This window comes from Zootoca vivipara, chromosome 7 (assembly GCF_963506605.1).
Source record: "Zootoca vivipara chromosome 7, rZooViv1.1, whole genome shotgun sequence".
NCBI classification, from domain to species: domain Eukaryota; kingdom Metazoa; phylum Chordata; class Lepidosauria; order Squamata; family Lacertidae; genus Zootoca; species Zootoca vivipara.
Window position 1 is genome coordinate 76,996,581 of NC_083282.1, and position 125,481 is coordinate 77,122,061.

General features: G+C 43.5%; 3 protein-coding genes, 1 long non-coding RNA gene and 3 other non-coding genes across 12 annotated transcripts; 6 read left to right on the forward strand and 1 right to left on the reverse strand.

Moving 5' to 3' along the window:
* Positions 1 to 7,684: 7,684 nt before the first annotated feature.
* STAU1 (staufen double-stranded RNA binding protein 1) lies at positions 7,685 to 57,905 on the forward strand. Of its 6 annotated transcripts, XM_035123764.2 has the most exons (17): positions 7,697 to 7,839; positions 18,183 to 18,374; positions 19,005 to 19,072; positions 23,194 to 23,470; positions 25,074 to 25,198; positions 26,828 to 26,984; positions 31,649 to 31,787; positions 42,051 to 42,216; positions 45,534 to 45,632; positions 46,684 to 46,914; positions 47,831 to 47,974; positions 50,263 to 50,409; positions 52,458 to 52,530; positions 53,958 to 54,274; positions 55,313 to 55,435; positions 56,364 to 56,449; positions 56,989 to 57,905. In XM_035123764.2, exons 4-17 carry the CDS (start codon positions 23,266 to 23,268, stop codon positions 57,074 to 57,076), a joined length of 2,100 nt encoding a protein of 699 aa, XP_034979655.1. In that variant the 5' UTR covers positions 7,697 to 7,839; positions 18,183 to 18,374; positions 19,005 to 19,072; positions 23,194 to 23,265; the 3' UTR covers positions 57,077 to 57,905. The 6 variants fall into 6 exon arrangements, with proteins under 6 accessions (XP_034979654.1, XP_034979656.1, XP_034979657.1 ...); XM_035123763.2 differs by lacking the exon at positions 18,183 to 18,374 and having other exon boundaries at positions 7,685 to 7,839; XM_035123765.2 differs by lacking the exon at positions 18,183 to 18,374 and having other exon boundaries at positions 7,685 to 7,839; positions 47,837 to 47,974.
* A 2,425-nt stretch (positions 57,906 to 60,330) lies between these two features.
* Positions 60,331 to 69,740, reverse strand: LOC118089260 (retinol dehydrogenase 10-like). The gene is made up of 5 exons (XM_035123762.2): positions 69,285 to 69,740; positions 65,379 to 65,477; positions 64,709 to 64,854; positions 62,499 to 62,630; positions 60,331 to 60,500 (listed from the first exon to the last, which is right to left on the reverse strand). The coding sequence occupies exons 1-5, from the start codon at positions 69,738 to 69,740 to the stop codon at positions 60,422 to 60,424; spliced, it is 912 nt and encodes a 303-aa protein (XP_034979653.1). The 3' UTR covers positions 60,331 to 60,421.
* Positions 69,741 to 71,990: 2,250 nt separating this feature from the next.
* On the forward strand, positions 71,991 to 86,129 carry LOC118089259 (uncharacterized). Its single transcript, XR_004693096.2, has 6 exons — positions 71,991 to 72,013; positions 72,629 to 72,735; positions 73,913 to 74,024; positions 75,295 to 75,365; positions 76,225 to 76,387; positions 86,115 to 86,129. It is a non-coding gene; the product is annotated as an uncharacterized LOC118089259 (long non-coding RNA).
* LOC118089615 (small nucleolar SNORD12/SNORD106) lies at positions 72,421 to 72,515 on the forward strand. The gene has a single exon (XR_004693166.1). It is a non-coding gene; the product is annotated as a small nucleolar SNORD12/SNORD106 (small nucleolar RNA).
* On the forward strand, positions 73,735 to 73,828 carry LOC118089616 (small nucleolar SNORD12/SNORD106). Its single transcript, XR_004693167.1, has one exon. It is a non-coding gene; the product is annotated as a small nucleolar SNORD12/SNORD106 (small nucleolar RNA).
* Positions 75,431 to 75,522, forward strand: LOC118089617 (small nucleolar SNORD12/SNORD106). The gene has a single exon (XR_004693168.1). It is a non-coding gene; the product is annotated as a small nucleolar SNORD12/SNORD106 (small nucleolar RNA).
* Positions 86,130 to 92,630: 6,501 nt separating the features above from the next.
* LOC118088446 (somatomedin-B and thrombospondin type-1 domain-containing protein) lies at positions 92,631 to 107,655 on the forward strand. Its single transcript, XM_035122110.2, has 5 exons — positions 92,631 to 93,191; positions 95,489 to 95,683; positions 98,083 to 98,161; positions 99,277 to 99,453; positions 105,108 to 107,655. The coding sequence occupies exons 1-5, from the start codon at positions 92,966 to 92,968 to the stop codon at positions 105,223 to 105,225; spliced, it is 795 nt and encodes a 264-aa protein (XP_034978001.1). The 5' UTR covers positions 92,631 to 92,965; the 3' UTR covers positions 105,226 to 107,655.
* Positions 107,656 to 125,481: the final 17,826 nt, after the last annotated feature.

Consider the following 125,481-nt stretch of genomic DNA (forward strand, 5'->3'; position numbering starts at 1 on the left):
GATGCAGACATGAGACTCTGATAGGAAATTGGTTACTTGTTTTGTTGTACCTAGCAGCCCAAAGCAGGCAATGGGGGCAAAGAAACTAAGTCAAAATAATGAACAGGGGTTTCCCAATTATTTGCCCCAAGCTTCGGTTCTAAGCAAAAACCATCCACCAAGTTATCATGCTGTAAGAGGCAGAGAGAGCACCTTTTAGGTTTCATATGTAATATACACTTGCATGTAATGCTAACTCTGCCCGTGTGCTGCTTTATTAGGGCTGTCACTAGATTAAATAAATGCTGGTTGATTAAACTTGCGTAAGCTTGAAATTAATAGTTTCTGGATCAGGCTACTGAGGAGGGCTTACTAATTTCAGTGGGACTTCACAACCAAGCAATGCTGCAGAATTGCAGCTTATATGGAGATACTTCATGTGCTGATCGTCCTTTTTCCTCGCCAAGCCAACTCAATACAGAGCAGCAATGCCTCCAAGCACATGGGATACCTTTTGAACATCTGTCCCTGTTCCGCTGCCCAAGGACAAAGGATGGCAGGTACCAACCTTGAAATGTGGAGAGAGAGAAGGGGGAAATGACTTTTCTACAGCAATAGGAAGGGGGAAAGCCTTCAGTTGATTAAACTGCAGCTCTACTTCAGAGACTATTTCAGAGCTGTTCGGCAGTGGAATTTGCTACCAAGGAGTGTGGTGGAGTCTCCTCCTTTGGAGGTCTTTAAGCAGAGGCTTGACAGGTATATGTCAAGAATGCTTTGATGGTGTTTCCTGCTTGGCCCTTGGACTGGATGGCCCTTGTGGTCTCTTCCAACTCTATGATTCTATGACTCATCTTTCATAAGCAAAATATATTACACTTTAAAAAAAAATTCTTCACTGTTTAATTTTCAGGGCTGGCTCTACCATTAGGCACCTAAGGCAGCAGGTGCTTTGATTTCACTTGTAATGTAACAATTACCATGGAAAATATGGATTGATATACGGTAATAGAGTTTGGAGAAGATGTGAATGATTGTAAATGATCAAAATGGGACTCCAGGGAAGGGGTGGGGGGAAGTCCTGAGATTCAGAGGAATCTCTCTATATGCATATGTAATTGGTTTTTACAGTACAAAATTATTTTAAAAATTCAAATAAAAAAAGGCAGCAGATGCCGGGGGGGGTATTGGCAACAGCAGTAGCCCCCAACCCCAACTCTTCCTTTTGAGCCTAGATAGGATCAGATTGCACATGTAATTATTCATGAATAAATGCACACACACACACACACACACACTCCAAAAAAGAAGAAAGGACACAATGTGTATATTCATAGGATATAATTAGTCACCAACCTTTTTAGGGTTGTTGGGGGGGCAGAGTTTTGGGTCCCACCCCCTCTGAACACCTCTTTCCTCCATTCCAAGGATCAGCCCATCCCATTGAAAAACTGGATGCACATCTTTTGCTTTCCCAAGTCAGATCCAGTATAGAAAAAGTGTCTCTCCTTGAATTTCCTCCTCCATCTCTATTCAAGCGAAGGAAAAGGTAACCAGCCTCGACCAAGAGAGCAGGAAGCGCAGTCAGGGGGTCAGAGGCTTAATGGGTGCTAGGAGAAGACTTTGTAGAATTTTACAAGGCAGGCTTAGGCAGTATGTGGACCGAGAACTCCCAGAAGTGCAAGCTGGATTTCGAAAGGGCAGAGGAACCAGAGACCAAATAGCAAACATGCGCTGGATTATGGAGAAAGCTAGAGAGTTCCAGAAAAACGTCTACTTCTGCTTCATTGACTATGCAAAAGCCTTTGACTGTGTCGACCACAGCAAACTATGGCAAGTTCTTAAAGAAATGGGAGTGCCTGATCACCTCATCTGTCTCCTGAGAAATCTCTATGTGGGACAAGAAGCTACAGTTAGAACTGGATATGGAACAACTGAGTGGTTCAAAATTGGGAAAGGAGTACGACAAGGTTGTATATTGTCTCCCTGCTTATTTAACTTATATGCAGAATTCATCATGCGAAAGGCTGGACTAGATGAATCCCAAGCAGGAATTAAGATTGCCGGAAGAAATATCAACAACCTCAGATATGCAGATGACACAACCTTGATGGCAGAAAGTGAGGAGGAATTAAAGAACCTTTTAATGAGGGTGAAAGAGGAGAGCGCAAAATATGGTCTGAAGCTCAACATCAAAAAAACCAAGATCATGGCCACTGGTCCCATCACCTCCTGGCAAATAGAAGGGGAAGAAATGGAGGCAGTGGGCTCCTTGATCACTGCAGATGGTGACAGCAGCCACGAAATTAAAAGACGCCTGCTTCTTGGGAGAAAAGCAATGACAAACATAGACAGCATCTTAAAAAGCAGAGACATCACCTTGCCGACAAAGGTCCGTATAGTTAAAGCTATGGTTTTCCCAGTCGTGATGTATGGAAGTGAGAGCTGGACCATAAAGAAGGCTGATCGCCGAAGAATTGATGCTTTTGAATTATGGTGCTGGAGGAGACTCTTGAGAGTCCCATGGACTGCTAGAAGATCAAACCTATCCATTCTTAAGGAAATCAGCCCTGAGTGCTCCCTGGAAGGACAGATCGTGAAGCTGAGGCTCCAATACTTTGGCCACCTCATAAGAAGAGAAGAATCCTTGGAAAAGACCCTGATGTTGGGAAAGATTGAGGGCACTAGGAGAAGGGGACGACAGAGGACAAGATGGTTGGACAGTGTTCTCGAAGCTACGAACATGAGTTTGACCAAACTACGGGAGGCAGTGCAAGACAGGAGTGCCTGGCGTGCTATGGTCCATGGGGTCACGAAGAGTCGGACACGACTAAACGACTAAACAACAACAACAACAGGAGAAGACTTTAAAGTAACAATGTTGGCGGTCCATTGGATATATACCTTATATTATATACTTCTCTGACTCTACCTCAGTACTTTGGGATTTGGGGCAGCCAAAACTTTAGTCCTATGGGAAAAGAAGACAGGTGCAAAAGTAGTCTTGATGTTTGCTATACTGCACTTATTGAGATGAAATTTTCCTTTAAAGCCAATTTTGTGACTTTTTTTGCCGGGAGGGGGGCGCCATTTGCTACCCCATCTTAGATAGGAAAATGTCTCCATTCAGCCTTATTTTAGACTGTGAGCAGGGTGTTCTAGACTGGTGACTGGGAGCAGCTGCTGAGACCATATAACACTGGTCCTGAAAGACCTACATTGGCTCCCAGTATGTTTCCAAGCACAATTCAAAGTGTTGGTGCTGAGCTTTAAGGCCCTAAATGGCCTCGGTCCCGTATACCTGAAGGAACGTCTACACCCCCATCGTTCAGCCCGGACACTGAGATCCAGCTCCGAGGGCCTTCTGGAGGTTCCCACACTGCGAGAACTAAAGCTACAGGGAACCAGTAGTGGTGGTAGTGGTGCCCACCCTGTGGAACGCCCCTCCCACCAAATGTTAAGGATATGAGTAATTATATAAGGTTAGGTTGCTGAAATGAAAGCTAAGAAAGAATGGACTGTGCGTGTGTAAAGGACTTTTGAATTCAGGTTGGTTCTGGTACTAAAAACAAATCCCTAGGCTAGGCTCAGAGGCAACTCTCTTCTTTAATTCCAATGCGTGTCTATTGTGCCTGGTTTTGACTGGTCGGGGTTCATGGGCGTAGGCAGGGGGGGCAGGAGGGGGCAGCTGCCCCCCCCAGAAGCAAAAAAATTAATGTATTTTACAGACCATAACCAGCACTTTTCCCCTCCAAAAACTGAAGTGGAAAAGGCTTTGCTTTAGCAAGAGCAGCTAAGTCTCCGAATGCTGGGGGGGGGGGGGGAGAGACAGCAGTAACAAAAACACATCAAATAAATAAAGCAAAGTGGCTATCAGTAGTTAAGCAGTTAAGACAATGGAGCATATATCCCCAGGCAAGATTTGATAGCTGACCATTTCACCCTATTGTTCTTAAGTGGGACTTGTTAATGAGCATTCAGGAGCATTAAGAGTTCTATTGGCGATTTAATGAGGGTGCAGACTCAGAGGATTCAATTTGACTAAGGTGGCTCTGCAAGGCTAAAAGGAAGTGAATAAGAAAGGGGGGGGGCTGTAGCTTTGACAGACACAGTGATGTTTATAAAAAGCATTGGTGTTCCAGTCTGCCCCTCCCATAGCTGCCAAGTTTTCACTTTTCTCGCGAGGAAGCCTATTCAGCATAAGGGGAAATCCCTGTAAAAAAGGGATAACTTGGCAGCTATGGCCCCCTCCTCCTGCATCTGTATACTGTAAATCAGGGGTGGCCACCTCCCAAGAGACTCTGATCTACTCAGAGTTTAAAACTGGGGGTGATCTACCCCCTTTTGGGGGGTTCGGGTCAAAGCTGTTGAGTTTTTTTTAAAGGAAGGGAAGCCCTGTTTTTTTGGGGTTTAGGTCAAACTTGTTGAGCTTCTTTTAGGAGGGAGGGAGGCCCATTTTTGTTTAGGGCTTCAGGTCATAGTTCAATTTTTTTGAGGGAGGAGGAAAATTTTGGGTGAGCTTTTTTTAGGGGTGCCAGTGACCTACCAGTGATCTACCACAGACATCCAGTGATCTACTGGTAGATCACAATCTACCTGTTGGACGTGCCTGCTGTAAATCAAGCAGAGAGAAAGCTGCTTACAAGGCTCCTGTACATGCAGAGTTACAGCGTCACCCAGAGGCACCCACAAATATGAGTTATTTCTCTATTTCTTCCTTCCTTCCCTCCCTCTTCCATCCTTAATAAAATACGGGGGGGGGGCAGATAACCCCACATAGAAAGTCCATCAACATGGGGGGATGACTCTTTCAAATACGGTATTTACCAGTAATTGGGGGGGGGGGAGAGGCACCTAGGCCTCTAGGAGTTGGCTGCTATGCCTAGGAGTAGGACAATTCAAGAAAGCAGAACGATGCATATGGTATGGTAATATATCAATAGAATCGTAGAATTGTAGTCGGAAGGGACCACAAGGGTCATCTAGTCCAACCCGCTGCAATGCAGGATTTTTTTCCTAAGGTGGGGCTTGAACCATGGTTGAAATATTATGCTGATATGCAGCAACGCCTCGGAGCTGTCGTAGCTGCGGCCATGCCTTGCCCCGCCCTCGCCCGCCCTTCCACCCCCTCTCGCCTGCCCGACCGTCCTGTCCTCTTGCTGCAGAGTTCCAGCATCACAGCGTCATCCAGAGACACCCACAAATATGAGTTATCTCTCTATTTCTTCCTTCCTTCCCTCCCTCTTCCATCCTTAATAAAATAGGGGGGGGCAGATAAGCCCCACATAGAAAGCCCATCAACATGGGGGGGATGACTCTTTCAAATACGGTATTTACCAGTAATTGGGGGGGGGGCACCTAGGCCTCTAGGAGTTGGATGCTATGCCTAGGAGTAGGACAATTCAAGAAAGCAGAATGATGCATATGCTATGGTAATATATCAATAGAATCATAGAATTGTAGTCGGAAGGGACCACAAGGGTCATCTAGTCCAACCCCCTGCAATGCAGGATTTTTTTCCTAAGGTGGGGCTTGAACCATGGTTGAAATATTATGCTGATATGCAGCAACGCCTTGGAGCCGTCGTGGCTGCGGCCGTGTCTTGCCTCGCCCTCGCCCGCCCTGCCACCCCCTCTCGCCTGCCTGACCCTCCCGTCCTCTCCAGCCAAGCAGGGTAGCCGCCAACGCTACCAGCCCCAGAAGCACAAGGTGGCCGCTGCTGCCACCGCCACGATGTCATCAGGCCCGTTGGCCCTTTAGCCCCGCCCACTTTGTGGCCCCTCCCTTCTGTGCCTTGGCCCCGCCCCTGAACGACCATGGCTTGCCCCCCCCCCCTAGTTTTGATCCTGGCTATGCCCCTGTCGGGGTTCCAGGAGAAAAGCAGCAAAGTAGAGCTGACAAGCCTGAAGTTCGCCCACTCCTGTACAGTGCTAAAAAGTCCGTTCTGCTTAAAGGAATGCCTGGAATAACACAACTAGAATGCGTGGGGAGGTTTTGCGGCAGTCTCTATCGCCAATCATTTTCTCAGCTAACACTATTAGGAGTTAGGACATGCGGCAGTGCGCAGCCTGTAAGCTCTCGCCCACTCATTTGCTACATAAGCACTTTGCGGAAGCTCCTTGGGGGGGGGGGGACTTGCTTTAAATAGAGCAGCATGCTTGGCTCAGTGGCTTCCAGTATTACTTCATAAAAGACTACAATACCCAGCACCCACAGTTACTTTCTCAAGTTTTAGTCGGAGCTTGACGGAAAGGAGGCACTACAAACCCCCAGGAGTCAGAAAACACATGCAGCGAATGCCCTAATCTTCCAGTTCGTTCCATAGATAAGGGTGCAATTGCAAACTCCGTATTGCTTGAAGGAGTGGTGCGAGACCTTTTGATCTAGCTTAATTAGAAAACTGTTGAAACTACTATCTCTCTCTCCCCCCAACCCGGAATATTGCGTTCCCAGAGCGAAAGCGATCTTTTACTGATCTGGAGGTCAAACCTGATGATTGAGGCCACAGTTTCAAAAAGAAGAGGATTTTATGGCGCTGCAATGTATTCACTTTTATGATTCAGGAAGAAGTGTGCATGCACACGAAAGCTCATACCAATGACAAACTTAGTTGGTCTCTAAGGTGCTACTGGAAGGAATTATTTTTATTTTGTTTCGATTCAGGAAGAGTACGCGGAATGAAGCAACCTTTAAGCCTGAGATGGGAAACCTGCGCCCCTCTAGGTATTCTTGGACTCCAACTCCCATCAGCCCCAGCCAGCATGGCCAAAGATCAGGGATGAAAGGAGTTGTGGTTCAACAACGTCTGGGAGAGGGGGGCACCGGGTCCCCACACACCTGCTTTATGCAAAGAAGCACAATACGTATCTGCAGACCAGTTGGTTGGTGCCCTAGAATTCAATAAAAGGAGGACGTGGGTGGGATTCCGGAGAAATAATTCCTATCTCAAATGATGGTTGTTTATTAAGGAATCCTGCCATCCAAGGTTCTTCATTCGTCCAAAACTTAACCGCGAAATAACAGATACCAATACTATACAATGCTGGACTGTCCCCTCTGTTTCCTCCCCGCCCTAAATCTACTCGAGACTCCGAAAGCAGTTCATTCAGGTCGTTGCACACCGCTATCTTTAAGAGGAACGGAACACAGGGTGCAATTCTGCGTAAGCAAAGCCTCGTTGCCCTTCACTGGTCTTCTCAGCTGAGAAAGAAAAACGAGCATGTCCACCTGGGACCTCCCGCGAGGACCCTACAGGAATTGCTTCCTCCCAGCTCACACGCCCTGTATTCCCCGCTGCACGGTGCCCCACTACCTCCCTCTCCGCGTCCTCCGGCGCGGCTGCAGCCGGGAGTCCCGGGGTTTCTGGTGGAAAGAGCGTGGCGGGAGAGCTGTCACTTCCTCTGCGAGCGCAGCATGCTGGGAAATGTAGTCTCGCCTCCTTCGCAAAGGGGAAAGCGGGGGGAGGGAAGGCGAGAGCGAGCTGGAGACTCCGACGGGCCGCCTAAGTGACAGCCGCGGGGCATGCCGGGAGTAGTAGTCCCGCCGGCCGGAGAAGCCGGCCCGTGCCCGGATTGGCAGCGCGCTCCGCGCTGGGCGGCGCTATAAATAGCTGCGAGAGGCCTGGTTGGCTCCTCCCCCACGCCGTCGCGTGGTGCCGTCACTTCCTTCCCGGCCGGAGCTGGCCCCGCTCATTCTCTTTAGTGTTTGCCCTGTGTCTGCCGCCGCCGCGACTCGCTCGCCTTCCCCCCCCTTTCCCCGGACCCCCCCCTCTTCGGCCTGCCAGCTGCCCATGGACTGAGCCGCCCCACGGCCCGCCCGCCAAGACGAGCCGGCCCGGGAGCCGCAGCCCAAAACAACCGCCAGGTGAGGGGCGGAGAAGCAGCGGGCGGGTGGGCAGCCGGGCAAGCAAGCAAGGCGGGCGTCCCTCCCAGCCGCCCCTCGCCCGCCACTCCTACCGCGGCGCTGGGATACGTGGGAGGGGAGAGGCCTCCGCCGGGCCTGCACTTGGGGTTGGGCCTGTGGACGGGGCGCGGGAGACGAGGCTCAGGCCCCTCCGAGCGGCTGCCGGGGTGGGGGGCGCGGGTGGGTTGCTGGCAGGTGGGGGGCTCGAGGCTGCCAAGCTCTGCCTCCCCCTCCTCTTTCTGTTATTTAGGGGAAGGGGTCAGTGTGGGCTTGAAGACCCACCACTCCCCACTTTTTTCGACTCCTAGCCGCCTCCCCTCCTGTCCATCCCGGACTCTTACCGCCGCCGGCTCGCTCGGCCTCCTTGCTCTCCTCGTGTCCTGCTCGTGGGCTTTCCAGAGGCACCTGTGAGAGAGCAGGAGGACGGGCTTGGGAGGCCTTCAACCCCCACCCCCACCCCGTGGCCTGATCCTGCAAGGGTCGCTTTACGTTTTCCTCCTGGCCGGCGCTCCTGTTAACAGGGATCTTCGCCGCGCGCATAGCAAAGTTCGTGGCGGGCAGGGAGAGCGTAGGAAGGGAAGGTTGCGTTCTGGCTATCCCGAATTACCTGTGCAAAAAGGGGGGAACGGGGTAATTGGTGACAAATCTCTGCACAGTGGGCTGAAATAGTACATGTCTCTGCCCCAGCTCTTCATCTTGCCTTTCTTGATCGGGTGAGATTGTGCAGCCTGCTCAACGTTTCTTGATAGTCATGTGCATTGTGTTCTTAATATGTACATGCCTTGCCAAGTTCCCTGATGTTCTCGTCTTGTACCTGCGCGAGGCAGGTGGTAATGCTTCTCCATCCTGAGTTGTGTCAGTTGCAGGGCATGTGCATTCTCATTTCCCTGATCAAGAAAATAATGCTGGAGTGTAGAGCCTGTAATTTAAATCCTGTAGTGTCTACTGGATCACACTTTAGTTGCTTCAGGCTTCTCCCAAGACTTGCTTTCTCCAAGATAGCCTTGGAATATTGCTGTCAAGTTTCAGTTTAGTTGGGGGGAAAGTCTGTTGTGTTCTCGCTTACAAACATAATGCTTTCATCTCCTAATGGAAGTAATGAATGGCTTAATGGCTCTAATGGTTTAATCTTTGCCCACAAACTTAATTGGTCTCCTGTCGTTTAACTTTAGCAATATGAGCATGCTTTTGATGTGTACTCTTTTCCACTTCAGCCTGGAACCAGAACCACTTCTGAAACTTAAATAGTTTTGTATTTGCATATATTGCTTCATCTTTGGTGATATGAATTTTTCATTTTATTTCTAAGCATTTATATACCACTTACTACTTCGGTGTGCAGCAGTGTGCAGTCTAAAAAACAAAACAATATATCTTTAATACATTAAAACCAAAACAGAACCTGAAACCAGTAAAGCAGCATTTGAAAAATGCATAGAAGCAAATAAAGCAAATTCAGAAGATTCAAATATGTGAAGCAAAGCCAGGGTGAAAAGATACGTCTTCACAAGACTTCTGCAGCAGCTGATGGTTGCTGCTTCACATACAGCAGAAGGAAGGGCATGTGATATTCTGTAGGATGCAGTGCCACAAGTAGAATTTCCTGAGATGATCTAAGTACAGGGGCAGGTAGTCTTTCAGGGTTTTATATGGTAACAGGACCTTGAACATGCTCTGGTACTGATTGGCAACTGGTGCAGTTCATTCAGTTCAGATGTAATATGTGCACATCCTGGTGCTCCACTCAGCAGCCTGGCCACAGCATTCTGCACCAGCTGCAGGTTTGGGACCAGTCCCAAGGGGAGACCCACATAGAGCACATTACAGTAGCCATGTGAATCACAGTAGCTAACCCTTGTCCAGGAAAGAGTGTAGTTGGCATATCAGACTAACACTGTGCCCCAATTTGATGAGTGCTTCTAGTGGTTTCATATAGTTCCATCTACTCCCATGAAAGGAGCAGATTCATCATTTGGGGGTGTTCCTGGATTTAGTACTGCTACTAGAGGCTCAGGAGGCCTCAGTGGCTCGTTGTGCCTTTTCTCAGCTCTGGCAGATTCACTAGCTATGACCTCTTTAGGACAGAGAAGATTTGACCACAGTATTGTATGCTCGGATAACTTCCAGAGTAGATTATTTCAACATGCTTTACATGGGGCTTCCCTTGAAGACGACTTGGAAACTTCAGTTGGTCCAAAGTGCAGCAGCTGGAGCTTCCATTTAGATCTCCTATAACCCCTCTTTTAAAACAGCTGCACTGGTTACTAGTTCATTTCCCGGCCCAATTCAAAGTTCTCTCATTAGTATTTAAAGCCCTATTCAACTTTATTCGGGCCCCAAATATATGAAAGACCACCTCCTTCCCTACAGACCCTCTTGCATGCTGAGACCAGCAGAAGGGGCACTCTTGGAAGTTCCTGCAGGTGACAGCCTGGAGAGGGCATTCCCTGTGGTGGCCTCTAAACCCTGGAATTCCCTCCCCACAGAGTTACCATATGAGAGTTACCGTATGTCTGGCACCTCCGTTATGCACCTTCCAAAATGCTGTATAATGGAGGTGTGGATCTTTAGGACTCACCTTATTTTTTTTATTGCAACTTTAAACTGTTTTTAATATTGTGCTTTAATGTTCTAACCTGCCCTGGAACCTTAGGGTGAAGGGTGGATAATAAAAAAATATTAATAATACTAAAAAGGGGGCAGATGCATAATCTCCCAATCTAGTTCTCTGAATCAGTCCTGTTGAGTAGGAATTATAGCAAACAATACTTTGTCACAGCCACATTGTCACACTTTACTATCAGTTTGAGAACTTGAAAATATTTTAATACTGTGGGTTTCATGGAATAGTAAAGCTAAATCTTGTAGAAGTTAACTGGTAGTCAAGAGACCAATGCGATTTTTGATATATTTAAACTATCAGTCTGGTTGTTTTAATTCATGTTCTAAATAGCACTGTATGGTGACCCTCCAAACCAAACACTTGATGAAATAGATATTCAACACTGCACCAGAATGTTTTAACATTTTTTATTAAATTCAGCTTTGTTGGACTGTATTTTGTGCTATATATTATCAGACATTCATACCTGACTAGTAAGATGCTCTCTCAGATTAAAGCTTTAATCTTAATAACTCTTACTAGGAAATGTCGTATAGAACTTAGTGATACTTAACACATGATAGGACTGTGAAGGGGAGTAGGAAGTGATCTCTAAGTGAATTTACACTTTTGTGACACTAGTAAAGTCATGTTCCAAAGACTTGCTGGGGGATGATTAATGCATGGCCTGTATATCCCTTGATTACACAACATCTGACAAATAATTGCTAAGGGTGTGAACTGAATCTGTTGAAAAACATTGTTTAGGAGTAAATACAGATCTATCTGTGATGGCTATTTATACATGTGTGAAGCTGCAGACAACAAGTAATAAATGCAAATGTGTGAACTTGTTTGTAAAACCTAGCGCTGCAACCCCAGAGTCGGACACGACTGGACCTGACGGTCAGGGGCCTTTAAGATTAGTTTTAGGCATATGCAAAAGTGTCTGAAGTGCAGTGTGAAGAATTTGTCCCTATCAGTTCCTCTGCTGCCTAGCAAAACTCTTACCGTAAGTAAACTGAAAGCGATTGCAGGAACAAACTAAAGTGGGGCCATAGAGGATATTCCTTCGACACTTCCTTGAGTAGTATACAATGGATGATCCATAACATCAAAATTGTGATGGTCCAAGTATGGCCTCGTGCAGTGTTCTTCAATCTTGGATCTCTAGATGCTGTTGGACTACAGCTCCTGTCATCCCTGACCTTTGACCGTGTTTGCTGGGGATGATGGGTATTGTAGTCAAACAATTATGCAAACAATATCTGGGGTCCAAAGGTTAAACCAGGCATCCCCAAATTGTGGCCCTCGAGATGTTTTGGACTACAACTCCCATGATCCCTAGCTAACAGGACCAGTGGTCGGGGAAGATGGGAATTGTAGTCCAAAACATCTGGAGGGCTGAAGTTTGGGGGTGCCTGGGTTAAACAGTAGCCTAGTGTATTAATCTCCCCCCCCCCTCTTTTGGACCTGTTGGATGAGAGGAAAGAGAGTTGCAGAAATGGAATTGAGAGCAGAGCCCAGAGACTTTCTGTGGACCAAGGTTGCTCACCCACCACTGCTCCTGCTGCTGCTTCCTCCCCGAGTCCTAGAATTCAACTTGAAGTTTAGCCTACAAGATGGTACCTCCTTCTGGTTTTTTTTGTACTAAATATTTCTGTTTGCCTTTCCTTTTTCTCCATTTCATTATCTTAAAAGTTGATAGTGCTGCTAGTGTGACCCACCATAGAGCATCGCAACCTACCAGTTGTTTCGCATCTGCTGTACATGACCTTACTTATTGTGCTATTGCAGACAGCCGGAATTGAGTTAGGGTGGCAATTTCACTGGTTTCAGAAGCATTAATGCTTTTTACTTTTACATTATAGCATGGTGTGCTGTTGAAAGTCTCGAAAGAGGCAGGAGGTGTTTCCATTTGTACAATTGTGCAGTTACAACGAAAGGATTGCTGCAGGTACCATCGGTATTAGCCATCAATTTTGGAATTGGCAGTCTCTCTTAAAATATGCTTACCCTGATATCTTTGTGTTTGGCAGACTGAATTCTTTCCATTTCAAAGTGTTTGTGTACCTTTTGACATGGAGCATACAGGCTAAAGGGACCAGGAAATAGTGTGTGTGTGTATTTTGTTGTTTTTCACTTTTTACAACTACAGAATGCATTCCATCAGGGAACTCATAGGTACAAATATTGCTCGAATGAATGGTAATTGAGCCAAAGCACTGATGCATACCCTTCATTTCACTTCCTTGAAGAATACCTATATAAGTCAGTAGCAACAAAACCAGAGTCTTGTAGAGGCTTAACATTGGGCAGATTTATTATGGCATAAGCTTTTATTGATGCATCCAGTGGCTTTTGCTGTAAACAATTACCTGGTTCCCCATATTTTAATTTGAATATTTCTAAACCACTATATTTTAAAATGCCATATTGATGGACAATAAAGGTACAACAAATAGCTGGAGACAAGAAGACCCGGGGGAAAACTAGGTTCCCCACTCCCAGTTTTTCTGGTTTGGTCCCCACCACCACCACCACTGGTATGCCTTTCACATATCTAGATATTGCCTATCTTTCTGGGGAAACCTATAAATAATAGCATCCAACGAAATGTATACGTCTTCTCAGCCTGTCTTACTTCAGAGGGCAGACTTTAGACTGAACTATTAAGGCAGTTCTTACCAGTTAATTCTTCCCTGTTCTTTTTCTTTTTTAATTGCTTTTTAATGAGTTTTAAAATTGTTATTAATATACATATTCCATTCACTCTAACATATATTGTACACATATATAAGCCAAACAATAACAATACTGTATATTCCTGTGTATAAGACTACTTTTTAACCCAGGAAAATCTTCTCAAAAGTCGGGGGTCGTCTTATACACTGGGTCGTATTTCTTATATGGCGAGTATATCCCAAACTCTATATTTTAACTGGAAAAGTTGGGGGTCGTCTTATACGCCCAGTCGTCTTATGCGCCGGAATATATGGTATTTCTTTACAAGTGACTTCCCACTACCTCAGTGCGACTTCTTGTTTCTTCCTTCTCTTTTCAACTGTGTTGTTTTTCCTTATTACCCTTCTCTTACACAATATTTATTATCTATCTGTTCTTTACTTTGCAAAATTTAGTCGAAACATATCAAGGATTTTATTTGAGAACAGTGTTTTCCCATATAATCTTTTACATCTGAAGGCAGCTTTGTTTAGGGAAGTTTTTAATGTTTAATGTTGTATTGTTTTTTTAACATTCGGTTGGGAGCCGCCCAGAGTGGCTGAGGAAACCCAGCCAGGTGGGCAAGGTATAAATAACAAATTACTACTACTACTACTACTACCACACATTCCCACTCCTTTTCAAATTTTTGGTTTGGTTGGCTCCTAATTGCCTCTGTCATTTTTGCTAATTCCAAATACTCACACAGTTTGATTTGCCATTCTTCCTTTGTTGGTGACCTGTCCCCCTTCCAATTTCTAGCGATTAATATTCTTGCTGTTGCTGTAGCATATAGAAACACCCTTTTTAATCATTTGAAATATCAGTTGTCATAATGCCCAGAAGAAAGGCTTCAGGTTTCTTCTCAAATGTTTTTCTGAACATTTTTTTAAAAATTCGTCGTAGACAATATTTCCCCCAAAATTAATTTTGCCACAACCCCACCACATGTGGTACATCATTCCTTCCCCTTGATTACACCTCCAGCATATACTTGACTTTGATTTATATATTTTAGCCAGTTTGCTGGGGGTTATGTACCACCCGTATAGCATTTTCATGAAGTTTTCTTTTATTGTGTAGCAGGCTGTAAATTTTAAATCCTTTTGCCACAATCTTTCCCAATCCTCCCATCTGGATGGAGTGCCCAATTCTTCCCTGTTCTATCCCTTTTAGCATGTCATAGTACGAGTCCCTAGACATGTACTGTCCAGCACAATGAAAATGTAGTTGGTATATCTTAAGTTCCTGGGGTTTTGAGGAACAGTGTTCTTTAGAACCACAATAAGATTGAACTGTAGGTTATCTGTGTTGGTAATAAGTGAACCCCTGAAAATGTTAATGATAAAAACATTCAGGACTCCATAATGTACATGTTAAGGCCTGAAAATCAAGTACAGTCTTCTGGGTTTCTGGCGTTTTTCCTGTTGTTATTCTGTCTCTCACAGCTACAATAAACCTACCATTAAAATTATGGACTGGTCATTTCTTCGTCAGAGGGCAAACGGGCAAATTTAGCAGGGGATCAAATACTTTTTTCCTTCCCTGTATGCTTGAATCCAAATTATTCTCTCTCTCTTTCTCCACACACACACACACACACACAATATTGGCGAACATATAGCACATACCACAAATATATTATTGAGCGTAGCACAAATCATAGTGGTAATAATGTAATCTTGTAGTGCATTGGTAATTGACAAAGCGCATAGTGAACTGATTTAGGATGGAAAAATCTCAGCTGAACAAACTTTATTTTAAGAAGCTTATTCTCTCTATTTATTTGGCTTTCATCAGGGTGGCTCAATCATGGTCATATGTTGCTGGCCTAACAGCCTGACCATCAAGCTCAGTGGTCAGGTAGGAAGGAAATCGTAGTCTAGCAACATCTAGCCAGCGGTGGCTGTCAGCAAATAAAATACTGTATGAGCATGCACTTGCACTTGGTGTTAGGGAGAGGCAAGAGTTCTTTCCATCACCCAACTCAGTCTTCATGTTTGTTCCATTGTAGAAGAACAGCTGTGAAAATTCTAAAAAGCATATGACTTGTTGTGGGTTGTGTGTTTGGGGCTTTTCAGCATCCAGCAATTTCTAACAGGTCAGTCTCTGCAACCCAGGCCAAGTAATGCCAAAACAAGAAAGCAGATGTGTAGAAAAAGTACCTACAAAGTAAATTAAGATAGCTCTTGCAAGCAAACTAGCAAAACATGAGAGGAGAGGTGGGTTCTTCTTCTGTCTTGCAGTCATATGTAACACTGACAATCTGCACTGTTAGGAACATCAAAGCATGTCCATGTTTTTAGGAAGAGGTCTGGCCAGTTTTGCCTGGAGCAAGAGAGAACTTGATCTGTAAGCAATTGGTGAATAATTGGGCAGATTGCAAACTTTTTTTTGGCTTGCAGTGTAGTTATAGAACTTCTGTAGTAGATTATCTAACCCATGTAAAGCTGCTGTTGCTATTTCCATTTCAAAGTTATTTGCTACCTGTTATTGCATGTGAATTGTGTAAATGACAGACATAAGACACCTATGTCCCTAGGAACGTAAAGGTTAATCGTTCAGGCAGTCGGGGAAACAAGTACTTAAATTCTCACCAATTACTGTATTCTGTAGTACAGGCATACCCAAACTTCGGCCCTCCAGATGTTTTGGACTACAGTTCCCATCTTCCCTGACCACTGGTCCTGTTAGCTAAGGATCATGGGAGTTGTAGGCCAAAACATCTGGTGGGCCGCAGTTTGGGGATGCCTGCTGTAGTATCTTAGAGCTTTGAAATAAATGTAGACAAATCACTTGGTGGTTAGCAAGTGTTACACACTAGCATGGGGTTTTAATAACTATCATAGACCCCAATATTCAGAGGCTGCAACCTATTTGGACTGGTGTACCACGAGCACATGTCATGCTGGCCACGTGACCTGGAAGCTATACGCCAGCTCCCTCGGCCAATAATGCGAGATGAGCGCACAACCCCAGAGTCGGTCACGACTGGACCTAATGGTCAGGAGTCCCTTTACCTTTACCACGAGCACACTATTGTATAACCTCCTGTGTGTGAGCTCTTCACGGGCTGTTATGCTAACTTGATAGATCATGTTCATACATAGCCTATCGAAGTCTTGACATTTTGCCTTGCTTACCTTGGCTTTTAAGAGACTTTGAATGTAACTTTTTGGTAATAATGATCCCACGGTACAAGCATATGTCAAAGCTGTAGATTAGGAGTGGGGAGCCTTTGGCCCTCCAGATGTTGCTGAGCTACAACTCCCATCAGCCCTAGCATGCAATGCCAGCATCTGGAGTCCCACAAGAGTAGTGTATGTATGGCATCTTCTACAACACACAAGAATAATGAATCATATGTATAGGGCAGCAAATCTTTCCCTGCAGGATGTGTGTGTAACAAGCTGGATGGAGATCAGGAAGAGTCTCTAGAACAGGGGTCCCCAAACTTACCCGGCTTTGGGCTGGTGCCCACAGCACTGATCGCACGGAGGGCGGGGGAGCGCACGGGCGCGCGCAGGAGCACACACATGTGCACATGCACACACACTATTTCTGACGCACTTCCGGATCAGAAAAGCAACAGAAATAGCTTATGCGCATGTGCACAGGCCTCCGACCCGGAAGTGTGCCGGAAATGACACTTGCGCATGCACGCAAGCTATTTCTGGCGCTTTTCTGATCCGGAAGTGGGCAGCTGCGCCGATAAGAGCAGGTGGTGGGGGGTGTTGCGGGCCGCATAAATGAGCCTTGCGGGCCGTAGTTTGGGGAACCCTGCTCTAGAATCTTTTTATCTTGGGCTTAATTGTAGTCACTAGCATCCGTAATCTCCAGTGATAAATGTGTTGTCTTTTAAAGCATTGCCAACGATGTCTTTGTCAGGTCAGTTTGCTCTAGTGTGTGGTACAACTTGGCCTTGTTGCTGATGCTCCATAAAACTCCCAGCTAGCTACATATCTCCACATATTGCATCATTTGATTTGTTTGTCTTGCAGAGGAGGAAGCTGTATGCCTATTTTTTCTAACATCTCCACTGTTACATATCACGACTGGTGTAGCCGTCTTTTATGCTCACAACATGACTAGGAGTGAGGAAAAGGGAGATCTGATAGGGTGACATTTAACCAAAATGCATTCCATTTCGCTAGCCGCTCTAACTTTATTCTTCATGGTCATCAGATTTCTGCAGTCTACCACTTCCTTTGTACAAAACAGTAAGCATGTCACAATTATGTTGGGGCACAGGGCAGTTGTTTAACATGAGGATGTGCTGCAGTAACTAACTTGGATTAATCTAAGAAGAAATTACTATTTAAATAGGAATGTTCATGAATGTTCTGTAACTTTTTTAAAAAGTGCAGCACTGATCAAAGGATCTGTAAAAACAGATTTTTGAAATGCACTCGGGCCTGATTTAAGTTTGCACAGCTGGTTTCACTTAACTATGCATGATTGGTAATGGCTGTCACCACACTTCAATTGGGTTTCATTCCCTACAAAATGTAGAGAATTGACACACCTGGAATTCACAGCCCAAGTGTGTTAGTGTGGTTGAAGACTTAAATCAGGGGGCCATTGCTACACTAACTGCTTATAAATATGCACAGGTAGGTTTATTGCACATTGCTGGCAACATATTTTAATGCAATTTATAAACAATGAAGTTTTATTTCTTAGTTCCACTTAATCCTAACAGGAGGGGACAGCAAGCTATGAAATCTCAGAGTAAACTGCCTTTCTGTTGCCAGAGCAGAAAGACATGTATTGTCATTGTGAGCTTCATATGTGTGTGCTTATGTGTGTGTATAATTCTGATTTGTGCAGGGCACAAGAGGCTGAGAAGAGGCTGTTAATAGGTAGCACCAAGATACAGTTAAGAAGGCACAGTTGCCAAAATTAAACACAGTTCAAGCATACTTACAGGGCTTGTTTTGGCAATATGGAAACAAGACTCTCTGTTCTCTTTCTTCAGGATCAACAACTTGCTGGCTCTAAAGAGGAGGCATCACATATTGTCATTTAACCATCTCAAAAATGTTTGGAATAGTGAAATGCTTCAAAACAGCCTTTTGGGGAGTGAACTGGCTTTGTTTAGATTTAGGTTTATTCAATTTATGAATCGCTTCCAACAACAAAAAGCCCTGAAGCGATTTGCAGCAAGAAGGTAATACAATATTTAAAATGCACAAATATAAACATTCAGAGTAAAAACATCCAATTGATGATGCCCAGGAAGACAAAAACATTTTTGCCTGAGGCCGAAATGATGACATGAGGCCGAAATGATGACAGAGTTGGTGCCAGGCATGCCTCCCTTTTGAGAGTGTCAAATAATTACTGGCTAAAATTTAACTGTAATGGGTAGTGTCTCTTGAAGACCCTCTCTGAAATGACTTCATAGCTAACACTTCTGAAAAAATAAACATTTCTAAACCTTTCAAAGCATATGTGCTGAACAATTTTATCTAATGAATTTTTTTATCCAAATGTTGCTCCTGATAATGTTATTAGGTACAGTCATACCTCGGGTTACAGCCGATTCAGGTTGCATCTTTTCGGGCTGCACTCGGCGCCAAATCTGGAAGTACTGGAACGGGTTACTTCTGGGTTTCGGCGCATGCGCAGAAGCACTAAATAGCAACCCGCACGTGCGCAGACGCGGGTTGCGACCGCGCCTCCTGCACGGATCACGTTCGCAACCCGAGTGTCCACTGTAGTTCATTGTGGAATAGTATAATACTGTACTACTCAAAAGTATCTTTCTAATTTTCTCCCTTTTTTCTTTTGTTTATAGGCAATCTCCAACATATAAATCCCCTTGGAACTAAAGCTAAAACTACACTGTCCCTGGATCACTTAAAGGTACAGGAAGTTGGGTATTCTGAAAGTCCAGCAGCTTTTTATCAGTAGCACCTTAGAGACCAACTAAGTTTGTTATTGGTATGAGCTTTCATGTGCATGCACACTTCTTAATTTTTTTTATTTTGTTTCGACTACGGCAGACCAACACGGCTACCTACCTGTAACTAGCTTTTTATCACTGGTTGATACTTTGGGATGGACATAAGTATATGGGAGTTCTTTTGCAGTTTCCTATCTTAAGATGCTGCTTTAATGTCATTTGTATCCAAAGTACTTGAGCCGAGCAGACATATGCATGTCTCCCTACTGAAGCACCCTCCTGCACCCTAAAAAAGACTAAAAAACTGCTGTGGGTGGTTAGAGAAACTGCTTCTCAGTTTTCCCATAGCCTGGCTACTGCTTCCCCCAACACGTGTGTCTTCTCTCCCTGTTCCATTACCATCAACAGCATCTTTGAATCTATTGCTTCAACAATATGCCATATGTAAGGATGACACACTTAACCCTGAAAGGAAATATCCAGGGCATGGACTAGTCTTCCCTAGGTATTGGGGATAGTGTGTGAAGAGTGGCTTAGAATATACACAGGTCTGTTCATTTCTCTGGAGTATTAACTGCATTCTGCAGCACAGTTCTGATTCTTGTTTCTCGTATAAAGCAACAGAATAATATTTACAAGCAGGAGAATTTCAAGTTCCATTCAGACTAATGAAATCTGTAATCATATCTTTGTTAATTTTTATTCCTTCATTGAAACAGTCCAAATAGTGAGGCAGTATTTCTGCAAAAGGGGGCATGTGTTTTCAAGAGTATATGCACTAGGTGTGTTGCTCTCAACAGATTGTTAGGGGGCTGTGCATGTTAAGCTGATGCCTGCATTCAGCAGAGAGCCAGTTTTTGTCTTTTGTGTATATCCAGGTGTCTCAGTGCTCTTAATGTAGTGGTGAGTCATTCTAAACAGATATCTAGAGGGCAGGCCTCAATTGCATGTCAAGATAATGGGATGTGTCCAGGTTTTCTGAAAGGGGCAATCTGTGAGAGTGGTATGTGCATGCTCGGCCATTTTGTAGAAACGGCCTTCAACTAAGCAGTTCAGCTAGCAGAGTTGGTTTAGGAAAAACAGGTTTACTCAGTGACACATGTGCCTGCCTTCAGCTTTTTAATCTCTAATGCAAGATGTCCTTGCTATACGTTTGTGAACATGCTCTGTCTTAAAATGGCAACTTGAAATTTTCGTTATTGAACCTAATATGGAGAGAACTTTAGGCAAGAGCAAAGCAACATACCCACCCACCCAAATGCTCACTACTCCTTGGCCCAAGGCCTGGCTGGTGTGTGTGTGCTCTTTGTACATGAGTGAAACCTGTAGCCTCTTGGGTCCCTTTCTTGTAAATGTAGAAACATACCAGGTCAGACCATAAGCAAAACTAGGCACAACATCATTCACACAATTACCTGTTCTGCAGATGGCTTTTTAAAAGGTAATTTCAGATACAAGGTCTGATCCAGACCCTGAAGTTGAAGGCCTGTGGCTTTGACCCTTGGTTCCCTGCTACTGTCATAATGATAATAATAATAATAATAATAATAATAATTTATTATTTATACCCCGCCCATCTGGCTGGGTTTCCCCAGCCACTCTGGGCGGCTTACAACAGAAAAATGAAATAAAATAATTAAACATTAAAAAGCCTCCCTAAACAGGGCTGCCTTCAGATGTCTTCTAAAAATCTGGTAGCTGTTTTTCTCTTTGACATCTGATGGGAGGGCGTTCCACAGGGCAGGCGCCACCACCGAGAAGGCCCAATAAGTATCAGCACAGAGTTGGGGGGGGGGTGGAAGTCTGTTATATTCATAGCTGGGCATGGAAGCTTTCCCCCAATGCAAATAGCAGGGCCTAATCCATATTGGGACCCACAGCATAGGGCAAAAGGCCAAAGCCCCTTTTCCAGGTGTGAATCAGGCTGCTGTACCTGCAATTTGTAGAGCTGATTATTGTGCTAATGTCTATTTTGGCCAATTGGCAGGACTTCTCCCTGTCTCTGTCAGAGATGACCCTTCATTTGCTACCTGAACTTTTTAGCTGGAGATGCCAGGGAGTGAGCTTGGGACTTTCTGCATGCAAACCCTATGCTACACCACTGAGCACTTAGTGCATTTAGGGTAGTGTGAGGTACAACATCACCCAGCTGTTGCTGGGCTGTAAACTCCTGAAGGCCTGGCTACTAGTGAGCTATGGTCCCTTTCCTTATGGTCCCTTTCCTTTCCAACCCTGTTTCTGATGGTCATTCATAGCTTTAAAAATAGCTGTTTGGGGAGCTGTGCCTTTTGAAGCTGAGCCAAGCTATTGTAATTTACAGGAAGCATTAATGCTGAGTTGGAAATCAATAAAATCCTTAAAATAGTGAGTGCCATGTTAAACATAAACTTAGTAAAACAAAGCTGTAAACCTTTTTTCCTCTCTGGATAAAAAAAACAACCTAGCAGCCTGGTGGAAGTCTGCTTTTGATAACTTCATTTACAAGCATAGTAGCCTACTGTATTGGTTTATTTGGCAATGAAATTCGTAAACTTGTCAGAATATTAGAAGACTTTGGTCTGTGGTGCTTCACGTGAATACTTTCTGCACATCTCAGGCTAGCATTTTGAACCCAGCCTGCTATTTTGTATGTGCAGGTATTAGAAAATGTTTGCACGCTGGAGAGCATTCAGTTTCCTATCTGCAGTCCAACATAAGGCTCATCAAGTGAGACTTTGGATTGTGTATTTCAGCTCTTAGATGCCAACTTGTGCTGAAAATTTGTTTGCTTCCCCTGGCCCATAAACCCTTGTCTGCCTTTTCAGAACTATATGTCTTTCTTAAAATCCTTAAGAGGCAGCTTGCAGATCACTTTTGTCTTTGACTCATCCTTTCTAAATTTGGAAGCCTATTCATGGCATCAATTCTGAAGGCCCACAGAATGCTTAGACAAATTGCTACTATTAGCATCCAGTGATTGCTCATTTTTAAAGCCAGAACCTTTGCTGCTTCAAGATAAATTTTTAAACATCCACAGTTTTATTGGGAGACAGGAATTGGACTATGGTAACGACATTAGCGCCTTGTGTTTGCTTTCATCACTGTGCCGATATAAGTACTCAGTTGACCAAGCACTACTGCTCTGCATGCAGTCCTTAATTCATTCTTCTTGGCTAACACAAATGAAGTGTCTTGGATTGTGCCCAGCATTGTTTCAGGTCTAGAAAGGTTGCCTGCTAAACCTACCATTTGCAGAAAGCCTGAACTATCATTTTCCCAGGACTAACTCCTGAGCATTTGACCACATGCATGCTCAGTTTGGTATTCATTTGGCAGCACAGGTTCATTGTATCCAGGGTTCGAAATTAGCCAGACACATTTTGCACCTAAAGTTTCTCCTTTTACAAGCACCTCAAAAAGTCTGGGTGCCATTTTTTTGCATCTGGCTGACACTCAAGGATTACTGAAATGTATGCGCTTTGAAGCGTCAAAGTATATGTCAAGGATAGACAATATGTTAAGGAGTTTAACAATAAAGAGTGGAGTGTTTTGAGATCTGAAGTATGATACAAATTTTTTTACTGTAAACAAATTAAATATGTATTAACAATTTCTGTTAAAATGTAATATTAACCATGTTTCTCTTATGTGAATTGCGTATTAGTTCATGCTTATCAAAATAATAAATAAAAAGTGTTTCTGAGCCTCCACCCCCCAATGACACTTAAACATTCTGTTTTGGCGCCCACAACCCAGCTTTCCTATCCCAGTTTCTAACACTGATTGTATCCAAATGGAAGGCTTTTGTAGAATGTACGTACTCTACTTGAAGTTGTGCAGGAGTACTTTTACTATTTTCCCAGAGGGCCAAAGACACTTGAAGAATAGTCTTATAAGTATTTGGCCTTGTAATTACCTAATTTTAAGACCTGCTAAGGAACAGATAATTGTTATTATGTCCTGTTATGTAAAACCACAGAATTCAAAGAAGGGTGTACTTTCTTTTTCCCATGACTGTAAGGTGTTGGGGGCATCTCAATTGAATATTTTATGTGGAAAGATTGGGAAGCAATTGATTCTCTCCTTTTTCTTTTCTTTTAAGGTAAAAATTCAAGCACTTGCACAGAAATAGCCTGCATTCAAAGCCAAGTTTACCTGCAGCAATTAGCTTTGGATGGAAGTCAATATGTCTCAAGTTCAAATCCAGAATCCGTCTGCTGCTCTTTCTAGCAGCCAAATACTAAACAAGAACCAATCACTTGCACAGCCTTTGAGTATTCCTTCTCCCACTAGTTCTTTGCCCTCTGAAAATGCAGGTAGACCTATTCAAAATTCTGCTTTACCCTCTGCATCTGTTACATCTACCAGTGTAGCTGCAGGTAAGCCTGAAAATTTATTTGGTATATTTCAATGATAGCATGAGTGTCAAAAGCCTTAAAAGAAAATGCCAGGTCCTAATACCCATGCTGTTCATCTGCTGCTTGCTTAATGAAGTTGTTTTTGGAAATAATGAAAATTATATCCAGAAATGTTTGATGGAACAGACGGAGATAAGATTAAAACAAATGGCTAAAATGGCTTTATAAATATTTTATATAATCAAACTCACTGCTCCATCGTTCTGGTTCTGTACAGTGTTTTCTGATCATGTGTTTAGCCATGAAGACATGTTTAACAAGGATCGTCCAAGAGAGCTTCCTTTCTAATATAGTGGTTTATGCTAGTAACTTAACTGTAGTTACTAGTACAGTATATTCCTGCGTATAAGACTACTTTTTAACCCAGGAAAATCTTCTCAAAAGACAGGGGTCGTCTTATACGCCGGGTCGTATTTCTTATACAGTGAGTATATCCCAAACTTTATATTTTAACTGGAAAAGTTGGGGGTCATCTTATACGCCCAGTCGTCTTATACGCCGGAATATACGGTAATTTACTTCATTGACTACATGTGTACATTTGCCCTCTTTAATCTGGCAAACTAAGGTTTCAGGTATACAGCCTCTGGCCACTAGAAGCCTAGCTTTGTACTTCCAGAACCCCTTGAGAATTTGGGGAAGCAGGAGTTAATGGCAGTGCTCCGCTCAAGGCCTATCCAGAGGCTACAGATTACCAGTTCTCTGTGCAATTAAAGTGTGCCTCATGTGATTCCACTTTCAGAATATTGAATCCTGGAAGACACGGAGCTTTCATGGGTTGGGCTCCCTTGTTTGTACAAACTAAGTTTCTGTAAAGCCTATTGGGCTTTGTGTTCTTGTTTTCTTCCAAATTGGGATGACTGGCAAAATGGAAACTATACCTGGGACAAAGTACTTAAATAGGACCCCCTTTTTAAAGGATATGACAGAGTAGAAGCAGAGACAATTAAGTATTAAAAATGAGAAATTAAGAATATAAATACCTGTGAAGCAGCTTCATTCTTAGGGGGAAAGAAGCTGTCAGATTAGGACCAAATATGTCCTGACAGCGGAGGAACTTTCTGAACCGCGTATGCTGTTCAAGAGGCCTATGGCCAGGCATCCCCAAACTGCAGCCCTCCAGATGTTTTGGCCTACAACTCCCATGATCCCTAGCTAACAGGACCAGTGGTCGGGGAAGATGGAGGGCCTAAGTTTGGGGATGCCTGCCTATGGCTTTCAAACATCAACTTGAGGATGCAGGCACCTAGCTAGTTTTGTTGCAAAGCAAATTAGTTTGGTCTTTCCTTATATTGCAACTGCAATGTTCACTCGCTGTCTGATCCTTAGTCTTACAATCAACTTTCATCTGGCATTCTGGACAACTAAATTAACATTCTCTAAAACCAATTTACTTTGGGCATCTTCTGTAGAAAGCCGCTTAATTTTTTAAGTCTAAGCTTCTGTGTGGTGTTTTCCCAGCTTTGAGTGCTAAAGTCATTAAGTGCTTCTGTGAATGTAGAATAATACTGAGAGATCAGATTGATTTCTGCCTGCTGAAGTAGCTTTGGTCTTTTCTTTTCAGTTCCTTCTAACATGGCAAACCCCAAAGAGAAAACCCCAATGTGTCTTGTGAATGAGTTAGCCCGTTTCAACAAGATTCAGCCTGAGTATAAGCTTTTGAGTGAGCAGGGTCCAGCTCATTCGAAGGTAAATATTGCCTCTCTGGCTTCCATATTTATAGTAAAATGACAACGTGGTGTTTTGTGTGTGTGTGTGTGTGTGTGTGTGAGTGTGAAGTAAAACAAAACGTGAGAGGACTGTTAGCCTGACACAGCTTCCAACGCACAGCTTGATTTTATTTTTAAGCTGGTGCTACTAATATAACTCAGTGAGCGTTATTTATTTATTATCTTCCACACACATCTCAGGGCACTGTACAAAATGTAATAAAAACAGTTAAATGCACAGAAAATAACAGCAGATAAAAGAAAAAACAATATCAAGTATTCACGCAGCTTGGAAGGGTGGGAAGTAGTGTAGGTTTGGCCCTTTGGCGAAATCCAGCTGGCTTAAGCAGTTAGTTGTACCTTCACCCCAGTGTCCAAACCCAGCTGTAAAAGAAAATTGGGGGAGGGGATAGTAGAGGAGATGTCCAATAAATCACACTGTTTGGAAATGGCAGCATCCAATTCAAAGTACTTATTGTGGGGATGATTAGGGAGGCAGGAGAGGATATATTATTTAATGATATCCTTCCTAACTTGCGCTAGCAAGTTCCATATTCCAGCAAAGTTCCAAACATCCCCCTTTTTAAATTACGCAATGATCAGCTTGTTGCTGACTCATTTGAGTCTTACTATGAAAGATTCCTTCCTGGTAAAATCCCTTCTAACCCCTCTTAAAAAGAATAAACACGAGAATCTGGTTAACGTTAATATAAAAGTAGTTTACTCACAGATTCATTCAGGTTCACAGACATATCCCTGAAGGCAGGCTTAGATTACATAACAACTAGAACTATTCCATAAAGAAGTTAGTCCCAAGTGACTGCGACTAAGCAGTCACTTATCCAAACACACAGCAACATACAAAATGGAGAACACAGTGAACAGAATATGGTAGTACAACAGACCACACCCTCTTCAAGTCACATGTAGTAGAAGTCTGTCCCAGCTGGAGGAAACAGGAAGTCTTCTGAGTGGTACAAAACATCCCTTAACATGTCCACTGTAGGAATGTTGTACTTGACTGCAGTTTTACATCCCACACTTATTTTATCATTTATAGCCTTGCATGGCCTCAAGCCCTGCATTCTCACAAGAGCTTTCCAGATTTCTTTACTTTAGGAAGCAACTTACTGGGCAGCATTCATTGGAAGTCTCACTGTGCGCATGGTTGCTCCGCATGCAGCCTTCTGGATCAGTTTGGTTCTGTGCATTACATATTATCACCTGCCCCAAAGTCCTTGGCCACAGTAGAAAAAACGTTTTAAATACATTGGATACTTTTACAACAATTCATGTGACTTTTCTTTCCTATGGGTTTAATACTGTTTTATGAAGTAGTTGCTTTAGAGCAGGCATCCCCAAACTTTGACCCTCCAGATGTTTTGGACTACAATTCCCATCTTCCCCGACCACTGGTCCTGTTAGCTAGGGATCATGGGAGTTGTAGGCCAAAACATCTGGAGGGCCGCAGTTTGGGGATACCTGCTTTAGAGTGACCAGTGTTGCACCAGTGCCTTTTGACCTGTGCATGTTAAGGCTATCAAAACATCACACGCAGGCAAGATCAGCCAGTGAGTTGTTGCGGTAAAGACTTCTTTCTCGTTCTTAGGTGTTTACAGTGCAGCTGACTCTTGGGGACCAGCACTGGGAAGCTGAAGGAACTAGTATTAAGAAAGCTCAACATGCAGCTGCTGCCAAAGCTTTGGAAGGGACGAGATTTCCTAAACCTACAGCTCGCCCATCACGTAATGAAGGAAAGAACCCAGGTACATACAGCTAACATGGGTTGTACAGTGATGTGAGCCGTCACTTGATGTTGCAGTGGTACAGTGTACCTACTGTACACCTAAGCCGGCCCTGAATTTGCATGTGTTATAATTGCATGCTACAGTGTGTGATGGTCATGTTTAAGTATTTGTAACAAATATTTATATGCCGTGTAATATAGTAAAAAAAATTCAAGGCAGTTTACATTGAAACAATAAAAATACAATATTCAATAAAATGTCCTAAAAAGCAAAACAACAACAACAAACCAACCCCACCTATATATCACATGACAACAGCCAACCTCAGTCCCTGGTTATATGAGAGCCAGAAACTTCCCACTACCTGAACACAGGTGTGCAAAAGTAGCATATAATTGTGTCGGCTGATACCCATTGTGCAATCAACTTTAAGCCCTCTGAATCCAAAGTTCTGTGGTTTAAAATTCTGGATTCGAGAATGCTTCCAGTCACTTAGACTTTGAAGGCTTTGCTTAGCATTATTTTATTAATTATTATATTTGTATCCCACCCTACATCAATTGATCTCGGAGCGGGGTACATATTCCATAAAACAGTGCAATAAAACAGGATAAAATGTCAGTCATCAATCAAACCACCTCCTAGGCAGATCCCACTCCAGACTATAATTGGCATGACCCAAACACCAGGGTAAACAGGCTTAACCTGCTGCCAAAAAGAATCCATCACTGGTATCTGCTGAGTATCCAAGTTAGACCAAGTCATGCTTTTATCAATAAGTCATGGTGCCTTTTGCCACCCTTGCATCTGGCCCCTGGAATTTTCTCTAAAGCTGAATGGTGTATGCATTGTTAGACTCAACAAGGGAGCAGGAATATGATAAAGTGACGGTGCAGAGTTACTACTTAACCTCACAGTTCTTTTCAGGGTTTCACTGGAGCACAAAACCTCTGTTTATTTCCCATATTCTCATCCAGTTTTTCAGACATTTATTGTCTCCCAAAGAGGCTCTTTTTTAAAAAAAAAAAGAAGAGACATGCCCTGCCATTAGACTTACAGACTAAAAAGGCTAGGTTTGCAGGGGCAGGGAGGTAAAAGGCAGAAGAGAGGAAGATTGGTTCAAGCCCTGCACAAAGTGGTGAACTACAAGCATTTATATCCAGGTTGGGCCAAGTTGGTTTTCCTTTGCTGGTGTTCTTGCTTGTACATCAGTTGGTTGGGATAGTGTTTTCTTTCCTCTTGCTTTTGCAGTCTCAGGACAGCAGGCAGCTGGGAAGCCAAGTGTTCTTTCTGCAAGTAAGGAGGGGGAATAGCGCTTCCAGCAACTCTGCTTGTTTCGGTTGCTCTCCACTTGCCATGATGTTGTTTGTGAGGCAGCCTTCTAGTAATCCTTGATTCCCAAAGGCAGAGACTAGAGTGTGCCCTTTGCAGCCTCAGGAGAACTCTTTAAATACCAGTCGTTTTACTATTTTTAAAAAGGAGCAAATCAAAAAACTCACTGCTGTCTCAGGGAGAAATTTAGTAATGTTATCCAAAGCCAGTATCATGGGTAGCTTGAGTCTGAATTGACCTAAAGACGTGTATTTGTAACTTAAACATAAAAATAAAGTATTGAAGGAAAACAGAATTTCCTTTGCACTGAAAGTGATATGGACAAGGAATTGGCTAGCTTCTTTATGGCAGCAAGGATTGTTATCACTTAGAATAGGAAATACAGTGGTACCTCTGGTTTCGAACTTAATTCATTCCGGAGGTCCGTTCTTAACCTGAGGCGTGCTTTCGCTAATGGGGCCTCCCGCTGCTGCCGTTCCACCGGCACGCAATTTCCATTCTCATCCTGAAGCAAAGTTCTCAATCCGAGGTACTACTTCTGGGTTAGCGGAGTTTGTAACCCAAAATGTTTGTAACCCGAGGTACCACTGTATTTGTAAGGAGCATTGATAGATGCTTAGTACGAAAATACATGGCAGTTTGCAGTGTCTGAGAAGCTGACTGAAAACAGTTTATTTGAGCAAGGGACAAATTAAAAAACTAATAAACTCATTTTCCATTGTGTGGTATGGCTTCCTTCTGCACATGAACTGAGAGAACAGCACCAAACTGGTCCTGGCATGTGCAAGTATATATAATTCAAAACCAGTCTGGACGTTCACTTCAGAATAGTAGCTCTGTTCTTCCTCTACTGTGCTTCGCCTGGTAGACCTTGTGGAAAACCCAGAAGAGTAATAATGGAGCCATGGGGCCATATGGAACTAAATAATTGTGCTAGCTCAAGGTGTGCCCTGTGTCATCCCCAAATCTGCTCCAGAAGAGGGCTGGGGAAAAGCCAAGAAAGGATTTAGGAGGGTAGCAGAGGGAGAACATTCTGTTGCAAAATGGAAAATCCTTACATTGATTGAATATATCACTATGTAGAAAACTACCCATATTTCATATGCTATTTTTATTTCTGTTGCCTACATTGGTTTTCTTTATTCCTCTTACGTAAAAAAACATTCCACTATATAATACTAAATATTTCCTAAATATTTCCAAAACTGAGAAAAGATAAGAAATGTATACAAATGCAAACTTTCTGCCCTGTCTGAAGTTATTTACCCAGGAACAGACCCCAATGTTTGCAGAAAATACCATTGTTTATTTGCACCATGCTTGCAGTAAGTCAAACTGGGATAAAGGGAAACAAGAAGCTTTTCCCATGTCTACCAGAGTTCCACTGAAAGCACTCTAGGCAACAGGTTAGTCTCGTAAGAAAAAAGGATGGCTAAATGCATATTTGACATGGCCAGTCCAGGTCAGCCACAGTGAGGCAGTTTCAGGCTTGTTCCAGTTGTAGTGTGTGCAAATCAGGTTTCCTAATCTTACACTAATGCAGGCAGGAGGCATTTCTCTCACCTGGCTACATGATGCACCATTAACACACCTGGCTATGATTGTAACAAATTTGCCAACAAAGAAATCAAGTAAGCAGCCAACTAGGGAGAGACTTAGAGTTTAGAGAAAAAAGTTGGTTTGTCTGAAGAAGCTAACACAATTTAAAAGACTTGTCACGAGGAGTGCAAAAGATGGCATGGTGTTCTCTTTTACCAGGTGATGTAGAAATCGGGGATTAAGTGGTAGGTTGCAGGACTTGGTTGCCCATAGAGTAATAGCCCTACGAGTTAGTTGTAATTAGCTTTCCTTGAAAGGAAACAACATTATTTTTGATACACGGAATGTACTTGGAAATAGGCAGTTTGTGCCACCAAGATCTTGGACGTGCTGTGGAATTTTTATTTTACGTTTTTCTTTTTGAGAACAGACCTCCATGCCATGTCACAAACTGCTTCCAAAACTCCTTGGTGTCAAGGGAAGATTGCTAGGGATGGGTGGGTAAGGGGACACTGCTGTTTTTGACAGTTGACAACTTAAGTAGACTTACTGAAATGTGTGGGTCTTCAGTATATCTCCCAGCTCCTTGCCTTTCTCTAATGTCCCTAGCTCTGCTGCCATCTGTCCTCAGCTATGGTTGCACCTGCCTCTCCATACCTGGCCTTTTAGTTTTCCTTCTCAGCTTTGTTTTAAGTGGTTTCTTTGCCAGGGGTGGGGGTGGGGGCTTAGATAAGAACATACGGCTTTAAGATACCAGGCAGCAACATCTCCTGTCTTCCCTTAATTTGGTTCAGAGTAACACATTTTCTACTGATAGACTTCATTGGATAAAAGCCTTATTCAAGTGTGCTTTATTACATTTTATTGCTTTTTGTCTGTAGAATATAAGCTTTAAAACTCATATAGCCTGACAGTTGTGTAAGTCTCTGGGGAAATAGTGATATTTAATCAAGACAAAGAAATCTAGAGAGCTGTTTGTAGCTTTTGAGGTCTTTCAGAATCTTGGATGGAGTCCAGAGAGTTCCATGTATGTGCTTAATATGCATCCATGCACTTGTAAAGGATTTGGGGTGTTTTGTTTTGTTTTGTCCCCTTCCAGCTGCAGCCCCTTGCACTGCACCAGATGCTGCTATGGAACTTTCTCTGACCTTTATAGTGACTTCTGAAGCACACAGTCTATGGCTTGGGGTAGTTGTTGGGGGCATGGGTGCTGGAATACTCCTGCTCACTTGAAGCCCAGCTGCAGATTTTGGATTTCTGCCATTGATTTTAATTCTCCAGAATTGAGAATTTGCAAACAGTGTCACGGTACTATGCAAATAAGAAGAGGCTGGCAGTCAGATAAAATACCAATGTGGGCAGCAAGTGAGCTCTCAGTGAAGGGAAAAGGTGTTCATATTAAACCAAGCATGTGCAATGCAAGCCTTTGTAGTAATGATAACCTTCAGGATGAAGAACAGCATGTCTTGTATGTTCTATGCATATAGTGCTAGGCTTTCCAGTCAAATGCCAGTATTTAAATATCAATTTGCAAATACAAATCAAGTTATATGCTGCAGCAAAAATCTATTCACATGGCATTTGCATTAACACTTGGTTTCTGTAAAAGAAGCATACCTCCCCTGAACAAATCTAAATGACAAATTGCCTTCTGTCCTTATTTAATACACATGACCTTCTCTTCCTACCACCCATCCCTTTGATGCTTCTCAAGTTTTCTCCTAGCTGTCGAGGGAATGAATGTCTGAGGCACAGTGTGGAATTTTCTCTGACCTCCACCTTTAACAGTTGCTTTATCTTCTTCTCTTTAGATAGTGTAACCCCCACAGTGGAGCTGAATGCGCTTTGTATGAAGCTGGGAAAGAAACCAATGTACAAGCCTATAGATCCTTACACAGAGATGAGGTCCACTTACAACTACAGTATGAGAGGTGGTGCTTATCCCCCACGGTATGTCATGCCATGATTTACTCTCCTGTAATGAAGTCCTTTTATATGCCTGTTGTCTTTGTCCATGGAGTCTTTGTCCATGTCCAAGCTGGAATTAAGATTGCCGGAAGAAATATCAACAACCTCAGATATGCAGATGACACCACCTTGATGGCAGAAAGTGATGAGGAATTAAAGAACCTTTTAACAAGGGTGAAAGAGGAGAGCGCAAAATATGGTCTGAAGCTCAACATCACAAAAACTAAGATCATGGCCACTGGTCCCATCACAGCCTGGCAAATAGATGGGGAAGAAATAGGAGGCAGTGAGAGATTTTACTTTCTTGGGTTCCACGATCACTGCAGATGGTGACAGCAGTCACGAAATTTAAAAAACGGCTGCTTCTTGGGAGAAAAGCAATGACAAACCTAGACAGCATCTTAAAAAGCAGAGACATCACCTTGCCGACAAAGGTCCGTATAGTTAAAGCTATGGTTTTCCCAGTCGTGATGTATGGAAGTGAGAGCTGGACCATAAAGAGGGCTGATCGCCGAAGAATTGATGCTTTCGAATTATGATGCTGGAGGAGACTCTCGAGAATCCCATGGACTGCAAGAAGATCAAACCTATCCATTCTTAAGGAAATCAGCCCTGAGTGCTCACTGGAAGGACAGGTCCTGAAGCTGAGGCTCCAATATTTTGGCCACCTCATGAGAAGAGAAGACTCCCTGGAAAAGACCCTCATGTTGGGAAAGATGGAGGGCACAAGGAGAAGGGGACGACAGAGGACGAGATGGTTGGACAGTGTTCTCGAAGCTACGAACATGAGTCTGACCAAACTGCGGGAGGCAGTGGAAGACAGGAGTGCCTGGTGTGCTCTGGTCCATGGGGTCACGAAGAGTCGGACATGACTAAACAACTAAACAACAAAGTCCTCTGATCACCCTCTTTCAATCAAATTCACAGTTTTGGTGCTTGTGAAGAGTACTGCACTTGTCTTTCTAGTATAGTGATTCTCAGACTTATTTGTCTGGGGCACACTTTCAGAATAAAGATTTGCTTGTGCCATGCCACACCATTTTTATTTTTATTTTTTTATAAGAAATACATTGGAAAACAAAAAGGAACAACTCCTACCAGTGCTTGACTTAGAACAGTAGAACACAAGTGCTTTATAGTATGATCATGGGACATCCAGAAAGTATAAAACAAGGCAGCTACATAAGAACATGAATCATTCCCAAAATATTGTAAACGAACCTCTTACATATGTACCTTAAGTATGTTTCTAAACTGAATGAGAGGTGTGAGCTTGCTTTTGCTCATTTATATTAGGTCTAATTTGAGAGAACCAAACTCTCATCTCTTCATCAACACAAAGAATCCTTTCTCTTTTCTAATCTTTTGTATTATGTCCGGCTTAATCATTTTGTCAGCTATTGTATGTGGTTTGCTTATTGTTATTAATTAAATTTGTATACCACCCTTTGTCCGTAGATTTCAGGCTGGTTTTGTCTGTTGAGCAGTCAATTCAGCCACTTGGTAAGATATAACTTGCATCTTATCTGAGACTTCCACTTGTTTTTCAAAACAAGATCATTGACATTTCTACTGTTCCAAAAACCTTTCAAAATATTGAACATTCTTGTTTGCCAGATTTCCATGTTTGACAACAGATGTCTTCTCATCTTTTCCGGGGCCATATTGGAATGGGAAAAGCTTCCCACGACAGAGCAAACACATAAGCTGAGGGATGTTTTCCTCTCCATTCTATGTGAAATCAAGACTCAGAATAGCTATCCACATATTGTCAACAAACTTTCTTGTTTGGATGTTTGCTTGGGTCTGCTTACCGGTGTCAAATTAAATGAGTCTTCTCTAGCACTCTGTTCCAACGGTGATTTTGGATCACAACTAGGATTGTCTTCAATATCCCTTGATGCTTTTGCTCTCGTTTTGAAAATATATCTATCCATATCCTGCAAATTAAAATTAATAAACTGATACTACGCTACGCTACACTACACAAAAATGTTAAAATCTTTCTTTGATGGTTGTCATTGAACCTTCCTGCCACACTTGCCATCCTCTTCTGCCACGCCAGTGTGCCACGCCACATCCTTTGAGAAGCTGTGTCCTAGGACAAGTAGGTTTTATGCATGAGCTGCACCGACAGGCAACCATTCGAAACATCTGGTTCCACAATAATGGCCAGCTGTTGCCGCACTGCAAAACCCCAAACCTGGATCACCAAAATAATACCACGGCCTCCCCAAACTTAGCTATAGTGAAGAAGAAAAAAATGGAAGATTCAGATGTCCAAAGATCCATGCTATCTGGAGCAGGGGACACACAAGAGAAAAGGCTGAGAGCCAAGATCCACCTAGAGGAGCAGAATTTTGGGAGAAGGAGGGGGTTGCACCCCTCAGCCTTTCTAAGTACTACATTTGGTGTAGCGGATGGGAGTACGCCTGCTGCACGCTATTGGAGAATGCGAAGGTTGGCACTTTGCCCTCGAGCCAATTAAGCCACACTTCTACGGCCTCCTGGCAACAGCCTCAGTCTCCCTGGTGAGGCTTTATAAACACTTTTAGAACTCTTTATTTAAAGCACCCCATTACCTGTGTTTCTTGATGCAAAGGGAAATCTGGTAGTTGCGTGCCATCTTACTCTTTATTTATAAAGCTCTGTACGAAATGTCAAGGTGGTGTACAGCAATGTATGCAGATAACAATAAAATATAAAATACTATTTTTCAAAAAAAAATACTGGCTCGTCTTAAGAAAACATAAACAACCGAATAGGCCAGCTGGATAAAAAGGTCTTCGCAGGAAGACTAGCAGCAAAGGTGTATTCCGCAGAATGGGACTGGCAACACCAAATGCTCAAATTCTGGTTGTAATCTGTCGGACTGCTGAATAACTAACACCACTCCTGGATGATCTCCATGACCAAGCTGAGATACAAGGGCTCAGGTTGTCCTTAAGATACAGTGGTACCTCGGGTTACAGACACTTCAGGTTACAGACACTTCAGGTTACAGACTCCGCTAACCCAGAAATAGTACCTCGGGTTAAGAACTTTGCTTCAGGATGAGAATAGAAATCGTGCGACAGCAGCGGGAGGCCACATTAGCTAAAGTGGTACCTCAGGTTAAGAACAGTTTCAGGTTAAGAACGGACCCCCGGAACGAATTAAGTTCTTAACCCAAGGTATCACTGTATTATGGACCCAAGTTGTTGAACGGAGCCATACACCTTTTTCTTCTTCCTTTTTTCTTCTTTTTTCGCTCCCAAATCTTTTCCTTTGCAGTGTGACAGACATCGCTGCAACCTCCTCCTCCAAAAAGCAACATCATTCCAAAATTTAAACTAGGAAGACTTCCGGTCTTGGTGCGCTGAGCTTGAGACGCCATTCTGAAGAGCTCCGCTACAGCGGAGACTCAGAAGCCCGAAAGTAAATAAAACTAGGGGGGCAAGCGTCTTAAAACCCCACTAGAAACAGCGGTAACACGGAGATATCGCCAGAAGAAAAAAAAGCGGCGCTAAAAGGCGGAACTCCGTTCCGGCACCGAACACAGTGTGAGAGGGACGGAGAGGAGCCAGGCGCAGAATCGAGCGAGTTACTTACCGGGCAGACGCCAAATCTCAGCCAGACAGCACCAAAGACTCTCCGGCGGAAATTAAAAGCAGAGACAGCTGGAAACAGCGAACGAAAAACAAACAGACTAAGAGGTAAAACGGACAAGCAGAACAGAGCTAAAGAGGAGCGCTGGAGGATTGAAGGAATATACTGTAAGAAAACCTGTTACAGAGTTACTTTAAGCGATCAGGGGGAGAAAAGAGGGGAGGAGGACAAACTCCTAAAAAGCGCCAAGGAGAGAGACACTAAGTAACATCTAAAAGTAACCCGATCCGGCACGGAAAGTGGAGGATACGGGTGAAAGGCGGAGGGGAGATTAACAAAGAGGAAAAGGGAAAGAAAATAACAGCACGGCGCTAGGGGGTGAAACTGCATTTTTAAAGAAACTGGAGAAAGGGGTAGGAATAAAGAACACTAATAAGAAAAGGTTGAAAATGGCGGAACTGCTTTAAGTGGAACAAACGGACAGACTTCCCCCTACAAACGGACAGACTTCCCCCTTCTCTAAGGAAGTGAGAACAACAAAAGGGGAGAGAAGAGGGAGTGCAGGAGTGTATGAGGAAAGGAGTGGCTGCCAGCGACATCTAGAGGCCAGGAGGGAAACAACAAGTACCTTTTCACTGATTTTAAAGTGCAGACTAGAATGATGGGACTGATAAGATCTTGAAAGGCCATAAGGGAACTCCCAAGTGTGAAAGAATAAAGGGACATCATTGGAAAGAGGAGAGCGAAAGAGGAGAGCGAAAAAGGGGTAAAATGAAGAAAGGACAGAATCAAGTGATGGCATCAAACAACAATAGAAGACAATCATCATCCCAGGAGAACGACCCGTTAATGGACATTAAAGAACTGATTTTTGAAATGAATAAGACGCTAGGTGAAAAACTAGATTCAGTTGAAAAAACGAATAAATCTTTAAGCGATAAGTTGGACTCAGTAGAAACGAAAATAGAACAGAACTCTAAAGTCATCACGGAGATATCAGGACAGATAAAAGATTTGAGCATAAAAAATAAAGAACTGGATCAGGCAATTAAAGAAATCAACACGAGAGTCAACAAACAGGAGGAAGCGATCAAGAAAGTAGCCATGGAAAATAAAGAGTTGAGAAGAATACAGAATACAAAGGAAGACAACAAAGAGGAATGGAAGAAAAAGTGTGAGGAGCTGGAAGATCAACTAGCTTTAATAGAGATGAAACAAAATGCTTTGACTCTCCGCTTGAGAGGCGTTCCGGAATCACAAAATGAACAGATTGAAGAGAAGGTGGTGAGGGAGTTGGCGGGTTGGTTAAAGGTGAAAGAGGAAGAATTGTGGATGGATGTGGATAAGGTGTATAGAGTTAAAATAGATAAGAAAAAGAACATGTTGGGAGACTGCATGCTCTTCCTTAATTCGCATTTGTTAAAGGATAGAATTCTGCAGAAAAAGAAGAAAGAGGAATTGGTGATAGAGGGGAGAACAGTGGCAATATACAAGGAAATCCCCAAAAGATTTAGAATGAAAAGGCAGAATTATAAAGAATTGACTGATGTCCTGAGAAAGAAAGGTATTTGGTATACTTGGGAGTACCCACGGGGCCTGTCCTTTTTTTATAAAGAAAGAAGAAAAATAATCAAATCAGTTGAGGAGGGTGAAAGATTTGGAAGGAGGCTTAGGAAGGAGATAACAGGGGAGGAGGAGGAGGACAACAATCAAGAAGAGAAGTAAGCAGAAAGGCAGGGAGGAAAAGGGACTGAAAAAGTTGGGTGGATGACAAAAAGTAATTGTTCTAAATTTTCTCTCTTTTCCCTCCCCCTTCACTTCACTTCACTTCACTCTTCTCTCTCTATATTTAGGTGGTAGGATTTTCTCTCTGTCTTGCTCTAAAAATTTTCTATTATAGAAGTCATCACCTCTGGAGAAAGGGGTGTTGGATAAATAAATATTGTAAAGGCTGCAAGGTTAGCCCTCTTGCTCCCTAGCTATTTCTGAGATTTCTGAGAATTAAGTGTATTTTTATTGACTTGAAACTACGTTATTAAAGAATGAATTTAAATATTGTTTCATGGAATGTGAATGGCTTGAATAATAAGGCAAAGAGAAACAAGATAGAACACATTCTAAAGAAAGGAGCGTGGGACGTAATCTGTCTCCAGGAAACTCATGTTTCAAAAAAACATGAAAGAATCTTGAGAAATAAGAGACTGGGAGAAGATTACGTTTCACTGGATAAAAGAAAGAAAAGGGGCGTAGTAACATATGTTAAGAAAAATATTAAGGCTGAAAAGCTATTTCAAGATGGAGAAGGACGAGTAGTAGGTGTAAGGCTGGAAATACCAGGAGGTAATGTGACCGTAGTAAATATTTATGCACCGAATGGGTGTAAGGTAAACTTTTTTCAAAAGTTGGGAGATCAAATGGGAGAAAACATCGAAAGAGATGAAATAGTTTTAGTAGGAGACTTTAATGGGGTGGTAGATGCAAGCAAAGATAGAACAGAAAAAGGAAGAAGAAACAAAGGAGAATTACAAAAAACATTTAAATATTTGGTCGAAAATTTTGAATTAAAAGACAGTTGGAGGGTACATAATGATAAAGAGAAGAAATTTACATATTATTCAGGCCCAAATAAATCTGCAGGAAGGATAGATATGATCTGGCTCTCAGTGAAATTATTAACGAAAGTGACAAAATGTGAAATATTAACGAAATCTATAACGGACCATAATCCAGTGATGATTAGATTAAGAGACAAAGAGAGGAAATTAGGGAGATGGAGATTAGACGAGAATATATTAAATGATGAGACTTTTATAGAAAAAGTTAAGAGATTATTGGAAGAATTTTTTAAAATAAATTGTACAGGAGGAATGGAGATAACAACAATCTGGGAGGCCAGCAAAGCTTTTATTAGAGGCATATACATCCAACAGAAAAGTAAAATTAATAAAGAAAGAAGAGAAAAAATAGGTAAAATAGAAGAGGCGATAAAAGGAAAAGAAAAGGAATTGGCTAAAAATCCTAAAGATAACAAAATAGTATTACAAATTAAGATATTACAGAATGAATTGTCGATGTTGGTAGGGAATGAAATTGAGAGAAAAATAAAGTGGGCAAAGCAAAAGACATTCGAAATGGGAGGGAAAGTAGGAAAATTGCTAGCGTGGAAGTTAAGAAAGGAACAAAATAAGAGGACAATTACGGCAGTGAAAGAAGGGGAAAGGTATTGGACAAGGATAGAGGATATACACAATTGTTTCAATAATTATTATAGAAAATTATATAAGAAAGAAGAAATAAACAAAATGAAATTAGAGCAATATTTCAAAAGAAGGAATATGGAGCAAATAAAAGAAGAAGAAAGAATAATGTTAAATAAACCAATAACAGATCAGGAGATAATGGAAGCAATTGGGAAATTAAAACAAGGAAAATCCCCGGGGACAGATGGGCTGTCGACACAACATTATAAGATATTCAAAAATGAATTAAAAGAAATATATAAAAAATTAGTGAATGAAATTTTGGAAAAAGGGACCTTTCCCAAATCTTGGCAGCAAGCGTTTATTACATTAATCCCAAAGGGAGAAGAGAAAGATGAAAGCGTAGGAAATTTTAGGCCGATTTCATTATTAAATTTAGATTACAAAATATTCGCATCTATTTTGGCAGAACGCCTTAAAAAAATATTAAGCAGATTGATTGGTAAAGAACAACAAGGGTTTCTGCCAAAAAGAAGAATGGCAAATAATATGAGGGTTATATTAAATGCGATAGAATACCTAGATTGGCACCCAAGCCAAAAAGTGGCGTTCATTTTTCTGGACGCCGAAAAGGCTTTTGACAACCTAGCTTGGGTGTTTATGGAAAGGGTACTGGAGAAAATCGGCATCGAGGGAAATTTTTTAAACGGGATTAGAACAATCTATAATGAACAATCGGCGAAATTAATAATCAACGGGGAGATATTGGAAGATGTAAAAATTAGTAAAGGGACCCGACAAGGATGCCCTCTATCGCCTCTACTTTTTGTATTGGCGATAGAGTGTCTCATTAAAGATATAAAAGAAGACGATAATATAAAGGGGCTAACAGTCAAAAATAGTATATTTAAAATCAGAGCGTTCGCTGATGACATTGTAATTATATTGGAAAACCCGACAAATTCAATCCCGCTCTTGGAGGAAAAATTGGAAAAATATGGAGAAATTGCAGGACTAAAAATTAATAAAGGAAAGACAAAAATAATTACCAAAAATATGAAAGGAAAAGAATTAGAGGATGCAAAAAAGATATTTAAATGGGAGACAGTAGAAAAAGTAAAATATTTAGGAATAAATTTAACATCCAATAATGTAAATTTGTATGAAGAAAACTATGGGAAGGTCTGGAGACAAGTTAAAAAAGATTTAGAAAAATGGGGGAATCTAAATTTATCAATGTCAGGAAGAATAGCCTCCATACAAATGGCAATTTTACCTAAATTTCTCTTCCTTTTTCAAATGTTGCCTATAATCGGGAAAAATGAAATTTTTGAACAATGGAGAAAGGAACTAAGTAAATTCATTTGGGGAAATAAAAAACCGAGGATCCAATATCGGCTGTTAACAGATGCTAAAAAAAGAGGAGGTTGGGGAGTGCCAGATCTCAAAATCTATTATGCAGCAGCAAATCTGTGTTGGATAAAGGAATGGATCGTACAGGAGGATAAAGACATATTGGAGCTAGAAGGTTTTAGGAATGTGTTGAGCTGGCACACCTACCTGGTGAAGGAGAGAGAGAGAAGCTATAAAGAGTTTACCGATCACATTATAAAAAGGTCATTATTAAGAATATGGGAGGAGAATAAGAAAATCTTAGAGCCTAAAACACCCTGGTGGGCCTCTCCATTCGAGATGACAGCCATAAATAGAGGGAAAAAAGAGGGGAATTGGAAAACATATCAAGAAATAGTTAGGAGAGAGGAGGGGGAATATATACTGAAATAATATGAAGAGGTAAAAAAGGAATGTGCAAGCTGGCTCCATTACAACCAGGTCCAGAGTCTTTACCAATGCCATAAAAAATTGGGATTTCAAGAGGGGAAATCAAAATTACAGGAATTATTAATTGAAAGTGGGGATAAACAAATTACTAAATTATACAAATTCTTGTTAGAATGGAATTTAAAGGATGAGGTAGTCAAAAATGTAATGGTGAAATGGGCACAAGATATTGGCAGAAATATATATTGTACACAATGGGAAGGACTCTGGAATGGAAGTATGAGATTCACAGCTTGCACGGCAATAAAGGAGAATATGCAAAAAATGTTCTACAGATGGCACCTAACTCCGGAAAAATTACATAAAATATATAAGACAGGATCCAACAAATGTTGGAAATGTAAAGAAAAGATAGGTACATTCATGCATTGCTGGTGGCATTGCAGAAAAATACAAGAATTTTGGAATAGGATTTATGAGAAATTAAAAAATATTTTAAAATTAACATTTGAAAAAAAACCGGAACTATTTTTGTTAAGCATGCTACCAGAAAATATCCCTAAAGAGAAGAGAAATGTAATACTGTATGCGGGAGCTGCAGCAAGAATAGTGATAGCGCAAAAATGGAAAGGGGAGGAGGTGCCTTCGATTCAGGATTGGTTAATTAAAGTGATAGAATATATGAATTTGGACAAAATGACAGCGGCCATAAGAAATGTAGCAAAACAGAGAGTACAAAAGGAATGGAAACCAGTGGAGGATCACCTGAAGAAAGAGGGTTTGAACTTGTAGTTTGTCTAAGTTAATTTAAGGATTGCTTAAAGAGAAGATAGAGGAAGCAATGGGAGAAGAATTACCCACAAAGGGTGGGAAAACAAGAAAGAGGAAAACAGGGAAAATTAAAAATGGTGAGGAACAGTATATTAACAATCGGAAGTTCTTTTATTCTTTTATTCTTATTTTTTGAGTAGATGCATATATACATGTATGCATTTCCTTTTTACCTTTTTTTTCTTTTTTCTTTTCTCCTCCCCCCTTCTTCTTTTTCTTCTTTTTATTTTTTTTTTCTTTTTCGTCCTTTTTCCTTATCTTAGGGTGGTGGTGTACAATTTTGTACATATTATTTGTAACTATATTTGTGTTCGTTTTCTTTGCATTGATTTGGTTGATCTTGTAGTTTGTATGTATGTAACTTTTTTAAAAGAATAAAAATAAAGCTTTTTAAAACTTAATTTAAACTAGGAAGTGAAAATCGAAGGATGGCGGTCTTCCTTTTGGGGGGGGGGATTGGGGCACACTATACTAAACAGCCAGGCTCCTTTTTCTTGTAGGTTCAGTTGGCCTAAATAAAGTGGGCAGAATTTACGGGCCTGAGATTGTAACTTTTTAAAAACAAATGTTCTATTGAATGCAGCCGAATATATTAATAGGTTAACTTGCTGGTTGAGTTCAGAAATGTTTAATCTGTCTTGGTAGCTTTGTATTAATGCTTCTAGTCATGCAGTGTCTGCACTGTAAGTGCTGCAGTCCAACTTTTGAGGGCCAACAGTTGATGCATTGTGTTCAGTGCTAGTTCTCCACTTAACGCTTTATTTGAGCACTGTCTGCTGGCAAGGATAACCTTGTACACACACACACCCTCCAGGCCTGAGTTGTCAAGTCTTTCTCTTTCCAGGTACTTCTATCCATTTCCTGTGGGACCCTGGCTCTACCAAGTGGAGCTCTCCATCGGGGGACAGCAGTTTCACGGGAAAGGAAGAACAAGACAGGCTGCTAAACATGACGCGGCTGCTAAAGCACTGAAAATCCTGCAAAATGAGCCCTTGCCTGAAAAACCGGAGGTAGTATGTCTAAAACATAGTAGAAGTTAACTGTTTTGAAATTAGCTTTTTGGTTTGCCCAAAATGCTGTTGCTTTAAAGTGTGAAGGCTTGCACTCCCGTATTTTTCTGTCGCTTATGATAAGCACTTGGTGGTTCCCCTGTTGAGCTATATTGAACTGTAGTACCTCTCTGCTTGACAGCCCTGTCGCTAATAAAGTGTAAATGCATCAGTTACTCAAGTGCTGGCAAGGTAAAGAGGGAAGATATTTGCAGACTTTTGGACTCCTCCAAGGCTGCTATTCTTTCCTTCTCCGTTCCTTGCATTGCCCCAAGGCAGGCCCAACCAGCCAGCTGCTCCTCACTGGTTTTAAGCATTTCAGCCTAGAGAACGTGTCACAGATACAGCAGGTCTCATAAAATGGTGCCTCGGTCATTGCATGGCTTAACTATATTGCATTGTGAAAATCAAGGCTTCAAAGTCAAGGCTTTGGGGTATATCAGTGAATATACACAGAATTTGGAGCGGAGGGCGGGAAATGAGCCTGATATTTGGATTTGGTAGTAAGTTTAAAAAACGAATTTGGGCCCCAGGTTATATTTAGTTCAGTTTAGAATAACAGAGTACACAACGGCATAATTTGAGGTAGATCTATAGCCAAGTCTGTGCTGGAGTTAAATTGATTTCAGATTTTGGAGCGACCAGTGCCAAGTCTTTGAGACACTGTAGAAATTGTGAATGGGAGACCAGTTTTCCCACAGAGTATATTTAAGTAGTACTGGAACAGCAACTGGAATTCTATAAATAGGTTTCGCACAGTGTTGGCAGCAGAACGTTATTGTTAAAGCTGTCACTACTTTGAAAATGCAGCATAATTCTTTTCCGTAATCATCAACATCAAAACTGCATTGAAACTCCATATTCTGCCTTACCCATAACTTGGGTTACATGAAGAATAATATAGCCAGCTTGCAGCAGAAGCAGAACTGAATTTCTGGCATCGTCTCATTTTGCAGATGCATCTGGATGAACATTAAACTGCTTAATTTGGCATTGCCTTAGAAGCTGCCTGAAGTATTAACCTTAATACAGTTTACCTTGACGAGCACCAGTTCTTTAGGGGCTTGGATCAAGCAGCCTTCTGACTCTGCTCTCTGAGGCCTTCTTAACTAGAGAGATCCAAATCTGGGACCTTCATATGCAAAACACGTTCCGTGTGTGCATAGACGTTTCTTAAATAGTGTGTTGAGTTTTTTCTTCCTCTGCCCCTTACATTATTTCCTGTTTACAGCAAAATAAAATTCTAAAGAACTGTTCTCTGCTTTAACTTCTCTTACATTCTCATTTGCTCCGCTAGCTAGCTCCAATTAACTAATTTTGCATGATAGTTATTTAGAAAGATTATTGTACTTGTGCTGTGTGTACCACTGCATGGCTGTTTTGCCCAGCCTCTAGAAGAGTATGTGTATTTGTTTCTAACCTCAATATCCTCATCAGCATGCTCGTTAATTGGTATGAATTATCTGAAGCATGTGTTCAGAGTTTCGTACATGCATGGCTTTATGTAGGCCTAAAGGTAATTGCTGCTTTATGAATGGAGCTTGTTTGAAGAATCAGATCATAAACTGGCAGCATAAAAATGGCTCAGTCAGAACATTTGATTTCCTTGATTTTACAGCCTGACATTCTGCCATTATCTCCTCTGTACTATAATTTCCCAGTTACTAAATAACTGAGCCACTAATTCTCCAAACTTGCACTTATTTGGCAATGTTGCTTCAGTCCGTATATTTTTTTAAATCTATGGTAGTAAAATAAGTAGAAAAGAGATTCAAGGTCTTAGCTTACATTGGGGAGTCTTTTTATAGATAGAGAAGTCCCATAACTTAAATGCTTAGCTTTTAAGGTGAAGCTTTAGAGCCCTCCCCTCCCTGTGTTTGGGTTTCTAATACTGGAAGAGATGGGATGCGATTTTCAGTAGGTGAAAAAAGACTCAACAAAACATCTTTGAGTGTAGAGGGGGGATTTTAATGAGCCTTTCGGTTTACATTTTTTAATTGCCTGCTTAGATATAGATTGTCTATTTTACTGGTCACTTACTTTTATATTACTTGTTTAAAAAGCTATTGATTCAATGGGTGTTTTCTTATGAATATTTTAAATTATTTATGTAATCCACATAGTTTTCTGATTAAGTGGGGTATAAATCTTGATAGACAAATAAAATGTTGTTTTAATTTTATTGATTTTCATCATCTTTAAGGATGTTTGTATTTCTGCCCTGGGACCATTTGGTAAAACCTCAGAAATAAATAATGAACCACTAGTTTTCCAAAGTAACTCTCTCAATCACATTTGCTAATTCTTAGCATTCTTGGACTGTGCTGTGTCTCTTTCTGTGTGTAAAATGTCTGCTGAAACTTCCGTAGCTAGAGTGTGTGCTGATTATGATTTGTGTGGTGTCTTGAGTGTCCTGCATAGCTTATTTTCCCTTCCCTTGGAGCACAATAAGCTAAGTAGAAAAGGACATTCCACTGGCTACTTAAATGCCAGAACTGTCATTCTGAAAGGCATAGCAGATATAGGAAGCAAACACCGTGCAGAAAACTCCCTGAGAGATTAATTGTTGCAATAGAAAATAGTATTTCTCCTCAAGCAAGGGAATGTCATATGCCTCTAGTCTTCACTGGGTGAATACTACAATTCAGCTCCAAAGGACTGCATTAGGTATTTGTAAGGAGTTGGGTGCACCCAGTGGATTTATTTGCTGCTACTTCCCTTTTAGTTGCAGCTCCTGTGCTAGACTGCAGACCACTTTTGAAAACTGTGACCTTTATAAAAGGAGCTTTTCATGTGGTGTTGGGTGGGGTAGGGAGTCTACGGTTGGCAAACCCAGGCACAACACTCCCCTCGGGCACACAGATATTCTCTGGGTGAAATTGGAAAAAGCTGAAAATGGGTAAATAACATTGGGCTTGTATTTTGAAAATGTATTTTATAAAGCTCTGAACTTTATTGACAGCTTTTACAGGTTGCCTGCAAGTAATTTCACGTAGACCCCAAAATTAACCTCTCTCATGCTTAACATGCATCTTTCAGAACTGCTGGCTGTTTCCACGTAGATTTTTCAGACAAGGGAATAACTCTGGAAAATCTCCTTGGCATGTCAGGCACTCCTCGTGAAAACTGTCCTTGAGCCTTCAGTTTAATCTGCTCCTTGGGGTTGAGTGGAGAAAATCATGTTTAAAATTATGATACTAACTCTTTACTGTGTGTGGCAGATTTGTTAGTGAGTAAGTGCAAAAGAAGTTTCTTCAATATCATTGTTCTTCTCTTAGATTAATGGCAGAGAACCAGATGATGAAAATCTCAATAAATCTGAAATAAGCCAAGTGTTTGAGATTGCACTTAAAAGGAACTTGCCTGTGAATTTTGAGGTAGGTTTAGTTAATTGCTCTAAAAGTGGTTTTACAGTACTTTAGAATACTGAAGGTAGCACTACTTGGCTGGGGGGCTTTAAAATCTTGTATTAAAATATATCCTGATTCTCTTTCCGTGGGTCCGGTTGTTTTGTTTCATAGCAGAAAGCCATTAAAAGGGGGATTATGAGAAGCTGTGTGCTGACAGCATTTAAATTCTTCCAATGTATTTGGAAGGAAAGGAAGATGCCACTAATGTCATAAAATGTTGCAGATATATTTGCTTATGTGAGTGGGAGGGAGGGTGTCACTGATTTCCCCTTTGCTGCAGCCCCCACACTGTGTACCACACCACTCCAAATGTTCCTGCAGCCCTCAGAAGCAGATGTGGAAGGTGCATGAGGGCTGCAGTGGAAAGGGACTTTATTGCAAGGGGAAGGAGCTCTTCCCATAAGTGGAAGTCCACTCCTGGTAGTTGAATTCAGTGGGTAAGGCTTTGAAAGGATTAGAAGAATGGGGAAGTTGAATTATCCTGTTATGACAGTATAAATATCTAATATCTAATGTAATTTCTTTCTGTTTAAGAATGTACTGTCTTGCTGTTTATTGTGTGTAGAGTGCAAGAAAAATATGTCCCTTTGTTGCTTTATTATGAATGGATATTTGGGTATTTGCTTAACGTTAAGCATGGATGCATGCCAAGGTTTATAGCCTTTTAATTTTTTTAAGTAAAAACTGTCACAGACCTAAATATTTGTAGTTGGGGCAAAATGTAGTGCCCCCAAAAGACTAACTTGGTACATACTGAATAAAATAAGACTGCAGATACTGTCTTTAGCATGTAAAGTTTAGCTGGGTTTACATTTTTAACCTACATGGGGTGGGGTAATGTACTGAGAGGTTTTTTAAAAAATATAGCCACTTCCCGCTTTATTAGGAATGTTGTTTAAATTAGCCTTGTTCTTCCCTTCCCCCCCCCCCCAATTGTAATTTAGTGTTTGTGAGTAAAGTTTGCTGCAACCATTTTACCCTACCATTTTTAATAAATGTTTATCACGCTTTCACTCAGTTTTTCCCTCTGAAACAGGTGACCCGGGAGAGCGGTCCTCCTCATATGAAGAGCTTCGTAACAAAGGTATCTGTGGGAGAATTCATGGGCGAGGGTGAAGGCAAGAGCAAGAAGATCTCAAAGAAGAACGCGGCCATAGCAGTCCTAGAGGAATTGAAGAAACTGCCCCCCCTTCCTACGGTTGAGAAAATGAAGCCACGAATCAAAAAGAAAACAAAATCAATAGTCAAGGTGAGAGAAGTATGCACTTAGTCAAATCTCAGCTGTTGTAGAAGGAAATTCTTGATGAGTTTAAGAATGCTGTCTTACACTATAGCAGACACCTCAGTTTGTACCTGTGGTCATCGGAACTCTTTGCTTGCTGTTGTCGTGCCAAACTAGTGGTGATTCTGTATCAGCAAGGAAGCACTTACCTTGTCTAAATGCCAGGACCTGTGCTGTGTCTTTGCTGCCATCTGTAATCCAAATGTTCTTGTGCAGCTCTGTTTCAGTGGAGGCTTGCATAGTAGGCACTCTTAGTGTATGAAGCATAGCATGCATGTTCAGCCTTCATGTAACAGCCTTGTGCAGAAATCAGGCGTAGCTTAATCTAATGAGCACAGTTGGTGATGTAGTTTCTAGTATATCAGATCTCTTTTTTTAAGAAAAAAGTTGCAGCACCGTAGGGAGCATAGAGGCAGTTCAGTTGTAGGTAAGTCGGTATCCCCCATCACCTGTGTTTCTAGACAACATGGACTGAAACCTCCAGAGACACAAAAATTGTTTCAGTATGATTTATTTCTGAAATAATTTTGATCGCAACCTTATTACTGATGAATGCTGAAGGTTGTGATGCTGTAGATACCTTTCCCTGAGTCAGTTTGAGCTTCCTGTGTCTATGTATAATGTTTGCAGTTGATAATGGCTTTGTTTTGTTTTTGTTTTGTTTTGTTGTCTTCTTAAAGTGATTCAGAACAATTCTTCACAGCTGTGTCTGTAACTCTGCAACGTCTACCAATACTTCCTGAAAACCCAATAGCAAAGTTAACGGTTAAAAAAACCACCAACCCAACACACACCCCTATCTCCTGGAGTGTTTTAATGGGAATGTGATGTATTGGAACTGCTCTTGCCAACTGTTGGCTGATTCTTGCTTTTTCTATCTAAGTTGCAGACAAGTCCCGAATACGGCCAAGGTATGAATCCCATTAGTAGACTGGCTCAAATACAGCAAGCGAAGAAAGAGAAGGAGCCAGAGTACATGCTCGTCACAGAACGTGGGCTTCCGAGGCGCAGGGAGTTTGTGATGCAGGTTTGTGTTGAGCTCAGCACTTTGTCCAGGGCAGGGCAGCCATGTGACTGATTTATTTGAATTTATAAGCTGCTTAGGGCCACAAGGGCCCCTCCAAGCAAGATTACAATAAAACCACAATAGAATGTCATAAAAACCTTGAACAGTTCATATAAAAAATGCACCGCAGCGGTTTATCTTGTATTAAATAATTGATCAAAGTTTCTCGGCCTGGCAGAGCAATATTTAAGGTGCTGTAAAGACATGTTTTACAATCGAGTGAGCCGGCTGAATTTCCTTGGGAAACAGAATGCAGGTGGTACCACCAAATAATATTTTTTGGGTTAGAGGGTAATCTTAATGCATATTGCTTTGGGTGCTACTGCCATCTATCTGGTAGGCCTTAACACAGAAAGGGAGAGGAGTGGGTATACAGGTGAAACTCGGAAAATTAGAATATCGTCAAAAAGTGCATTTATTTCAGTAATACAACTTATTGTTTTTTTTCTTTTTCTTTTAATTTTTACAAATGCTTTCTTTTGGAAATTCCACAGTAATAAAACAAATAGTTACAATAATACAAAAATAAACATCGCTATTACATTTCATTAATTACATTCCATTTATAATTGACCCGCCCAACAACAAATAATTACAATTACAACAAATAAAGGCTTGACATATCTTGCTTTGGATGTCATGCATCTATCTCATACGTATATTGGTTTCACCTTTTAAGTTGCATTACTGAAATAAATGCACTTTTTGATGATATTCTAATTTTCCGAGTTTCACCTGTATATATGGGAGCAGATGCTCTTTTAAATATCTCAGACCGAATACTTCAAAGGTTTAAAATCAGCACAGATAGTGAATTGAATCCAGAAGCACACCTGGTAAGCAGTGATGATCATAGAAAATGGGTGTCATATTATCTCTTTGAGGAGAACCACACGAGATGTGGGACCAGATGACAGTTTCTGAACTATTCAAGGGAAGCCCCATGTAAAGTGCACTGCAGAAGCCAAGAAGCTATCACAAATGAGAGCCTTGCATTAGACAATGAACCTATGCTATGCAGAATGTAATCCCGTGCTAATTTCAACACACTGTATTTTTATGGTGCTCACATAATTTCCTCCTTGCATCTGTTGCTGACTGAAAGCTATTGTTGCTTCTAGAGGCCACTGCAGCAGCAGAGCTTGCTCACTCTTTCTCTTTCCCCCAGCCACCCCCTGTGATGCAGCTGTCTAGTGCAGGCATGGCCAAACGTGACCCTCCAGCTGTTTGGGGACTACAACTCCCATCATCCTTGGCTAACAGGACCAGTGGTCAGGGATGGTGGGTATCATAGTCTGGAAACAGGGATGGTGGGTATCATAGTCTGAAAACAGCTGGAGGGCCATGTTTGGCCATGCCTGGTCTAGTGGTGGTGATAGGAAGAAGGGAAGAGTTCTCCATGGCCAGTCAGCAGCTTGCTTCCTCTGGTTTTTGGTGTCTTTATGTCATGGGGAACTTTTTTATTTGTGTGACAGCAATACGTGACGGTTTGAATTCTATTTTCTCTTGCTGGGAATGTATTGTCTTTGTGTCCCAAACTCTTACGGAGATGAAGATAAGCAGGAAATAGCTGTTGACTACTTCCCATGTCTCCTGTAGGTTCATTCAACACCTATCCGTATCATGTTAACATACATTATGTACTGTATTCCATATTCCTCCTTAGAGGAATTCACCCCTTCTCCTTCTGCTGGCGCAGTCCTCTGTTCTCTCCGTTTGGATTTTCTTATTCTTCAAGGTTCATAATGAGATCAGTGTGCTGTAATTTTAAAGTAGAATTCTGGGAAGCCTTGTCTTGTCTTCGTCTGCTAGTCCATTCTCATAGAATCCTTTGGAAGCTCTGTGCCTTGCAAATGCAGAAACTGCTTAGATGAGCAACATGTTGCAATAGTATCGGGGAGCTGTTACAGGGGCTGAAGAACGTTGAGATCATTGCAAAGCACAAAATTGATTGCCACATGCATATTAATAAACTTCTAATCATGTTATCTTGATACTATTCTCTGGACACTTCCAGAATCCAAACTTATTTGGGGTGTTAAAAAAAAAAGCCAGAGGGAAAGTCTTGGAGCATGAATTGCCTGCTTTGTGTGTCAGTGCCTGCAGTCAGTGGCATGGAGGCACCATGACCTGGCTATCCTCCAAGGCCATATTTGGACAGATACGTTACTAATGATCATCGGCGTTTAGTTTCCCCTTCCTACATAGAGAGATACTTGTTCTAATAATCTATTTCTCCATACTTCTAGGTGAAAGTTGGCATGCACACAGCCGAAGGAATGGGAACTAACAAGAAGGTAGCAAAGCGTAATGCAGCTGAAAACATGCTGGAGCTCTTAGGATTCAAAGTCCCTCAACCACAACCCCCAAAGCCAGCACTAAAGACAGAAGAAAAGGTAAGACTTCTTAAATGATGGGCTGTGCAAGGTGAGATAGGGACTTGTGTGCTGAAGATTATCCAGACTGTAAAATTCCCAGGTGTAGGGTGGTTGTAAACTGGGTCATTTAGACCAGGCATGTCCAATAGGTCACAGGTCGAGTGTTATTGACTGGTCGATCTCGGGGCGTCTGTGGTCAATACTCTGGTTGATCACATGATCCTGAGCCACCCAAAAAAAGGCTCGACAACTTTGGCTCCCTAAAAAAAGCTCCAATGGGTAAATCCAATAGGTAGATCACTTCCATTTTTTAAAACAGTAGGAGTAGATTGCAGTCTCTTGGGAGTTGGACATGTCTGATATAGGCAACTTCAATTTCTTGACTTGGTTGTAGGTATGATCCTGCTTACCTTATAAAATCCCATTTTTTCTGTGTCAATAATATGTGGCTTGTGCTGAATCCCAAATATAGCCCTTTATTAAGGTCCTGCATTTCTTGCAATTCTATAGCCTGGATTGTTGTCAAAACGAGTCTAAACCAGTGTTTCCCAAACTTGGGTTTCCAGCTGTTTTTGTACTACAACTCCCATCACCCCTAGCTAGCAGGGCCAGTGTCCAATGATGATGGGAATTGTAGTCCAAAAACAGCTGGAGACCCAAGTTTGGGAAATGCTGGTCTAAAAGCTTAAGGTTGATGTTTCATAAGCATCATAAGGAGAGAGGAACCATGAGCAGTGCACTTTCGTTTGCTGCACCGTGTGGTTTTTATTACCTTACTAGCTGGCTCTGTCACGCGTTGCTGTGGGTTATTTGTGTGATTTCCCCTACCCTGTGCCGATCCATGACATATCCCTGTGTTTCCCCCACTCCTCCCCTCCCTCATCCCTGTGAATCCCCCAACTCTGTCCTGATCCATGACCTATTATTCCCCCTCTTCCCCCCATCCCCGGCTTACCCCTGTGATTTCCCTCCTCTCCTCCGTCCAACCCCCCCCCCCGGGTTATCTCTGTGACCCATTCATTTTGCATACAATCATTCCCCCAATGCGCGTGTTCTGTAAAATTTTGCCCTGTCCCAACCCTGACTCCCCTACCCACGTGTGTTATGTGAAATAACATTTATTCTACCCAAAGGCACGGCCCTGTAAAAGTCCCATATTCAGCTGATGCTATGCTGCGGCCTATTCGGGGCCCCTCACCCCCCCCTAAATCCACTCAGCCTAGCCTGCAAAGCCGAGGCAAGATACCATGGAGAGGGCAGGTTTCATCCCTGTGTCTCCCCCCACCCTGTTCTGACCCATTACCTATCCCTGCCCCCTATTCGGCCCCCCACCCCACCCCCTGGCAGGCCCCTACCTCCACTTGGCAATATTGGGCCTTGTTGCTGCAAAAGGCCTGTTTTCAGTTGGTTGCTGTGGAATTTTGTGATGTCATCTGGTGGCGCGGCTTTCGAGGCAGCAGTGGGCGATCTGCCTTTCTATTGGATGCTGCTGGAGTCTTCAGAGCTTCTGCTGGTGACATCTAATTTGTGCTCCACTTTTTTGTGTTTAACCATTGTTTTAGGTGTGAAAGGTTTGCTTTGGGGGGGGGGGATTTATGCCAGATCCCTCACTGATGGGCATGGAACATTGTGGCCAAATTTGTTACATTACAGTTCAGCGGTTACGGAGAAAGGCTGTGACCTCCGTGCACGCAATGCCTACATTTTTATGTATATAGATTAAGACGCTTAGAACAGTGAGGTTGTTATTGTAGCATCTTAGCCCCCTGTCGTTGTACAGATGGACTAGTGCATATCCACTATGGATATGGACACATTTCCGCAGGGCCCTTGGAGTGAAACAAAATGCTTGCCCCAACATTGCTGATGACCTAGTATTCTATCAGGTGGCAATGAAGGCAAGTCTCCTCTCTTAGGTTCAGAGGGATGGCCCTGGGTTGTTGATATTTGCTATTGGGGTGGTGTAAGAACAAAGTGGCGTAGGCTTTGTTTAGAAAGGTTGTTAGTAACACTCGACTCTTCAGCGCAGTGGCATAACAAGTCCAAATAACTCTCTTTTGTGCTAGACGCCAGTAAAGAAGCCAGGTGATGGAAGAAAAGTAACGTTTTTTGAGCCTGGCTCTGAAGAAACATCTGTTAGTAAGTAACCTTCATTCCATTCTTCTTTTATTTTATTTTATTGGTATGATGGCTATATCAGAGCAGATTGACATTCTGTGATTTCAGCCATCAAGAATTGAAGGTCAGTTAGGCCATACTATTTGGTTGATAGTTACTAGGCATTAAATAGGTTTAATGGGTCACCCAGGTAGACCAGGGGACACTAGGGCTGGGCGATACCTGGTTTTCAACACTGTGATGTTTCACCAGCTCAATTTACTGATATATCACGATGTCTGAAATAAGTACTGTATGGAGCTATGTAGAGTCATTGGCTAGCTTCACTTTTTCCTGCAGCGTGATTTTTGCTGACACCTGCTCTTGTGATTCGCTGCCCCCTCCCTGCATGAGGCAGGGGGAGAGCTAAGATAGCAGAGTTAACAGGGGCTGCAGGAATCGAGAGAAGCTTTGGGTGGCTTTACGGTTTCCCCCACCTTGTGATTTTTGCATAGCATGCACACACATATGTGAAAATAAGTTTGCTGGCCCAATAATATAAAGTAAATAAAGGTTTGACCATTTGCTTATTTTCCAAGGTATATTTCCAGAGCAATGCATGCGTGGAGGGTGACGCAAGATTATTATTTTTTGATCCACTCTAATAAAACTAAAATGCTGGTTTATTTTTTTCTATTTGGAAAATACTTTCAAAGTTTTGGCTCATATCAGGCATTGCTTGGGACAATGACGGGATGGATGCGAGGAACAGGTATTCAAAAGATATCAAAAGAGTGGACCAGTTTCAGAGAATATTTAATAACACATAGTAATAACAACTCAATATTGACAGACATAGAACGGTATTTGTAATGTAGAGACAAACAGAGAGATAAAAAGTATAAAATAAAAAAGAGAAGATAGAAGAAGAAAACCAAATAACATCAAACCTGTGAGAAAGATCAGTTTGGAAATTAGGTATAATGGAAAGGATTGGAAGCGTTGACAAATGTTGAAATAAGAATTTATTTTAGATCACATTTGGTACATTGAAATTTTAGAGAAATTTTGAGTTTATTCATTTGTAAAATCGCGTGTGAATCGCAGGATATTTCTGTTGTGTTATGTAACTTATATTTTAAATTCTACACTTTATATAGATACATATAATCTTTCTTTTTGGTTCTGAAAATTGGATGTATCTCTGATTTTTTTCTTTTTTCTCAATAAAGTTTTTCAAAAAATTTTTTTTAAAAAGCCTTATTTTTTGCAAACTGCTTTGGGGAAAGCAATGTGAAATCATTATCAGAATAAAACGCATTAGACCCAGAAGGAATGCTGAAGGCCAGGATAGGGTTTGGATTTCAGAAGCGATTTTGGATTTTGTGCTCTGTGATCTGCCATTTTGTGTATGACCAGACCCTTGCCAATTAATGAAATTTTGTTTGTTTGTTCTGTCTCGTTAATAGGTAATAAAGAGGATGAGTTCAGGATGCCTTATCTCAGCCATCAGCAGCTTCCTGCTGGCATTCTTCCCATGGTCCCTGAGGTTGCACAGGCTGTAGGAGTTAATCAAGGACACCACACCAAAGAGTTCAACAGGGCAGCCCCCAATCCTGCCATGGCTACTGTGACAGCTATGATTGCTAGAGAGCTATTATACGGTGGCACTTCTCCTACTGCTGAGACCATTTTAAAAAACAGCTCCTCGGGCCATGTGCCCCATGGACCTCTCACTAGACCTTCCGAACAGTTGGACTACCTTTCCGGTGTTCAGGGAATCCAGGTAAATCGGTTGCAAGCAGAATAATTCATAGGATTTGACTTGCTCAATAAAAACCTTGTTCCAGAAAACCACATGGGGCGCGTACCAATCCATGCATGTCAGCCTCTCGCCCAAAACAGAAAGTTTCCTATGTTTATATTGGAAAGCCAATATATTACATTTTTAAAAATGGAAAGTTTCCCAGCTAGTATACAACTTGAATGCTGTTCCTATGTTGTCTCTCTCTCTCTCTCTCTCTCTGTGTGTGTGTGTGTGTGTGTGCATTGTCTTTTTAATTACTCAACAAAAACATAGCCCTGTCCATCAGACATTGCACTTAAATAACTTCTGTTCATCTCTGTATGGCTTGCACCAAAGCCTCTTTTCTTTGAAGAAGAAGAAGGCTCATGCAGTTGAAGTGTATGTCTGAATTTCTTCCTCGGAGACATTTAGATTCAGCATACGTTTTGACTTGTTTTCCATTCTTACATGTGTACCAATCTACATGTTCAGGATAGTTATGCAATTGACTTTTTCTGGACTAGGCTCCCCTGCAGGTGAGGGCTTCCCTCAATTTTAGAATGTTCCTGAGGAAGCAATCTCCTTGCATATAGGGAAGTAGCATACTCCTTGAGATGCTTAATAAAAGCCCTTCCAGGTGTACCACTTTCCTAAATTTAGAAGACCATTCTAACAAGTAACATTCACAAGAGTAGAGTGTGGGGAGAGTGATTTGGGGCTCTGGGGAGGATAGAAATCTCCCAGCTCCCAACAACAAAAAGCCAGGCAGACTAAAACCTTTAACTTATATGAAAGTTTAGCCCACCTCCAGTTCTCCAGCACATGCACAACACCTGAAAGATAGGTGAGGTTTTTCTTTTCTTTTCACTGTGGTTTGGAGTAGACAAGAACAGGGATCTTTTTCTGCCTGGGAGAAACTCCTGCTTGTTACCATATCAATGTTGCAGTGCTAATGAGAGTTCTGAGGAACGAATAAGAGTTTGTGTAGAGGGTTGGGGGACACCCGTTTGGAAATAATTCAAACTTTCTTTTTCTTAGGTTGAATACAAAGATTTCCCCAAAAACAACAAGAACGAATTTGTGTCTCTTATAAATTGTTCCGCTCAGCCGCCACTGATCAGCCATGGAATTGGGAAAGATGTTGAATCTTGCCACGATATGGTAAGGGAACGTGGAGCTGATTTATATAAATGAATTGTGGACCAGTCATTAACTTCCTCCAATGTGATCACTTAAACATTCAGATGGATGGGAGTCTAGATTAGGCATCTTCAGGTTTTTTCTCTTTGGGTCCAAGGGAAACCCATTGGAGTGATGACAAATGTTGACTAATGGAGGAGAAGAGTTTGTGAAATGTGTAGGTCTGTTGCTGCTCTACTTGAGGGAGTCAGTGTGAATTATGAACCAGCAAACTTTCCCATTAATCTACTGAGCCAGCTGCTTTTAAACTCTCTGAGATGCACCATCCTAGTGGACTCACTGCTCAAATATCTCATGCTATTGTGTCTTACAAAAGAGAAACCTACAGTGGTGCAAAGATTTTTGTTGCAGAAGCCTTGACTTCAGTCCTAGTTTCAGAGTTCTGAGTTAGCCAGAACTTTAGGCTACATACAGGGCATTCTTCCCATGCTGAGCCCTAGTTCTCACATATACATACCTAACTTGCCCAGTTTGTCCATGAAAAATGATCTTCATTCTGTGCAGCTTGGAAATGGGAAAATGGCAAGTCTGCTAATTGAGGCCACGGAAATCCTGGATGGAACTAATCCTTTTCATTTCTGTGTGCATGACCAACTTTTAGTAGGGTGTTGAGTGTTTTTAAAATACATTGCCCAGTATTCTTCCAGTCATTTATCACAACATGCATCCTTTATTTATTTATTTATTTATTTTATTTTATTTATAAGCATTGATAAACCACCTAACATTTCAAAAATATCTCAAGTGCCATACAGTCTAAATAAGAAGAAATCATTGAAACAAAAATACAACCTAAAACCAATAATATAAAACCTTAATTCAGTGACTTCAGACACGTAAAACACCCATGTTATATGCAGACATTTAATTCAATCTTTTCCTTCTCTAGGCTGCATTAAACATCTTAAAATTGCTGTCTGAGTTGGACCAACAAAGTACAGAGATGCCAAGAACAGGAAATGGACCAATGTCTGTGTGAGTGAAAATGATCTTTTTGAGCGTTTATCTCTTTTTTACTAAACAAAAAACCCAGGCACAACGTTCTAATGGTTTCACAGAAATATCATTTGCCTTTAGAGAAGTATTTGTTTACATGGAGAGTTATAAAAATCAACCTTGTATCACATTGGCAGATGAGTGGGAAAGCAGGTTTATGCCCAGCTGTTGTCCATTTAGTGTCACAACTAGTCTAGTTTTGGTTTCTTCCAAGAACATGTCCTGTCATTCGTATTCTTTGAGGTTTTGAATGTGTTGCTGTAAGCAGAACATCATTAACTATACCCATTCTCAGGACGTGCTTTACAGAGTCGTCTTAAGTTAGCGAAGCTTAATTGCATTACTGGCAGCGCATTTAAAGTCAGTGGATAAATGCGACAGCGGGAGTTTGCTATTTCAAAGGAAATGTGCCTCTTGGCATGAGTTTGAAAGAGCCACAATTCTGGCTGAAAGATCCATAATTCCAAGTGTGGTTCCCTTTTGGAAAAAAAACACACCCTTTTTCATTTTTTTTCTAGATGCGTGAAGCAAGAAATGGAAAACGACCCTCTCCTCAAACCGGCTAGCTCAAACACTTTGGGACAAACACTGGACACCACTGCCTAAAAAAGGCTTGACTGGACCCAAACCTTGAAAGCACCAGAGAAAATCAAATGCTTCCTAATTAATGTAACCTAACTGTTTTAGAGCGCTACAGTTGTCACAATCCACTGTAGTATCTAAATCATAACCGTTGCTTTTCAAACAGTGATAAAATTTTTAGTTTCATTACATTGTTTTGAATGACACTATAAATTTTTCATTTTAAAGAAAAAAAGAAAAGTTTCTTAATTGTACCTAGAAATATAGCACAGTTTAGAAACTTTTGTTGTCTGATAACACTTACCTATGAACTAACTTGGGAAGATCATATCCATGTATATGTTTGGTCTTTTGTTTTTAATGAAATTGTAAAAAATTTCACTGGAAACAACTGTATGCCTGCCATTTGATTAAAAACAAAGCCAGCTAGGCAAGTCTAGCCTAATTATTGAACGGTTGAATAAATTACACATTTTAGGAATTTTTAAACTTCATTTGATCATTTTGATTTCTAGAATTTTTTGGGGAGGGAGGGAAAACTTGAATGCAACAGAAGTTTAATGGTCTCTAATCTTTGTTTTAAAAAATTGTGTGTGTGTGTCTATATATAAAGGCACACAAACTCAGTACAGTACAGGATATGATCTCAATGTAGTGCATATAAAACTGCAGATTGATTTTCCTTGAGTGCTTTATACTGTTTAATTACATCTCCATGTAGGGCTGAAAAAAATTACCTATGTTTATATATAAACTGTGTTGCTTTTGATGTTGTGTTTATTGCACACAGTGGTGTGTGCAATAAAGTTTTGCATATGGTCCAGGTAAAGCACGATAGCCTTGCAAGTTAAGTACTGCTTCAGTTCATTGTTTACGCTGGAATTTTTTCTCCCCATGGAATGTAAGTAAAACTTAGTGTTTGTCACCAATAAATGGTAAATACTAAAGTGGTGGGTTTCTTTGTTCCCCATGATATATATATTTGTTTGTTTCCTGTGCTAATATGAGCAAAGATGAAGGGCTAAACCTATAAAAGGTGGTCAGAAATCTCTCGACACAAATTGACCAAAAACTGAGGATATTCAGAGTACAGTAATGCTTATTTCATATGGCAATTTCCCTGGCAGTTTCCTTTAGTGCTCAACATACTTTACATATGTGTTCAGGAATCATTCCAGCAATCCTGTAAGGTAGACCAGGGCTATTCTCCATATGTAAAGGATTGGGAGGGTGTGTGTTAAGCTCATCCATAGTATTAGTATAAAGGTAAAGGTAAAGGGACCCCTGACCATTAGGTCCAGTCGTGACCGACTCTGGGGTTGCACGCTCATCTCGCATTATTGGCCGAGAGAGCCGGCGTGTAGCTTCCAGGTCATGTGGCCAGCATGACAAAGCCGCTTCTGGCAAACCAGAGCAGCACATGGAAACACCGTTTACCTTCCCGCTGTAGCGGTTCCTATTTATCTACTTGCATTTCTGATGTGCTTTCGAACTGCTAGGTTGGCAGGAGCTGGGACTGAGCAACGGGAGCTCACCCCGTTTTGGGGATTCAAACCGCCGACCTTCTGATCAGCAAGCCCTAGGCTCAGTGGTTTAGCCCACAGCGCCACCCTGTCCTGTGCCCTATAATCAATGCAGTATTACCTTCCTGGTCCACTGACTCCAGAATTTGCATGGAGCTGTCTTAATTATTTTATTTCATAAGATTTATGTAGCACTTGATTTTTTAAAAACCCAAATCTCAAAGCGGTTGTAACAACTGTATATGGGAAATCCCTTCTTCCACAACATCATTTGTATTTTTCACTGTTTCTTCAGAGTTTTAGCTCTAAGGTTTCGCTTCCAATTAATGCTGGGAATCCATCTTTTTGTAGCCTGACTGATTCACTAAGGCTAAGTTAAGTGCTGCTAATTCTAAATTCCTTCAGGGTATTTTGTATATTCAATTAAAGGTTAGGCTTATTTTTTCCATAGCTATGGGCATTTCACTTTATCAGCAGGGTGTGCCTGAGTTGAGTGATGTACAGATAGTACCTTCTTATACCCAATTCTACTGAATCTCCTTTTGCCTTAATGGGGCCTATACGAAATTCACTGAAATGAGTAGGGAAGGCAGCAGCATTTGGTAGGTTGAATCATCTCAAGGCTATTACAGAATGGATTTTGGATACTATTTTTGTTGTTTATGCCATTTCCCCAGAATCTTAATGGCAAAAGTGGGTTTTCACATTAGTTTAGATAATCTGGGTGTGCTATTTTCTTTTAATATACTTTGTTCACACAATCCACTTCTTCTGTACAGGTGTGGGTGGGGGAGAAGATAACCTTAATGACTACATAAGAATACTCTTACTGTTCTTGCACAGTTGGTGTATAACCTGGCCGAGTTGTAAATAATATTCTGAGTTTGTATCTCTTCAGTTTCGATACACATAACTGGTTTTCTGACACTTCCCACAGAGCAGCAAAACATCCCTGATGCCACCCATTATTAATGTTTTCCTTACATGTGGCCTTTTGAGCTATCGGAGCAATTGCATGTCTTGAATGGAGTTGGTTGTGTTGGAACACAAGATGAAGGGAGATGCATTGTGGGAAGTTGGAAGAACAGATAAGCAAGGTGGAAAATGCATAACTGTTTTATTTACATAGGCTTAGTTTCTTGAGCAAGGGCAATAACATCCCACAAACAAGTTCTGCCTGACTTGCTAGGAATGTGTAGCTGTTGTTAGAAATCCCCGTCTTCCGCATTAAGTTCTGCTTCCTAAAATAGTTGGCTGGATCCCTATTCCTTTCCATTCTGCTATATAAAACGAACAGCTGGAAAGTAGGTGACCCGAAAGTGTTATCATGGGGATTAATACAATACACGGTAATGCATACTTCAGATCCATAGTTACAGGCTGCCTCCAAGGCTGGCATCATTCAACTCAGATTATGAGGTTTATCAAGTCGGTTTCCTGAAGATAGATTCTGGTGTATACCTCAGAATATAATGGAAAGTCAAGTGAAACACCCCCAAATAAGAATGGGTGAAATATTGCGGAGGAGGGAAATCTCTTATTTTCCATCAGCTCTTAAAATGTTTCTACCTGCTGTATCATTTGATCTTTCTGAACGTTGAATTTTGAAAGAGATTCCCCAGCAATTGTTAGATAGCCAAAGGCAGAAATGCTCACAAAGAGAGCCCTTGCATGTACATTACCTGTGCAAAACCAGAATACTCCAATGAATCTTGAATGCCAAACTTTGATTTCATCTGTCCTTTTTTGCCTGCATTTAGAATCGGGAATCTTGCTACCGAAGCTGTGATGCAAAAGGACAATACTTTTCATCCTTTTCACCTTCCAGCTGCTTAATGGTGACAATTTATTTAGCTTTTCGTGGAATACATTTGTCCAGTCCCAGGAGTTTTTGAATAAGAACTTGAACATCCCAAGGAAGGAGACTGAGGAAGCGAGAGAAGGAAAAATTGCACCGTTGTTTAAAAGCATATCTGTAATATTGGGAGCACAAATAACAAGTCTCATTCCCACTCTGACCATAGCATTTATTTCAGGGTTGCAGAACCTCCCCCAGATATTGCTGGAGGCTGACTCCCCATCATCCTCGGGTAGTATGGCCAGTGGTTGGAAATTAGAAGTCCAACATTGGTCAGGCCACAGGTTCTCTATCATGACTCACTGGATGTTGCTCCTTTGCCACAGCTGGCAATGGGGCTTATTGCCATAGCATCACCAGGTAGAGCAATGATGTGGTAGGGTCCCCACAGGACCCACTAGAAGGGAGAAGGGCTTAGCATGTAGGTCTACAGTGTTTATGAGAACACTGAGTTACGTATTATGTCCTTCAAAGCTGCCATGAATTTGTGACATTTTGGTTGGGCATAGTAAAGGTATTGCCCAACTATGGATTTTGTTGTTCTGTTCTTATGAACCAGTGGAGCTTTTTATGTGTTGTATCCAACTATTTGTCTTTATATCTGCTTTGGCCTCCCTCCCACAACATGTTTGGAATGTTGCAAAATAGAACCCTTTGGGGTGCTGCTATGAAATCCAGGGTGAGTCTTTTAAAAGAGGCCCTGTGGAACATGTGTACTCTGTATCCACGGGGCCTCTTTTAAAGGACTCACCCTGTATATAGTGTTGAACTACGTTTCTAGTGAGCGGAAAGGATTTACCCAGTTATCACCCAATCCATAAATAGAAACCAAAGTGAGTGGTTAGTGAGTCAGATGTGAAAAGGGACTTTCCTAAACTAGGGCATTTTTCAACATGGAAAGAATTACTACCAACAATAAACTTTTTCCACCAGAGTTTTCTTGTGTCTTACTTAGTAATGTTTCAGTGTGCACCCCCTCCACATGAAAACTCTCCATTTTGGCTCTGGGGGAAGAAGGGAGAGGACAGAGGGTGAAGAAAGAGTTGTGGGTGGAGGGGGGGCTCTTTCCCCATCCTTTGGACCCCCTGGGAAACTCAACAAACCTCCTGCACCTGGAACTGGGTGTGGAGAGTGCAGGTGAATAGAACACATCTGTGAGCAGCCCTGAGAAAGGACCATCCACCTGGAGCCTGTCCAGAAAAAGCAAGTCTAAAGTGTGAGACTAGGGTGATGTGATGTCTGCTGCTTCCAGGATCTCAGGAGACTTGTGAATGAACTGAGAGTTTGTTTGGACCTTGGGTGGGAACTCAGGAGACTGAGAGGGACCTGATTTATATATACAGTACATATTAGTAACTTTGTGTTAATGTAACATTTTTATAGGTTACTGATGCTGGCTACAGGATGGTCAATGGGGGCAAGGCAAGTGGGCTATGGCACTGAGGTCTGGCCTGACTCCTTGCTCGTTAAACACTGCTTTAGCTTTTATTGGCTGCAGTAAGGTAAAGGGACCCCTGACCATTAGGTCCAGTCGTGACTGACTCTGGGGTTGCGGTGCTCATCTCGCGTTATTGACTGTGGGAGCTGGCGTACAGCTTCCAGGTGATGTGGCCAGCATGACAAAGCCACTTCTGGCGAACCAGAGCAGCACACGGAAACGCTGTTTACCTTCCTGCTGTAGCGGTCCCTATTTATCTACTTGCACTTTGACGTGCTTTCGAACTGCTAGGTTGGCAGGAGCTGGGACTGAGCAACGGGAGCTCACCCCGTCACAGGGATTTGAACCACTGACCTTCTGATCAGCAAGCCCTAGGCTCTGTGGTTTAACCCACAGTGCCACCCGCGTCCCTTGGCTGCAGTAAACTCTCTTAATTTTTCCACCCCTACCCCTATTAAGCAGTCTGCCCAGGCCCGGCTCTAGGTGCAGTCCCAGTGGCACGGCGCCAGGCTGGCAGGGAGGGGCGCTGCGCGCTGCGAAGACAGCGCCGGAGCGATCTCAGTACCAGGGCGCCCGACCTGCTCGAGACGGCCCTGCATCTGCCAGTTCCTGAGTATAGTGACTTACTTTTTAAAAATGGCCACAAGGTACAGCATTCTGGGGACGTAGATCACGTGCTGATTCTGAAGTATTCTGTGCACTGCTGATTTCACAAAATGGTCTGGCCTTAAGGGAGAGAGTAGGCCTTCCAGTTCTTGCCTAAAAAAAGAAAAATGTATGTTGAGGGAAAGGAAGCAGTGTCAACTTTCATATGGAAGGATGGTGAGCATTGCTTAGTTCTGCTTCTCAAAACAAATTCCTGTGTGCAAAATTCTTTCTCGATGTGTTTCTTTTGGTCCAGGGTCCAGTTTGTGGATGTCAGGATTTAGGTAAAAAGCAAGGTAGATCCTGCAAGGCTGAAGTCTGCCAGGTGGTCTATATAGCTCAGCGGTACATGCTTTTGCATGTAGACGGTCCCATCCTGTCATTGGCATCTGTAGTTCAAGAATCTAGCTTGCTCTTGGAAACCAAGCCATGGGGCCCACCCTTAGGTAGAAACCTTTTGATTTTTCATCCTTGCAGGTGAGCCACTGTCCCCATTAACAATGTTCCAGGTTAACACTTTGCAGCAATCACTTCAGGCAGGCTAAAAACATTATTAATTGCAGAAATGCATGAACCACTGAACCAGAGTGGAGTCGCTGTAGCAAAGTCTAAATATGGATCTGCTGATTCTGTTCTATATAAGGTGAGTTCAAGGTATCGTTACGGCTCGGCGAACCCTGCCATTATTCGTGTGAACAATATATTCCCCTGCAAGTATTAGGCAGCTAAGGGATGAGTCAGTAATCCATGGAACAATTCAAAGCAAGTGGACTTGTCTCCATTCCTTCTTTCTCTGTCTCAGGCACCACACTGAATATTATTAAAGCGTGGGAAGGTGGCAATCACTCTTCTCCAGCTATGTAGTTATAGAACATGGGTGGGGGAGCTTTTTTAAAATCAAGGGATGCATCTTCTCGGGTATCATGCCAAAAATATTGGGCAGACAGGTGTAAGAAGAGGTGGGTGGAGGATGCGGCGCACCCCGGGTGTCATCCTTGGAGGTGACATAATGGCACACCGCGGGGGTCAGCACTTACTGCGGGGCCTGGCCTGCAGTGCGCCCGAGCCATGTGTCTCTTCTAGGAGTAACGCGGTGGCTCAGGGTCCCATGCTGCCCGAAACGGCAGTGTGGGGCTTGCATCTGCCAGGCGGACTCCGTGGACAGCATGCCACACCGCCCCCATGCGCATATCGCCATGGCACTCTCCTTGTGAGGCGCCCCTGTGCGCAGATCGCCACCCCTCCCCATGAGGTGCCCCCACCCCGCCCCTACCGCTCCGGGTACCGGAGCAGCTAGCTACGCCCCTGGGCAGAGACCAGGGACAAAGGTGGGTTGTGCAATGGAGGTGACTCTTTGTGTGGTAGGCTATATTCCAGTCACACAAAAGCCAGAGGTGAACACACACACCTGGAAGACTGCATTCACACACACCCCAGGCCTACTGTTTGCCACTCCTGTTATAGATAAACATATACTACTAAATGTCAAACGTTGACGATAGGAGGAGAATTTTGTGCTAGGGAATTTCGGTCTAGGGTAGAGTTCACCTCACTTCATGCCAGAGTTCTGGCCTGGGGAGAGAAGAAGCCCCTCCCATGTAGGCATCATGTCCTGGTGATGCCCTGCTTGTTTACCAGAGGTGGTATTTTACGTAGGTTAAAGACTGGAATGTCCAAGAATGGAAGCTTACAGCAAGTCTACATTTCCCTCTACTGCTCATTGAGAAATGAGTGGCTCTGAATCCATTCTGAACCTTTCAATGTGGTGCTGTTGAAATGAATGGGTGGCCTTTAACTAAGCATCCCATTGGTGCGAGGGCTTCCAACTTCTTTGTCCCCCCCCCTGGTGTGTGGCTCATGCCGTCTCCAAAAACAGATTAAGTGCACTGGGGGGGGGGGAGAGGAGAGGGGCAGAATGTTCTGTTGTTCAGCTACGTTTTACTAAGAGTAGGTGCACTCATTGTGCCAGGGATCAAGCTGGTGTGTGTGTGTGTTTTGAGTAGGAATCTGTGTGAGTGTCAACCAACCAACCAATTACGGTATTTTATTTGGACGCGCACCTTTCCAAGGTCAAAACCATTGCCAAGGTGGCTTGCAACATATATAAAAATTAAAAACCTATAAACATAGCAAAAGTAGTCATAAAAAGTGAACAAACAAAAGATCAAAATTGAGTCTGAGCACAGCGTTACCTGATTCTACAGCCACTAAACATGCCAGTGTCCGTGAAAAATGGGCAAACGAGGGTAGTCTTCACACCACTGACTCTCTTGGCTTTCAGCTCATGGCTAAGAGCTTCATGGAATCCAATCACAGCAAACTTGCTAGCGCAGTAGCCCTGAGGAAACAAGCAACATTTTCTCATTCACAGTACATGCTTAACTTGAAGAAGAAGAAGAAGAAGAAAGAAGAGGAGGAGGAGGAGGAGGAGGAGGAGGAGGAGGAGGAGGAGGAGTTTGGATTTGATATCCCGCTTTATCACTACCCGAAGGAGTCTCAAAGCGGCTAACATTCTCCTTTTCCTTCCTCTCCCACAACAAACACTCTGTGAGGTGGGTGGGGCTGAGAGACTTCAAAGAAGTGTGACTAGCCCAAGGTCACCCAGCAGCTGCATGTGGAGGAGCGGAGACGCGAACCCGGTTCCCCAGATTACGAGTCTACCGCTCTTAACCACTACACCACACTGGCTCTCTTAGGGCTCTACCACTGTTTTAGTAAGACCCTGCAATGAGAGGGATGCCCTACATCATTAGTGATGCTTGGCCTTAGGAACCGATGGATTATAGACATAAATGCATGCATGCAAATGGCAACGAGGCCATTTAGCATTTGTGAACTTCTATCGATGTGTCGCTTACCAACCTCCAGACAACCTGTTGCAAAAAGTCCAAATGATCCTGCGACTGTCACAATGTGGCCATGATCTCTCTTCATCATTTGTGGAAGGAAAGCCTTGACTGTCTGCAAAAAGGGATAAGAGAGTTTTGATTATACCCGTGCTTCCTTTTTGTGTATTCAGATTTGCAGCTAGTAAGCAGCAGATGTAATGTTTGAAGGCCTGCTTTGCAAAGGTACCAGCAGAATATAAGAACAAATCTGTTTATTATAAATATGCAAACACACACATACACTCTACAACTGTCCTATTAAATATACCATTGTCTACAAAAGGGTAATATTTCTTAATTTTGACTTCTTCCAAGCTTGACACTTATCAATACTAACAATATTTTTAAAGCTACATATATTTCATCCGTATTATTATTTTTTATTTTAGAAATAGAGACCAAAGTAGCTCCATTTTCTTTCTATAAACAGAAATCTGTTTAGTTCTTTACTGTTACAGGATACAATGTAGGTAAAATTATTGGTGGCTATTAGTAATAGTAATAATAATAATTTATTAGTTATACCCCGCCCATCTAGCTGGGTTTCCCCAGCCACTCTGGGCGGCTCCCAACAGAATATTAAAAACATGATAAAACATCAAACATTAAAAACTTCCCTAAACAGGGCTGCCTTCAGATGTCTTCTAAAAGTTTATTGCAATTGACATCTGATGGGTGGGTGTTCCACAGGGCAGGATGTTTTATATTTTATCATGTTTTTAATATTCTGTTGGGAGCCGCCCAGAGTGGCTGGGGCATAGCTGCCAAGTCTCCCGTATTCCCCGGGAAACCCCCATTTTCCCAGCTGTTCCCAGCTGAAAAAACGGATTTTTTTGTTTTTCCCCGGTTTATTCTGGTGCGGCGGCCATTTTGGAACTGGGCGGAGCATGCTCAGAAGCGACTTCTGATGTTGCTTTGCCCAGTTCCAAAATGGCTGCAGTGCGACCTCTGGCCGGTGGCCATTTTGGAACTGGGCAGAGCAGCATCAAAAGTCGCTTCTGAGCATGCTCCGCCCAGTTCCAAAATGGCGACAGCGCTACTTCCGGTCTGCTACTTCCGGTCCGATCCCTTATTTCTCCGACAGGAACTTGGCAGGTATGGGCTGGGGAAACCCAGCCAGATCAGCGGGGTATAAATAATAAATTGTTATTGTTATTGTTATTTTCAAGTGGGTGGAGTTGAACAAACCCAAGCTTAATGCAGTCAAGATGCAAACACTCTGGCTTGGAGTGTCCGGAGGTCTCTGCCTGTTTTCCAATGATGTTCTGACTAATTGTTCACCTAGAAAGAGGAGACACCGACCACAACTTTGCTTTCATCCATGTATTTCCCACTTTTCCCCTATTAATACCTATTTAAAGTTCCTTCGGAATTTTGAGTCTTAATAGCACATGTGACAAGGATAAAAAAGTGTAACGAGATTAGTTTTCATTGCAATCCTCTTAAAATTGCCCTCCATTTGATTGTCTCTCTATCTTTTCAGGCTCTGAAAAGTAGGATTAATGAGAGCCAGGCCATGTTCCGCAAGACCTGAAGGACTTGATAAGCTGCTTTCCAGAATTAGCTGCTGCAAAGCTACCCATCCACGCTGTGTAAGTGAGCTGGGCGAACTTGATTGAATAATTACAAAATATAGCCCTTTGCATAACTCCTTGGTCATATCATATGACCCTTTATGTGCCGTATGAATACAGCATTGAGCTCGCCAAGCAAAGATCAAGCAAATACAAGGGGGCTTGTGAAGAAGGCGCAGCAGAGACTGTATTTTTTTAGAATTTTAAGGAAAAACCATCTTCCACAAAAGCTGCTGCTTGCCTTCTATCACTGTGCCATACAGAGCGTGCTCACGTATGGTTTATGTGTGTGGTACGGAAGCTGTACTTCTCAGGACAGAGCAGGGCTGTGTAGAATTATTAAAAAAGCAGAGAGCATTATTGGCTGCTCATTCTCCACCTTAGAACAAATCTATACCACCAGGTGCCATAGAAAAGCCCTAGACATATCAAGAGATCCAACACACCTTGGTCACAATTTCTTTCAGCTCCTGCCATCAGGACGGCGATATAGAAATATGCAGGCAAGAACGAGCCGTCTCAGGAACAGCTTCTTCTCTAGAGCGATTTTGGCCTTAAATGGAAAGCCTGGACTTTGAAGTCATCTTATTTTACTTGTTATTTGTATTATATTTACTGTTTTTAATTAGGTTTTGTAATTTTGGATTATGCGGAATGCTTTATCTGAGTGGATGCAGCAGCCGAGTAATTTTCGTTGTTCCCGCAAGAGGACAATGACAATAAAGATATCTTATCTTATCAGAAAGTTTGAGAAGCATCCAACATAGCACTATGGTGTTCATTCCACCAGCACAAACATTTCAGCTTTCCAGAGGGAATGATCCCCGCAACGCCTCACATGTGCTGTTCTGGGGGTTCTCCTGACTCTACCAAGCATCCCCAAACTGCGGCCCTCCAGATGTTTTGGCCTACAACACCCATGATCCCTAGCTAACAGGACCAGTGGTCGGGAATGATGGGAATTGTAGTCCAAAACATCTGGAGGGCCGAAGTTTGGGGATGCCTGCTCTACCCCATAAAAGCCAATTTGTGGGGGACATCAGGATGGTGGGGATCCCTGTTGCACTAGTGGAAGTGCTTCCATGGGATTTTTCATAGTGCTATCTGTAAAGAAGGCGTCGGCCTTCTGCAGGGTTAAAGTATTATTATAGATTTTAAAGCTTTCTTCTAAGGCCAATGTTTAATTTCATTTATAATATTTTTAGTCAGTTGTATACTTCTATTCATCGGTGTTATCATATGCTACACTGAATATTTTGATAGAAATATCGGAAATGTCATACTTGAAACATATAACATTTAATATAACTAATGTATTTTGAGTTACAGGTAGGTAGCCGTGTTGGTCTGAGTCAAAGCAAAATAAAAAAATTCCTTCAGTAGCTTTAAGGTGTCTTTAAGGTGCTACTGAAGGAATTTTTTTATAATGTATTTTGAGCCACTTATACGTCATCATTTGCTGAGCAGCATATACCAAGATACACTGATCACAAAGTAAGGAAGAGAGCAAAATTGCTTAAACTAAAGATGAAAACAAGAATATTATTACACTGGCAGTTCCCTCACTGCAAGAAGTGAGGTTAGAGGGAACCAGGCAGAGGGCCTTCTCTGTAGTGGCGCCCGTCCTGTGGAACGCCCTCCCATCAGATGACAAGGATATAAACAACTATCCAACTTTTAGAAGACCTCTGAAGGCAGTCCTGTTTAGGGAAGTTTTTAATGTTTGAAGTTTTATTCTGTTTTTAATGTTTTGTTGAAAGCCGCCCAGAGTGGCTGGGGAAACCCAGCCAGATGGGTTGGGTAGAAATAATAAATTATTATTATTATTATTATTATTATTATTAATCTGCATTCTAATGTACTAACACTGCCATTCCCAGCCACCATTAATCAAACATATTAGAAAGGCATGCCAATAATCTATGAACATCTATCACCATTGTCACAGTTGCATTCAAAGCTGTCAACTTTTCCCTTTTCTCACAAGGAATCCTATATAGAATAAGGCAATTTCCCTTAAAAAGGGGGGAAAGTTGACAGCTATGGTTGCATCTATGGTCTAATTGGCCAGTGCCATGGATACAGATGGATTGGGAGGAATATTGCCCCGGTGAAATAATTGCTAAACTGCTTCTATATGCATCTTCAAAGGTGCAAAAAGTGGCAATCTCTGCATGGATGTTTTGCACTCCAAGTGGTTGCATCTCCTCAGTTGGGCTATATTGACTGTTAAATGCTGCAGGTTCACAATTCAGCCTTCCTTTCACTCGGGAGCCTCATTCCCGTTTTATAGGATACACACTTACCCAAAAGTGAGCATGGCAGTTAGTCCTCATGGTTCTTTCCAGCAGTTCGTCAGGACACTGTAAGATGGGCTTTCCAGCTACAATGCCAGCATTGTTGACCAAGATTGTGACATTGCCCACGTCCTTTCTCACATTCTCGGCAACACTATAGACTTCTTCCTTCCGGCTCACATCGCAAGTATAAATGTAAGCCTTCGCTCCCAGCTTGCGAACTTCCCTGGCTGCATTTTCATTGCCTTCGGTGTCTATATCCCACAAAACAAGTGTTGCTCCTCGTCGGGCAAATTCCAGGGCAAAAAACCTACCAATGCCAGTTGGGCTGGCTGCACCTGTTATCAAGCAGATTTCATTAGTGACTATTTTCTCTGCAGGTTTCTTTACCCACCGAAACAGAGCATGGATGATGTGGCCAAATACTTTAGCTGTAAGTATAAGAAAGTCTACAAGCACAGACATTGTCTCAGATCTCTGAGGAGACAGTAATAAGAATGGAAGCTCTGTAGGGCTAGTGCATTGAGAAGCCTTTGGACAATGCAATCCAGACAGGCTGTATTTATGGGGAAAGTAAGATTTAAGAGATTATAGCAACCACTACCACTAAGAAGGTGGAATTTGGACAACAACGAAGGCATTTGGTCAGTACTTCCCAAGCAGCAGGCTGGTACACACTAGCATGTAATGAAAGTACTGCTAGTAGGCTGTGATGGCAAAGAAATGGATTAAGAAACTAAAGTGGAGGAGACTCTTGAGAGTCCCATGGACTGCAAGAAGATCAAACCTATCCATTCTTAAGAAAGTCAGCCCTGAGTGCTCACTGGAAGGACAGATCCTGAAGCTGAGGCTCCAATACTTTGGCCACCTCATGAGAAGAGAAGACTCCCTGGAAATGACCCTGATGTTGAGAAAGATGGAGGGCACAAGGAGAAGGGGATGACAGAGGACGAGATGGTTGGACAGTGTTCTTGAAGCTACGAACATGAGTCTGACCAAACTGCGGGAGGCAGTGGAAGACAGGAGTGCCTGGCGTGCTCTGGTCCATGGGGTCACGAAGCGTCAGATCTGACTAAATGACTAAACAAGAAGAAGAGGAGGAGGAGGAGGAGGAGGAAGAAGAAGAAGAAGAAACTAAAGACTCCTATAAGAACAAAACAACAACAACAATGAGTCATTGTTTGCAACTCAGTCTCCACTGGAAGGGGACAACTTTGTCTAGTTATTCCATTGTGTATGATCGGATCATTCAGTTGCTGCTGCTGTTGTCCTTTGGGACTGACAGGTGTAAAGCAGTAGCCCAATAGTAGGTGGAGCAACAGCCAATGTGAGGCACAGCCAACTAATTCTACTTTCGTTCCCATCTTCCTTCCTGCCAAGTTCTACAAGGGCAACAAAGGAGAAGGAAGCTGAGAGTCACTGCCCCATTCTGAATGGGGCTGCCATATTTCAAAAAGTGAAAACGCAGACACAAAAGTTGTGCAAAGGCACAAAAGTTCAGTGCAAAGGCATGGCAGAATTTCCTCTAAAGCTTTTGCCTTTAAATCACATTTGAAACATGTTATTTGCTTCAAAGAATTCGGGGCACTGAAGTTTACTCCTCACAGCAACCCTTAAAAAGCTATAGCTCAGAATTATTATTTTTTGGGGGGTGGAATATACTTTGAACGTGCTTTAAAAGCATAGCATGTATACAGCCTAAACTGTAAACTGCCCTGTGTGATCCTTGGGTGTTGGAAACTGTGTTATATCAAAGACTGTTGGTCCCCTCTGAGTCCAGTATCGCCCTCTGCTCTGGAAGTGACCCTGGAAGACCAGACAGGCATTTTCTACTGCATGCTACTTGATTCTTGAACTGGAGATGTTTTTGACTGGACCTGGGACCTTCTACATGCAAAAGCATGACTTGCTGAGCTTTATAGACTAGTTGGCAGACTTCAACCTTTCAGGATCTACCATATTTCTTACAACCAGTCCAGAAGGTGACACTGACTGTTGCAAGACATCCTACACCCTCTAACTGTGGAACAAAAGTATAATAATATTGTGTTGCCTATTTATACTTCACTGTAGCAATCAAGCATGACACAGTATACTAAATAAGCAATAATAATTATAAAAACAATTCTCCATCTCTATCTCCATCTCGATGAAAATAGGGATGTCCATTAAATAATGATATTTTTACTATTTATGCCCCACACATCTTACTGGGTTGCCCCAGCCACTCTGGACAGCTTCCAACATATATAAACATTTTCTAAAAGCTTCCCTATATAGCATTGCCTTCAGACGGCTCAGGGTTTGGATAACTCCATAACCTCCAACATTTTTCAAATGAAAATGAAAATAGGGACATCCTAAGGAAAATTGGGATATTCTGGGCTCAAATCAGAATCCAGGATGGCTTCTCTAAATCAGGGACGTTCCTGGAAAAGAGGGACACTTGGAGAGGGTCTGTATCTATCTATACACCTATATGGCATATTTGTAGGGGGTGTTTTTAAATCCCTGCCTAGCCTAGGGCATACTCTGCCCTTACCATTCTCGACCTAATTCGCCAGCATCTGGAAAAAAAGCGGGCGGGACTCCAAGCACATAGAAGCCACACCCCACGGGCTACTCAAGACTACATTTCCCAAAGTGCCTTGAGACGAGCGTGCGCAGTGAGGCGCTATGGGCTATATAAGAGCTCACGGCGCGCCTGCTCGTTCTTTTCACATGCGCCTTCCGTGGAGGTAAGATGTCTGCTTTGGGAAGCGGTTGCGTGGCGGGGCTTGGGTTGGGAATCCGCTGCCATCGGCTCCATTCCTTGTTTATTACACGATGCGTGCTGGTTCGAGCTGTTCCTCAGAACCCCTTTAACCCCCTTCGCCCTATATCGGTCGTTTTATTTTCTCGGTTAGGAAATCCGGGGGGTGGGAATGTTGCTTTGCGTGTGAAGCTTTGAGTTTTGCAACTGAGGGCTAACTTGTTGCAGAGGGGAAGCTTTCTCGTTGTTTTTCCTTCTTAGGCGGAGGTTCCCCCCCCCTCCCCGCCTTTCCTATGGGGCCAGTTCACATGCATGCTCTTTGAAAGAGCCCGATTTTATTTAATCGCCCCTCCCCCGCGTATCTCAAATTGCAGCCATACCGATCGGATCCTAACTGGTGCACATGATGACTTAAAACTTTTTTCCCCATCAGAGCGTCAGTGTTGATCTCTTTGCTGTTACAGCCAGAATCTGTCTGATGCACCAGTGTTTCAACAGCGAGAGGGGAGGACGGTTGAGAGTCTTGAGCCAAATTCATGCAGTTTGCAAGAGCAAATCTCTTATCGGTTAATTTGACTGTGGTGGGTGTCTTTCCGTTTAGGGCGACGATGCCGCTAGGCATGTACAGAGCGAACTGCTGCAAAAAACGAGCTGGCCGGAAGGAGGCGATGGCGTCACCTGAAACCCGCACGGGATCTGAATACACGTGTGAGTTTCCACCTTCAATCCTATTTTTCATTGAGACACCGGCCACCAATGATGTGTTAAAGGGTTTAAGTTAATATTCCACATATTGGGTGAAGGCCGCGATTCTGCTCATTTTTCAGGAGTTAAACGTGTTGAACTACATGAGACTTGCTTTTGAGTAATTAGACTAGAATTGCCTCTTACTCTAATGCAAATTCAGCAGGTTCTGCAGGCTGCCCATTTAACAATGCATTTCTAGATGTTAATGCGGTACTAAGGGGTGGATCTTCATGGTACGCACTGTGCTTTGAGCTAAGTTTTGCTTTGAGTAAACATCTTAAAATTCATAAAACTTAATTGAGCACACATGTGAGTGCCTGATTGTTGCCTATTTGTAAATATTTTAAAAGGAAAGATTGATTTTTGTGTAACTCAATATTTTGTACTGAAGTTTTCTGTTACTAGAGTAGCACATGGGTCAAAAGTACCTTTCGGTCTGGAATCAACTCAGTATGTTGGTTTGGCCTCTGAGAACAGGATGCCGGACTAGGCTGCTTTTTGTAAACCCAAATTTGTGTATCTCACTGCAGAATTAATATGCAGCGTACAATATATTGGCTATTGCCGTAATTTTGAACCCACTGCCCACATGTTTCTGGCCATTTTATTTGGTTAGGCAGCTTCATTGTCAAATTGATTTTGGTGCTGGACTCTCGGGCAGTTTTATGATGGGCTTAAAAGGGGTCGCATAATGGAACCAAGTATTCCAGAATCCTGATGTATACTTGCAATTTGTCCCCCAAACTGCTGCATACTGCAGCTCACTAAAAATTTTATGCAGGATTTAATTCCAGGGATGGCCATGTGGCCGGAAGATACCATTCCTTCAATTGGGAGCACAGTTCTAACTTCTATGCAACTTAAGCCTTCCTGTTGATAATACATAAGATGGTTGAAAGTCTTTAAACAGTAACTAGAAGTAGCCTTACAGTTTCTTATGTGTGGCAGCTATGGTCTCTAGCTGATGTTTGTGATGACCAACACTTTTTTCCCCATCAGAGCGACAGTGTTGATTTGTTGCTGCTTTAGCCAGATCTTGTCTGACGACATCAGCATAATCTTGTTTTTTACAGCATAAATAAATAAAAGTCATAAATAAATAAAATGACAACTCTTTGGTTTTCGGTATCATTTTTAGGATCAGAGTGAATTTGTAATCATTGAGGTGGGCCCATGCAGAAGAGATGGGTGACTTGAAGTAAAACCTTGAAAGGAGGACATCTTGCTCTGATCCTACACGAGCTTGGAAGGTAGGGGGTTTGCATCTTCTTGTTCTGTTTAATTTAGAAAATATAACCTGAGTAGGGCGTCTTAGGAATCTTACGCATGTTGTTGTAGCAGGAAAGTTGATCTGTTTTTTTTTTGGGGGGGGTTGGTTGGTTCAAATCCTTCCTTCAATGTCATGAACTCACTAGGTGGCTGTAGCACTCTAAATTTCGGTTCTCCCCCACCCATCATCTTTAATTTCTTTATTCCTACAACATCTCAGATGGCAAGTCGTTAGGTATGCCTAAGCAAAGACGTATACTCTGTATTAAGGAACATTTCCCCATAACCCTATAGTTGGCCAGTATTAAAGCCAATTATTATTTACGTATATCCCACTTTTGCTAACTCATCACACAGAAAGCTAAAAATGTCTAAAAGCTAATAATTTAAAAAGTAATTAAACTATAATACAATTAATATGATGTGACGGTGGGAGTTGGGAAGTGAACGACGTGTGGAAGTTAAGTGTGCCTGGTATAAATCAAGCAGACTTGATTATAAAACACAGGACTGGTTCCCACTAAGGTGGTAAACCTTAGGCTTCAAGTTACAGGTAGGTAGGTAGCCATGTTAGTCTGAGTTGAAACAAAATTAAAAAATTCCTTCAGTAGCACCTTAAAGACCAACTAAGTTTTTATTTTGGTATGAGCTTTCGTGTGCACACACACTTCTTCAGATACTTCAAGTGGGTCTTTACATAATTGCTTCTCAGTCAGTTTTCTGTACATGGAGAACTTAGAGGGGTGCTGAGGGCTAGTCTGGAGGTTTTCCTGAAAGCCTTATTTTCTGTATGCAGGGGCTAAATAGTACAAAGAAGCCCATGATAATGCGAAGCCACTGCAGGATATCATTCAGCCACAGATTGATCCCAGTGGGAAGCAATCATTGTGTATCGGATCAAACTGTCCGCCGTACATTATGCACAATCTTTACAGGGTTGTACAAAATAGAACTTGGAAATCCTATTTTGAGTTTAGTTATTCCCCCGAAGTAGGCATAGCACTGCAGGCTCTGGTGTTGCAAGTGAAGTCAAAAGGCCCATTCATACGCAGTTTTATGCTAATGTTGACTCAGTCTTATGTGAGCCTGTCCCCACAGGCCTTGAGGCTTATGCACTCCCCTCCCATCTTGCATGATATCCTGCTGCCCTGAAGCATGTGCTTATTTGAAGTTACCAGACAATTCACTGGTGTAATAAATACAAAGCAAATTTTTCCCCTTCTTTACTACCCTCCCTGTTTCTTTTTTCAGACTGCAGCACCGTATGTCAGACTGAATGCTTGGGAGGATGGCAAGGGAAATTGTGAAGTCTTCCAAGTGTTGTAAGTTTTGTAAGACCAAATTGCCATTTAGAAGAGTGTGGCAGGGTGCTTGCATGGCGTGCTATTCAGTGGTACATGATGACTTAATCTTTTTTCCCCATCTTATCGGCAATGCTGATAAAACATGCGTTATAGCCAGATGGTCTGATTCCACTGATGTCCAAATCTCGCATTGCATGCTTTTGTATTGGGCTTCGAAGACAGAAGCCGAGTGTAAATACTCTGCTATAAATGCACATGGCTTACTGGATTTTCATGATGATGGGAGCATGAGAGTTGTGGATAATGAGAAGGTGCAAGCAACTTTCCCAAGACTGCTGACCTCTTGATTCTTTGGTTTATTACATAACTGGTGCAGGAGGCATAGCTGCCAAGTTCTCCCTTTTTTAGGGGAAATTCTCTTATGCTGAATAGGCTTCCTCGCGAGAAAAGGGAAAACTTGGCAGCTATGGCAGGAGGATAGGTTTGAGATCTGCCTACCTGGTGTAATGTACACACCTGTTGAATGGTTAATGGACTTGTGTGAATAGATGGATAAATGCTTTCCTTGCCTTTGAATAGATGGCCAGTTTTATAAAACAATTCAAATTTCTGCAGCCAAGAGTTTGGTGCTGTAAGAGCTAATGTAACAGCAACCTTTATTTGTCGAGCCCTTTAACTCCTGTTTTGGCTTCAGGGCAGATTTAAGAGCCCCTGAGAAGGAGATTTGCAAGCATTCATTAATAGTAACTAGAATAAAATGGGCATGCCCTCATGCAGAAGGAAGATAGGTTAGTAGTACCATGAGCATGGTAATTACGGTAACTTAATCCTACCTGCAGTCGATGGGTGGCTAAGCCTTCTCTGTTTCTTTCAACAGGCGCAAGGGTTCCTGGTTGCTGCCCAATGGATGGCTTGAAGCAGAACAGCTGAGACTTGAAGGAGAAATTTCAGTGTCCATGAGTGTTGCTGTACAATAAATGCATGGTTTTTCACCATGACAAATTGAAAGTGCAGCTTTGAGTTTTCAGTGGTGTCACAGGGTAACTTTCTCCTCTCCTTCCCCAGGAACGTTCCTCTGTTTGCAGGGCTTGTCCTGATTGTTTCATTGCCATCATTTAGAGAAGGGGCAGTTGTGGGCAAGGCTACAGCTGTGTAAAGGTAAAGGGGCCCCTGACCATCAGGTCCAGTCATGTCCAACTCTGGGGTTGCGGCGCTCATCTCGCTCTATAGGCCGAGGGAGCCAGCGTTTGTCCGCAGACAGCTTCCGGGTCATGTGGCCAGCATGACAAAGTTGCTTCTGGCGAACCAGAGCAGTGCACGGAAACGCCGTTTACCTTCCCATCGGAGCGGTCCCTATTTATCTACTTGCACTTTGATGTGCTTTTGAACGGCTAGGTGGGCAGGAGCTGGGACCGAGCAACGGGAGCTCACCCTGTTGCAGGGATTCGAACCGCCGACCTTCTGATCAGCAAGCCCTAGACTCTGGTTTAACCCACAGCGCCATCTGGGCCATCATTTAGAGAAGGGGCAGTTGTGGGCAAGGCTGCAGCTGTATGGGGAAGTGCATATTTTAGTGTGCATAACCCAGGTTTTATAGCATTTCCTGTTAAAAAGTACCGTATGTCAGCACTGTTCCCATTCTCTTCATTTAAGTCAGGCATAGGCAAACTCTGCTCTTTAGATGTTTTGAGACTACAATTCCCATCATCCCTGACCACTGGTCCTGTTGGCTAGGTATGATGGGAGTTGTAGTCCCAAAACATGGAGGGGAGGGCCGAGTTTGCATATCAGCTTTGGTTCTTGTGTGATCACCATAGGCGACTAGGAATTTCAGCCAGGGGAGGGAATGGCCAGGTAGGTGGAGGGCTATCCTGGTGGTAGCCCATTGCATTTCTGCTTGCTGCCGAGAAACTCCATCCTGTGTGTTGAGCTAGATGCCCAGTTTTAGCAGGCAGTTAACTTAATGGGGCTGATTTTACAAAAAAGGACTTTAGTAAGTTGATTTGTCTTCCAAAACTGGAATGATTCCACACACCTGTGCTTCTTAATTGGGATCCCTGAGGGGACATTGTGCACACAAAGCTCTTTTGGCGGAAGAAGGTGTTGCTACTTTGAGACTCTTGTATATGAACTTCCCCTGTCTGTATAGCAAATGGCATTGAAGTCTGCATTGACCTTGCTAGGAAAAGCTAGGAGTGTTTTGAGCACAGGAGGGCAAACCTCACCAGATGTTTTGGCAGCGGGTAGACAGGTGTAGAGGGCTCTGGGAATAAACAAGTTAGGAGCTTAATTGTCTTCCATAAGCTCACTTGACAGTCCAAATGGTGCCTTGTCACAATCTGCCATGCCTAATGTAGTATAGGGAAGGACATCTGTACATCAAAATCACATTCCTCTTAAGGGGAGGCTAATCACTTGTACTCTGAGCAGCCCTGCAAGGCACCTCCTTTTTTTACCATTTGTCATGAGATACTGATGTGTCTCTCCAATCGGGTTTGGGTTCAGTTGCTGTTACATGCCCACACCTGAAATTTATGACATTTGGGTGCCAAGTTTTCCCAGGACTTGGCAAAAGCATTTTGTCTCTAATTGGTCAACCACAGCTCTGGGCCATCTGTCAATAGATGCCGATCTTGATTCTCCTACATAAGGACCTGATTGCTTTGTTGTTTGCCCAGTTAGAGAATGCCTCCAATTGGAAAGACTCCAAAGGATCTTCTCTGATAGGATGGCAAAGGAAAGTTTGGGATCTGGCTTTTATCCATTCTGTAAATAGCTAGCAGTGGCATTAATGTGTGATTGATACAAGTGTGCAACACGTTGCAGGTTTTGTTGGAATTGATCAATGCTATTTTGCTACAAAATCAATGAAACATTTTACAGGGAGAGAAAAGGCTAGCCGATTGTACAAAGGTAAACTTCACATTCGTTGGCAATACTCTGAGGCAAAAGTATACATGTGCCCCCCCCCCAAAAAAAATTGCCCAGAAGAAAATTCAGCCCTTGGATAAAAAAAGATTCCCCAACCCCCGGCCTAGATGGTGATCACCTTGCAAAGGTAATGCAGGTTTTTCTGTGAAGGACAGAAGATTTTGTCTGTCCATAAGTGGACTTAAAAATGTTGCAGCATCTGTTATCTTCCTTGGTAAGGTAAAGGTAAAGGTACCCCTGACTATTAGGTCCAGTCGTGACCGACTCTGGTTGCGTGCTCATCTCGCATTATTGGCCGAGGGAGCCGGCGTATAGCTTCCAGGTCATGTGGCCAGCATGACAAAGCCGCTTCTGGCAAACCAGAGCAGCACATGGAAACGCCGTTTACCTTCCCGCTGTAGCGGTTCCTATTTATCTACTTGCATTTTGACGTGCTTTCGAACTGCTAGGTTGGCAGGAGCTGGGACCAAGCAACGGGAGCTCACCCCGTCACAGGGATTCGAACCGCCGACCTTCTGATCAGCAAGCCCTAGGCTCAGTGGTTTAACCACAGCGCCATCTGGGTTGTTTCAAAGTGTAAGCCCACAACTGAAAAGTGGAAGAAATATTGATGGAATCCAAACTTCTGATGGCCTTTAAAATGCAGCCTTGTTAATTCTGTGCCTGCTAGTCAATGCATAATGAATAGGCCTCTGCATGGTTATTATTTAGGGTAATTACATTCTGAGCGGCTGCTGCAATATTCAAATCTCAATGGTAGGGGGAGGCGGGTACAGAAGACATTTGCCCTTGGCCCTGTGTGTTAGATAAGGTGTCAAAAAGAAAAGAGTGGGGAATGGCTCACTAAAACACTTTCCAATTATGTAGATTGATTTCCCCCCCTCATTATCAAACTGCTTTAGAAATAACTGACGTCTCCCAATCAAACAAGGTAATATTTACCATTTGCAGCAGTATGTGCCTCTCCAGTCAAACTCATGGTGCATAGGACAGCTGTAATTATTTGAAGGGGACTGGGCAGGTGCAACTTGTTATTGTGGTACTGCAGAAGTAACAGAATTCAGGTGCATGGGAACATGGGGGTAGCAATTCCCATGTTCTCTAGGGTTGCCAACTTATCAGAAAAATAGTATCGCAGCCTGCTCTGTATCTGAAGAAGTGTGCATGCACACGAAAGCTCATACCAAATATAAACTTAGTTGGTCTTTAAGGTGCTACTGAAGGAATTTTTTTATTTTGCTTCGACTCAGACCAACACGGCTACCTACCTGTAACTAGAACTATGGAAGGCACCACATTGAGCCGCATGAAATGGAAGTCCATCAACCTCACCAAGAAACTGGCACAGGTATCTGAAGAAGTGTGCATGCACACGAAAGCTCATACCAAAATATAAACTTAGTTGGTCTTTAAGGTGCTACTGAAGGAATTTTTTTATTTAGCCTGCTCTGTTTTATAGAAGTTTGATCCCAAGAAATTGGGCAGCTGAAATTGAATGGCATCAGTATATTTATTTTTACTTGCGAATGCCTGCAGATGAAACGCCTGTTAACGGCACAGGGATGTTGGGGCAATATAAAAGCTGGCAACTGTAGCATCTGTACAAGTTCTGGCGGTTCCCTCACTGCGAGAAGTGAGGTTACAGGGAACCGGGCAGAGGGCCTTCTCAGTAGTGGCACGCCCTCCCATCAGATGTCAAGGAAATAAACAACTATCCAACTTTTAAAGACCTCTGAAGGTAGCCCTTTTTAGGGAAGTTTTTAATGTTTGAAGTTTTATTATGTTTTTAGTGTTCTGTTGGGAGCTTGAGTTTGAGATTGTGGGACCTGAACAGTTCCTGAAAGCTTTTATTCCTAATAAAGACAACTTGTCAGTAGGAATGCACAAGTCAGAGATGGGCAAATGAGGTGTTCTATATTAATTGCTAGAGATGTAATGCAAAAGCGTGCACTTGCTTATGAGTCTGTAGGGGGTGCTGTGTGCACACTTTTTGCTGAGATTTCCTTTCCCTTTTATCTGTTTGCCGCTTGCCTGTTCCTCCTGTGAATTATGGAGTGCATTTCAATCTGCCAAGTCATCTCTCTCTTCCGTGTTGGTGCTGTCTCCTTGTCACTAGACCAAGGGATGCCATAAATAAATTATCTGACCAAAAGGTTTTTAGCTGGGGCAATTGAATAAGTTTGGGGGTTGGACTGGATGGCCCTTGTGGTCTCTTCCAACTCCTATGATTCTATGATTCTAAGATCCAGTATTTGACTATGGATTCAGAACCCTAATAATTGACTTTATTTCTATTCTTTGTATATTGCATTATTGTTTTATCGTTATGGCCGATGGCTGATGCAAATAAAGATTCATTCATTCATTCATTATCTGACCAATAGACCACGGACGGTTTTAAAACAATGTTCTTACACTTTTTATGAATAAGGGGCTGGTGAGAGGGAGGGAAGGCTCCCTATTTGGCATGTAGCCTTGGAAGAAAGAATTTGCCCATTAGCCTGAACTCTGAAGGACCTTTTGGTTTTGTTACAGGGAACCAGGCAGAGGGCCTTCTCGGTAGTGGCACCCGCTCTTTGGAACGCCCTCCCACCAGATGTCAAAAAGAAAAAATAACTACTAGACTTTTAGAGGACATCTGAAGGCAGCCCTGTTTAGGGAAGCTTTTAATCTTTAAGAAATTAGTGTATTTTAATATATCTGTTGGAAGCCGCCCAGAGTGGCTGGGGAAACCCAGCCAGATGGGTGGGGTATAAATAAATTAATTTATTTATTTATTTATTTATTTATTTATTTATTTATTTATTTATTTGAGTTACCCAAAGTGGTTATTGCCACCTGCAAATATTTTAGGGAAAGGTTCCTTTGACACAACCCAATAAATGTTTATCACAACAAAGTCCCTTTGAAATAAATGGCAGAACTGTACTGTACAATCAAATGCTTAAGGCTGCAGTTCTGTGCAAGCAGGGTTTCAGCTATGAAACTATGAGACAGTCTGGTACCTAGGAGACCAGGGTTTAAATCCCCACCTGGATCATACGTAGCTACTATAGTTTGTATGTTCAAACAGATCTGTTTCTTGGTTCCACTGAGGAAAATAGTACAGTTTATGGCTCTGCCAGACGTTGGAATTTCTTCTTTCAATGAGCAAGGAATGATTTAACATTTATATTCCCTTCCCCAGACTCAACTCTTTCTAGGCACATGCTGGGGGTATATTTAGTCTCCCAGTGCTCAGCAGGATGGTTCTATTATGATAGTAAGATAGTTTGACCTATTCACTCAGTGCATCCTTCCTTTTTCATCCGGACAACCTGATCTTACGCATGTTTTACTTGGAAGTAAGTCCCATTGATTTCAGTGGAGCTTACTCCCACATCATAAGTGTATACAGGATTGTGGACCCAGTTGATTTCCTTCCTGGGAAGAAGGAAGGGCTCCTGACGCATCAATTTTGTTGGTGGTGCTTTCTGCTCCACCCCCTCCCCCAACATTATCAATCAGATTTGTTAGGTTTTTGCAGCTGTTCTAGGCAAGGACAGGATGTCCTGCCCTTTGATCTGCCCGTGTTGCACTGTTGAAACATTCTACTCCAGGCACCCCCAAACTGCGGCCCTCCAGATGTTTTGGCCTACAACTCCCATGATCCCTAGCTAAGAGGACCAGTGGTCAGGGATGGTGGGAACTGTAGTCCAAAACATCTGGAGGGCCGAAGTTTGGGGGTGCCTGTTCTACTCCATGCTGATTTTCTTACCAACATGGCCTTTGGATTGTTCAGCTTTTGCGTCCACCAGTTGTGTTGGAATATAGGCATAACAATCTATTGAATTGTAATGCATTTGAGGTTATGCTTGCATGCCACTTTTGCTCACCTCTCACCTGCCTTTCTAGAACTACTTCCCAGTCCTGGGGCACCTGTAGCTTGTGATGATTGCCAGCGCCCCAGACCTGGCTGCCATCTTTCTTTATGGAGCTGAACCCCCAGCTTAATTCTGTTAAAAAAGGATTCTAGGTTGTCAGTTTGCCATCCATGGATGGCATTAGTTCTTTAAGAGCTCTGGAAAAGAGGATAAAGCCAGGGCTTGTGTCATCCCATTGCTGGCCTTCTCTCTTACCTGATGTGGGGCAGTGTAAGCATTCTGCTGGCTCTAGCACAGGGGTCCCCAATCACCTTCTAAATCCGGCCCACGGACGGTCCAGAAATCAGCATGTTTTTACATGAGTAGAATGTGTGCTTTTATTTAAAATGCATCTCTGGGTTATTTGTGGGGCATAGGAATTCGTTCATATTTTTTCGACATGCGTAGAAGCAACTTCTGGTGCCAGTGCTGCCCGATTTCCGGTGCCCAGACATGGGCAGAGCGGCACCCGAAATCGGTTCTGCGCATGTCCAGACATGTGCAGAAGGAGCCTCCCTGGCAGGTAGGAAATCGGGGGATTTACAGGATTTTTTTCTATTCGGGATAACAGCGGGAAACGGATTAAAATCCGGGGGTTTCCTGTGAAAAAAGGGAGACTTGGCAGCTATGACTATATGAAGATGCTGGACGACTGAGCCTGGGACATTTGCATAAAAAGCATGTGCTCTTTCACTGACCAATTTAGCCCTTCTCTCAAAACCTTCTCTTGGCCCAGTCTCATGGTTGATGATGTGGAGGATAAATTTTGCCCACTTTGCAATAGTCTCCTGAGGTGTAGCGTATTCCCCCCCCCCAAATGAATGAAAACCATTTACTCAAAGTGGTACTTTTAGGGTTACCCTTGGAGGTAGGGGTTGAACCAGCTCCCCACTGATGACCTCTGTGACTCCCTCCACAAATAATTAAAACCTGCTCTTACCTGAATATTCATTCTGTATCTTGGTCACAGCAGTGTTGGAAGCATACTTATTACAGGAGTTCAAGGAGCAGCCCCACCTTAGCAGAGCCCCAGAGGCAGGAACTGGGTCCATGCTGGGGTGCGTGGAAGAAAATGGAAGACTGAAGGGGAAAAGAGTTGCTGCAGGAGAAGCGTCATGTGATGGTGACAGCAGGAAGCCAGAGTCTCCTATCAGTCACTTCCCGTGAACCTACTCATGTATTAAGGCCTGCTGCTCGCAAGCAAGGCAGAGAAGTCAAGAAATGGACACGGGAGGCTGGGGTGAGACTGATGGGGAAGGTGATTCATGGTCCTCCCTTGCCAGAGATGAAAGCGCCCTAGTGAGTCAGAGATAAGAGTCTTGGAGATGGAACAGCATGGGGACAACCTTCATCCCTCTGGCTGAGGAACTGCCATGTTTGGTGTCAAGAATAAATTGGCTCATATTATTTATGGCAGGGATAGAGAACCTGCAGACCTCCAAACGTTGAACCACATCTCCTGCTGTCTTTGGCTGCTGACCATGGTGGCAGAGGCTGCTTGGAGTTGGAGTCTAACAATATATGGATCATCAGGGGTGTGGAAACCTTTTTGCAGCCTGAGGGCCGCGTTCCCTTCTGAGCAAGCTTTGGGGGGAGCCACTTGCCAGAGCTGGGTGGAGCCAGAGGCAAAAAGTGCGCGGAACAACGAATGTAAATTTTAACTGTGTGTATAATAGGCTGGTTTCTATGCACAGTTCCACACCTATCTTCTATCCAGGCAAGCAAAAGGCATTGTCGGACTGTGTTGGACGTTTACCCTGCCCCTGAAGAATCCTGAGAACCATCGTTTACCCGTTCCCAGACCTTCCGTTCCAAGTACCCTTAACAAACTAGTTCCTAGGATTCTTTGGGAATGGGTGTACTTTAAAAGTATGGTGTGCATGTGGCCTCCGAGTTCAAGGACACATTCCAGCCAGGCAAAAACACCTGAGCATGGGGCAAAGTGGAGCCAATAAGAGGTGGGGCTAAGGGAAAGCCCTGAGGGTCAGACAGAAGCCCCTAAAGGGCTGCATTTCACCCAAGCCTGAGGCTCTCCACCCTTAACTCACAGTGATATGGGACTCCACAGGATGGTTAATTATAGGGCTTCATTCCCTTTTAACCCAGTATTGATGTCCATATTAAATGCAGAGCAGAACCTGGGTTCCCTTTCTGCATAAATAGAAGAGAGCGCCTGGCAGAAGAAACTAGGACAGCAATAACGTCAACTGTCAAAAAAAGACCACATAAGGGAAGGGGTTTTCCCTGGGACAATGGTTGAACCTGGCCTCCCTGCAGCCCCCATATAATCTTCTTGTCATCTCGCTTGGAACACAGTTATTCTTGGAGCCCAAAGCGAGCAAGGGAGGAAATCTCCAGGGGAGCAAACTCCCAAGGCTTTGTTTCATTACAATAATTTCCCAGCATAGGAAGACTGATGAAGTTTGGGAGAGCTGTAACAATATAAAAAAGCACATTACCAAAGCGCTCCTAATTGGGAGGGATTTCCTGCATTTGTTGGGCTTCAAAAACCGTCCTGCCTGTTTCCATTGCTGCTGTTTTCCCAAGCCCCACCTGGACATATGTCTTCCTTGAGTTGTGGGTAGTGGGATCAAGGAGGAGCAACAGAAGCTCTGTGCTGGGGGGGGGGGAGAGGGATCAACCTTGGGCATGTTCGGATAGCTTTCTGTCCAGCACTTGGTGCTGTGCGAGAAGCAAACAAGGAATGTTTTCCTTGCAAGATCTGTAATTGATGCCGCTTGTGATGTCCACTGATGGGTACAAACTGAGGGAGGGCAACACTGAAGATGTCAGGATTGGATAGGTGCTTGTGTATTATTGTATGTACTGCTCCTCCTTTGGATGTGTGGTGTTTGTGTATGTAATCCTGATGGATCAACACAATTGTCTGAATTTTTGGAATCTCCTTGGGGTCATGGCTATAGGGACTGTCTCAGGCTGGATCTAGATACATCAAAGAAGCGTTTCAATTAAACGTGTTGTAAACTCACAGAGGGAAATCCGGTAGGGAAAGATGGGACTCCACAGCGCCATCTGGTGTCGCAGTGTTGCATATACAACACATATAAAATGCTTTTTCTTTACCATTCTAGCGGAGTCCCCTGTGATTTCCTGCACTTCAACATTTTCCTACTCTACCACTGAATATTGTTCCCAGCTCCCTGTCCCTCTGTACAGTAGTATGGTCATTACAAGCCCCAAATTTCTGAACTCTCTAGCCACAATCTACGTAACAAAGTTCAGCACAAGCCCATTACATGTCTGCCAGTAGAGTTTGGCTGAGGATCAATTGCACCTTGAAATGTCAATATAGCAGGCTATGTTCTGTGAAGGGCTCCAAAAGTTCCATGTTCAACCTCTGGCATCTTAAGTAGAGCTGAGAAGACTTCTGTCTTTTATACCCTGGAGAGCTGAGCTGTTGTCAGTCAGCTCAGATAATATTGAGCTAAATGGAGCAGTAGTCCAGGCAACAACCATTTTGAGAGCATTCAATTGATGCATGACTGCTGATATTTGGGTCGCTTATTGGACCCAAAAGAGGGCAGAACGGGAGCGGAACATAACGAGGCAGGGTGGGCTTGTACCTGCTCTGCCGATGCACACGGGGGGGGGGGGGGGCAGGAACACAACCCCCACGCAAATTGGGGTTTCCTGTATAAGGCAGCTCCTTATATTCCTCCCTAACTTCACCTCTGGCTTTCTTTTCACTTGGCCAACGCAACCTGAGAATTGGCGAAGGGATTTCCCTCTCTCTTCCCAATTATCTGCAGAGATAACGAGGAGGAATGATTGCCGTTCAGAGGGGCTGCAATGCCAATTACTCTTGCTCATTAAACATGTTATTTAAAAGTCCCCAGTTCTTTTGGAGTGCAATTATTTAAAGTCTAGTGACCCTATTTGTAACTGACATTTCTCCCCTCTGTTTTTCTTTAAGGTTCTCATCTACCAGACAAGTACTGAGTGAATGTGGCTATCGTTATCAAAGAAACCTGTGTGGTGTGGATAATTTTTTTCTCCCTCTCGTGTCGCTAGAACTCTTGGACAGGTGAATGTTGGAAGATTCGGGAAAGAGGATAAAGGACTTCTTCATGCAGAACATGGTTAAACTGTGGAACTTGCAGCAATGGCCACCAGCCTAGAAGAGGCTTTAAAATACGATTAGACAACTTCATGGAGGAGAGGGCTACTAGCCATGACGACTACGCTCTGCCTCACCTGTTGGATGCCATCATGCTTATGAATACCTGTTGCTGGAAACCACAGGAGGCAAGAATGCTCTTGTGCATGACTCCTACCTGTGGGTTTCCTACAGGAATCTGGTTGGCCACTGTGAGAACAGGATGCTAGACTAGACAAGAAGGCCATTGGCCTAATCCAGCAGGCTCCTCTTATGTTCTGAAAAATACAAGAGTTTTATTTACCTGAACTGTAGCTAACAATATTGTGACAAAGGGGCATTAACTGCAGAAGGAGTCAGTATAAAATGTAAGCACACAGTGGTGTGGGTTTAAATGTTTTTGCTTGAACATTCAATCAGTGGTGGCTTGGGGATTAGAGAACATGGCCCAAGGTTCAGTGCTGATGGGGAGTTGTGGACTCCAAGTGTTTAGTGTCGCACCTGAGTCCAACCCCTATGTCTGTCCTATGGTACGGGAGCTATTTTTAAAATGTTGTTGCTGGCTTTTTCAAAAGCATTTTCTTGCACTGGAAAATATTTCCCAAAGAACCAAATCAAAACCTTAGAGGCTTTAAGAGCTGTATCTACCTCTAAATCAGAAGTGTGATTCTTTGCTTTCATCGCTGGGGAATAAAACGAGAGAGTTGACAATGCATCTTCCAAGTGCATTTTGTGTGTTTTTCTTTTCACCTAAAAATAGATTGGCCAATTTGGACTTGCTCCAGTTTCCAGTGGGAAATTCTCGCCCTCCATTGATTCCAGTGGAAGCCAGTAAATTTCTCCCACCCTTTTCACCTAAGACCAGCCACAACCTGCCAAGCCCCTGGAGTGCATTAATTTATTAATTTCATATATAAGGAGCTTCCCATTTACAATATAATAACATGTACTGTTAAAACAATCACACACAAATTATAAATATAGAAACAGGTTAAAATGACAATAGCACGTACAAAAAAAATATATCAGATCAAATCCAAGAGCAAATGAGAGAGCAAAACTAAAGAAAAAACTTTTTGATACTGACATTACTGCTGTGTTTGCAACTAATGAAGTCGACCCTGGGTTAATGAGCCCACAATATGTGGCTCTTGAAAAGGTCAAAAAATGGTTTGCAAGGCGTATAACAGTATGGAATCCTGATGGGAGATAGTGCTTGATTTATCCTATACAGTTACACAAATAAATCTCTTCTTCCCAGATGAGGCATCTTGTGGCTTTCGATCCTAAGAATGAAACTGTCAATGTGTCAGCCCAGCTGTACAAACCTGAGGATAATGTATCCTTGTTCTTAAAATAGTTCTGCAAAGATGACAGTGACGACCAGCTGCCTTCACCCCTACAGCTTCCTCAGCCCCTTGGCAAGAACTGATGATGATAGGCTAGTCCTTGCTTAGTTGCCTTAGTTGGCAGTTTGTTTCCTCAGGGGACCATACTGAGATATGAATGGTGGGTGGATCAACATCTCCAAAAGCAGAACTGGGGGAGGGGACTTGTGGCCCTCCAGATGTTGGGTTGCAACTCTCATCAGCCCAGCCAGCAGGGCCAATGGAAGTTTTTGTCTCTTCTTCATTGTCTCCAGTTTGGCAAGGGATAGGAGTTAGTCCAGGGAGCCCCACATGAGTTGTGTTTGGTTGGTGATGTCTTTTCTGCAGCCACACCTAAGCTTTGGAAATTATTGCCTTGGGGGTGGCGGTGAACCAATTTGGCCTTCCAGGTCAGATCTTTCTCTCCCCCCCCCAACCTGTTAAAATTGAGCTGCATGAGTGGCAGAAACTCCAACCAAGCAGGATCGATTTCTTTACTCATCAGTTAATGAGCAGGGGTTTAAATTGGGCTGCTTTGCCTTCATGTGTCAGTTCTTAGCAGGGAACTTGTGGACACAACCAAGAGAGAATGGAACCCTGCCCATCAGTTGATATCACCTGCTCATTGGAGCGACTTCAGTTGATTGGCAGTAGGGTGTGTTTTTGGTAAAATGGGCCGGGTTGGACCCTCTGGAAGTCCAATACAGTATTGTCCTGCCCTTGCCTTAGGAGGACTCGCCTCATCCCCTCTTTGGTGCCTGGCTATCACCCTGTAAAGGCCTCCCTTTCTCCAGCAGACATTTGGCCTCTTGAGCTCCTCAGCTGCTAAACATCTACCGGTACTTTGCAGAAGACACTCCTCTGTTTGAAGGCCTGTTGTTCCAGGGCTGAGTTTGAAAATCAAGAACATAGCAAGCTGCCTTATAGTGAGTCAGGCTATTGGCCCATCTAGCTCGGTATTGTCTACAGTTGGTTTGCAGTAGCTTTTTCAGGGTTTCCGACTAGGAGTCTCTCCCAAGTCCTCTTTGGGGGGGAGTCTCTCCCAAGTCCTCTTTGGGGGGAACACAGAAACTATCTCCCATTGGGGTTGGGGGGTGGTTGTTGGCATCCCTCTCAAGAGACAATGGAGTGCGCCTCCAGGGGTGAAGTCAAACTGATGCATTAGCACAGGCATCCCCAAACTTCGGCCTTCCAGATGTTTTGGACTACAATTCCCATCATCCCTGACCACTGGTCATGTTAGCTAGGGATCATGGGAGTTGTAGGCCAAAACATCTGGAGGGCCGCAGTTTGGGGATGCCTGCATTAGCAGCACCAAGCAGCACCCTCCCTGGGAGGCATGCCTGGGCAGTGTATGGGTAGGGATAGGGGAAACCACAGAGGTCCTTCAAAATTTGTCCCAGAGAGGCTCCCCAGCATGAACCTGAACTTTTATGCTAATAGATGAGCACAACCACCAATTTTTATTTCCGCATCTCGGGGGATTTCCCCCTCTTCTTCCTCAAGGAAAAAGGACGAAGCCTTCAGGGAATTTGAGAGAAAGAGCATAGATGGCAATATGCAGTTAGCCAGAAGGAGCGCCTTCAGTAATCTGTCTTTCTGTTGGGTCAGTGAAGTGAACACATAATTAGCTGAGTGAAAAGGATGCTTAATGGAGTACAAGGCAGGCCTATTTCATCTCCTTTGGCTCCTATTTCCCTGCCACCTGGAACAAAAGAGCAAGAATACTTTGCGCAGCCATAAAACGGAGTGTTTGTTCTCTGGACTTTGTGTCATCATTCCCCCCCCCTTCTCCCCCTAATAATAACTGACGTTATTTCTCTCTCTCTGCATCCAAAGAATATGTCAACCATCTCTAAAGGGCAGGTGCTATAAGCAGAATCAAAAGTTGCTGGATAAGAAGAGAAATGTTTTGCAGGCAGATTCACACCACAGATTTAAAGCACTCCCAACACAAATTTAAAGCACGTGGCCTCCCCAGTAATCTGGGAGCTGTAGCTCATTAATGGTGCTGGGAATTGTAGCTCTGTACAGGGGAAACTACAATTCCCAGGTTTCTTTGGGGGGGGGAATAATGTGCTTTACTTGTCTGTTGGGTGTGCTTTAAATGCATGGCATGAGTATAAATGGAACAAAGTTTGATGTTCAAAACATTCATTCATTTTGCCATCAAGGTACACAGTACTTTATTCTATAGCATAACATAAGCAAGTTATAAGTTAGGTTCCTGACTTATGGTGTGCACATTTAAAAAACAGTAGGGATGATAACAGAGATGTAGGAGAGGGAAAGGGAGAAAAAGACGGTGTAAGGTGAGTGACATGCATATGAACAAACTCAGACACATTTATTTAGGCCGCAATCCTAAACACAGGAGTCAGCTCCAACTGGACACAGGGGGGTTAACATCTGACATAAGTGTGCATAAGAGTCTAGCCCAGGTTTCCTCAAACTCGGCCCTCCAGATGTTTTGAGACTACAGTTCACATCACCCCTGACCACTGGTCCTGCTAGCTAGGGATCATGGGAGTTGTAGGCCAAAAACATCTGGAGGGCCGAGTTTGAGGAAGACTGGTTTAGCCCAAGATGTTAATTTCAAACATAGGTTTTAGAGAACGGGGATTGGTGTAATGGTTGATGATGTCACAAAGACAGCGATAGCTCCCTTAAATCAGGGGAAAGCTGTGATACTCTGCTATTCTGTCTCTTGGGTGAAAGTTCTCTTGCTGCTTCCCCAAAACTCAGAATATTAGCTTCCCCAGCAACTTAGCTTGTTGGTGATAGCTTCCCTGCCCATTCCAAGAAAGTTATTCAGAAAAGAGGAGGCAGAGAGATGTGTGAAACATTATTATTATTGAAGTTTTTATTGCATGTGATTAAATACGAAGATTGATTGCAAGGTTTGTTTGTTTTTCCTGGTGATGTTTCCAGGGTGCCCGCTGGCAGTGGCAAACATTGCCCAGTTCTAAATGTGTTATATAAGGGTGCTCCTACTTCTGTGAGCAGGAGGGCTTGGCCTGTAGTGCAGAGAGACAAAGCCTGATGTTCCTGGCCACCAGGGACAATTAACAACCCCAGATTCCAGCCGGCAGCAGAAAGTGAGAATAAATGCTCCTTTGTGTCCATCAATCCCCAGCTGCCAGGATCTTCCTGCCCACCCGTTTAACAAAAGAGGACAGAGGCAGAGCCTCTGGGAACTGGGTCATTGGCAGTTCCACCGCTGTACAGCTTGCTTAATTAAGGCAGAAAAGGAAACTCCCAAGCGGCTGGCAGTAAAGATTGTATGCCGAAAGAGCAGATAAAGTACCCCGTGTGTGCTTGGTGTGGTCTCGGCAAACAGGCACCGTTTCTTTGAGTCAAGGCCACAGCTGTATGCTTGTTCTTATCCCCTATTGGCAAACAGAGCTGGCACTGTGTTCCCTGGAAGACTGAGATGCCAACTTAAAAACCACATGAAATAGCTCTTACATGAAATAAACAATAGGAGATGAGATGAATTGTGGCTAACACCGTGTATAGGTAAAAGGTAAATGGAAAAGGACCCCTGGACGGTTAAGTCCAGTCAAAGGTGACTATGAGGTTGCAGCAGTCATCTCACTTTTCAGGCTGAGGGAGCCGGTGTTGGCCCACAGACAGCTTTCTGGGTCATGTGGCCAGCATGACTAAACCGCTTCTGGCGCAACTGAACACTTAGCGCACGGAACAGAAATCAGAGTGCATGGAAACGCCGTTTACCTTTCCGCAGCAGCGGTACCTATTTATTTACTTGCACTGGTGTGTGCGCACAGCCCTGGTCTTGGTTAGGACCTGGGAGGTGCCATCAAATTAAGTAAATAAAAATTAAGTAGGCTACTGCTACTGCCTCTGCTTTACCAACGTTTGCAAGTTTTAGGACTCATCCACACTTCTGTTTGTCCCATGATTTCTAGGCACAAGACTAAGAGGATTTTCTTTTGTCCCACCGCTGTCCCCGGAAAAAACCCTGCTGTTTACTGCTGAATCAGGGCGAATGTCAATCCGCAGAAAAAACCCGGCTGACATTTGTTCTGGTTCAACTAGTTTCCATGAGCCTGGTGTGCGTCATCTGGGTGGACATAAAAACTATACAGAAGGAAGGGAAGAGATACAGTAATATATGCAGCCCAGTCCTGTGTGTGTTTTCTCAGGACTGTAGGACAGTTACTTCCACCTGCATGTACCGCAGGATTGCAGCCTCAGCAGCTATGTCATGCTTTCCCTAAAGTGTTCAAAACACTTCATACAAATGATCTCAGAAATTCGCACAACAATCCTGTAATGTATGTAGGCACGCAGTACCATTCCCACATGCAAATAGTAATAATGTTGGTTCACCTATGGCTATTCATGGAAGAATGTAATTTGGACCAAAAAAAAAGTAATTCCAGCCCACAGCTCATTAATTTCAACCAATGAACTAGACCACCAAATGCCCATTGACTGAATGCAACCCAGATCCTGGTGCCCAGGCAGGGTGAGCAAGCAGTTCCTCCCCATACTGTAAATCTTTGGGGGGGGGGCGGGGGCTCCCTTGCTTCCGAGCACAGGAGCCAACTCCTAGGGGCAGAGGTGCCTTCAGCCCCCTCCCAGGCCTCCCTCCCTCCAATAAAATCTGTGAGTGGGCCAGCCATCATCTTGTGATCGATGATGGAGGGCGGGGCTTATTTACCCCCCCAATATTTTATTCAAGTTGACCCCCCTGCTAAACACGCGAGGGGGGGGGTCATCGTGCTGCTCGCCGCTCCGCTCTGCACTAAGCATCGCCAGCTCCCCAGAGCGTCCTGCTCCTTTAAACGCCGCCTGAGCGCCTTCTAATCCCCGCGGAAGGGGGGAAGGTCAGCGCGCAGGGAGCGGAGCGCACACCGCTTTGGGGTGGGGCGAGCGCAGGTTCGAGCGCTGGCTAAAGGTCGCCCTGGGCTGCTCCCTTTCCAGATCCGCTTTCGGAAACTTTCACGCGCGGGCCGGATGTTCAGCTGGGCGGCGGCGGCGGCAACAACAACAGCTCTTCTCCAGGCAAGCGCTGCCCAACTTGCGCACCGGAGCACTTTGCGCGTGGGCTCCGCGCAGCATCCCCCGCCGCACCCGACATCTAGGCAGTCCGCGCGGTCTTGCCCCCGCCCACCTTCTTCCTATTAATTCCCATTCTGATCTTGAATCCCACCGGATCCGCTCCGGTCTCAGTCCCGGATCGAGCGCCTTTTCGGCCGAGAGTAGCTGGTGCTCGGCGCTGCGCAGGTCCGTCGGCGTCGCCCTTTCGACTTGAACCTCGCGGGTGGCAAGATCATGCGGGCGCGCCCCTGCTGGACGTTGCGCGCGGGGCTGCTGCTGTTCCTAGCAGCGCCGGAGGCGGAGGGCGGCTGCGCGGCGCTTGGGCGCTGCTGCGCGGGCCGGAGCATGGCGTGCGTGAGCACCGGCTGGAGGGCGGACGGGTCCCACGGGCCCTGCTACTGCGACCAGGCGTGCCCTTACACCCTGGACTGCTGCCAGGACTACCGGCAGGTGTGCCCAGGTGGGTAAGGAGCAGGAGGAGTAAGGGAGGGGGATGCTACACCTGAGGATGGAAGGTCCAGCTCAGGTAGGGTTAGGGATGGGGGACCTGTGGGTGTTTTCTTTTCTTAGATTCCCCTCGTCTCTCACCATGGGGTTTGATGGCTGGGGCTGATGGGAGCTGGAAGGCCACAGACTCGCGCTTCCAGTGCTAAGCCAAATTCAGCACCTGCAAGGGGGCTGGACTAGATGATCCTTGGGGAACCCTTCCAACGCTACAATTCTATGACCTGCTTAGAAAGAGCAGTGCCTTTTTTTCAGAGGGCCGGATGGATCCCACCCAGAAAGGGAACTGGGATTGAAACTCAAGGGTGAAAAAATGACCCTAGTGTAGCCAATTCAAATGGACTACAGCACTTCTGTGAATGTTTTTTGGCTTATTGTCCAGATGAGAAACTTATGACCTTCCAAATGCAGTTGTGCTCTGACTCTCATCCACCTCATCTTGTTAGGGCTAGGGCTGATGGAAGTTCAAAAACTTTTGTAGGGCTGCAGGTTCTACATCCCTGAATTTAAGAGTACTAGAGGGAGCCGGAGGTTACAGAGCCCAGGTGGAAAATTATTGACAGTCTGCTCCTACCTATGCTTTTTCAAAACTAAATCCCACTGATTTGCACAGGAGTTACTCCCGAGGCAGCATGCATAGGATTGTAGCTGTTCCATGTGGTCTTAAACATGTTTTACTTGGAGATAAGTACTCTCGAGTTCAGTGGGAGTTAACCCCTGAATAAAAGTGTTTCCTTTTAAAGTAAAGGATTGCAACTTCGGGGAAGCGATAGCGGCTTATGGCTTTCTTGTGCTGGAAATTAGATACCAATGAATCTCAATGTTCTAGGAGGCTGCTCTTCAGAGATGAGGACATTTGAGTGCTGTTGACATGTGTATTGTCATAAAAATAGGGAGAGTTGCATTCAGAACTTTTTCTTTATTAAAAAGATCAATAACATTCTGTGCAAAAGCATAAGCTATGCAAATTGTGCTGTTTTATCCTGCTGTTGCAAGGCATCAAAAAGAGCTAACACATGGTACTGAAGCCCCGTGTGCACAATTATTCGTAGTGTTTGGAGCATATGCCACAACTCAAGGCATTCGTAATGGCCTGGAGTAACTGCAATGGTTCTCTTAATACTACTTTAAACACACACACACACACACACACACACACACACACACTGAGCATGTCAAGATTTTCTTCCCGTTTCCCAAATACAGGCAAATAGGAATTTCCTAAATCTTGACTTTTCTAAAGCTGAGGTTCTCAGCATATTGGATGTTTTACTTAATGCCAAATTCTGCTTCTGCATTCCCCCCACCCCAACATGCAACCCATCCCATCCCTATAATAATCTTTACTTCCCATAACTCTTAGTACAACCTTCCAGGAGACAAACATTGGTATTTTTTATTAGGCAAATGAAAACATGGGGTCCTTTTTTTTTTAAAGGGAACATATGTAAAAGAAAATTCAAGCAAAACAGAATTATCCCTCTCCACAAAATGCAGGTTGCTTGATTAGCCTTTATTAGAACTACTGAAGCATAAGTCCCTTTCCTTTGTGCCTCATCAATCCATATTCTCAACTGGTGCCATCTTGTGGCATTTTGAAGAAATGGCACAATATTGTCCTACATGTGGTACCGTAGTTTGAAGATAGACTTGCTGACACTCGGGTGGGGTGTTTGTGGCAAAAGCCAGAAACTGGAGAGCCAGTTTCTTCTCTCTGTGGTCATCTTTTTTTTGGGCGACTGAGAGGGCTGGAAGATGTCTGGATCCACACATATACTTGAAAACTGCCTTGCATTACACGTCCAGAGTAATTGCGTGGAATAGGGAATTGTTTTATATTCCTGCATGGTTACGAAGCTCAGGCTGGCAGGTTCTCCCAAGTGCAGTGGAATGAAGTGGAAGGGTGCTGAGGTGGTAAAATGAGCTGCCTCCTGCTGGTGGGGAACCAATTTTTTTTTTTAAAAAGTAATTCCCTATGTAAACAGGCAGATGACCCTGTAAGTAGAAAACTTGGCAGTTGAAAGTGGTATCAGGATTGCTTCAAACGCATATTGTGAATGTGGGCTAAGTTGGGACACCTATATGCTGGCACTCCTGGCTTGGCAGGAATGGATCAGAAATGCTATTTGAGAAGAATGCCAGCCTGGAAATGCATGGAATTGATAACAATTGTGAGTTTTGTCCTCTTCCTCCTCCTCCTCCTCCTCCTCCTCCTCCTCCTCCTCCTCCTCCTCCTCCTCCTCCTCTCCTCAGTGGTCTCCTGCGTGGTCTCTGAGTGGAGCGAATGGAGCAGCTGTGCAGAGACTTGCAAGGCAGCGTACCGTGTGAGGAGGAGGCACATCATCCGGGAACCAAGAAATGGCGGAGAAGCCTGCCCTCCTCTCGAGGACAAGGCTGGCTGTTTTGAGTATTGGACTCTGCAAGGAACAGAGTGCAAGCAGCCCTTCAGTAAGTGGAGAAGGGCACGGGTGGAGTGGGGGAAAACAGATTCTTGGCAGAAAAAAGGTTTCAAAGGCCTGCTTTTGGATGCATTCAAAATTAAATTGTCCCCCCTCCAAAAAAGTCTTGTTAGAGCATTTCTTCTGGTTATGGTACTTTTGTTTTGTTCTACTGCATCAGTAAGTGTAAGAAAGTTATTGACTCATGTCAGGGGCCTCTCGCTTAACAGGGGTATTCCATATTTGGCTGGGTTTCTTCCCCTGCTCTGCAGGTTTGGTAGCTACACAGAGTCACAGAATTGGAAAGGGACCAGAAGGGTCATCTGGTCCAACACCCAGCAGTGCAGGAATCTTTGGCCCAACGTGGGGCTCAAACCCATGACCCTGAGATGAAGAGTCTCATGCTCTAGCGACTGAGCTATCCCAGAAGCAAGCAAGCAAGTGCTGCAGTTTATAATGCCCCATGCTTAATCCTCGACACATTCATAATTAGAGTGGAAAAAAGGGAGATTATCCTGCCCTGCACCACACACAAAATAGCTTTAGATGCACGTTTGCGCTTGGAGAGCAGTTGCCTATGTCCCTCTTCTAGAGTAAAATGGGATGATGCAAAGTGACATCTAGCATAAGGATTGGTCAAGGTGTTCTAAGTTCCTTCGCTGCAGAGCAGCCAAAGAAGTCTGATCACTGTAGTCCAAGCGTTTGTAACCTTGAGGCTGAATTACCGCAATGCACTCTAGGTGGGGCTGCCCTTGGGCTTGGCCTCCCTCCTAGTTCCACAGAAGGTTGCCTTCCATCAGCAGAAGAGTTGAAGGCTACTCCTATATATCCCTTGAGATGTCATGAGCCTCTGTGTTGCTTTTGCCGCAACAGACTAACATGGCTACTTCTCTGAAAACTGTACTTGTACAAGAGGATATGTTGGGGCTGGGTGGCCTCTCCATTCAAATTATGGCTGTCACCTGCTTAGAGAAATTACAGTGAGTTTAAGACTGTGATTCTAACCCAGGTTATCTGGGAGTAAGCCCCACTGAATTCATTTCTGAGCAGAGGGGGTTAGGATTGTGCTGTTGGTCTATTTATTTAATTAAATCTGCATGTGAGAGACAACGGTAACATTCACACATTACATTCGTACAAACTTTGTCCACAGGTAGTTGAGTTGTACACTTGTACCGTAATTCACATGTTAATATTCAGTGAAAATAGTCTACGTGCTTGTGCACACAATAGTTGAGCTGTATGAATGAACAAGTGCAACACTTTCACACTAACACTTGTGCGCTTGTAGAGACCGCCTGCACCTGTGTTCAGTGCAATGTGTGAACAACACTATCCAGAATCTTAAAGCCGTGGTGGGCAGAATACAGGCTTATTGGATCCAGTGTCAGATGCAGAAGGTATCTGAATACCAGATGCTGAGAATCAAAGTGTGTGTGTGTGTGGAGGGTGTGTGTGTGCTATTGTGCTCTCACATCCAGCTTGTAGGCTTCCCATAGTTATCTGGTTGGTCACTGTCAGAACAGGATGCTGGACTAAGTGGACCTTTGGCTTGATCCAGAAAGGCTCATCTCATATTCTCCTGTTTTACTAGATCCCCAAGAGCTATTAACCAGAGGCAGGTGCAACAGGCCGTACAGTTAGAATTCAAGAACAGGGTTCCTCTGAGCACATTCTGAGCCTAGGAAATTGTCTTCAGCGCAGGAACTCTCTGAGTCCATAGCCCATTCTCACAAAAGCATGGTCCTAGTTGGATCTCTTCATTTCAGCATCTCTTCATTTCAGCAGCCTAATTTAGGTGGAACAACTCATTTTACTGTAGATATTGTCAAAACAACTGGTGTCAACAATCTTTGCTGTGCTACTGGAAATCAACCAGGGACCTGTGATCTCTAGCTTCTGCCCACCCTTTCCCCAAACAACTGGCCCTTTTCTGGTGTACTTGTTTAGACTGACTATTATTTTTCTTCTGCCTTTTTATTTTTTTTGTTTGTTTTGAAAAACAACAACAAACAAACCAGTGTTTCTGAGACCAAAATAAAATCTGTAGGCTGGAGAAGAGCTTAAGTGGTATATTTCTAAATGGGGATATTATTAAAATAGCTTGCTCCCTCCAGCGTAGTTTCCGGGATGATAATTAGCAGGCCTGTTTGTACGGACAACAAGGGGGGGTTTTGTGGGCAGAGGGTACTCATTTCTGCCCAGCGGAATGATGAATAATCACCAGCGGTTTGAGAATGTGGGAGAGAACTCTCTCTCTCTGATTCCCTGCCAGAGGGGAAAATGACACGGCATTAAAGACCGCAAATGTCCCAGTTGTTATTGTTCTGCAGATGCAGGCGGGCTCGGGGCTCCATTGTCACTTATCATGTCTGCTGTGTTTTCCTTTTCCCCCTTTGATGTGAGCAGTCCCAGCATTAATAACCACTGGAGGCTATGGGAAAGCAAGGAGAAAGCGAGCTGTGTCCATTGAGAATGAAAGAGCCGGGTAAGTAATGAGCTGCTCGAGGAGTCTACAGCATTGCTGTCCTCCTGTGGGTCACGCTATGGCCTGGAGCTCATAGAATGAAATGACACAAGTCTAGATTCACAGGCCTGGAAGACATACTGGTACAGCCTTTGGCCCATTTCCCTGGTGCAAAGCCCACCTCCAGCCCATATATTCCCCGCAGCCTCCTGCTTATACATAGAACTGTGCTTTAAGTTGCATTTTTCATTCATATGGTCACGATCCCTGTAACTACACCGCTGTAATAGGCCAAACACATTTTGACAAAGTCTTCCTCGGCAGCCTTATTAAAAACGTTAACTATTCAGCTGGTTAGGTCTTGGCTTCTGAGCTGCAGCGGCTTAAAGGAGGAGAGAAAAATACACATAGGGTCCTGAATAAGTACAGATGTCTCCCCAACTTACGCACAATGGAACCACAGTGCAACCACGTATACGCGCAGAGCCAGGAAGTATTTAAGTAAATTGATTAAAAGTGCAAAAAGGAGCAAAATGGCCCCAAAAGAGCAGGAAAGGAGCTAGCAATCCCATGAAACTTTGCACCAGTCGTTGAGGCCTGTGAAGAGTTGGGAGTTTGAGAAAGGAGTGATTGTGGTGGATTTTTGTGAATTTTTGGCAGAGGTTTTGTTTGTCTACAGGCTTTATAGATGGCGTTCTCCACAATACATGATTTCATGTATATGAGTGGTACCTGGGAACATAATCCCTGTGTAGGTGGAGAGATGCCTGTACTGCAGGTTGGCCAAATAAATTTCAAAAAGCCTCCTGCAAATAATGGATGTAGAGTTGAAGGGTGGCATTCAGCTCAGTTTTACTCTTGAGTATACCCACTGGAACTTAGTCCTGTTCATTAATTTTAGCAGGCATAGTCTTGAGTAAAACATTCCACCTGAAGACATTGTTGAAATGCATTTGGCCCAGTAATTATAGTGTGGCACCCAAGGTACTGCACCTCCCCTGACACATGATACACATATTTATTTTTGTAAGTAAGCCTTACACAGACCCTGGGTGAGCGTTTGGAACCCCTGGAATCTTGCACAGTTCGGAGATTGGGGTGGCATGCAACCCTATTCTACTCTCTTCCCATGGCAGGTACTGTGTCGAATTTCAGCTCATGGCCATCACAGAAGGGTGTCTGTGTGGGAACAGCTCTTACACTCATTGGATGAAATATCTCAGCGAAGGACATCTGGTGTGTGTTGAGTGCCAGCACCCAGCTTTGGATTCCAGGAACCTGCACTGCTCAGGGGATGGCAGCGGAGCCAAAAAGTAAAGAGTTGACCGTTCTGCTTTTGCTGAGTTGGAAATGTTTTGTTGTTGGGAAAATTGCATCCCCGTCTTCTAAACGTCTATACTGCCTAGCACAGGGGTGGGGTGACTTTTTCAGTTCCGGGGAGCTGCGTTCGCTTCTGGGTAACTTTCGTGTGTGTGTGTGTGTGTCACATGGTAGTGATGGATGGGGCAAAAGGAAGAAGTGGACTAGGCAATGAATGTGAATTTTCCTTTGTACAAGTTACAGGTAGGTAGCCGTGTTGGTCTGCCGTAGTCGAAACAAAAACTAAAAAAATTCCTTCCAGTAGCACCTTAGAGACCAACTAAGTTTGTCATAGGTATGAGCTTTCGTGTGCATGCACACTGAAGAAGATTTGAAGTATCTGAAGAAGTGTGCATGCACAAGAAAGCTCATACCTATGACAAACTTAGTTGCTCTCTAAGGTGCTACTGGAAGGAATTTTTTGTTTCCTTTGTACAGTGGGTTACTTTCTACACACACTGGCTGTAGAAAAGAAGATATGTAGGTGTGAGCTGGCAGAGGGCAGATTGAGACTGGTGGGGCAGCGTCCCATTTGCCCCAATGGACCAGCCTCCGCTGCCCTTTAGGTCTTCAAAAGTAAGCACCAGCGCCTTAAATTGACCTCAAAATATGAATGTACATCCTTCAAAATAAGTGTGATATGAATGACTCCAGCTATGCGCATGCAACTTGATGTTGCAATCCTCCAGAACATGCATGCATGAATCCAGCTGCAATCGGCTCTACCCACTTACCTAGGAGTAAGCCCTATTGAACCTAGCGGGATTTACTTCTGAGTAGGCACTTAAAGGATTGCGTTGTTGGCCTGTCCTGACCGTCGAAAGCAAGCTGGCTTGACTCGAGCCGTTCTTAATGCATAGGAACTTGGAAGCTAAATCTGCCCTGGCTGTTGTTGTGATAGTGCTCATTCAAGAACATTTTAAACAACAAATAAGTTTGTATGAAACAGCACATTCTTCTACGTAGCATTTTATCAGCAGTATTGAGCAAGAAAAGTACTGCTAGGTATTCTCCCCGCGCCTCCCTGAAGTCTTCAGTAGAGAACTGCAGTTATTTTGATAAGGCAGCAATAACAGCCACTGTAGCTTTCTGGAGAGGCCATAAAAAGCAATAAAAATGTAAGAGGAGTACTGAGTTTGCTATTTAGTATATAGGATGATTCTAGTCCTCTTCAGGCATTCATCTTATGAGCTCAGTCAATGGAGGCGCAAGGGGGAGAGATTTAAGAATGAGTGTGTTAGCTCAGCCCCTACCTCCTCCATGAATTGGAGAGTGAATGTCTGCAGCAGTGGGCCTGTTTTACCTGTGTGTGTAGGTTACTTGCCTGATGTCAAACTCTGGGAAACCAGGGTTCTGCATTTCCTGGAAGCCTCCATGAGTACAGAAGGCTCTAATCTGCAGACTGCCGTTCCTGAATCATGTGCCCATGGGGGATTAGGCTGTTTGTCACAATGGTTATATTACTTCTGGTGTCAGAGGCAATATTTATTTATTTTTTAAAAAAACTACTTTAAAAAATCTTATCTTTTTGGTTTTTTTGATCAGGAGCATACAATTCAGTGACATACAGGAATAAAGACAAATTAACTAATGCAATTAAATTAATGCAGAGACCTTGAGCCTGGTCTGAAACAGTCATCGCAGGCAAAACCAGATGAAGCCATAGTCAGAGAGACCTGGTGCATGTTGGGTTTGCCATAGGTATTTGGCCACTGTGACAACATAATGCTGGACTAGACATGCCTTCGGTCTGATCCAGACGGGCTGCCTTTTTCTGCTCACAGAAGGCAAATGCCTGAAAAGGGCTCACGTGGAATTTCCAGGTTCAGAGAGAAAATGCCCCTGAATTCCAGTTGCCATGAAGGAAGAGCAAGGGAAGCCCTGCTTTTGGCATCCGCAGAGACCCCCATGGGAAATGGGATGCAGTGTGGGGAGGGTATAGATGGACCTTTGGTCCAGTCTATCAGGGCTGCTCTGAAGCTAAGAGCAAATAACTGCTGGGGAAAAAATGTTTGGTTGTCAAACTTTGTCCCAGCACTTGCATGCCACTGTGAGGAGAGGGCCAAATGAAGAGGAACCAGTAATGGAAAGGAAACTCTGATTCTTAACATGTATTGAACTTTGATCATTCAATATTTGGAAGCAGGGAGGGGTGGCCACACTTGATCCAGCCCAGACATTATGTTTCTGCAATGAAAACCTGAATCCTTTTAACCAATGTGATCTTTTCAACCCCTTGAACCGTCTACATGCTGAAGAGTAGTCCCAGCTTTCAGAATGGCCTTGCTCTTTTTAATTGCTTTGTGTTCGTTGCCACTTTCATTTTCAGCTGCGTCCTCCTATTGTGCATGGTATCCCCCCCCCCCCCGCCTTGCTCCTTAAAACTCAAAAGCATTTCCACCACTTTCTTAGGCAAGTTATCTTTCCCTTTAGAACAAGCAAATCTCGGTTCCTTTTTTCTTTGCTTCTTTTAAGACTTGGGGCTCGTCCCCACATCCACTTGACACATGCTTTCCAGGTACAGGTCCAAGTGGTTTTCCTTTCTTTTCTAGGGAAAACTTGCTCTTCAGTGTTGAATCAGAGCAAATGTTTAATTGCTGTTTGCTCGGATAGAGTGCTAAAAAGTGGTTTTCCTGGGGGGGGGGGCAACAGAGACCAGAGCTAGTGAGGATGAACCCTTCGTGAACTAATCTCTGCTTTGAAAGTAAGAAAAGAGTAGTTGGTCTGAGAATGACACCTCTTGCTAAACCTCTTAGGAAGTGCTTCACCCGTTATGAAGCTGGCTTAATGGATTGATCCAATTTCAGGCTCGCGTGTGTACGGTTCAAAGCATTTTGTTGAATTAGCTGAGCCACGTTCGGAATGTCTCGCAAGGTCATGTCTCGTGCATCTGGGCCGGTGCATCGATATTCCTCCCCTCCTTGTTTCTTCCAGAAATAGGCTGTGAAGGGCTGGCCAAATCAGCTGGGGGACGTGATGGCACGATGATCTGCCAGTCTCAGTCATTTGAGAATGGAGAGCAGCTGGGGAGCAGCCTCTAGAATGAGTGGGAAAGAGAGCCTGCAGCCGGGAGACTCTTCATCTTTTCCAAGGGTACAATGAAGGGGAAAGATGGCCCTCTAAGAAAAAACGTGGGTGTTGAGGGCCAATGGGCTTGGGAGCCAAAATGGGGCCACTGAGAAACAAGTGTGAGATAAACTGGCATGTTTGGTGGAACTTCAAGTTTTGCAGGCATACAAACAAAAAGAACTCCAAGGGATACCCACCCAAGAAAAGCCCCCTTAAGGTGCCCAGTGTCTATCGAATGTGTCACTTGGAAAAAGAAAAACAGAAATGGTGTGTGGTTGGAATTTTTGCCTAAAAGCAGTTTCTGTGCAGCAACAGCTTGCCAGCATATTCTGTCTTGGTGTAACTGGAGACAAGTTATGCCATTATGAACCCATACAGTACCCAAGTCAGTTAAAAAACTAGATTCTGAGAGCTGCAGAAACCTTACAGGGTGCTACAATCTTAGTGGCTGTGCCTTCCTCCAACAAGTACATTAAAGCCTAAAACGACCAGCCTTTAAAATGATGTAGTGATTTTTTTTAAAAAAATGGAGCATTTAAGAAATGATACTAGAAAGTTCAGACCTGAGTAAGCACAATTGACATTTGCAGAGAGCATGCACTGGGAATTGCTGGAAAAGGCAGTGTCTCCTGCAAGCCTGCAAGGATTAGTTGTTCCTTATAGTTTGCAGTAAGATGTGTTCACAGTGGAATGTGGTTTTGTTATGGACATTTATGTACATGCAGATGGGGAAGGGTATAAGGAACTGTTTTCCCAAGTATAACCTTGTTTACATGGAGGGGCAAGTAGTATAATTTGTCCCTCAGCAAAGGCAAATACCGTATTTTTTACTCCATAAGACGCACCAGACCATAAGATGCACCTAGTTTTCTGAGAAGGAAAGGGGGAAAGCCTCGTTTTAGGGGGGATCAGCTCACAGTTGTGCAGCTTCTTTTGCAAAGAGGAAAAGCCCCATTTTTAAAGGATCAGCTCAAAGTTGTTGAGTTTACTTTGCAAAGGGAAAAAATCCTGTTCAACTTAGTTCTGCAGCTGCTGATAATCTAATCAGACAGATAATCCAATCAGCCAGTCACATGTTGCTGGGGAAACAAACAGACTCCCTCTGCAGAACATTCAACAATGGAGGCTTGGGCAAGGGGGCGGGGCCGGAAGGGAGCTAGAGCTCCTTATCTCCCTCCCCATCTCTTGCAATCAGTTGCTGAGGGCTTCCTCTTTCCCTCTTGTTAGCCTTTAGCTCTTTCTTAAAAAAAAGAGCACAATCTGCTTTTTGCCCCTGGGAAATTCGGCTCCAGGGACCACGCAAGTGATTAAATATGATTGCTCAGTGGTAGCCACTTCAAATTGGCCTTCACAATGTCCGTTGTAAAGCTGTGGGCAGGATTAAGCGGAGTTGTTGTGCACGAGGAGACCTTGTTCTACTTGTGCACACCCTACTTAATTCCTCCCTAATTCCACCGATTTCTTTTCTTTGAACATTTACTAGTGGGTGGAGGTCTAGTTTAAAAAAAAAGAAATCTGCCTCAAACATGGAGAGAAAGGGGGAGAATATAAAAACTCGCGACACATCATTGTTAAAATACAGAATAATTTTAAAAGGCAGCATAATAAAAATACTCAATAAAGCAATCCCATTAAAAATAATAATAAAACTAATGGACCTGTTAGTGCATTTAGTGCTGTACTGAAAATTTCTTCTTCAGTTCTTCCCTCACCAACCACTCTTCAGTTAATGAGGTGGGTGGGGAAACACATTCAGAAAAGGAAAGAAAATGACAGTTGTCTGTAACTTTGGCGCTTTTCTGGGTGCCTATGTTTTGTGGGGGGGAAAGCAGAGTCCCACGAACTTATTGCACGGTTCTGGTACTGGATATTAAGGAATTGAGGATACATTAAGATCTAAAGGTGCTGATACAGAACTTACTCTTCCACGCAAAATAACCGTGCAGTTGTTTGCATCAGTGCCTTTGGAGCCCCCATTGGTTCATCTCTCCCTGTAATGTTTGCTCTGAGGGCGTTTTTGGCCCTGCTCCCTGAGATGCTTTTTATCTGAAAATGCTATGGATAGAGAGCGTGGGATATAATGCCCACAAGCCTATACACCACGCTGAGCTATTCCTGCTACTTGTGACAAATTAAGGAGATCGCACGGTGTCCCTTTGAAGCAACATCGAAGTGATAAAAACCACTTCGGACCTGCAGGTTGAGAGATTGAAACACAAGTGCACAGTGTACTTCATTGCACTTCAGTACAGTACAGTTATCTCTGTTTGAAACTCCGGCATCTGGGAGGTGTTTGCTGTGTTTTCAGCGCTTCAGAATTACCAGGTGTTGAGTGTCCCTGCCATTCTCAAGGGCCTTTAGTCTGTGAGTACGGATTGAGGAATGCTTTTTTGAAGTACAAGCAAAAGCCAAGATTAATTCAACTCTCTTTGTATGGTCACCTGTAGATGCATGACTTGTTTGTGTGTTTTCGACGATGCTTTTGGGCGAAGTTGAATGCATTGTATCAACGCTTGGCTCTGCTTTTTTTTTGTTCCAGGAACCAGCTACTGCACTGGCAGGCCGTAGGAAACCCAAGATGCAGAGGGACCTGGAGGCGAGTTCGCCAGCTGCACACTTGCTCCTGCCCTTCTGTCCACAGCTTCTTGTTCATCTGACTTTCACGTAGTTGTCCCTCTGCCTTGAGCCTGCATCTCCTCCTTGGTTCTCCTTAATAGAAGTTCAGCTGTGAACAGCCACAGTTGGGAGGCCAACAGATATATTCTAAGATCAGCGTACCTGCTGCTTTAAGGAACTGTCACTTGGCGACACAGGACATTCTTCTTGAGACTCAAGCTGAAGTTATTGGTATGTTAAAGAAGCAGGAAATCTGTGCAGGAGAGACCTGGGAGAGGAAGGTTTGAGGCTGGCAGGCTAACAGGACCATGCTGACAAGTGAGCAGTAGAGATCAAAACCTAGGGAGAACCCTTGGATTGGACCATAGCCCCATCTTGTCCAGCATCCTGTTCTCACTGTGGCCAACCAGATACCTGTGAGATGAGTGAGCTCATCCCAAACTCGGGTTCATCCTGAAATGTGCTGAGTCATCATTTTTTTTTATTTGGAGGTAATGTCATGTCACTTGGTCAGCTCCACCTCCCACAGACCCCTAAACCTCCACCCCCTTCTACACAGTCTGGGGTTGATGCAGTGAGGCTCCAGAACAAATGAGGCACTATAAGAGGAAATCTGATCCTCTCCACCTTTCTTAGAATCATAGAGTTGGAGGAGACCACAAGGGCCATCCAGTCCAACTCCCTGCCAAGCAGGAAACACCATCAAAGCATTCTTGACAAATGCCTGTCAAGCCTCTGCTTAAAGACCTCCAAAGAAGGAGACTCCACCACACTCCTTGGTAGCAAATTTCACTGCCGAACAGCTCTTACTGTCAGGAAGTTCTTCCTAATGTTTAGGTGGAATCTTCTTTCTTGAAGTTTGAATCCATTGCTCCGTGTCTGCTTCTCTGGAGCAGCAGAAAACAATCTTTCTCCCTCCTCCATATGACATCCTTTCTCCCTCCTCCATATGACATCTTCTTCCCCTGTTCTCCAGCATCACCGTAAGCATCCTTTTATTGGTATGCTGCCTTTCCGTAGTTAAAACTATGCTCAACCCAAGCCCATTATGATCACAGGGAGTAGAAAAACCCCACTGGCCTCTGGGAAATGTATTGGCAGGCGATAAACTGGGGATTCTGCTGTGTGGATTACATCCAAGCCAGAGGAGAACTTGGAGGCTTGTAATGTCCACCACTCCTTTGACTCAGGTTTTTACAAGCCCCTGAAACTCAGGCCTGAAAGTGGAGCACCCTGGTCAAGGTCGGGTAGATTCTGCATGTGTAGGAGGAAAGGGTTGAATGTGTGATACTGAGCACAGAACTCTGCTTCCTATGAATGCTGGAGATTCCCAGGAACATAGGAAACTGCCCATTTGCCTATCTAGCTCACTATTGTCTGCACTGACCGGCAGCCCAACCTGGAGATGCTGGAAATTGAACTAATCCAAAATGTGGCAGCTAGACTGGTGATTGGGTGTAGCCGCTTAGACCATATAACCCATTTAACCAGGCCTTTGGTTGATTTGATTGACATCCTGTGCCATTTTAAAATGTGCCCCCCCCGGGTGTGTGTGTGTGTTATTGGATTGTTTTTATTTTGCTTGTGTATTTTGTGGTTTCGTATTTTGATTTTATTCTGTGAACCGCTCTGAGACCTCCGGGTTTAGGGCGGTATATAAATTCAATAAATAATAATAATAAATATATAACACCAGTCCTAAAGGATCTTCACTGGCTCCCAGTATGTTTCCAAGACCTTAAAGCCCTCAACAGCCTCGGCCCAGTATACCTGAAGGAGTGTCTCCACCTCCATCATTCAACCCAGACACGGAGGTCCAGCTTTGACGGCCTTCTGCGAGAAGTGAGGTTACAGGGAACCAGGCAAGAGGGCCTCCTAGGCAGTGGCGCCCTCCCTGTGGAATGCCCTCCCATCAGATGTCAGGGAGATAAAGAATTACACAACTTTTCGAAAACATCTGAAGGCAGTCCTGTTCAGGGAAGTTTTTAATGTCTTATATTTTGTTATTTATTTGCTGGGAGCTGCCCTAAGTGGCTGAGGAAACCCAGCCAGATGGGTGGGGGTACAAACAATAAAATTACTACTACTCCTACTCCTACTAAACAGGCCTTCTGCATGCAAAGCAGATGTTGTACCTTTCACCCACAATTTTATACTTTAAATGCAAGTTTCTAGCCCCTATGGCTGCTGCCAACATATGCTTGGAATATCTGGTGAAATCTTGCAAGGTTAGAGCAGGTGGTTGAGTAAGATTTCCATGGGAGCAGGGCATCAGTTCATAGAATCATAGAGTTGGAAGAGACCACAAGGGCCATCCAGTCCAATCCCCTGCCAAGCAGGAAACACCATCAAAGCATTCCTGACAGGTGGCTGTCAAGCCTCCGCTTAAAGACCTCCAAAGGAGACTCCACCACACTCCTTGGCAGCAAATTCCACTGCCGAACAGCTCTTACTGTCAGGAAGTTCTTTCTAATGTTTAGGTGGAATCTTCTTTCTTGAAGTTTGAATCCATTGCTCCGTGTCCGCTTCTCTGGAGCAGCAGAAAACAATCTTTCTCCCTCCTCCATATGACATCCTTTAATATATTTGAACATGGCTATCATATCACCCCTTAACCTTCTCTTCTCCAGGCTAAACATACTCAGCTCCCTAAGTCGTTCCTCATAAGGCATCGTTTCCAGGCCTTTGACCATTTTGGTTGCCCCCTTCTGGACACGTTCCAGCTTGTCAGTATCCTTCTTGAACTGTGGTGCCCAGAACTGGACAGAGTACTCCAGGTGAGGTCTGACCAGAGCAGAATACAGTGGTACTATTACTTCCCTTGATCTAGATGCTACACTCCTATTGATGCAGCCCAGAATTGCATTGGCTTTTTTAGCTGCTGCATCACACTGCTGACTCATGTCAAGTTTGTGGTCTACCAAGACTCCTAGATCCTTTTCACATGTACTGCTCTCAAGCCAAGTGTCTCCCATCCTGTATTTGTGCCTTTCTTTCTTTTTTTTGCCCAAGTGTAGTACTTTACATTTTTCCTTGTTAAAATTCATCTTGTTTGCTTTGGCCCAGTTGTCTAATCTGTTAAGGTCATTTTGAAGTGTGATCCTGTCCTCTGGGGTATTAGCCACCGCTCCCAATTTGGTGTCGTCTGCAAACTTGCTCAGGATGCCCTCAAGCCCATCATCCAAGTCATTGATGAAGATGTTGAATAAGACTGGGCCCAAGACAGAACCCTGTGGTACCCCACTAGTCACCACTCTCCAGGATGAGGAGCAGCCATTGATGAGCACCCTTTGGGTTCGGTCAGTCAGCCAGTTACAAATCCACTGAATGGTAGCATTGTCTAGCCCGCATTTTACCAGCTTCTTTACAAGAATATCATGGGGCACCTTGTCAAAGGCCTTGCTGAAATCAAGATAGGCTACATCCACAGCATTCCCTTCATCTACCAGGCTTCTAATTCTGTCAAAAAATGAGATCAGATTAGTCTGACATGACTTATTTTTCAGAAACCCATGCTGACTTTTAGTGATCGCAGAGTTTCTTTCTAGGTGCTCAGTTTTATGGGTAGCTTCTTCCTTTTCCTTGAACTAGCAGTAAGTAGCAGGATAATTTCTGCATCCCCTTGTCTGCAATTAATTAATTACAGGGGACGTAAGGTAAAGGTAAAGGGACCCCCTGACCATTAGGTCCAGCCGTGACCGACTCTGGGGTTGCGGCACTCATCTCGCGTTATTGGCCGAGGGAGCTGCGTACAGCTTCCGGGTCATGTGGCCAGCATGACAAAGCCGCTTCTGGCGAACCAGAGCAGCACACGGAAACGCCGTTTACCTTCCCGCTGTAGTGGTACCTATTTATCTACTTGCACTTTGACGTGCTTTCGAACTGCTAGGTTGGCAGGGGATGTAGCTGCACATTATCCTTAAATTGGTGGAAAAAAATGAGTTCTCAAAGAAGCTTTAGCCTTTGGGCCAAATTATACATTCTTCAGGTGTTCCATGATATGTATTCCCCCCCCCCCCCATAAAGGGTTATTGGTGGATTTATTTTTCACTTTATTTTATTTAAACAATTGACAGTACATACCACTTAACTACAATAGTTTCTAAGCGATTTACAAGGATGGGAGATTGGGGGAGGGTTGAACACCCACACTCATAATTGCTGCAACTCCAGTTAAATTTGGCTTTGGGCACTTGCTTTAAACTGAAAAGAGAAACGACATTTGTTTTATTTATTTATTTGGGGGGGGGAAGGAATTCTGCCACAGATCTCCTGCCTAACATGAACTTTGACCCAATGTCCCTGTGTACTCTTTTTGCAACTGGGGAGCACCCTCCCAGATTATTTGAGGAACAAGGAAATGGAATATAGGCTTGGGTTAGTTCCCATTGATTGACAGAGCCTTACAAACCACTCAAAACATCCTTGTGAAGCTTAGATACACTTGACCTTTCACTCATTGGTGGAAGTTGGGGAGGTTAAGAACTTGGCTGTCTTTGGCTAACTTGTGAAGTAGTTTACACAGTGTCAATCTAGGCATGTCGCTTGAGATCTGGGATTACAAACGCCTATTGTTTAAGAAGAAAAAAAACAATATTTGGGGCCCTAGAATTGGATTAGTATCATGATGCTGGTGCTCCATTTTCCTGAATAAATATTGCCCCCCCCACCCCCAAATTGTAATTTAGGAAATTGGTGGTGGTGGTAGGGAGATCATTCTCCTTCTGACTGCCACAGTTCCAGATGCCACAACTTCCTTAGAAGTTGCTATTAACTTCTGTCTTGGGTAGACAGTGGAAGAGAGCACCTTTGCGGGTGAAGTCAAACTGTTGGAAGGTTGCTGCACCGGTTGTGGCTGTAGAGACTAATAGGGGAGAGACATGTTTTGTTGCAGCTGGGGCAGATGAAGGTTATACTGACTGGGTAGACATAGTATTGCCCTGTTCAATAGAAAAATAATAATCTTCTGTGCACCTGTGGCATGGCAAACCTTATTCTGAAATAATTTGGACCTGGAAACACTGGAAGTTTTTTCCCCCATTTGCAGGCTTTGTATTTTGAAAGAGCCCATCAAAACTAATATTTATGGAAAGTTTTACCTATTGCTGTTTCTTTTTCTTCCAGTTAAGGGGAATGGTTGCATTTACAGCACTGGAGTTGGCTATTCTCACGTTTCCTCTGAAGAAGTGGTGGTGGGGAACTGCGTGGGGATTTCAACATAGCCATCTAGAGACCAAGAGATGGGGGAAACACCTGAGGACCACAACTTCCATCATCCCTGACCATTGGCCATGCTGGCTGGAGATGATGGGATCTGGAGTCCATTAAAAGGATACATCTGCCATTGGAACAGCCACAATGCTTTATGGCAGGCATCCCCAAACTTCGGCCCTCTAGATGTTTCGGACTACAATTCCCACCTTCCCTGACCACTGGTCCTCTTAGCTAGGGATCATGGGAGTTGTAGGCCAAAACATCTGGAGGGCCGCAGTTTGGGGATGCCTGCTTTATGGTCTCATATTCAAGCAGAGAACATTTTAAAGGAAACTTTGGGGTGTTTTCATGCAAAATACAAATGTTATATTTTTTGTGTGTGTTTTTGGGGGTGGGGGGATCACATCTCCAGTCTAAGTCTTTTCAAATGTTAAAGTAGACATGTGGTACAGTCCTGTACTATGTTGGAATGGGGATTTGCTGTTTGAAAGTGCTTCCTCATTTCAGTAGCTAGGGGCGTACCCAGGATAAAAATTAGGGGGGGCGGGGGCAAGGGGCGGGAGGGGAGGGGCCACAGTGGGAATGTGGGTGGGGCTACGTTGCCTGCGCCTCCCCGGTCTTCCGAGGAGGCGGCCCCAGGCTCCCGCTCCCGGCGTGAAGCTCCAGAGGCGCGAGGGGAACGTGAGCCTGTGGCTGCCTCCTCCGCTCACGCTCCCTACTCCTGGTTAGCGCTCCTCCGCTTACGCTCCCCGCGCGCCTCTGGAGCTTCACGCCGGGAGCGGGAGCCTGGGGCTGCCGCGCCTGCGCCCCTCAGCCTTTTGCTTCTGGGGGGGGGCAATTGCCCCCTCCTGCCCCCCCGCCTACGCCCATATCAGTAGCTGCTGGATGGGCACTCATTTAGCCTCCTCCATGACATTTGGCTTAATTCAAATTGCTGGCAGCTCTCTGTAAGAACAGAGAGAGTTGTTGATGGGAAGAAGCAGCTGGACTGAGGGACCAGTTTTATGAAGGCAGGAGGAGGGATGGAGGTGTTTGATTCCATTCACACTTAAATGCAAACCTACCAAATTCATACTTTTCAAAACAATATGTGATTAGAAATGCAACCATCTTTTGAAACTGGCACTTCTCCAAATTTTGCAGTGAAGTTCTCCAGAATGTATATGTATGTTTTTGTACACCAGAGAAAACAGTGTATAAAGTGCACAAATTAGACAAATCACATACAAAATGCATTTTGTTATGGAACATGACATACAAAGATGTGTAAGCAAGGAAAAATTCACTCTGAAATGCAGGCAGTTTTTTTATGAGATTTTTTAAATAAAAAATCTACAAATTGCTGTGGAGATGGTGGCGAAGATTTGAAAAAAATATGAAACTGGGAGAACCAAAATGGACAGATCTAGTCCTTTCCACCCAAGAGTCTGTGGCTGGGATCATCCTATACAATTCATGTGTGCGACTACTTTTCATTGAATTTCTCCACAAATACTGCAAGTTCAAAAAAGGAGGCCTATAATCTACAGAATTGGTACTGCAGTGAAATCCAGTGAATTTATCTTCTCCACAAGAGGGCAGCATCCACTCCTTGCTTCAATATCAGCAGTAAGACCATTATAAAAGTAAATTCTGTTTGTTTGTTTTTTAAAAGGAGTGTAAGTGGGGAAGCAAATTGATTTTAAAATGTGGGGGACAGAGATGTTTCAAATGGGACACATTTCTGCCTACAAGTTAAAGCAGACATACAACACAAGACTCTAAGACACTTTATCCCCATCTATTCCTGCAATATGCCCTATATACAATAGTGTTTGGGTTTTTTTTTAAAATAAAATAAATGTAAACCTAATGCTATTGGAAAAACAAGGTTTAAATCAGGCATCCCCAAACTGCGGCCCTCCAGATGTATTGGCCTACAACTCCCATGATCCCTAGCTAACAGGACCAGTGGTCAGGGAAGATGGGAATTGTAGTCCAAAACATCTAGAGGGCCGAAGTTTGGGGATGCCTGGTTTAAATCCTGCTCAAAATGTCTTTACACTATAAACAAGACAGGCGGCCTTGCACCCAAAAGTGCGTTTTCCCGAGATGGCAGATCTTCCCATGACAACACCATGACCTCTTTGCCATTGGCTATCAGTAAGAGAGCAGCTGCCATTGTGAATGGGTGAAACCCATAACCTCAGCCATGTATTTATGTGAAGAACCTCCTTTCCATTAAGGGATTGTATCTATGTATATGGTGGCCTTTGGTTGGAGAGATTTACCTTCAATCCAAGAGCATTGTTGGTGGGGGAATTTGTTCTACTTAGCAGCAGCTGATGGCTACAAAAACGGGCAGTTGCACCCGCACAATAATTTGCCACAGCAGGCATACAGAGTTGTGCAGTGTGCGTAAAATAAATTTTACTGTGTTCAAATGGGTGGGGTGAGGGGGGGGGTTGAGGTGGTGCGTCTACTGTGCATAATACAGTGGTACCTCGGTTTATGAACACAATTGGTTCCGGAAGTCTGTTCATAAACTGAAGCGTTCATAAACTGAAGCGAACTTTCCCATTGAAAGTAATGGAAAGTGGATTAATCCGTTCCAGACGGGTCCGCGGAGTACTTAAACTGAAGCGTTCATAAACTGAAGCATGGGTGTAATTGGTTCCGGAAGTCTGTTCATAAACTGAAGCGTTCATAAACTGAAGCGAACTTTCCCATTGAAAGTAATGGAAATTAATTAATCCGTTCCAGATGGGTCCGCGGTGTTCATAAACCGAAAATTAATAAACCGAGGTGTTCATAAACCGAGGTTCCACTGTATTGTAGCCTTCCTTATTTAGGATGGCAGCATACTTGCATTGGACCCGTTTCCTATTCAGGTTGAACACAGAGCACCAGGTACTGTATGTAGCGTGAAGGCATCAACAGTTGGAAGAGCAAAGGCAGAGATAAACTAGTTTGATATTATTTTAAAGGGTTAGTTCTGTTATTGGTATGGCTGACAACAGATTGGCAGGAGGTTCTGGTCAGCTGGGAGTTAGCTGTCAGTGAGGAAGATGGTTGGTATTTGATAGCTGGAGGAATTGGAAATAAAAGTAGTTCTGAAGGCATTTTCGCCCTGCGTAGGCCTGAACCCTGCACATAAAGACAAATCTCTTGTTTTATTTCTCCTCCGTGTATACACTGTTCTTGGTCCCTTTGTTACCGGTGAAGGATTATCAGTTTCTTTCTCTCTCTGTATTCTGCCTGCTTTATTCCAGTCGCAAAGCACAACACAAGCCTACTCCTCCCTTTACGCACTTGTTTATTTCAGAGGATTCCTACCTACCCTTAGAACAAACCGACGAATGCGCTTTGGGCTGCAGAAGTGGTCCTGCAAAAAAGCACCCAAATCTTAAACTGCCAGAGACCAGGCCAGATGATGACAACTATCGACACACTTCTATCTAGAGGAGGAAGCACCACATCCTGGGAGCTGCCCCAGAGAATGCTCTCTCTAGGGCTGCCATCCCTCACGCTTCTGAGGGAGAAATGTGCAAGGGAAGAGTATCATGTGCACACAGGGCTTCCTTCAAGGGAGGCAGGTAAGGACTTTCCGGTGGTCCTGTTAAGCTTCGTGAGGAGGGCCTACCTGGCAGAGAAGCTGACTTTTTCTCTTACTCCCCCTTTAACTGTAAAGCTCATTGGCACCCGCCCAGCCGCCGCCATTTTGTTTCTATCTCACACAGCACTGCAGACGATGTGTCTGGCACATGGTGGGAAGGCTAAAATGATGGCCACCAGGAGAACTGCAGCTCTCCGCCAGCGGATCCCAAGACTGGGCAGGCATCAGTGGGCCCTGTTGCCACTGGACAACCATGCCCGTATCTCTTTTGTGTTATTGTATTTGCATAGTCCAGAATTAAGCCTGGTCTTCACATCCTATGGCTGATCATCAATATCACCTCCTCCTCCTCCTCCTCCTCCTCCTCCTTCCTTGTTTTATTTGTTTTATTTTCATTCAAGCCTATCCACACATAACCAAATGCGTATATAAAAATATTCATCAAACTACAGTATTACAGTATGAAAATTTTGCTGCTATAAATTTAATAAATCAACAACAATCTCTTACTTTTTAATAAGTACCGCAAATGGATAAAGAACCTTTCTTTATTCTCATTATAAATCCTCCAGTTATTCCTTAATTATTTATCCAATTTCTTGGCCCTGGAATATAATACTATAAAACTTGAAAAATGTATCCAGGGATTTGTTTATTTGTTTAGCTATACTGTGATTAAATGAAAAGGACCCAAATTATTATATCAACTAATTATACTGCACAATGACTGCCTGTTTCCTTTTCTATACTTCCCCAGTCAGGAGAAACTTGAAGGCCTTTTTCTTTATCCAAGCTCCCCCTATGGATAGTTGGCATTTTATGCTGCACCTGTGGTTTTATGTGTGTTTTTATCTGCTGCTCTATTTTGTTTTTTTTATTTTGTTGATGTATCTGTTACTCCTTGACTATACGTTGTTTTACCATTTTATAGTTTCCTGCTGCCTTTGTGCTATTCATTATTGCCTGTTCATTTGTATATTTTATTATACATTTTGTTATTTCCAAAATTTATTTCCTGTTTTTTAAGCTGAGTAGCGTTTTAAATCAGTTTGCAACAGAATAAAAACAAACAAACAATTTTGAGCTGGGGTTGATAGAACCATTTCTTAACAAGCAGCCCAAGATGTAATTAAGACTTAGCCACAGAACCTCATCAGCTTCACTAGTCAAATCCTGGCTGTAGTCCTCGTAGATTTCTTCTGTCTGGTTAGTTAAAAATAATCCTAAAGCATTTCATAGCAGAAGTGAAGATTGTCTAATGGCACATACAATTACTTCAGCAGTTGAATATTACCACCAAACCATAGCTGCCAAGTACCCCGTATTTCCCGGGAAACCCCAGTTTTTCCTTACCGTTTCCCGGTGGTCTCCCATTTCAGCTCCTCTCCCGTTAATCTCCCTTATTTTGGCTCCTGAAAATGGCCGGCGCCGGAAGTAGTGTCTACGCATGGCTGGAAGTGTGTAGATGCAACTTCCGGTGTGACTTTGCCCATCTATGGGCACCGAAAATGGCCGGCACCGGAAGTTCTGTATACGCACTTCCGGACATGCGTAGACACGACTTCTGACGCTAGCCACTTTTGGTGCCCATAGATGGGCAAAGCCACACCGGAGGTTGCGTCTACACACTTCCAGCCATGAGTAGACACGACTTACGGTGCTAGCGCCGGACATTTTTGGTGCCCATAGATTAAACTATTAGACTCATTAGACTATTTCATATGAAAAGGTTTCATATTCACACCCAAATCTAATACTGCTTGGTTGCAACAACATGAAGTGTTTCATCTAAAGCAGTGTTGGCCAAACTTGGCTCTCCAGCTGTTTTGGGACTACAGTTCCCATCATCCCTGACCACTGGTCCTGTTAGTTGGGGGTGATGGGAGTTGTAGTCCAACAACAGCTGGAGGGCCAAGTTTGGCCAACACTAATCTAAAATGTGCATTGTAAGACAAAGCCTTCTGTGTGTGCTCCATTTTTCTACTAGCCACAATGGTCTGCCTCCCCTGTTGGAGGCAATGTGCCTCTGAACACCAGTTGCTTGGAATCACCAGTGGGGAGAGCACTGTTGCATTCAGATCCTACTTCCTAGCTTCCCATAGGCATCTCGTTGGCTGCTGTGAAAACAAAATGCTGAACTAGACATGTCTTTAGCCTGTTGTAGCACGCCCTGTCTTATGCATTTATGGTTCTAATGTACAGTTAAGTTGATGCAGTGGGCCCTGCATTAGTCTCTAGCATCTGGAGCAAGGGCTTGGTGGTAGGTCTGTCAGCCCCGAATTAACTCTTTGCATTACACAGGAGTGATGTGTAGGGCTTAGAGGCAGCTATTGAAACAACCGGTCCAAACATCAACACTGGGGCCATGTGGCTTGCCACCCAGTCCTATGAATCACAGTGCAGGACCTCAGGGAGTCAGTGATCAGGACAATAATCATTCAAATGTCTTTTTGCAACCCCTTCCCCCAATCAACTTTAATTTGATGAACCTTTTCCCAGGCTTGCTGTTAAAGTATTCTTGTGATGAGCCTGGTGACAGCTGTTGGTATGATTCCTTGGTCACCCTATCCCTCAGCTTATATGCGAAAGCATGTTGAAAATGGTAATAGTCGTGCAAAGTTCTCCACATTGTTGCAAAGGCCCTTGTACAGCTGCTAGGAGCAATACAATTTGTTGCCGTGGAGATAACGGTAAACAGAAGATTATGGCTTAATGGGAAGAAAGAACATCAGGAGCCTAAGAGATGGAGGGCTTTACTTTTTCTTTGTTTTTTTTTTACCAAGCAAAGATTATTTTTCTCAGCAAATGTCACACTTGCTGTAAAAGATGCAATAAAGCAGTTGCGTCCTCCTAACTTTTTCCATCTCCTCCAAAGATGACAAGTGACAATATCAAGCCAGGAACTAGAACATTGAGAAAGAGCACACTGATAATGAGCTTGAGGAGCTCTTGGTTCAACCTTGGAATGATCTTCATGGGGGCAGTTTCAAATGTTTTATGACATTTGCCAACATGGTAGCTCACACTCTATTATTGCAGGACTACTCGGGGGGGGGGGAGAGATTAACTTTGGGCCATTTGGCATAATTCTTGGAAAACTCCAAATGATGCTAACTTCAACTCCTAGCCTGGAGAAAGATAGAAGACCCTGTTTCCCCATTGAACAAAACAGGGCATCTTACACACAGAAGCACTGATATTAGTCTTTTCCACACATTATTATTAACACGTGTAAAAGCAGTCTCCACACGCGTGCAAGTATTTGTGTGAAAGAGTGTACACTTGATTTGTACAGCACAACTATTGTGTACACTGGTACACAGATTGCACATCATTTATTTATTTACAGTATTTATAGCCCACTCGTCCTTGAATATTTTCAGTCCCGGAGCAGGGAACAAAGTAAGAAAGAAATACAATTATTGTAATGTGCAATTGCACCATTGTTTGATTGATGAGGTGAGCAATGCTGGTTTTCTAAGCAGTTTTTTATAATCATCCTCATCACCATTCATCTTTTCTCTGTTATTACTTCTTACACATGCAATTTTTTTAAACAGGAAGCAACAAAAATATGAGACTCTCTTCCCCTTCAAATCCTAAGTCACCTTACCACAAGGCCTTGGGATTGATCCTTTAATTCCTCCAATCATAACCAAATTCAAGTACTTGAAACATCCACATTTGCCCATATTCACACCTTGCTACATTTCTGTCTCCCTCTTTTTCATTTGTTTATTTCCCCACTAGATTTGTACCATCTGAGTGTCTGAGGCACAAGAAGTGGAAACTAGAACACAGGTGGCACAACCTACCGTAGTGGCATTTCCAGTTGTTGTTTTGGTTTTAAATAAGATTTCAAGTATCTCCTTCTAATGGAACCCTGCAGTGGGTTTCTTATGCACCTCCTCATATATTTCAAAACATAGTTATTATGCCTGTCTTAGAATACACCTCAGTCATTTACCTTCATAGGAAGAGTGAGAAAGATGTTGGCCTGTTTCAGATATAAGGGCAAATGATCACACCATTCCCACTGTCTCCATCTCTTCTGTCTTCCATGAGTTGGTTCTAAGTCAGGGTTCTAAAATGCATTAGGAGACTACATGAGCAGGAAGGCACAGGGCCAGCACACTCATTTCTGCTTCCTCCGCCACATGAAGTTAATCATATGGGCAAATGAGCACCTGAAGATGGCTCATGATTTTTCTTCATGTGAATGAACTGTATTGAATTGTGGGCCCTCCTCTCCACTTTTGTGCCCACAAAGGAGAGCTCTGAAGCTTTCACTTTTAAACCAACCACAGTTCCTTGTGATGCCCAAACATAGGCGACTGTGGTTTGTTTTGCATATAGTTCCAGAACAAGCCACAGTTTGATACTGTCTTGTTGTCCTTAATTATAGATTAAGCAAGCAATATATCTTGAGCTCAGACATCATGGAAAACTGTTGCTTGTTTAAAACTGAAATGCTTCCAATTGCCTTTTTGTGTGCACGAAAGAGGAGGCTATGGGAAGAGAAGTGCACGACTCCCAAACTTTATGTGCCTCATTCATGGTTTCCATTATTGTGCCATGCCATTGACACTGGAGAAACATGCAGGAAAATTGGGTGTTCTTCAAAAGTTTAAACTAGGCAGCTGGGTTGGGCTGGGACATACAGAACAGAATTTCCCCCCTGTTTCTGGATCATCAGTATGAGATGTAACTCATTTCCCAGAAGACCTCACTTTGAGAAAGGTAAAAACCTTGGAACTTTGGGCACCAAGCATTGTACATAACATTATTTTCTTAATCCAGCCACTGCAATGTGTCAGTTCACCATCCTTGAGCCACAGTGTTGTGAACATCACTGATGCACTCTGGACAGAATCTCCTGTTGCTACATTTAATGTATTAACACTCTTTCAATTCCCATTCTGTTACTCAACTTGGTGGAATTATTTTGTTACCATACTGAGGTCTTGTTGGGAATGAGGTCAATGTTTCTGTCTTCAAGAGTCATGGAATTTGCTGTTACATTATGTGCTTAGTGTGCTTGTTTACTTGAGTCCCACCCATTCCTCCTGGTGGCTTTTCATACCAATAATTGTGCATTATTGAATTACTGGAAGGAGGGTGTGGAGGAATGCCAGAGCTAATGGACTCAAGAGTTATCCATGTTTATATCCATTCTTATTTCAAACGAGCCAGTTTTAAAAATTTACTCTTTGAGCCTGCAATCCAGATATTAACATCTGAGGTGAAAAATGCTATCTGATTGGAAAGTTGAAAAGGCGAAGTGCCTCTTCTGCGCTGTGTTCTGAAGTTCTGCTCTCATGTTATATTGAGAAAAAACCTCTCTTGTAAGACCAAATGCAAAGGCTCTAGTGCAGCCATCTCCCACGTGGCGCCTTCCCATTGTGACTTGGACGACAACTCCCATGGTCTTCAGCCAATGCAGCCGTGCAGGCTAGGGATGATGGGAGTTGTAGTCCAAAACATCTGGAGGCCACCAGGTAGGGGAAGGGAACTTTACTTAGATGCTGTCTTAAATTTAGCCCAGCAGCCTGTGAATTTCATCTGTGAAATTCTCTTAACCAAGGGATCAGTTAATAGAGGAAAAACTGTTACAAAACCATTTGAGATTAATGTTTAAAACAACAGGGAAAGGCAATATGGGGTTTACTTCATTCTCTGCAGGAATATTGTTAGGGAAAAGAAATAAGTGCCACAAGTGTAGACCTGTGAAAATCCACAAGTTCATCTTTGTTTTATGCTTTGAATATGCTTTGAAATATACCCACTGTACTCATTACCCATCGTCATATGCACATCATTGACACACTACATTGACATACATGATTTACACCTACTGTCAGGCCTGGAGTCAGATGCTGGACAGCACAAAAGGAGCAGAACTCTGTTGTCAGTGAACTTAACTCTTTATTCAAGCAAATGATACCGGTATATAACTCAGCTACACTTCCCAGTAGGTCTTGCCCCCATGGAGCAGCTGTTTCTTGACCTCACCCTCCTCTGTTTCAGCCCTGGAGTCTGAGCTGCTCCCTGTCACAGAATCTTCCTGCTCACTAAACCCTGTTGCCCCTTCAACATCCAGCATCCCTCCTCCCAATCTTCTCCCTCTCACCTCTCCTTGGTGTCCCACCATCACTCCCCTGGCTCTGAGCCTTCCTTCCTCTGGCCTGGAGGGTTGCCAGGCTGGTGCCTCCCACGATTCCTCTTCATCCAGCCAGTTCCTGACACCTACCATTCATACTAACATTGTTTGCTCTCTCATAATATACATACCACTCACAATTACTTGTGTGCAAGGACCTCTTACACCTGAAAATTCAGAAACCCATATGCAGGACATTTGCACCCATCTGGTCATGCACTCCATTCAACCTATTAATCTGAGAGCTGAATACCAGTTATTTCTCTTGTAGTGCAAAAAACAAAAAAAACAGAAACTAGTAAGCAAAGGGGCCCTAATGATCAAAGGACTGTCCTTTCCTGTAACCCCAGTATCACAGCGAGTGTAGGATAGGTGACCATGAAAACAAGACCCAGCAATGCACTATAAACTCAGTTCAGTGGGGTGTAAACGTAAAGGTAAAGGGACCCCTGACCATTAGGTCCAGTCATGACCGACTCTGGGGTTGCACGCTCATCTCGTATTATTGGCCGAGGGAGCCGGCATATAGCTTCCAGGTCATGTGGCCAGCATGACAAAGCCGCTTCTGGCAAACCAGAGCAGCACATGGAAACACCGTTTACCTTCCCGCTGTAGCGGTCCCTATTTATCTACTTGCATTTTGATGTGCTTTCGAACTGCTAGGTTGGCAGGAGCTGGGACCAAGCAACGGGAGCTCACCCCGTCACAGGGATTCGAACCGCTGACCTTCTGATCAGCAAGCCCTAGGCTCAGTGGTTTAACCCACAGCACCGCCTGGGTCCCTCAGTAGGGTTTACTCCCAGGCAAATGCATATAAGACTGCAGCCTCAGTGAATGTCTTATCAGCAAAGACCAATGAAGTCACCAAAATGGAACACTGCCATGGACTATATATGATCTTTGAAAAGACTCCAAGTCTGGGTCACAGAGTATTGGAAATGTTATTCCTTCATCCCAGATGGTAGATGGTTATGCAGAGTAGCCCTTGATCATAAAAAATGTTTTCCCATGATCCAAAGTTATTATTAGCTGCATGCCATTTCCTTTCCCTCCAGCGATATCGGAGCTATAACTCAGAACCGTGTGGAATTCAGAGTAGTAAAGAAGAAAAGGCAAGAGTTACTAACATAATTGAGACACCTTTAAAATTACTGTAAAAGATAAAAGAAAAACATGTATGGTCATTCATGGATTGCCTGAGACAACACACACCTATTGAAGCTTTCATTTCTCATTTTGAATCCTGGTTAGTTTACAATTGCAAAGAAGCAGTTATATTTTTCACCCTTGTCTTCTGACGCAACTGCATACCCATCACACTGGTATAATAAATAAAGTGAAGTGTGGAAATAGGAGTGTGATTGAAGACAGGCCTTTAATGAAGACAGCCGGGAAACCTATCTGTGGACAGTTTTGCAAAGACGTCATTGTTACCGACAATGTAAAACTAGGTTGATTCCGCAGGGGTTTTTGATACAGTAACTACTTCCCCACGAGCAGCTGTGTGAAATTACCCTAGAGATAATAGGATACTCTAGTTCAGTCTTCCTCAACCTGGTGCCCTCCAGATGTTTAGGATTGCAGCTGCCATAAGCTCTAGCTCTCATTGATAGTGCCACATTAATTAACAACAACTTGATCTCTCGCAAAACTGGGATTTGCAAAAAGCTCCTGAGCAACAGCACCTTTGCCAATGAGGTGTAGAGATTCTTCAGCCAGTCGTTGTGGTTGTCCCTCTTGGAGCAGATTGATCTGGATAAATTAACAGGAGATCACACTTGGCTTCATGCTGTGGAAAGCTACCCATGGCAATCTCTGCTTAGGAAAACTTTGTGTACAGCTGAGAGGCATAACGTTTTTTAATGACAAGGACCACATTCCTTTGGGAGCCGTCTCTCGGGGCTGCAAGCCAGAGCCTGAAACCCAAAGTAGATGGGCTTAGAATCAGAAGTGGGCAGGCCCATTCCACTTTCTTTACTGTTACCCATTCCTCCTCCTTTTTCTTTTCCAACCCAAATATCTTCCACCCAGTCTCTCTCATGCATCCAGTAGAATCATAGAGTTGGAAGAGACCACAAGGGCCATCCAGTCCAACCCCCTGCCAAGCAGGAAACACCATCAAAGCATTCCTGACAGATGGCTGTCAAGCCTCCGCTTAAAGACCTCCAAAGAAGGAGACTCCACCACACTTCTTGGCAGCAAATTCCACTGTCGGACAGCTCTTACTGTCAGGAAGTTCTTCCTAATGTTTAGGTGGAAGCTTCTTTCTTGTAGTTTGAATCCATTGCTCCATGTCCGCTTCTCTGAAGCAGCAGAAAACAACCTTTCACCCTCTTCTATATGACATCCTTTTATATATTTGAACATGGCTATCATATTGCCCCTTAACCTTCTCTTCTCCAGGAAAAACATACCCAGCTCCCTAAGCCGTTCCTCATAAGGCATCGTTTCCAGGCCTTTGACCATTTTGGTTGCCCTCCTCTGGACACATCCCAGCTTGTCAATATCCTTCTTGAACTGTGGTGCCCAGAACAGTATTCCAGGTGAGGTCTGACCAGAGTGGAATACAGTGGTACTATTACTTCCCTTGATCTAGATCAGGCACCCCCAAAGTGCGGCCCTCCAGATGTTTTGGCCTACAACTCCCATGATCCCTAGCTAACAGGACCAGTGGTCAGGGATGATGGGAATTGTAGTCCAAAACATCTGGAGGGCCGAAGTTTGGGGATGCCTGCCTTATTGTCCTCATGGACAATTGACATTTTGGGGATCCATAACAGAGGAGAGACAAAATAAAAAAATTCCTTCAGTAGCACCTTAAAGACCAACTAAGTTTTTATTTTGGTATGAGAAGAAGTGTGCATGCACACGAAAGCTCATACCAAAATAAAAACTTAGTTGGTCTTTAAGGTGCTACTGAAGGAATTTTTTTATTTTGTCTCAACTCAGACCAACACGGCTACCTACCTGTAACTAGAGGAGAGACAGACAGAGACACAGAGAGCCACCAGCCCAGAGAGGCAGGGTCACTCAGTGTTTGTAAGACAATTTTATTTTCCTCTTAGCACATGCCGGCCACATGGCTTGCATTTTTTTGTCACATAACAGCTAGACAGATGGCTCAGGGAAGCTAGGCTGAAGATTCATTCAGAACCCTCCATCAGACTGCATTTTGACATTCAAAGCCACAATATTAATAGTGGATCATACAGCCTTCTTGGAAACAGAGAATGACAACTGGAAAATAGATACGTTACAAATAAAATTCGGTCTGTTTGGGTGATAAAACAAAAAACAAAAACCACTCACTCACTCACTCACTCAGCACTGAAGTTGTTTAAAATAAGACACAAATGAGGCTAATAATATAATTATAAATCCAATGACATGAATGTTTCATGTGCTGCTGGGGGACTTGTATCTTATTAGGAAGTGAGATGCGGAACATAATTTGAAGCAGGAGGTAAAGTGGATTGACTCAGATTTCAAAATCTGGTATAGCAGATCAGGATGTCATTGTGATGCAAGATGTAGAACAGGAAGTGATGATGGACACAGTCCAGAAAGCTATGTGTGGCGTGGGCATGTAGGACATCTAACATGTTTCTTGGAACAGCAAGGATCCGGTCCACAGCGCAGCAACAAACAAACTGCTGTTGAAATTTCCATCTGAACGGCTGCTCAGTAGTGGAAGCCTAGAGCCATGCTGGGAATTCAGAACTACTCACACGGGGCTCTGAGTTTTGTCTAAATGCCCCACGGAAGAACAAGGGAAGGGGCAGTTCTCATACTGGAGCCTGAAAACCATTTATTATTCCTATTCCATCCTATGTCCTGTGGGAGTGTTTTGTTTTAACTGTTTTCAATTCTGAATTCTATATTGTTGTAGTAGCCCCAGGACCTGCTGGTGAAAAGTGGGTAATAATAATAGCAATCATCATCATGATCATCAGTGCTTTTTTTTCTTAAAAAATGTTTAGGGGTACTCTCATTTTGACTATAGTTCAGATTGGGGAAAAATAAATACAGTAAATGGACAAAAGCACAAAGATTCACAAAATGTTTAGGGGTATGCATACCCCTGTGTCACCCCAGAAAAAAAGCATTGATAATAATACCCAATGCATTTTGATCAATAGCTGCCACTTTCTTTAAAACATTCACAGAGAGAAGAAATGCCTATGTTGCCATGCTTTGCTTTGCTGCACATTTTGTGATATCCCACCAGGGACCACCACCCTGGTTAATGCTAACATTAACAAAATTAAAAATATTTCTTTCTATACCACAACTTAGATCTGTTGGCACAGGATGCTGAAAGACTGAATGTGACATTTGTCTAATATTAGAAAGAAGGGGTTAGAGGGGATTCCAAAATAAAGGTGTGCCCGCCCCGTGGCTACAGGTAGGAATGCTGAATGCCTTTCAATGGGCTCCTTTGAAACAGCCACCCCTTGCTGATGAGCTTGAAGGGATTTTTTAAAATCTACAGTCAATGCAGAAGTGAAAAGGCTTGATAGCCTGCTGCACCCCCCCCCCTATTTCCCCCTTGAAGTCAATAGAAAAATAAACTGCAGCGGTGAACAGAGTAACTTGGCGGGAGGTGATCTTTACTTGAAAGGCTTGCATCCGACTTAAGAGCATAATAAAGGCATAGGGAAAGGAGAGGCATGAAAGAAGCAAGATAAAAGAAGACCGGCTAATTGCTCATAGAAACCAGTGAGTTCTGCACCAAAGGGTCAAGAGGGAACTTGCAGTCAAATTCTTCTCTTGCAGTGCAAGCAAAATGGCACCACAGTGACAGGGATTGTGGTGATGGGTGGGCTGGCATGGGACTGAGAACTGGGCAGGCAGAAAAGCAAGAGAATTGAGAAATTCCACTGCAGAGAGTGTCGGCGGAGGAGAAAAGATTATTCTTCAGTATATACTACCCCATGCTCTCCAGTCATAATCTGAAGCCTTGATTTGGGCACCTCCACCTAATGAGGTATGTTGGACATGCACTAGGAGCAGGGCCTTTTCAGTTGTGGCACCAGTGTTGTGAAATGCCTTCTGAAGAAGGCAGGCCAGGCCTAGACTTTATACAACTGCAGGCAACCCAATAAAACTTGACTTTTTCACAATAGCTGCTGGTCACGATGGATGGTTGTATATGATCTCCAGCATTAGATACGCTCCGAATTCCAGTTGGTGGGAGTAGAGCGCACTGCTGCTTTCAGGTCCTGCTGGTGGGCTTCCCAGAGGCACTGGTGGAGGAAGAGGAGTGCGGGGGGAGCACACCGCCCCCGGCAGCGCGATCCCGGTAGGGTGCCATTGTGGCTGCCTCCC

Excerpts from the sequence above, each read along its gene's own strand:
- STAU1 (XM_035123763.2), top strand. The coding sequence starts at position 23,266 with ATGGAAGTCAATATGTCTCAAGTTCAAATCCAGAATCCGTCTGCTGCT. Across the intron at positions 31,788-42,050 it reads GGTGGTGCTTATCCCCCACG|GTACTTCTATCCATTTCCTG; the intron begins GTATGTCATGCC and ends TTCTCTTTCCAG. Across the intron at positions 45,633-46,683 it reads ACTTGCCTGTGAATTTTGAG|TTTTTCCCTCTGAAACAGGT; the intron begins GTAGGTTTAGTT and ends GCTTTCACTCAG.
- LOC118089260 (XM_035123762.2), bottom strand. The coding sequence starts at position 69,740 with ATGTCTGTGCTTGTAGACTTTCTTATACTTACAGCTAAAGTATTTGGC. Across the intron at positions 65,478-69,284 it reads ACTGCCATGCTCACTTTTGG|ACAGTCAAGGCTTTCCTTCC; the intron begins GTAAGTGTGTAT and ends CCCTTTTTGCAG. Across the intron at positions 64,855-65,378 it reads TTGCAACAGGTTGTCTGGAG|GGCTACTGCGCTAGCAAGTT; the intron begins GTTGGTAAGCGA and ends TTGTTTCCTCAG.
- LOC118088446 (XM_035122110.2), top strand. The coding sequence starts at position 92,966 with ATGCGGGCGCGCCCCTGCTGGACGTTGCGCGCGGGGCTGCTGCTGTTC. Across the intron at positions 93,192-95,488 it reads CTACCGGCAGGTGTGCCCAG|TGGTCTCCTGCGTGGTCTCT; the intron begins GTGGGTAAGGAG and ends TCCTCTCCTCAG. Across the intron at positions 99,454-105,107 it reads GATGGCAGCGGAGCCAAAAA|GAACCAGCTACTGCACTGGC; the intron begins GTAAAGAGTTGA and ends TTTTTGTTCCAG.